The sequence below is a fragment of the Mustela nigripes genome, chromosome 2 (assembly GCF_022355385.1).
Source record: "Mustela nigripes isolate SB6536 chromosome 2, MUSNIG.SB6536, whole genome shotgun sequence".
NCBI lineage: Eukaryota > Metazoa > Chordata > Mammalia > Carnivora > Mustelidae > Mustela > Mustela nigripes.
The window spans coordinates 87,014,566-87,148,310 of record NC_081558.1 but is presented as its reverse complement, the minus strand read 5'-3'; the positions used below and the strand labels follow the sequence as shown (position 1 = coordinate 87,148,310).

The window sequence follows — 133,745 nt, the reverse complement described above, 5'->3', positions numbered from 1 at the left end:
TTTAAGCCCACGAAATAGAAAATTCCTGTTAACCCCTATAAAAGAGAAAACTGCTCTTCTGAACTAAGAAGACTTGAATCTGCATTCCATCACATTCGGGGAGCAGTGACTGAAGAAACTGACAACCAACATCTTCTCTTGGCCCACCTGTAATCTTTACACGCTGCCTTAGGTCAGAGATTGCAAACTGGCAGCTACTGTTTGGATCACCCTAGGGCATGTGTGGTCTGGCTGACACAGTGTTTTATAAATCTGAGCCTGCAGTTAAAACTCCAGCAATGCAATATGAAAATTCAGACTTCCCTGCATGGAGAGAATCCTAAGGAGACATGAGGAGTGGGTGGCCTTTTAAAAAGATCTTGCACACTCATGTCAACCTGAGTCCTACAGGCAGACTCTCTTCCACCAGCAGAATGCACACAGGTGAACCCCCACCTCTCTTCAGCACCCTAGTGGGAAGCTGGTTCCCTCTGCCTTTCTCCCACTCTCTCTTCTCTCCCCACAGACCACAAAGGATTATGGCACATGGCAAGATGGAAGACAATTTTAAAGGAGACTTCCAAACCCTTCAGCCCTACTTTTTGGCCCCAGATGACTGGTTGTCAGAAGTCAAGAAGCTACAGAAGCCAGTTCTTGGAAAGAGATCAGGGCCTCCGCATTAGCAAGGCATCTGTTTCATTCCACGATTCAGTGACATCAGTGTGCTGCCAAACTGTCTTGCACTGTGGCCACACCCCTCTAATGAGAACCTTTATTTGTGTCCTGAACTGAATTACACTGAAACCTAATTGCCCGGATGAATTACAGGCCAGAGTACTTACAGAATCCAGGAAAGAGATTTTCAATGTTTATCTGTGATCTTAGGGGACCTGCAGATACTTAAAATGGTGCTGGAATCCTGGAGATAGAAAAAAGTGTTCCATTAGAAAGAAGAAAGGGGGCACCTGGGTGGCTCAGTGGGTTAAAGCCTCTGCCTTCGGCTCAGGTCATGATCCCAGGGTCCTGGGATCGAGCCTCACATCGGGCTCTCTGCTTGGCGGGGAGCCTGCTTCCCTTCCTCTCTCTCTGCCTGCCTCTGCCTACTTGTGATCTCTGTCTGTCAAATAAATAAATAAAATCTTAAAAAAAAAAAAAAAGAAGAAGAAGAAGAAAGAAGGTTTCGTACCCCGTGAACTGGTGGGCATAACAGATTGCAGACATGATTCTGGAATGGATTTTAAAGGGGGAAAGGGCATTTGGGTGTCCCTAGAAGAAAAGTGATTGATCCCTGTGACCCCAGTTTGGGTTAGCCAAGAACAAATCATGTCAGCCACGCCCCATTTACTTATTCCACAAGTTTATTAATCTATGTAAGGAAGGAAACACACAGGACAGGAGATCTTCATTGTTCAAAGATAATGGATACAGGAAAAGGCCACTTGAAGAAATCCACTCTAAAGGAAACCCAGTTTCATATTAAATAATGAAAAAAATAGTTAGTGGGACTTAACCCTGCAAAATGAAACTTAACATTATAAAAATAAGAGGTTTTCTTCTTCCAGTTAAAAGAACTATTTAGTTTAATGGCTACTTACTGAACATCTGTTATGTGACACCCTCTGGCAATGAAGATTTAGCGGTGAACCAACTGGACAAAAATCCCTGCCCTCATTGGGGTTTACAGTGTAAGGGAAGACAAAGAAGATGTTTTAGCTACATAAATAAGCAAAATAGTTGCAGTTAGTGATAATGACAGCGCTGAGAGCAAAAAGTCAGATAACCAAATGAAGAAGGCTGGAGAGTGGGGCTTCCTTAGACGGGAGGTGGAGAAGGCCTCTGCGGACGGCACATTCTCGCTGAGATTTGATGAGGAGGAGTCAGGCAGCCCTGTTCTGGAGGAAAGAGTGTCCAGACAGTGCGGACCCTGAGGAGGGAGCCCATCGACCAGCCCACACGGTGGCAAAGGGTGAGCGAGGAGCGAGGAAGGGCTGTTGAAATGAGGTGCCAGCTGGGGGCACAGATCAGATGTTGTGGGGCCTGGGAGGCCACAGGAAGGAGTTTGGATCTTATTATAAATGTGATGAGAAGCCACTGGAGGAATTTTGGTTGCGGAAGACACAACCCAGTTTATACATTTAAAGGCTGACTGTGGCTGCCATGTGGAAACGGGATGTCCATGAAGGCAAAGGGCAGGCCAGGAACACCCGTGAGGAGGCTGTCATGGGGGCCCCCCCGCTGAGAGAGGCGGCCTCTGGGCTAGGTCAGGGGGTGGGGGGTGGCCTATAGTCCATTCAGGATGTAGTGGGAAGGAAAGCCCAGCGACACTTACTACTGTGTCAGATGTGAGAGTGGGCAGGTCAGAGGCATCAGAAATGACTCTCGAGATTTTGCCCTGAGAAGAGGCTGAAGGGCACCGCCATTTACTGAGTGAGGCGGGGAGGACTTGAAGAGCAGGTTTGAAGTCAAGAGGGGTGTTTCTCAACACCTAAGTCTGAGAGGCTATTAAACACTCAGTGGATGGTAGGATACACATCTCAAGGCCAGCCAACTGCGGGCAGATGGTATTCAAAGTGCAGGGAATGGATGGGTCCCTTAGGTAAGGGGGGGACACTGGAGGGAAGAGGCCCGGGATGAGGCTCTGAGCACACCAACATTTAGAGGTTGCGCCTTGTAGGGGGGCCTGGGTAAGTGTGCTGCCTGCAGCTCATTCTTAGAAGAGCAATAACCACCACCACAAAAACCATCAGTCAACTGTGGAGGATTTGGGGGGACATAGTTTTCTGATAAAATTGAAGTTCGTATAATGAGAAATTCTTCGATTAAGATTTTCACAACAGAGCCTGAGTGGCTCAGTCAGTTAAGTGTCCAACTCTTGATCTCAGATCAGGTCTTGATCTTAGGGTTGTGAGTTCAAACCCTGTATTGCGCTTCATGCTAGGCCCATGGAGCCTACTTAAAAAAAAGCGGGGCGGGGGGGAGGATTTTCACAACACAGCCACAAACAGTAAAATTTGACAAAAATATATGAGATGTTTGTTAATTTTCCCAAATGTCTTTTACCCACTTCAATGTTAGGACTGTTCTCACTTGAAGTGTCTTTTTTTGTCCTCATCGTCATCAGTTGTCTCTGGTCTAACACTGCCATTTCCTCATTTGTCAATGGCTTTGCAAATGACCAGGGCAGTTCCCCAAAACTGCTTTCCTATTCTTGAAATCTTGCCGATCTTGCAAGACTGACCATTTCACTTTGGCTTCAGTTTTTATGTTATTTGCATTGTGTCTGCTTTATGTTGTTGACATATGTTTGACAACTATAGAGATAATAGTGGACAAAGACTCTGACCCAGGGGAAAGGGGGAGGAACTTGGTATTAAAAAGAAGGGATGTGATGGACAGTCAGTTTTGGGTGATTAGTTTTGTGTCATGGCAATATTAGCTGCCTATTCAATGACTCAATTCTCCAGTTCATGAAGCGCTTCACTCAACAGCGTTTTCCTACCTACCACAGGCGAGGTATGGCTCTGTTGAGTGAGTGAGCAGCAGGGCTATGCCATTTTCAGGCCTGTCCCACGAAAGCCTCCCACGTGTGCTTGCTTGTGTTCTTTCCTCTTCTGCGGCAGAATGCAGACGACAGTAAAGTTGAAGAATGGCCGATCCAGGAGGTGGAGAGAACCTGGATCCCCGAGAGGCTGCATGGAGGACAGCACTCCCACCAGCCCGAGCACCCTGAATTTCTGTTGCCTAAGCTACAGATGATAGGCCATTGTAGTCAGCCATTTTAGCCTTGGGTCTATTTGTTACTACAGCATAGCCAATCCTAAATATCGCACTGCTCCACCTAACTTCAAGAATGGGATAATAAGGAGTCCTGTAGACATCTCGGCAACAGCCTTAGCTGGAATCAGGCAAGTTTCTGTGGACAAGCTGAGAAACACAGCAGGTTGCTAGCCCATGTCAGAGAAGTAGTGACGGACCAGACAAACAACCTAAGGGCTAATGAGTCGCTGTCCAAGCATACACATCCCTTTGGGCTTGATTCTTGACTCTGTCCTTTTCAACGTCTATAGTAATGACTCAGAGGAATATAGAGGAGGCACGATTCTCAAACTGGCAGGGAACACGATGCTGACAGGGGTCCCCTGGATTGCACAATCCTGATCTCTGCACTAAGTTTTCATTAGCTTGTGGTATCATGACAATCACAGAGAAAATAACTGACAAACACTTTGATCCAAAGGGCAGGGGCAGGAGCTTGGCTTTTAAAAGAAGGGACAGTGAGTCACACAGGACACAGTGAAATCCACTGGAGCTAAATACCAGGGTGTGAGCTGAGTTTGAGATGAACTAGAACAAGATGGAGAAGACAGGGCTTAAGACATCACATTTTTAAAAAAGACTTAGATGTTTTAGGCTGTATTACCAAAAGTATTGTGTCTGGAATGAAGACGTAATAATCCCATTTTTTTCTCTACCTCAGGAAGACTGCCCCGGAGTTTTTCAGTCAAGTGCTACACTAGACATAAAACATGTTCAGAGGAGAGCACCCAGGTCTATGAAAGGGACAGGAATATGACTTTAGTCTTAGGAAAATGATTTTGTAGGAGTGCGTGGCTTAGTATACTAAGTGGCTGACTCTTGCTTTCAGCTCAGGTCATGATCTCAGAGTCCTGGGATCCCGCCCCACACTGGGTTCTGTGCTCCATAGGGAGTCTGCTTGAGGACTCTCTCTCTCTCTGTCTCCCTCTGACCCTCACCACACTCACGTTCTCTCTCTCTCTCTCTTTCTCTCTCAAATAAATAAATAAATCTTTAAAAAAATCAAAGAGAATTTTCATTTTGTTAAGTCTGTCTAATTATTAATTTATCCGGTGTAAGAAGTAGTGAGTTCCCAGTCTCTGGAGGTGTTCAAGTAAGTTATCCATATAAAATTACTGATATTCAGTTACTTTTGACCTAACTTTTGCTGGAAATGGTGGAGGGGGAGTCAAGCAATTGATGTTATTTTAAGAGCAAGTGACAGAACTACAACTCAAACTGGCTTAAACAGAGGAAGAGAGGGGTAATAGCGGAGCAGGAGGTGTAACAGTTTATGTAACTTAAAAGTCCAAGGAAATTCTAGCTTCAAGTATGGTTGGGTCTGGAATCTATCTCTGCATCCCACCGCCTTGCCCTCCTCTGGGTTGGTTCTATTTCCAGACAGGTCTGCCCTTGTGGTGGATATTTGGGCACCGCAGCTCCCAGTGTGAGTTAAACGAGCTTAACAACCCAAACCAAGAGTCTCTCCTCACCAGTAACTCCCAGGACTGACTCTGACTGAGCTGACTGGGGTCACATGTCCATCCTTGGAATCAGTAAATGAGGCTGGGTGTGTCAGGGGTGGGAGTACAATTACGGATTGGCTTGGCCTTCATTACAAGCTGGAATCCAGATAAGGGTAGGAGGAGAAGCGGGGGGTGGGGGGGGGGGGGGGGGGGGGGGGGGGTGGTCAGTCATGTAGCCTAAAGTAAAGAAAGGGTTGTTTTCCAAAACAAACAAACAAACAAACATGCTAAAATACTATGGGCCAAACAATGATGAGAAGGACCAGCCCTGTGAAGATCTTAGCAGAGAGATCTGCTGGTGCTGATGGGGAAATGACCTAAGTAGGTTTGAAGAACAGAAAGAAGGCCAGGGTTCCAGTTATCTATTGCTGTAAAACAAAGGGGTGAAATTTAATAGCTTGAGGCAATAACCATTTTCTCTCTCCTAGTTCTATAAAATGACTGGACTCCGCTCACAGTTCTCTTCTGTGTGATTCCAGCCAACTGCCTGACAAGGCTGGATTCCATGAGAAGCAGCAGAAGCTGCCCATTTTCTCAAGGCTTCAGCTCAGAAGTCTAAGACATCAATTGTACCACATTCCGTTGCCCAAAGTCGTCACGGGACCAGCATATTCAAGAGTTCTGACATTAGTACACAGGTACAGAAGGAGCTGAAGGCAGCCATCTTGGGGGACCATATCTCCCAGCCAGTGTGACTGGGCCATAGTGAAAGGCAGAACTGTGTGTGATGGAGTTGGAAAGGTAGAAAGGGACTAGATTGGGGTCAGCAAACTAACCCACACACCAAATCCACCCCATTGCCTGATTTTGTAAATAAAGTTTTATTAGAACACAGCCACATTTATCTGTTTATCATATTGTAGTTGGCTGCTATCTTATTATAACAGCACAGCTGAGTGGTTGCCACACAGAGCATCTGGCTCACAAAACCTAAAAGATGTACTATTTAGGCCTTTACAGAAAAGTTTGCTGACCCCTGGGCTAAGTCATGAGTGCTGAAGAACTCTTGTCAAGGAATTTGAATTTACTCTGAGTGATGGGAAGCCACTGGATGGTTTTAAACCAGTGAGCCATATTCTCTGACTTCCATTTTTTATTTTTATTTTTTATTATTATTATTTTTAGATTTTTTATTTATTTGACAAAGAGAAATCACAAGTAGTCAGAGAGGCAAGCAGAGAGAGAGGGGGAAGCAGGCTCCCTGCTGAGCAGAGAGCCCGATGTGGGGCTCGATCCCAGGACCCTGACATCATGACCTGAACTGAAGGCCAAGGCTTAACCCACTCAGGTGCCCCTGAGTTCCATTTTTTAAAAACTCTGCTCTAGGAATGGATTAGGGGAAGACAGAATGAAAGCAGGGAGACCAAAAGCAGGCTATGGCAGTCATCTGGATGAGAGATGGGTAAGTAGAAAACTGAGAGAATTAGATGAATTTGGCATGTGTACTGAGGAGAGGAAACCCACAGGACTTGCTGAGCCACCAGATATGGAGATGAGATAGAGAAATCAAGCATGTCTTCTAAGTTTTTGGCTTGAGCAAATGTGTTCATGGTGGTCCCATTAAATGAAAAGAGAAAGACCCACAGAGGAGCAGACTGGGGACAAAAAGCATCAAGACTTCCATTTTTGCACATCTGTCAGGCATCCAAATGACAAAATTAAGTAAGCAGGTAAATACTTGAGTCTGGAGTTCAGAGTATAAATTTGAGAATCATCAGTAAGACAGAGTACTAAAAGCAAGAAGCCTGGAAGGACTATCACCGGGGAAAGGGTGTGGAAATAGCCCTAGGATGGGCAAAAACTAGAAGCATCAGAGGCAGGGAATTCAATAACAGGGATTAACAAGAGAGGCTAGTAAGATGGGAGGAGTTGGGAGGCTGTGGTTTCACACAAGCTAGAAAAAAAGAGTATTTCAAACTGGAAAGAGGGCTCCACTGTGCTGAATGCTTCCGGGTGGCGGAGGAACAGGTGAATAGAGAAGTCACCACAGAATTCAGGGATATGAGGTCTGAATCCTCAACCAGAGCAATTTCAGTGATTGGGGGTCTGAACATTGGCTGAATAGGTTTGAAGAAAACATGGGATGTGGGCAAGTGGAGACAGCAAATATAGAGAGACCCTTTTTGAGAAGTTTTGCTGCTAAATGAATGGGTCAAAGTCACTGCAGGCTCATGATCTTTAAAGTCCCTTTCAATCCTGAGAATCCCTGATTCCATGAAGCCCCTACTGTGTGCTGACTCATTCCTTGTTTGCCATGCTGATGAGAAATGGCTTCCCGGTGGCTCATAAGGAAGCTGGATGGAGCCCAATGGAAATCTATAGACCTTCAAGAAGAAACAAGATGAGAAAGCAAGCTTGCAGCTACCCCCAGCCAATTGTATGTTTTCAAATGGTTTCTCCATGTTGTAGGAAGACCTGCAAAGCCACCAAGCCAGCAGTTTCATTTCTGCTGGGTGTGCACACAAGCTCTTCCTTCCACACTTGCCCAAGGAAGCTCATTCATGCCAACTTCTGAAATTTGCTGCCAAATATAAATGTGTGACCCAAAGAATAAGCAGATTTCTGGAATGAGGACACAAATGCGACTTGTAGGATAAAAGGATACATGGTATCATTTTTGTTTCAAAAATGTGTTACTTTTTTCTGGAAAACATTTAGTTTCTCATGACAAATATCTAGGACAAAACATACTCATGCACATAGAACCTACTGTGATTTAAAAATATATATTTTTAAAAACTCTATTTAGTCACAGGCTGTAAGGAAGGCATGGAGGTTAATTTTGTATCTAATTCTCTACCCTGATGGTCTTAAAAGACATCCTCTGACCCCAAAGTCTGAGCTCTGAACCATTTGCTATTCAGCTGGCCCCTTTAGGTTGCCTGTTTTCCTGATCTATAAAAAGGTATATATAAATATATATATATATATATATATATATATATATATATATATATATATATATATTCATTCATTCTGTCTTTGCCCATAAACTAGTTTAGAATCCCAGATGTGCTCCTTACTAAGCTATACAGCCCTGAGTCTTTAACCTCTGGGAGCCATGATTACCTTATTGGCCAACAGGTAATAACAGATCTACTTTGCTGTCATGTATTAAATAAGCTAATATAAACAAAGGTCTGTGTAACTATTCTCAGTACAACAAATGGTAGCCATCATGAAGAGTAATCGCTAGGAGTATAACCAATCCCCATTTCAAAGGCCACCCTATATCATGAACCACCAAGAACAGTCCCAGATCCATTGCGTTATCCTACTCCACGGTCCAGATTCCCTCTCTGTTTAGAATGACCTTGATCCTTTGGGAATCCCAGAGTTAGCAGTTTGCAGCCTTTCAATGTTCCCAAAGCCTCATTCAGACTGCAGAGGAGGGGAAAGGTTCTATCCCCAAGCCCTACACGCCTCTGAATCAGCCTCCTTGAAGACTCTGGAGAAGGGTGACAACAGGGCTGGGGATGGTCATCTTTTTCATCTGACTTTAGCTGGTGAAACCCATCTACATAGAAACACACAGGCTCTGGGAGACAAGGCACTCCAGTGAAAGGGTCCCTTGCATTGGCCCTGACCTGACCTTATGGAAGCTGGCTGTCTTTGAGGATCCCTTCTTCTTGGACTTGAAGAAAGAGCTGTAGAGGTTATGTCAGATCTTAGGGATATTTCCATTTCAGTATATTTTGGTTTTGTTTCTTGACGGGGGTAGGGGGGAGGTGGCGGTGAAGAGGATAGCTTTCCGTTACCATTCGTGAATAGCAGCTGGTGCCTTCTGTGCCCATACCCACCAGCCCCTCTGGGATTCCGACTGAGGCAGGGCGAACATTCTCCACACGCAGGCCACGCCCACCTCAAGTGCTGGTGGAATCCCTCCACTTCTCCACCACAGGGTTCATGTCAAGCTTCCATCGTTCCCTTAGCCCTTACACCGGCAGCCCCGAGGAGAGGGGGCAGTTACCACTCCCAGGGCAGCCCCCAACCATTAGAGAGATGAAAACTCAGTGGAACACGGCCCTGGTCTCTGGTTCTTCACAGGCACAATTCTGGGGGTGGGGGGTGGAGGGTGTTCTCTACCAGTTCCTCAGAGGGTCCCCAGGAAGAGTGAGCCCAGTCACCCACAGCAATAACCAGTGGATTAACACATCCCTCACTGGCTTTTTCCTTCTCTTACCCTCCCTGATCCCTCACTCAGGCATCCCAGGCTCCCATCCCAAAAAGGCTACCTGGACCCAAGACCCAAGTCCCTCTGAGCTTTTGTTCTGCAGAGAACCTAAACTAAGACAGGCATCAGGGAGCCGTATGGAAGTTTGTTTTTCCTTAACATAAAGAAAGAGAAAGGGACTCCTTTGCTGAATAAAAAAAGGCAAGCTGTGGCTATTGGAAAAGGGAGTTGTCCTGGAAGCTGAGATTTGGGAGGTCAGTTCTGACTGCTGGTAACAAAGTTAACTAAACCTTGGAGGTGACAGCTAATACAGGCCAGGATCTGCTGGTAACAAAGATAACTAAACCTTGGAGTTGACCGCTAGTACAAGCCAGGATCTGTTGTTGGCTGGGGGAGGAGGAGTCTGGCTGAATTCTGGGTGTGGAAGTATTTCTTCTTCTCTGTCCAGGGGGCTGGAGGCAAAATGTATGAATAGGAAAAGGCCGGGGGTGGAAACAGAGACAAATAAATACCCAAAACTGAGCATGGAGGCCTAGAAAGCCCGAACTAAGGCTCCAGAGTCAGAGACCAAGGGACCAGGAGTGAAGGCCAAGGTAAAGGCTTCTATCCCATCCCAACATTTGTGTTAGATGCCAGCAGGGACCAATGCCCCTAATAATCCCAAGGCTCTAAGAACAGCACCTTCCCTGGCTATGGGTCTATCTGTATGGGAGGAAATAAAGAGGAGACAGGGATGAAAAGCCGTTGGGGCCCATAGGGACGCCCACGTCCCGAGGGCACTATTTTAACCCACAGGAAAGGAAGAGTGAAGGAAAAGATCGCCATGAGCAAAGGGGGATTTCCAAGAACGATCAACAAGAACAGAGAACTCAGTCACCTGCCTTCCTTCCTGGGGATTTTATGCGGTTGCTTTTTCATTTGGATTTGTGGGTCTACTGAGACAATGGAGTGTTTCTGAGGAAAGAAATATTTTTCCAGGTGCTACAGCCGAATGGTTTTTGTTCCACAAGGAGGCTGGGTGGTCAGATACAAGCGTGAAAATGGAACAGCGAATACTGTGGGACAAATCAGATTCTCTGTAATAGAGACATGGAACACAACGATGCATCTGTAGAATAAGAATCTTGACAGTACTTCACGTGGGTGTATTATCCCAAAGTGGACAACCTCCACCCTATCCCCAATCAAACCCAGCCAAACAAGCCCACCTGAGACTCTCCCAAGCCGTAGGTCTTCATCTGCGATGCTAGAATTTCTAGATGGCTGCTGGTGGCTAGAGGTCAATAATTCTCACAACCAGACAGACCTATTACTGTAGGTCTGTATCACGGCTGTTCTTTGGGAGGACAGGACCACAGTTTCCTGATAAAGGATATAACCTTTCATCTCAACTAAACTCTTGTTTCAATTCCTGGTCTTGGAATGGCTCTGCAGTGTTAATCTCAAAGATGGCTGTCTATGCGGAACAAAGGGATTTAACCGCCAAACACCTAAATATGGAACCCATCGAGTGCATTAAAACATTGCTCAGGCGGGGCGCCTGGGTGGCTCAGTGGGTTAAGCCTCTGCCTTTGGCTCAGATCATCATCTCAGAGTCCTGGGATAAAGCCCTGCATTGGGCTCTCTGCTCAGCAGGGAGCCTACTTTCCGCCCCCACGCTTTCTCTCTGCCTGCCTCTCTGCCTACTTGTGATCTCTCTTTGTCAAATAAATAAATAAAATCTTAAAAAAAAAAATGAGCATTGTTCAGGATCATGTGAAAAATTAATTTTAAAGAATATGAGCACAGAGTGCTTTCACAAAACAATTCAACACATATCTTATACCTTTACATTTTTAATTAGCAGTGGATGCTTGCATGAAACCATCCCCTCTTTACAACTAATCCGAAGTCTTTGGAATATTGTCAACAGCTGGATGGATGCTTCTGGGCCTGTGCTGTCCACCTGTGGCTCCCGAGCACTTGAAAATGTAGCCGCTCTGAACGGAGATGTGCTGTAAGTGTGAGACCCACATCAGCTTCTGAGGATTTAGCATGAAAAAAAAATGTACTTCAAAAAAACCCCAAAAAACTGGGACGCCTGGGTGGCTCAGTGGATTAAGAGGCTGCCAGGTGACGATCTCGGGGTCCTGGAATCGAGTCCTGCATCAGGCTCCTTGCTCTGCTTCTCCTTCTCCAAACAGCCACCCTCCCTGTTTGGTCCGTCTCTGACAAATAAATGAATAAAATCTTTTAAAAAAATGTAAAACATCTCATCAGTAAACTTTTTATATCAATTACATGCTGAAATGATAATATTTTGACATAGAATTAAAGAAAATATTTAAACGAATTTCACCTGTTTCTTTTTATATTCTACTGTGTCTACTAGAAAACTCAGAAGTATAGATGTGTGGTTCCCACTGGATTTCTGCTGGACGGTGCGGCTCTAGTGGGGGCGGGAGGGGCTGCTGCTGGAGGACAATCTGTTAGAAGGGAGGTCAGGAGGCTTGTCTTGAAGCTCCTTTGCAAAGCAAGTGCAGTTTTCCCCTACAGCCCCTACACTGTGTGTTTGGGGAGGTTTATTTGTGGGGACTTCTGGAGGTTATGTATGAGGGAAGGACCCTTTCTCTCCCATAGTAACCAGAAATGGTTTTTGCTGCCGTGTCCTTGCATTTGAGAAACCCCGTGGCAGTGGATCTAACAGTTCTATTGTATAATTTATGTGTTGTAATACTCATAGTTTGAGGAGTTTCGCTACATTTACACAATTATGCACCCATCACCATAATCCAATTTTCGGACAATTCCATCACCCTGAAATTTTTCTCATGCCCATTTAGATTCAATCACTGTTCCCAGCCACCACCATATATGTAGTTCTGCTTTTTTTTTTTTTAATTTTAGAAATTTCATATAAATGGGATTGTACAATAGGTGTTCTTTTGTGTCTGGCTTCCTTAGCATACTGTTTTTTGTTTTTTTTTTTAAAGATTTTATTTATTTATCAGAGAGAGAGAGAAGGGGAGAGAGCGAGCACAGGCAGACAGAATGGCAGGCAGAGGCAGAGGGAGAAGCAGGCTCCCTGCTGAGCAAGGAGCCCGATGTGGGACTCGATCCCAGGACGCTGGGATCATGACCTGAGCCGAAGGCAGCTGCTTAACCAACTGAGCCACCCAGGCGTCCCTAGCATACTGTTTTTGAGGTGTATCCATGTTCACAGTGCTTCTCTTACTAACCTTCCCCGCCCCCCCTTTTTTGGGCCTACTTTTAGAGGAAACTCAAATGCATGGTGGAAAATCTGGGGAAAATTCCTCAGTAACTTGGTCTAAGCCTGGAAAAGTTGCCAAAGCTAACTAAAAGCATGCTAAAAATTTCATGTCACTCTCTTCTGTTTTTAGAAGAAAACTGACTGTATTGGCAAAACAATATTCATTTCCCCATTTTACCTTCCTGTTCTTGTCTATAAACTTACATCATTTACATGTCATTGCACTCATGCTGTAGATAAAGACGTGGCATTCTACATTTTCTTTACCATCAAATACATTTTCTAAATAATGACGATAAATGTCCTCTCCGGAATCCACGCTTTCTCACCTGGAAACTGAGCAGATGTAATTGCTTTTCATCAAAGTCAACATCGTGACAGTCATTCATGTATTCAAAGAATTGCAAGTTTCCGTGGCTCTACTTATACTGAAATCTAACCAGATGAATCTAACATCCCTCAGTCCTGAGATTTTGCAGCACAAGTCCTGGTGTTTGTTTGATTAACAAACAGCTAAAGAGAAACACTCCAGAATTCAGTATTCTTTGTTAATAAGCAGGTACCAGAATATTGTATATCTTCTGACACCGCCCCCTCCCCAAATCACTGAAAAGTTTACCCATAATATATGAGAACTTGGAAGAGTGGGTGGTGAGAATTTCTGATAAACACACCCTTAAAGCCTGAATCACACAAACGTTGCTACAGGAACCACCCGAGAAAATCACAGACTGTGACAAGTGTGGGGGTGGGGGATAGAAGTTGAAAGTCCAGGCTCTTTCGGTCGCATTTTTAATCACATAAAGTCAAAGTGAAACTGTGTTGTGTCTTCTTTAGCTCACCGTGGCCAGGTACATTAAACTAGCCCATCCTGCTGCAGTAGACATTGTTAGCAGAAAATCCTTCCGCACACTGGCTTCCCCACTCAGGCACCTGTGTCTCCAAGTTTGCTGGCTTTTTCTGCCACAGGCAGTGTGCTGCCCAGAAGTGCAGAGTTGCACCCCCAGGGCAGCCCTCAAGAGATCAGGATAAGGGGTGCTGCCAGGGTGGTTCCGTCGGGTTAGGCAGCCAACTCTGGATCTCAGCTCAGATCTTGATCTCAGGTTCATGAGCTCAAACCCCCATTAGACTCCAGGCTTGGCATGGGAGCCTACTTAAAAAATAAAAAATAAATAAATTCATATTTAAGGGCAACCCTTTTGGGTCGTCTCTCCCTCTTTGGGAGCTTTGTACTACCACTCCATAAACTTTGCTGCCCATCAAAAAAAAAAAGAGAGAGAGAGAGATGAGGATAAGTCTACCATCCCCCTCAGCTGTGATGGGACATTTGGAGGTGTGTTCTACGCAGCCTCATACAGGGACCCCGGCAGGACTGAGGCCCAGCCTCCCTCCAACGTAACCTGTGCATTTCCCTCTTCCCCAGCTCACTTCCCCACTTTCTCCCTTTGCTTCCTGGATCACTTCCCAAATATACTACTTACCTCAAATCCTTTGCCTCAGAGTCTACTTTTGAGGAAGTCCAACTTAAACATCTACTAAAATTTTAGGTAAGGATGGACTTTAAAGTAATAAAATTATTACTAATTTTTAGCAGAATTTTCTGGGTCATCCTTAGGAGGATTCAAGGAAAAGGAACCAAAATAATGAGAGTTGTACCAAAGAGTGGGTCTCTTCTCAAGCAGTCTCCCCTGAGCTTATTGTGCCTCCTGAATACTAACACACTGTGGGGCTGGATACCATGCAACACTTCAGTCACATTAACTGCTTGCTTTCTCACAACACCTCTATGCAATGAGTGCTGTCATTGTCCTCCTTTTACAGAGGAGGACACTGGAAGATTCAAGTCTTTTGGTCCAAGTAAGACAGCTAGAAAAGATGGAGTCAGGATTCCAGCCCAGGCAGCCTGGTTGCAGATTCCTAGGGAATAGCCTCTGACACAGCCCTGAGTGCATGAGATGTGTTTGACAAATGCTTGCTTGAAAATATACCAAGACTTTAAAAGGGGGGAGGGGAGCACCTGGGTGGCTCAGTCTTTTGAGCTTCTGACCCTCGGTTTCGATTTGCGTCCTGATTTCGGGGTTGTGGGATCAGGCCCCACATCAGACTCTGCACTGGGCACAGAGTCTGCTTGTCCCTTTCCTTCTGCTCCTTCCCCTGCTCTCTCGCTCTCTCTCAAACAAATAAATAAAATCTTTAAAAAGAAAATGCTTGCTTGATCAGAGAATTACCACATGTAGTGAAAGGAAAGAAGATGGTTTATTAACATCTTCAAACAGTTTGAGGGCTTTGATCTATAAACCCCTTGGGTGTTTTGGTGAAGCCCATGGAGTCTTTCCCAGAATAATTATTTGTAAATACATAAAAGAAAGGACTAGAAAGAGGAAACCAATGACATTGAAATGCATTTACCAAAATGCTGCCCCAAATTGTGACATAGCAATCTAGGCATTCATCCTATGAGGTGATCACACCACCAGCGGTTGTGATCTCTGTCACTGGGTTCCATAAATGTGTTGAATCTCTGTCATTAGACTATGTCAAGAAAGGGCTGAGCTGCCCGAGTGGTTGGGCTCAGGATAGAGGTCCATGGTGGGCTCCAGAAACCTGAACGACAAGCCCTCTTCCCTCCAAACCTGTCCTCACCTTCATTAACATTCTAAAACACAGGTTTGCTGGTATTTTTCACCAATTCTGAACCTCTCAGTGCCCAACCTCCATTGTCCCCAGAAAAAAATCCGAATGCCCTGATGGCATTCAGCGCCTGTGTGATCTGAATCCAATAGCTTACCACACTCACCACCGACAGTGCCTCCCACGTTCCTTACTCGGAGCCACCGGGAATTCCCTGCTTCCCCGAAGCACCCCACACTTCCAGGGTCTCCCTGTTTCCTCTGTCAGGAATGAGTGACAGCCTGAAGACAGAGTCCTTCCCCCTCCCCTTCTTTGCAAAGTCTCCCATGATAGCCCTTCTCCCAGGTAAAATTAATCACTCCACCTCCGAGTGCCCATTACTCTTTGCATATGCCTCCACTCTAGCACAATGAACACACTTGATTGTGGTTATTGTGGATGTATCTTGGGGCCTCCTACACGAACACTATCTTAAACAGGGCCCCACAGAGTCTCTGGCCCAGGATGAGTTCAGTTAGTATTGGTTAAGACTGATTTGAGGTTGGGAGGTGGGTGGTTCATTTGACACATGTTTGAGACTCTCACGGAATGTCTCCAGATTTCCCACCAAGGATCACAGATCTTCGGGAGTCTGGGAACAAAGTTTGATGTGTCCCACCGAAATCATGAAATTTCCTTAAAGACTTGTGTCATCTTAAATATTCATGGAAGACTGGATCCCTCTTGCATCATATGTTGTTTGTTATCAAAATTTAAGTAAAAATTGCTCAAATTTTTTAGTAAGATCGATATTCCTAAAAAGTCTGTCCTCTCTCTCATGTGGCATCTTGTGCTTTCCGGCCTGCCAAGAAACCGCATGGGTACAGTACATTCAAGGCTGAGTGGCAGGCTCCTCTTGCTGACCCCAGAGGAGAGGGCTCCACTTGGCTGACTTTAAATGGAAACCCAGAGACGCCTCCAGCCCATCCCCTCGCCCCCAGGCAGCTGGATGCTAAGTACACTGCATCTGGCCCGCCTCCCCTCCCAGCAAACACTTCAGAGGAGTAATTATCCCACAACCTATCCAGTTTCTCATCTTTCTCCAGTGCCTTTCAGGGATGACTCCTTCTGTGAAGTGGAACAGCTGGCTGGGTTTTTCCAGGATGTCTCTTTCTTTGCTTTTGTTACTGTTTTGGGGATTCTCTTGTTGTTGTTGTGATTTTATCATCTCTGACATGTGACTTCCTTCTTATCTTTATAGGGCACACTTTTCTTTCACTGAGGAGAGCCTTGAGCACGTTCCCAAGTTCTTCCCTTCTCTCTGAGTTGGATCTACTTCTTTAAACTGAGGAGTGGAGAAAGCATGGAGTTTTGAGTCGGGAACAGCTGGTTTCAATTTTAGTTCGGCAGCTCACTGGCTGCTATCTAATATCTAGCCAGGCACAGGGTAAATACCCAACAAATGTTGATTTTCATTTCCTTCCTTTTACTAGAGGGAGGCAGTATCTAGTTCTGTGGTCTAAGAAACTGGTTGGGGTTTGTGCCTCATGAAGAGCCAGTAGCAATAAAATCTGAGAGCTTAAGAGTTTGCATCCCTCTTTGCTAGAAACAAAATGAGCTTAAAATGAACTATGCTTAAAACAAGTCATCGTGGTGGGGCGCCTGGCTGGCTGACTCAGGTAGAAGAGCATGCCACTCTTGGTCTTGGGGTTGTGAGTCTGAGCCCCACATGGGGGGTAGAGATTACTAAAAAAATAAATAAACTTAATAGTAATTCATGGTGGGTGTGGTGCAGATGAACACTCCCCACTGGCGCGTGGGCTCTCTGCCCCTGGACCTGAATCTCTAGCTCCTACCCAGCTCGGGGATTTGACAAATGTCTATTTGGTGAATGAGTGAGTAAATAGACAAAGGAATGAGTGAAGACATCCCTCCAGAATGATGGAGGGTTTGAGGTAACTAAATTATGTCACAGTAATCCAATAATTTATAATATGTGAAATTTGCTTCCTCAAACCTGTCTGATCCCTACACCTGGGACACTAATAACAAGTTTGTGGTGGAAGTCCCCCCAACGGGGTTGGGGGGCACGCAGAGGGTGGCAGCACCTTGAGACAGTCATGCATCCCGTTGTGCCAGAGCAGGTGGGCTAAGGAGATGGCTGGCTTGCAGGGGTTAATTGTCAGGGCGGTCAGGAATTCACAGGGAAGGCAGGAGGAAGAGGTGCCCTGCAATTACCATTGTTTGAGCATAAATACATGTTTGTTTGGTTTTTTTTCTGGCTCATAATTGCTGCTTCTGGGTTGCAGCTGCAGGTTGTGACTGTGGAGATGTCTTGGAGGAACGACTTCGGATGACTAAGGTCGGCTTTGCATCACCAGCGGGTTTCCTGCCCTCTGGCCTCAGCAGCAGCAGCAGCCTCCCTGCCTGTCTCCTGCTCACAGGATCACCCGGCAGGGTCTGTTCTCCACACACGGCTGCAGTGACCTCTCCAAATCACAGATCAGATCATGGGAACCTCCCTGCCTAACACTCCCCATTCCTATTTCCAGGCAAACAGAAGTCCCAAGGCCTGAGTGCTTAGTCCCAGCCCCTGTGCGCAGCCCTTGCTCACCCCTCTGATGCCCCCCCAACCCCGCCGAACTGTGTGCAGCCACACTAGGCTCCCATGGCTCCTCAGGTGTGCCAAGCCCATGCCACCACCGGGACCTTTCCACGAGTCCTTCCCTCCACTGGGAAAGTTCCTCCTGCTCTTCTCCACAGGCTGGTTCTTCTCCTGCCCAGCCCTCAGATCTTCCCTTTCCTGGTGCCCTATCCTGACTTTCTGAGCTAAGTGGCTCTCTCCCACCCTCCCAGCTTCTCTACAGACTTGTAACTTCGGACTACCTAAAATCATCTTATTATTTTATCTTTTAGGGCTATTTTGGTCCACTTCCCCCTCTCCTGATGAAATATAGGGTGTAGAGGTTTCTATCCATCTGTCCCCAACACGAAGTGGCCTTAATAGGTGCTCAATAATTATTCGTTCGGTGAATAAATACACTCTCTTCCACAGAGAGTAAACAAGCTCCCTGTGGCACAATCTCTGCCAACTTGTCAGCATCACTTGCTAGAAAGTGGAGATGGCCCCTTTGCTGCAAGCAGGAGAGGGAAGGGTCTGGAGGAGGGCGCTTCCAGGCTGCCACGGTGTCGTCCCAGGAACATAACCTCTGAGCAATGACCCTGCACAACGTGACTGTTCCCAGCAGCTCTTTAGGAATCCCAGAAACCTTAGCAACCCAGATGAGCAGGTGAATCTAGAAGGTGTCGATGACCCCAGAGCCCTACAATCCTGTTACAACGCCCAGAAAATGGATTTGTTTGGTCGCTGTCATCACAGCTGACGTGTGATGTGCATCATCACAGCTGAACACCCATTTGAATTCCCATACTAGTCAGCCCCCTTGGGTCAGAGTAATGTGTTGCTCAGGAATAGTTCAGTAGCAATGAAAATGGACTCTGGATATCAAAACAAAATAGGGATTTACTGGAAAAATAGGAGAGGCTCATGGTTCCATGGAGGGATTGGCCTGATTAAGTCAAAGAAGTAAGGAAATGCAAGGCAGAGCTCAGGTGAGCCACAGGGCACGGGAACACAGGCCTGAACCGTTCGGGGGCAGGAAGCCCTGCCCATTTCCCAGGCACAGGAGGTGGGCCCCGGCCTTCTCTCTTCTGCTCCTTCCAGGGTTGAGAAAGGGCAAACTTGTCTGAGGCAGGATATCCAGATGAAGGAAGCGGCACACTTTCCCCTGCCAGCTCCGCCTATCGAAAAATGAAGCGGTGACGGCAACACCTTCGTCATTTACCTCCAAACGATACAATTAAGCCTGGGCCTTGCCAGGACCACAGGGCAAAGTGGCCCTGGCAAGTCTGGGCTAGGCCTGAGCTGGCAGCAAAGCAGATGTCTCAAAGTCACATGCCTGCAGGGGCCGGTGGGTCAGGGGGATGTGTAAAGCTGGCCAGGTGAGCAGACAACACAGAGGGGTGACAGCTCTGCCAAGTGGAGATCAAGCCTCCTCCGCAAGGCATCCCCCCAACCTCCACCCAAATGTGTCTGTGCCATGATATAGTGATTTCTCTCTCTAATGTGTTGATGGAATGGGTTCATTGGTGGCTTTCCTAACTTTGAATCAAACTCTAGTGGTATGAGACAGCTGATGAGAGCCAACTGTTTAATTTTCAGAAGTTTTCAAGCAGGTTGAGGTCATGTTGGTAGCTTAAAAGTAGCACCCTTCTTCGCTAGAAGCAAAATTAACTTAAAATTAACTACGCTTACAATAAGTCATGGTGGGAGTATTTACACCATGGGAATTGACGAATGCTACAAATGAGACATTTTTTTTTTGTTTCCCAGAAAGCTGCTTGTTAAACCAGAACACTACAGCTTGTATTCCTGAAATAAACTGTGCTTGGTATTATTATATATATATTTTTAATCATTACTGGATTTTATTTTTAATCATAAATGAAATTGGTCTGTAGTTCTTTTTTATTTGGGGGGTGGGTATGTTCTTGGTCAGTTTTCCATGTTTCTCTATGGCCCAGGTTAAATCTGATTTCAATCATCTGAGGAGTATTTTAAAATGCAGATGCCCATTGGTGGGAATGCAAGCTGGTACAGCCACTCTGGAAAACAGCATGGAGGTTCCTCAAAAAGTTGAAAATAGAGCTACCCTATGACCCACCAATCACATTACTGGGTATTTACCCCAAAGAAACAAAGGTAGTGATCCGAAGGGGCACGTGCACCCTAATGTTTATAGTAGCAATGTCCACAATAGCCAAACTATGGAAAGAACCTAGATGTCCGTCAACAGATGAATGGATAAAGAAGATGTGGTATATATACACAATGAAATACTATGCAGCCATCAAAAGAAATGAAATCTTGCCATTTGCAATGATGTGGATGGAACTAGAAGGTATTATGATAAATGAAATAACTCAGAGAAAGACCTTTATCATATGATCTTACTGATAAGTGGAATTTAAGAAACAAAAGAGGATCTTAGGGGAAGAGAGGGAGAAAAAGCCAAGATGAAGCCAGAGAGAGAGACAAACCATAAAAGACTCTTAATCTCAGGAAACAAACTGAGGGTTGCTGGAGGGGAGGGGGGTGGGAGAGATGGGGTAGCTGGGGGATGGGTATGTGCTATGATGAGCGCTGTGAAGTGTGTAAGACTGATGATTCACAGACTTGTACCCCTAAAACAAATAATATATGTTAATTAATTGAATTTAAATAAAAAATTAAAAACCACTCCTAAAGAAGACTATTTCAGAAGGCAATTGATCAATCAATCAATAAAATACAGTTGTCCAAGCCATGGACCCAATTAATTAAATCAGACTCTCTGGGGACGGGACTCAAACACCAGTATTTTTTTAAACTCCTCAGGTAATTCCCATGTTCAGCCAAGGTTAAGGTAATTCCCAGGTTGAGCCAAGGCACTCTGGGGCGCCGGGGTGGCTCAGTGGGTTAAAGCCTCTACTGTTGGCTCGGGTCATGATCCCAGGGTCCTGGAATTGAGCCCTGCATCAGGCTCTCTGCTCAGCAGGGCGTCTGCTTCCTCCTCCCTGCCTGCCTCTCTGCCTACTTGTGATCTCTGTCTGTCAAATAAACACATACAATCTTAAAAAAAAGAAAAGAAAAGAAAAGAAACACTGCCTTAGCCTAGTGCTTCTTAAACAACACAGAGCCGCATGTAGTAGGTCTGAGTGCCTTTCCAATGAGCTGCCAGTGACGCTGAAGCTGCTGGGTCATGGACCACACTTTGAGTAGCCTAGATCTTGAGTCATGTGATTATCTGTAGTTCAAAGGTTAGATAAGATTTAGCTATGCAGCCATTTCATCCTGATACATTTTCAATATCAAATCTCAATACCTTTCTAATCTTTTCTGTAGTCCTTGATTTATTTACATCTACTACATTTTCTTGTGTTATATTTGGTATTTTGCATTTTACCAGAAATCTATTTTTTCTAGGTTTTCAAATTTACTGCCACAGACTGATGTTTAATAGTCTCTTATCATTTTAAGAGACTTATTATTTTAAGTCTCCTGTATCTATAATAATTCAAATTCAAAGGTTTTAAAAATATTAAGCCAAGAGGCCCCTGGGTGGCTCAGTAGGTTAAAGCCTCTGCCTTCATCTCCGGTCATGATCTCAGGGTCCTGGGATCAAGCGCCACATCGGGCTCTCTGCTCAGCAGGGAGCCTGCTCCCCCCCCCCCCCCTAGCCTGCCTCTCTGCCTACTTGTGATCTATGTCTATCAAATATATAAATAATAACATCTTTAAAAAAAATTAAGCCAATCAACCCAACACCTGGGATTAACTGATGGATTCTTGACTTCCAAATCAAGATCTTGCCAAAGACCCCAAATTACTCCATCATTTCTCTGGCTTTTAAGTTGTTGCTGACTCCAGAAGATTCCATTAAAATAGTTACTAGAGAGTAAATCTCAGAAACAATTCCAAAACCAGTTATAGTTCACCATCCTATAATTCAATCATATATTACAGATGGAGAAACTGAGGTCCATACAGGTGTATGACTTATCCACTTGTAGTGGAAAGATTAAAGTCAGTGCCCAGGATGTCCAGGAACCCAGTCAGGGATAGGAGGTATGTCACCACTATTTCCTGAGTAGGGCTCCTACAGTTCAACAATTCAAGAACATTCAGCAAACGTGAATAATGTATAAGGCACGGTGTTTGTCACCCAAGGCCTTTGATATTTGGACTATTTTGTCAAATTCACACCTTTTCCATGGCCCCAAGGAGAAAGTGATGTTATTAAGAAACCGATGACTGGAACTGCCGTGAACCATTGGTAGGAACATAAAATGGTACAGCCACTGTGGAAAAGAGTATGGTAATTCCTCAAAAACTTGAAAATATAATTGTCATATTATTCAGCAACTACACTTCTGGGGATATATCCCAAATACAAGAAAGCAGAGCCTCAAAGATCTATTTGCAACCCCCATGCGCATAGCAGTATTATTCACAAGAGCCAAAACAGGGAAGCAACCCACGAATCCAACAACATAATGAAGGGATAAGCAAAATGTGGTCTATCCACACAATGGACTATTACTCAGCCTTCACAAGGAAGGAAATTCTGACCTACGTACAACCTGAAGGCGAAGGGAGGATTTAGTCCCAGAGCCCACCAGCACAGGCTCATTCACCACCCTTGCCTCCAGAGTAATGCTACCGCCGCTGCCACCATTAAAGTCCGTCTCTCCCCTGAGCAGAAAGCCAAAGCCCACTTGCTCGTGCCATTGACATTGGTGTCCGAGCTGCTGGAGGACTCGGTTCCCCTAGCCGCCATGGTTGCCCCTGCTCCAGGACCCCGCTGGCGCACAGCCCGCAACCACCTACTACAGCCGCTGTGAATGCCACCATCGGGGGTGGGGGGAGGGTAGTGCACATGAGGCTTTTCTCCTTCCTCCTGCCCTCCCAACCAAGTGACACAAGTGCCCCGCATCAGCAGCACCTAACTGGCACAGAATCCAACTGGCACACAATCCAGGAAGTTTGGAAATGCCATTTCCAGGCCACCAGCCACCGAGATACCGAGACAAATGTGTAAAGGCAGGAATGAGGCTGAAGGGCCACAGACCATAATCCAGAGGTAGCTACCAAGAGGAAGGGGTGAGGCGAGAAGGTGGGATCTGAAAGTCAAGTCTTGGAATTCCAACATGTCCCAGCAAGTAACCATCAGCAGCCCTGACGCAAGGCAAATTGCCTCTGGTGTGGCCCTTCCCTGGTCTTTCCAGAAAAACTACCGAGCCCGGAGGAGATGCTCCTCTCCTGGCCTCAGGAGGTTCCTGATGACCCCCAGAGGGAGAGCTCTATGCTAGGAATATTCTGTTAAGCAGATGAGCCCCAGAACCTGGAGGTCCTGGCTGAGCAGCTGGAACAACAGATAGTTGATTTTCACACAGTTCTGGAGGTTGGAAGTCCAAGTTTAAGGGGCAGGCAGTTTGGTTTCTCCTGAGACTTCTCTCCCTGGCTTGCAGACAGCCAGATTCTTGCTATGTCCTCACACACCCTTCCTTATCTCTGCCCACACCTTCCTGGTGCTTCCTCCTCTTCTTAGAAAGACACCAGACCTGTTGGATTAAGGCCCACCCTTATGGCCTCATTGACCCTTCATTACCTCTCTAAAAGCTCTATCTTCAAATACAGTCACCCGGGGGATGAGGGCTTGAGGCAAAAACTGGGAGGGGGAGCGTGGTGGGCATAATTCAGTCCATAACAGGAACCAAGTGGGTATTTGCAACTCTGAGAAAAAAACAGACACCTGGCTTTTAAGCCGTGGTCAGGAATCTGCTGAGTTCATGCCCCCCTCCTATCCCTTTCCCCCACAGTTAAACCTTATTTGTCCTTCTGTTCATTTATCCTAAAATATTATGTGTTAGCTGTGCTGGGAGCTTTGTTAGTATTGGAGTCATGGATGCTGACATCGGGCAGATGAGCACAGTGCAGAGTGACTGAGGCAAGCTCACAGTGCTTAGGGCACAGGCGCCCAGAAGACCGCTCCCAGCCCAGGCTGGTGGTGAGAGGCAACATAGACAAAGAACCCAGGGAAGGCTTCCTGGAGGAGGAGACAGAACTGGAGCCCAGTCCCAAAATAGGAGATGAAATTATTCACTTGAGAAGGTGATTTGTTTAACCAGAAAGCCTCCAAAGGCTCTCAAATGTCCCCATCTGACTAGAGCCATCAAGGAGGGAGCTGAAAGTTTGTGTACAAGGTTTCTACTTAAAGTCTGGGCCTCTGGGTCAGGAGTATAAGAATCAGCTGGGAGCTTGTTAGACAGAAACAGACTCTTGCGCCCATCCCAGACTTACTGAATCAAAATCCACAATTTAACAAGATCCCTAGGGAGTCTGTGTGAGATTTAAAATTTGGGAAACAGGGGTGCCTGCCTGGGTGGCTCAGTCGGTTAAGTATCCACCTTCGGCTCAGATCATGATCCCAGGGTCCTGGGATCCAGCCCCATGTTGAGTTCCCTGTTCAGCGGGGAGCCTCCTTCTCCCTCTCCCTCTGCCCCCACTCCCCTCATGTTCTCACTCTCTCTCAAATAAAATCTTTAAAAAATAAAATAAAATTTGGGAAACACTGATGAAATACAAAACTGTAGGTCACAACTGGAAAAACAAGCCCCAGAGAGAGGAAACGGTCCTCCTAAGATGACACAGCATTTAGAAAACAAAAAATTCCCAAACATAAGCCCCTGCCCCTGACTTGCAAACAGCCTTCCTTCCATGGACGGACATACTTGCCAGTTCACCGGAGACTTCTACAACACGTGATGATGCTGACCTTTCTACTCCATGAGCCCTTGGGGGGCCTCATTAGTAGCTGTAACTCATTAGGTGAGAACCTGAGGGGCCCCAACTATTTACTTCTGTTGATGCTGTTCTGCCTGCGGTTGGGACGGTCTTGACCGCTCTCTGCTATGCTCCCACCACATCTGTATTTTCCTGGGAGTTCACTCTTCTCCCTGCTCTTGCTGACACAATTGCTGCTTCCCCAGAGAGGACACTAAGTTCGTCCTAGCACCTGGAACCCTAGGGACAACCTCAGGCAGCCCTGCACTCACATCTTCTGTATAAATGTGTGTGTGTGTGTGTTAATTTTTCTGGTTTATTTCTTTATATGATAGCCACTGCCCATGGTCTGGGTCAGGCACTATCGATCCTTGAACTTGATTTAAGGTGTTTTAAGACTCTAAGTGCTCCTATCACATCACAAAAGCAAACACAAATACTTCTTGAAGTAAGGTACTTTCAAATAGGCCTCAAATAATTCAACAAGGCAGCTTTGTTGACATCTTCGGGAACAGGAAACTGTAGCTAGTGAGAGAGTTGTCCCAGAACTAAATATAACTTTTAGAGGGGAAAAATGCAATAACCCAAATACATACACACATTCCTACTAACCTCAATGGATAAGTTTAGCAGCAAAAGTAATACAACTGAAGACAGAATTAGAGAATCCAAACTGTCTACTGGAGAAGTATCTGATTAAAGATGAATCCCAAAATATATAAAGAATGCATACAACTGAATACCAAAAAGCCAAATAATCTAATTAAAAAATGGGCTGGGGTGCCTGGGTGGCTCAGTGGGTTAAAGCCTCTGCCTTTGGCTCAGGTCATGATCCCAGGGTCCTGGGATCGAGCCCCGCATTGGGCTCTCTGTTCAGCAAGGAGCCTGCTTCCTCCTCTCCCTCTCTGCCTGCCGCTCCACCTACTTGTGATCTCTGCCTGTCAAATAAATAAATAAAATCTTAAAAAAAAAAAAAAAAAGGGCAAAAGGGACGCCTGGGTGGCTCTGTAGATGAAGCGTCTGCCTTCGGCTCAGGTCATGATCCCCGGGTCCTGGAATCGAGTGCCACCTTGGGCTTCCTGCTCAGGAGCAGTCTGCTTCTCCCTCTCCCCTCTATCCCATGCTCTCTCTCTTCTCTCTCTCTCTCTCTCAAATGAATAAATAAATAAAATCTTAAAAAAAAAAATAGGTGCACCTGGGTGGTTCTGATGGTTAAGCATCTGTCTTTGGCTCAGGTCATGGTCTCCAGGTCCTGGGATTGAGCCCCACATCAGGCTCCCTGCTCAGTGAGGAGTCTGCTTCTCCCTCTGCCTTTCTCTCTCTCAAAAAGAATAAATAAGAAAATAAAAATCTAAAAATAAATAAATGAATAAACAAAAATAAAAAAAAATTTTAAATGGGCAGAAGACAGAAACAGATATCTCCCCAAAGAAGACATCCAGATGGCCAATAGACACAGGAAAAGATGCTCAACATCACCCACCATCAGGGAAATGCAAAGCAAAACTATAATGAATGTACATTCATTCTATTTGTCAGAATGACTAAAATCAAAAACACAAGAAACAAGTGTTGGCAAGGATGCGGAAGGAAAGGGACCCTTGTGCACTGTCGGTGGGAAAGCAAACTGTTGTAGCCACTCTGGAAAACAGTATGGAGGTTCCTCAAAAAGTTAAAAATAGATCTATTCTATGACCCAGTAATCACACTACTGGGTATTTACCCAAAGGATATGAAAACTATAATTCAAAAATATGTATTTTATTTTATTTTTCATTTATTTATTTGAGAGAGAAAATGAGTGAGAGGGCATGAGGAGGGTAGGGTCAGAGTGAGAAGCAGACTCCCTGCTGAGCAGGGGGCCCGATATGGGACTTGATCCTTGGACTCTGGGATCATGACCTGAGCCGAAGGCAGTCATTTAACTGAGCCACCCAGGTGCCCTAATTTATTTATTTTTCATTTGTTTCTAGCAGGTCCTTATATGAAAGAAAAATCCAGTGTCCATTTTGGATTTTACACACATGGCAGATCATCTCTAGGCAAAAATATATAGTTCAATGAATAAGAAAGTGTTTTCTTTATTCTGGCATTGTTGATATTAGAGATTGTCTGAGACAGGAAACAAATTCCTTGGGAGCCTGAGGGCCAGGCCTGCTGCCAGTGTACTGCACAAAGGACGGGGACCTGAAAAGCAGCCGTGGCTCTGCTGGCCAAGCTGCATACTCTGGTGGGGGGCTGTGTCTGCTAGAGGTGCCTTCCACACAGTGCTGCACCAGGCTGTGGTCAAGCTGCATCTACCCAGAGCAGAACCACTTTCTATTTTTCATAAAGTACTCATTCATTCTCAAATTCTGGAAGCAGCACAAGTGCCCACTGATGGACCAATGGTTAAAGAACATGTGGTGTATATGTACAATGGAATGCTCCTCAGCCATAAAAAAGCAAGAGATCTTGCCATTGCAACATCATGGATGGAGCCAGAGAGTATTATGCTGAAATAAGCCAGTCAGAAAAAGACAAATACCAAATGATTTCACTTATGTGTAGAATTTAAGAAACAAAACAAATGAGCAAAGGGGAAAGAAGAGTCTTAATTAGAGAACATACTGATGGTTACAGGGGAGGGGGAGACAGCAGAAACAGGTAAAGGGGATTAAGAGCACACTTACGATGATGAACACTGAGTCATGTATGGAAGTGCTGAATCACCATATTGTCCACCTGAAACTCAAATAACACTGTATGTGATTACACTGGGATTCAAATTAAAAACAAAAAACAAAACGTGAATCCATTCTCGGTTGTCTCACAAAGGCAGCCAAAGCTTGGTAACTCAGTGTGTGTGCACACGCGCGTGTGTGTGTACACGCACGCGCACACATGCATGATAGGGCGTGGCTTGTAGGGGAACTAATGTCCAGGTTCACCTGACACTAAGGAGTTTCCTGTGAGGCAGGGCGGTCCTGGCAAGCTGGGGTGGATGGTCACCCTGCTTTTGGGAATTCCCTGAAGTTGGGCAAACTTGGACTGTCGTTACACGAAGGACCGAAATTTTTGGTGTTTCCCCTTTCTCTTCCCCTGTGGTTCTCGTGCCCCATGCTGGCCCTTATGTTTAAAGGGTATAGGTCATGTCACAGTGGGAGGAAGTCCTCCCGTCCGAAGTATGCATCTCATGGAGAGGTTGCAGAGTCAGCTCCTCAGACATCTTGGCTGACTTTTCTTCTCACCCAAGCCTCCCATAGATGCTGCCTGACTACTCCTCATTTCTAACTCTTTGCCTCGTTCTGTTCTCTTTTTTCTAACTCTATCTCACACACCTTCAGAACACTGTTTCTCTGCTTTTTGAGTCTCTGAATGTAATTCTCCTTCCCTATCACCCCTGGCCTACTTCTGAGCTTCTAGCTGTTGTTCTTTGAAGATTTTATTTGTTTATTTCTTTCTTTGTTTGTCTGTTTATTTGAGAGAGAGCACTCCCATATGAGTGGGGAGAGGGACAGAGAGACAGGGGGAGAGAGAGTCTCAAGCAGAATCCACAATGAGCAGGGAGCCTGATGTGGGGCTCGATCCCAGGACCCAGAGATCGTGACCCTGAGCTGAAATCAAGAGTCAGATGCTTAACTGACTGAGCCACCCAGGCACCGCTGTGCTTGTTTTTTTAAATGGCCTTTCTCCCTCCTGATAATAAAAGTATATAAATTTGTTGTTAAATGTTTAGAGTGTACAGAAAAGAATTAACATTTTATTGTCCTGATTTTTTACCAGTATTTTTTCTGTGTATATTTTCATGTAGTTCAGAACAGACTGTGTAATTTTATATTCGAATCTTTTTTAAACTTAACATGGAAACATAAACATTGTATTAAAATGCTAAAAACATTTTCCTATGACAGTCCCATAAGCAAGATGACTGACTAGGAAGACCCAGGCTCTTCTCCCCGCAAAAAGACACTGAGTTAACCCCATGAAGTTCTCTGTGAGAACTTCAGAGACCAGATGAAAACTATAACACCCAAGCCCTTGTAAAATCAAGAAAGGATTCTAGCAAGAGTGGGGATGCTAGAATACATATAAAACTCCTACAACTCAAAAACAAATGGCAAAGAACAAAAATGGCAAAGGACTGGAATAGACATTTTTCTAAAGATGATATATTAACGGTCAATAATTGTATTAAAAGATGCTCAACCTCACTACTCATCAGAGAAACGCAAATCAAAACCACAATGAGGTATCACCTTATACCCATTAGAATGCTACTATCAAAAATATACACAATAACAAGTGTTGGCTGAGGATGTGGAGAAATTGGAACCCTTATTCTAATCGGTAAGATCGTAAAATCGTACTACTACGGAAGACGGCATTGCTGTTCCCCAAAAAATCAAGACTAGAACTACTAAACTATCCAGCAATCCTACTTCTGAGTATATAGCCAAATGAGTTGAAAGCAGGGTCTTGACAATATTTGTATGGCTATGTTCACAGCAGCACTGTTCACAGCAAAGGGTAGAAGCTACCCAAATATTTCCTGACAGGTGAATGTATAAGCAAACTGCGGTACATACACAAAATGGAATTTTATTCAGCTTTAAAGAAGGAAGGAGATTCTGTCCCATGCTACACCACAGATAAACCTTGAGGATCTTACACTAAGTAAAATAAGCCTGTCACCAAAAACGACAAGAAGCATATGATTCTGCTTATCGGAGTCAAATTCATAGAAACAGAAAGTACAATGCGCTTACCAGAGCCTGGGGAGGGGAGAGGAAAAGGGAAATGTTATTTAGTGGGTATAGAATTTCAGATTTGCGAATGTTTTGAAGCTGTTTCACAACAACGTGAATATAACTAACACCACCAAATGTTTTTAGCATTATAGTTGATGGTAAAGGCGCCTGGGTGGCTCAGTCAGTTGGGTGTCTGACTCCTGACTTTGGCTCAGGTCATCCTCTTGGTGTTGTGGTGTTGTGGGTTGGAGCCCTGTGTCTGGCTCCATGGTGGGTGTGGAGCCCGCTTGGGATGCTCTCTCTCCCTCTGACCCTCCCACCCCAAATTTTTTTTAAAAAGGCTGATGGTAAATTTTATGTTATGTATATTTTTGCCAGTTTAAAAAAAAAAAAAACTTTTTCCTAGATAAAATGTTCACTGATTCTATTCTATTTTTTTTTTAAAGATTTTATTTATTTATTTGACAGACAGAGATCACAAGTAGGCAGAGAGGCAGGCAGAGAGAGAGGAGGAAGCAGGCTCCCTGCGGAGCAGAGAGCCTGATGTGGGGCTTGATCCCAGGTCCCTGGGATCATGATCAGAGCCGAAGGCAGAGGCCCCAACCCACTGAGCCACCCAGGCGCCCCTATATTCTATTTTGTCATACCATGTACCTTAGTTGGCTTATTCATTCTCTTACTAATCATTTAGATCAGCAATCAACAAACTCTCAAAGGAACAGTGAGTAAATAGTCTAGGCTTTGCTGGCCCTTGTCTATGTTGTTACAGCATGAAAAGAAATATAAACAATGTGCCCATGGGTGCGGCTGTGCCCCTGCAACTTTACTTTCCCAAATAGGAGGATTCGGTACACAGGCCCTAGTGCCTAGACCCTGGTTTAGACTGTTTCTAATATTTAGTATCACAAATACTAATAACCATCTTTTTTTTTTAAGATTTTATTTATTTATTTGACAGAGAGAAATCACAAGTAGGCAGAGAGGCAGGCAGAGAGAGAGAGAGGAGGAAGCAGGCTCCCTGCTGAGCAGAGAGCCCAATGCGGGACTCGATCCCAGGACCCTGAGATCATGACCTGAGCCGAAGGCAGCGGCTTAACCACTGAGCCACCCAGGCGCCCACTAATAACCATCTTTGAAAAGAAATTCTTACAGATATGTTAGCGTCTCTCCTAGGAAAGGATCCTACAAATTAAGTTAAGGGGGAAGAAGTCTGTCCATTGCTAAGGTCCTTGATCCCTCCCGCACAGGCTGGTGTAGCTCTCTGAGTAGTGATCCGACCCTGATTTAGCAACATCCTGGGCTCTGCCCAAGGGAATGCCTGCAACTACTTTCTCTTTAGTTCTAAGCACATGCCACCAAGTTCAGCATCCCCGAGCTGCCTCCATTCCTCCAGATCCTTCAGCCCCTTTGCACTTAGCCATCATCCCAATCTCTTTCCTCCTCAAATGGTCCCTCTGTCTAGGTGCCGCGTTTTCCTTCACAGCCCCACTGGTTAAAGATGGCAGATTAAAGTACATGCACTTATTTCGGCTCCTTCTGGAAACCCCACTAAAATAACAGCAAGAGGATTTTTAATAGGATAAAGTCATAATGACATGACAAAATGTGGGGGACTTGAAAGCAGAAGGATGAAGAGCAACCCACCTAGCAGACTTGAGAAGCTGAACCTTAAGCCAATGGTGATGAAAGATAAAAAGCAACTCGGTTTGCATTGAGAACTCACAAAGCTTTTATGGCTCCGGATTTGGCAGGACCAGCTGTTTCTAGAAGTGTCAGTATGAATAGGATTGAAAATTGAAGGACTGGTTGAAAGTCTTTAAGGAGCACTTACACTCCCCAAGCCCCTCCCCATGTCCACATGTCAGACAACTGTACGACCCCCACCCCAGAACAAGATTAGAGGCTAAACACAAAACGTCTCTGGATACGGGGACACGAGGCAAAATTGCGGATGGAGAACTATACTGTAAATAGCCTCCACTAAAACTTTCCCAGTAAACTGAGTGAAAGCTTTCATACCAAATGTTGAGATTTTTTTTCCCCCTCCACACTGGCTTGGCTCCCAGATCACGGGTAGCTAGGATGGTATCCACCTGGCAGGGGCTGGAAGATTATTTTCTGGAAAGACCTAAAGATAGCAAACTATAGGTTATAGAAAGCAACAGCCTAGTCAGATCACCACGTGGGGAAGCCCACATTGACAACTCCCCCTCATGCTCAGAGCTTCCTAGCAGCTCTTAAGCTCCCATTTTAAAACATAAATGGAAAACCAAGGATCACCACACGTCTGAGAAAAGCCCTTAAAAATAAAAGATAGAGACCAAAACAGGAAAGGAAAAAAAGAAAACAGTGTGATAGTTTGTTTTTTTTTTTTTTTAAAGATTTTAATTATTTATTTTAAAGAGAGAAAGAGAGCGGGGATTGGAGGGGCAAAGGGAGAGGGGGCCCGGCCGGGTGCTCGATCTCATGACCCTGGGATCAGGACCTGAGCTGAAACCAAGAGTCAGACACTTAACTAATTGTGCCACCCAGGTACCCTCTAAGGGTTAATTTAATGTGCCAATTTGACTGGACGTCAGAGTACCCTCAGACTACTGGTTAAACATGATTTCTGGGTGTCTGTGAGGACGTTTCTGGATGAGATTACTGTTTGAATCAGTAGACTGAGTCAGGCAGGTTGGCCTCCCCATTGTGGGTAGGTCTCATCCAGTTTGTTGAAGGCCTGAATAGAATAAAAGCCTGAGTAAGATGAATTCTTTCTCTCTGCCTGTCTTGACTCTGGACACTGGTCTTGTCCTGCTTTCAGACTCAGGCTAAAACTTCAACCCCTGACAGCCCTGCTTCTTAGGCCTTCGGGCTCTGACCGGAAGCACACCATTCACTCTTTGGAGTCTCCTACTTGCCGACTGCAGTTCTGAAACTTCTTAGCCTTCGTTAAGTGTGTGAACCAATTCCTTTTAGTAGCCCTCTCTCTCACACAGTGGAGACTTGAACACCACGGGTTTGAACTGCATGGGTCTGTTTATATGTGGATTTTTACATCACAGTACTGTAAATGTATTTTCTCTTTATGATTTTCCTGACATTTTCTCTTCTCTGGCTTACTTTACTGTAAGAATATAGTATAGAATACAGAGAACATACAAAATATGTGCTAATCGACTTCGTTATCAGTAAGGCTTCCGGTTACCAGCAGGCTTCAGTAGTTAAGATTTTGGGGAGTCAAAAGTTATTGCAGGTTTTTGACTGCACAAGCGGTTGGTTCCCCAAACTGAGGGGCTGGTTTTCAAGATATGTAGCATATGTATATATCTCTGTCTCTGTCTATCTCCATATTATTGGTTCTGATTTTTGGGAGAACCCAGACTAATACATGAAGACTATGCAGCGAGAGGAAAACTGAGGTCACACCTCTAAGGAGAAAAGTTGGAATTCAATTTTATTTTCCCTAATGAGAGAAATTAAATATTAAATAATATGATTTTGTCAGATAAGGTTGGGTTTTGAAGAGCTACAAATCATTGTAATATCTAAGTTTTTTGCCAACCCCCAAAGAACCAATTTTTGTGCTCTTGGATGACAAAAGTGCTCCTGTGGAGAACATATGTCTCACAGAGAGAAAGAAGACACTGCATCTATGAAGCAAGACTAAGTTGCTATTTTTATAATGAACATTGAAAGAATAAAGAAGTGTTATTGGAATTTAAAAATACGAAAGCAGAAATTAACAACTCAGTGGAGGATTCTGACTGAATCAAACCTCCCAGAAAGCAAGACGTGAAATAAAAGAGATGGTGGGAAAAGAGAGAACAGGTTGTAAAAGTATAGTATTGGTTCAGAAAGTTCATTTTAATGATAAGAGTTACAGAAAGAGGATGAGCCTCTGTGTGTGTGTGTGTGTGTGTGTTACTAGTGGTGAGGAATCATTATAAATAATTTGAGTAAATTTCCCCAAACTGGGGGATGTGCATCTCCAGATTTAGAGCAGAGCCCACGGAGAGCCCAGCCCAACAGATGAAAACTCCTGCCATCTGAGACCCCACACCATGACTCCAGAGCACTGGGAACAAAAAAACTATCCTAAGACACCCACTCTCTCTCTTGGGAGGTGTCTTCTAGCTTCTGAGGGGCAAGAATCTTAAAGGTTGAAATGGCATTTCTTTTTTTTTTTTTTTTTAAGATTTTATTTATTTATTTGATAGAGATCACAAGTAGGCAGAGAGGCAGGCAGAGAGAGAGAGGAGGAAGCAGGCTCTCTGCTGAGCAGAAAGCCCAATGAGGGGCTCAATCCCAGGACCCTGGGACCATAACCTGAGCCGAAAGCAGAGGCTTTAACCCACTGAGCCACCCAGGCGCCCCTGAAATGGCATTTCTAGCAGATTTGTCACAAAGATGTTAGTTAACTTGTGAGTTTTGGAAAGGAGTTCTGAGGATGCTAAATCACATTTTTCCCCCTTAATGTAAAAGCAGTATATGCTGATTGCAGAAAACATGAAAGTTTCAGAAATGTATAGAGAAGAAAAAGTATCAGCTGTAATTGAACAACACTGAACTGAATATTTTAACCATTTTAAATGGGTTCATTCCTATGTGTTTTTTAAAATATATCTAATTTTTTATAATATTTATTATTAAACATAATTGAAACCATTCTTCTCTACATTTTTATATTCCTGCTTACTTACATTATATGATGAGCATTTTAAGTTTTAATGACTGTACAACATTTTAGTTTATGGTGTAATTTATATAACCAATCTTCTGTTTTTAGATATTTAAGCTGTTGTCACCTTTACACTGCTCTAAATAGCATTGTCATGAAAACGTTTGTATAAATACCTCTGTATTTCCTTAAATTGGATTCCCAAACATGGGACTACTGGATCAAAGATTATGTATAGATTTATGAAATTTGCTACACAATGCTTGTGTTCTAGATTAGTATTGTTCAATATGGTAACCAATCACTAACTACATGTGGCTACATTTATATTCAAATATAATTGGTTCCTCTGTTGCACTAGCCACTACCCTTAGTCCTTAGTAATCACATGTAGCTGGTAGTTACCGTATTGGACAATGTAGGCAGAGATTATTTCCATCACTTCAGAAAATTCCAGTGGATAGTGCTGTTTTAGAGAAGCCATACTTTATCTCCATGATTGATCTCTCCATCCTTTTACCAGTATTAAGTATTACTGCTTTTAAGTTTTATTCATTTGATAGGTAAAGAAGGGGGTTGCTCAACCGGATAACTGTTTCTAACTAGAGCTGATCCATTTTGTTAGAAGTTGTATTTCCTCTAGGAATGATCTCACTTTGCTAGTCATGATATTTTTCTAGACGGGTTTGGGAAGTTACTGTAAAGGAGCTCTGCGTCACATTCTCATCTCCATGGCTATGTCCTATGCCAGGGCAAATGACGTCTCTACTGACAACTGTGGAAATAGTCTTTCCAAGTAAGGGTGACAGTTGCCACCCTCAGGTTTTCCATCGCCTCTCTTCCTCTTTTTCTTTCTTCTGATATTTGGAGTGTTTGTGCTTGCTTTCCTAGCTGTCACACTTTGGTTTAGTGAAGATGTGGTTGGGCTGCTTCCCTGCCTCTCAGCATGGATCCACACTGTCTTCTCACCCCATTCCTGTACTCCAGCCAGAGCAACCCCACCGCATCCGGTTTCCAGTAAGTACTTACCAAACGCTATCTAGTGAAATGCCACACATTTAAGTAGGGCAGAAAAGTGAAAAGAAGCTAATTTTATTTCTAATGGAATACTTGGGTTTCAGAGACAGAGCCTATTTAAATTTATATTAAATATTTGCTTCCCAACAGCAAACATGGTCCCGCTTCACTCTCTTGGTGCCCATGATTTATTTCACAATTTTCCCTTCCTTGCTTGACTACTGTGAAATAGGAAACCAAATGCTGTCAAAGATGACTATGAATAATGTGTGAGGCAAACAAGGATCCAGGCTACAGTCCTTTCTTTTTCTTTGCTTTAATCCCTAGCAACAGTAAAAATGAATCCACAGAACCATTCAGGGATGAAAGAGGGTTGGGGGCCCTGCAGACACACTCAGAGCCTACTGCCTAAAATGTTGCCCAAATTCAGCTGAAAGCAAACTACCTTCAGCAGGTAAAGTAGATTGAATGCTGGATAAAAGTATCCTTACTTATTTCCACAGTGAGGCCAAAATTGATCTTACAAGATAAAGTTTACCTCAAAAACACATTTGTAAGCATTTTCCATTCTTTTCAATGATAAAAACAGACACGACTAGAACCAGGATTAAAAATGGGAGCAGGGCGCCTGGGTGGCTCAGTGGGTTAAGACGCTGCCTTCGGCTCAGGTCATGATCTCAGGGTCCTGGGATCGAGTCCCGCATCGGGCTCTCTGCTCAGCAGGGAGCCTGCTTCCCTCTCTCTCTCTCTCTGCCTCCCTTTCCATCTACTTGTGATTTCTCTCTGTCAAATAAATAAATAAATAAAATCTTAAAAAAAAAAAAAAAGGGAGCAAAGGCCAAGTGGATTTACTGAGCATTTAGCGCCACCTTGTGGCAACACATCCCCATCTCAGGGCCTTTTGAGGACCCCAAGATTTAAAAAGACAGCAGTCTGGAGGAGGAATTAGGATTTAAATAATGGGAGAGGGGATTTTCTTGGGGAATACAAACTAAGAGAAATAACCAGCACTGGCTGGCACTTTTTAGTAAACAAAGCACTCCCAAGTGAATGATCTCATTCAGTCCTGGCAGCTGCTCTGTGCTATAGATCACAAGAGCTCAGCCTTAAGAGATGTGAAAGCTGAGGCTCCGAAGAGCTGGTGACTTGTGGGAGGCAAAGTCCTGCACTTGAACCCAGATTTCCAAATCACATGACATAAATTTATTAGCATTACTGTATGTAGTATATGCCAAAAACTCAAAAGAAGTACCTCATACTACATGGTACAGTAATATATATTGTGTAGTACATGTACCATATAATACTATGGTACTTACACTATTTTCTATAAATTTTTTTTTTTGGTAAGATTTTATTTGACAGAGAGAGACAGTGAGAGGGAACACAAGCAGGGTGAGTGGGAGCAGGAGAAGGTTTCCCGCTGAGCAGGGAGCCCGATGCGGGGGCTCGATCCCAGGACCCTGGGATCATGACCTGAACTGAAGGCAGACGCCCAACGATTGAGCCACCCAGGTGCCCCTATATTTTTAACTAGTACTCACTGCCTTTCTGGAGCTGCTTTCTGTCTGTGAAGACAAGGCAATATTGGTGAACTCTGTAGTCTATAATTCAACAAACGCTGTTCAAGTTTTGCTACTGAATTGTGGCTTTGCTTTCCTCGTCCCTGGGTACCAACCTAAGGAAATCCCTGCTGTTCTGTCTTAACCTGGAGAGCAATAACAGAGGTTTGCCTGGGGAGAATCAATGGGGGGGGGGGGGGACACAGAAGCAGTGAAACTGAAGCCTTGTTTTTATAGTACTTAGCCTTATTTTTGTTGTTTCTCCATCTAATTCATTGGCTCATAACTAAAACTCTGATAGATATGTCACGTCCTTCATTTAAGTAGATTTTACAATCAGTGTATTTTAAAGTGGGTCACCTTGCTCAGTGTCCAAGGTAGATAGTAGCTCATTAGGCCAACTTCAAATATTCCAAGTGAAAACTCTGCAGTCCCTCCTTTAAGGGGTAGGACTGTCCTTTCAGGAATTAGGCGGGGAGCCATGGTGGTTTCTTAAGTCATAGGAAAAGCTGCATTTGTGAAACTCTGGTCTTGAAGAGGCACATAAATGAACTGAAGTAGGAAGAAATGGGCAAATGAGAGACACTGGGAAGAGAACAAAACAGAACAATCCTTCAGGCTAAAAATACATCTGGATGTGTTATTTTAGTCTATTTGACCTCATTTTCCCACAGGGCTGCCTGACATGCTGCCTGGAGACACACTTACCGAATCACAGGACTGACGGCAAGGATCTCTAAGTGCTTATGCTTTCTCCTTCGTGGAATTTTAGTTAGAGAGCATGGCTTCGTTACATCATACCATAAAACTTCCTTTACTTTTCAGGCCTGGCAATTTTATTTGCATTTCTATAAAACACACACAAGACACTTGCTACTTTTTAATATTAAAAATTACACATCCTCATTTTTAGAAAAATATAAAAATATCCAAAATAAAGTGTGACTTTAAGCTTTCCTCTATGAGGGGAGGCATAAACGTCAACCTCGTGACAAGTCAGGACTTGGGATCCAGGCCCAGGCTCACAGGAGATGGGTTCTTAGGACACTTTCGGAATTTGCTCTGAAGGAAAACTCTTGGCACACACAGGCCTTCTTTTTTGTTCACTGTTTCACGGAACACATACTCATTCACCACTTCTTCATAACCTGTGTCCATAAAGAGCCGAGCCAGGAATTCTGTAAGGCAAGCAGATCAACAATGCTCAGTCTCGATACTACTACCTTTGCTCTGCAGTGGTAAAGAGGAGGGCAGGGGTGCTGGAAGGAATTTTTTTTTTTTTTAAAGATTCTATTTATTTATTTGACAGATAGAGATCACATGTAGGCAGAGAGGCAGGCAGCGGAGGGAGGGGGAAGCAGGCTCCCTGCTAAGCAGAGCCCGACATGGGACCCGATTCCAGGACCCCAGGACCATTACCTGAGCCAAAGGCAGAGGCTTTAACCCACTAAGCCACCCAGGTGCCCTGGATTTTTATTTTTTGTTTTTTTTTAATTTTTTCATTTTTTTAATGTAAAAAAAGCTCCCATGCTAAAATTTATAGGAGTGATATACTGCTACTTGTCTTCTTGCACCAAAATAGAAACCCCCAACTAGATAAGTTAATCAGAAAAGTTTAAGGACAACCTGCAGTATGGCCACCTTACCCTCTTATCATAAGACCCCAAATACAGAAGTCCAAGTAAAAAAACACAATTCCAAACTGGCTATATTTATACATAGTCTTCCATGTATTTAGTGTGTTTACATCAAACACCTCATCTATCTGAACATGAAGGATGAACATCTTTGACCAGAGTGGGGAAACCTGACACTTTTGTGACTTTATTTAACCTCAATAATTTAACCCCAATAATCCATCACTACATGTTAAATGAAACAAACAGAATGGCTATGTGACAAAAATACTCCTAGTAAGAGCATTACTACTCTGCAGAATGTGCTCCAAAGCACTCTGCAGACATCACTGCATCTTCTCAATTACTTGCAACTGGTTGACTCAGATTTCATGAATCAGAAACATTAAAACAAATTTTTAATTTTCACCTGACATTCTTATGACTGTGGAGTTGTTTTAATGGTAATCACTCATTTCTTATTTCATTCTAAACCCAGAAGAATATTTCATTTCAAGACATATAAATGTTTATAAAAACAGAGTTTAAGAAGATATGTATTTTATGGTCCAAATCACTAAGCAGGCTTAAAATACCAAGTATAAAGACTGAAATGGTGATCAGTGTTTGATGTTTTTATCAAAATGACTTCTGAAAGACCCCTTTATAGCAAATTTGTGTACTTAACACCTTTATAGACAAAGACAAAGATTTCTTGCCTTTGTGACCTGGGAAGATACTTTCCAGACATTGTACAATCCTACTTCTGTGTGTGTTTCCAAGTTTATTTTTTTTTTTAGGTTTTGTTTTGTTTTTTTTTTTTTAATTTGACACAGAGAGAGAGAGAGAGAAAGATAGAGAGGGAGCATAAGCGGGGGGACTGGAAGAGGGCAAAACAGGCTTCCCACTGAGCAGGGAGTCCGAAGTGGGCCTCGATCCCAGAACCCTGAGATCATGATCTGAGGCGAAGGCAAATTCTTAACGCCTGAGCCACCCAGGTGCCCTATTTTTTTTTTTTTTTTTTTTTTAAGTAATCTCTCCACCCAACATGGGGCTTGAACTCATAACCCTGAGATCAAGAGTAGCATGCTCTTCCAAATAAGCCAGCCAGGGGCCCCGTCCTACTTGTTTTGTGACTGAACTATGTGAAAATCCTGCTTTGCCCTCCGCCTTTTCCAGCACAGTTCCTGATAGGGCATACACGTGGCATGTCAGAGCTAGTCCATTAACCCAGGCTCGCTAACAGGACACCATCACCAGAGGAGGCTCGTGAGCACACCATGGTGAGAGCGGTGTCCCTGTCGTCCCAGGTACTGGGTGAGTGGTGCGTGCTGGAGATGGATCCAGCCAGGACCCTGTGCATGTGTGCTCTGCGTTGCTGCGCCCACCCCAACCAGGACCACAGTGATAATACATCCAAGTAAATAGAAATAAAAGCAAATTTCATTAACCTTACCATCAGTAAAAAAATATGATCTGGTCCCATCTTGTCTAGCGTAGAAGTTTTCTCCAAGTTTGCTGCCAGCTCTAAACCTAAGCATGGCATGATCATAAAGCCCATAGTCCCGAAACAAGACGCTTTTACCTGGTTTTAATACCTATGAAACAAAAGCAGGTGGCACTTAACATATTGATGGCTCAATAAAACTTAAGGTCTAGTGTCACAGAATTAAAACGTTAATGACATTAAATGAAAATAGACTTATCTTCTTTAAAGCATGTTCTCCCAACATTTTATTAACCACCTCCTAGTATATGACCTTGCAGGCAAACTGTCTCTTTAAAAAAATATGTCATTTCGTCTTTTTACTGCTTCTTGCTGGCTTTCCTCATTCTGAGTCTCAGCTGGGGTCCACTGTACTAAAATTATGCAGAGCGTGCCCACCATACTAATAAGAGCTGACAGCACTCTGCAGTCTCTCTGACAGGAGGGAGGAAGGACTATTAGCCTCATGTGAAACGAGGAAATTGACACCAGGTAAGTGATTTGTCTATGATTCATAGAGGCCACTAAGTGGGGGGGTCAAGATTCACATTTGGGTCAAAAGGCAGCACACTGTAGGATCAGAAACATCTTTTAGCCCTGGACCTGGACAGGGGTAGGGGGACGTATTATTTCCAATTGATCCAAACTACTGACAAGAAAGAGAGGCTATGGGGGGAGGGGTAGCTGAGTATTCTTCCCTTGCACTCTGCTTCTTGGTAGAACACCCTCAGGCCAGTGCAGTAGTGCAGGGAAGGGGATCAGCGGCAGGCCCAGCTGGGAGTCCCTCACTAAGGCCTTTCAGAGATAGGTGTCTCAAAAACTGGGAGGTGGCTTCAGCAGGATGTAGGTACAACCACCTCTATCTTACAAAGCAAACACCATATGCTTTTCAGAATGAAAAGCGGTACACATTGTGACATTTGCTTTTTATGTGAGAATTCCTTCAAGCGACATTAACATTACCAAGGAAGAGAGGACTTTACAGAATCTTATTCTGATTCATTACATCAGTAAGATGATTTTTAAGACATGACATATACTATTACAACAGATTTTTGATGCAGTTTGATGTACTTCCTCTTCTGAATAGAGTAGGAAAGACTGTCCCTAATACTTCCAAGTGTGCTGCAGATTTTCTCATTTAGTAAATTCTATCAATGCAAGCATGTGTTTTAAATATTGTCCATAAAGAGCCTCCTGGATAAATATATCCTACCTTAGCTTAGTCCGAGATGCTAAATTTTAAAAAATATGAATAGTTGCCAAGAAAATTCTGAAAAATTTAATTTATATGAAAAAGAGTTATTCTTAATTATAGAATGAAGAAAGGGCTACAGGGAGAGCAGAAAGAGCACTCACTCAGGAATTTGGAAATCTGGATTCATATCCCACTTCTTCCATAACTAGCTGAATGACCCTGAGCAAATAATTTCATCCCTGAATTTTCCTGTGTGTAAAATAGTTAAGTTTGATACTAATGCCTCCTTTAATCCTGGCGCTGTATAGCTAACCAGGAATTTCTTACTGTTATGTTCCCTCACTCTCCAAACACCCCCCAAAAGTAGGGTAGGGCAGGTCTGTTACATCTGCTTTACAGCAAGTAAGGCTCAGAGTCAAAGTGACTTGCCTGAGGTTTGAAGGCAAGTTGGTGGCATTGGCAAATACCCAGGTCTTCTGGTGACAGAATTTTGTCTATTTTTACTTCATTATTCTATTCCCAAAATGATGGAATTCAACTTTAAGGTTATCTTTCAGTTTAAACTTATGTAGTTTAAAAAATTCTCTGGTGTTAATACTCTACAGTAATCACATCTACCTTAAAACAGCTTATTACTGTGGTTGCTCATGCAAGGCTTCAGAGCTGCCCCAAGGGTGTCTGTCTTATTATTGTCAGAGGCTGAGAGATCGCTTCTCCTTCTGGTAATTTCCTGATGAAGCACACAATTTCAAATCAACGAGCCAGGCACTATGTATGAGGCAGGGAGCACGCAATCCACTAGTGCTGTGAACTCATTCCAGATCAGCAGATAAAAGATTTCTATTAGGGGTAAAAATAGAAAGGATTGCTGAAATGGAATTTGCTACTAAAGAAAGGTTAGAATGGGGGCCATGGGACAAGTGTGGATTGAGACAGATCATCTCAATTAAAAATATATATATTAACACTTCATTACTATTAAACTATAGATAGTATTACTATGTTTTCATTTAAATCAAGAATAGGCATACCCTCAACAACACTTGGCTTTGTCAGGCTTAATTCTGGCAAACCTAACAGAGTCTCACTGGGGGTTTATTCTACATTTCCTGGGTTACTGAGGTTATCTTTTCGTAGGTGTGTTCTCTTCAATAAAACAACTATTCATGTCTGCCACTCTTCTATTAATTTGCTTCCCTTTCTTACACAGGAATTCCTCACATATTCTGGATGCTAACCTTTCGTCAGTTCTACAGACTTCAAATTACTTTTCCCAAGTTGTTTTTAAATTCCTTTGTATAATATTGTCTTTTGAAGAACAGAAACTCCTACTTTTATTATAATCATGTTTATGCTTAGAATGCTTCGGGTCTTGAGAAAATTTTCCCCACTCAGAGGTCATAAAGATACTTTCCTATATTTTCTTCTGAAAGGCTTAAACTTTTATCTTTCCCATTTAAGTCTTTAATTCACCTGAGAATGACTTTTGTGGAGGATATGAGCAGGGTAATCTCATTCTCTCCTGCATAGACACACAGTGGTCCCAGTAGCCACTCACTCAACAGTCCTTTTCCCAGTGATCTTCATTGTCACCTCCATCATACAGCCATTTTCTATTTACTCATGGATTGATTTTTAAGCTATCACATTCAATTTGTCTGTCCCTCTGCCAACACTATTCTGTCTTAATCACTGCAACAGTAAGTCCTTATATCTGGTATATCTGGTAGGGTATCAATCTCTCCCATCTCATTCTTTGTCAGGAGTGTTCTGACCCTTTGTTCTTTCAAGTAAACTTAGAATCCTTGGCGGGGGTGGGGCGGGGCAGAACACCCTACCAAAAAACCCCAAAACAGCCAAACAAAAAAATTAATAAAATGTATAATACTAAATGGAAAAGTAAAATTGCACAATACATGTTACTCTTTTTTAGGTATATAGCTCAGTACGTTTTATAAGTACATTACATTCATCTTACACTTTTGTAGTCTTTCAATATTTTCTAGTCAGACAATTATATTATCTACAAATAATGAGTTTTGTCTCTCATCCTTGTTTTTTTCTCCATCTTTTTTTTCTTGTCTTTTTGAGCTGATTAGGACCTCCCTGTAATCCTGAAAGGAAGTACTGACAGTAGGCCCTCTCATCCCCATAAAGTTCTAGATACTCCTTATTCTGTCCCTGTCTCATACTTCTCCCAGTCCCTGAAACCCTTTATCAGTGAAATCACTGGTAGCCACCTCTTCAGAATTCAGATTCTTATGCTAACAGACTGTCCCCTGAGGATACTATTTTTCCTGCCATATACTGACTACATGGCCTACCCCTAGTGAGAATGAGGAGACTCTGTAAATCTAGGCATGAGCCTCAGAAGGGAGGTAAGCAAAATCAGGATGTCCAACCTCTAGGCTCCAAATCACTAACCTGGTAAATATTTTTTAAGACAAGGTGCATCTTATCAGGGTGAACAGCAGAGAGTACAAATATCAATAAGACAACATCCACAGACTCTGGGGGCACATGTTCCAGAAGGTCATCTTTGGTTAGATCACACTGGAATACCTTGCATCTTTCTGCGTTGTATAAAGGATTTTGCTAGAGAAGAGGGGGAAAATAAAAGAATTTTAACGCAACATCCATGTTGACATACATAGAAAAATACAGCATCAAAAGGAGACAATGGAAAAAAATTAAAAAGAGATCCTATTTCCACTGGTGCACTGCTGCACAAAAATCAAGTATCACTTTGTTACTGGGTAAAACTGAGTAACGTAGCATTTGTACACTAAAGCATGTAGTAGACAATATCGCTATGAGGGGCAAGATTTCATTTTAACAAATCACCTTTAACTGAGGAGGGGACACAAACTATTACATATTCAAAGCTGATCATTTTAGAAGTACATATTTCTAAAGGGATGGTAAGGGCAAACTGACCTATTGTTTCTTTAATCCTCCTTTGAATCACCTCCTACAAATCTAAATCCTTTCACAGGCCCTTCCAAACCTACTCACGAAGACGCTCCCACAGTTCTTTGAGCATATTTTCCCTTGAGGCAGCAAGCTAAGTATACCTAACTTTTCTTTTCTTTTCCTTTGCCACAACTGTGTTCTTGTACATGGTGGATGGTGGGTTTAAGAGCATTACAATAAAAGATAATACATAAGAGTATCATCAAGAAAGAGTATCATAAAAAAAAGAGTATCATAAATTGTAGGGTGTAACAAGAGCATTATTAAAAAATATTAGTCTTTTCTGCAGTATAAATAAGGACTTGAATAAACACAAAGGTAATGGATGGGTAGATTCAATATTGAAATGATGTTAATTCCACTTCTAAATCCAATATGATCTCAACAGAATCCCAGCAGATTTCTAGAAACTTGACAAGGCAAATTTAATTCATCTGGAAGCAAAAAAACTTTTAAACTGATTTGAGGAGGAGGTACACTCCTGACATCAAAAACTTATTACAAAATTTAGTACTAAAACAGTGAGGTTTGAGAATGGGGACAAATAAATCACTGAGACAGAACAGAGTTCCCAACACAGAGCCCCTCTATATAGAGGAATTTAGTATTGTGTATGACAAAAGACAGGTGACAAAGATGACAAGTATATAAAAAAACATAGATAATAAAGGTGGCAATTATCAGGAAAGGAAATGAATTTCTTATTCAATTTATTGTGTTTGAACAACTAGTTCCACACTTGTGTTAAAGGATGATTGGTTACCGTTCTGGTTTCAGTTCAAAGATATACAGCGGTATAAAAATGTAGCTCCCATCCTTATAGTAAGAAAAAAGATGGACAGACAGCAAAGTAATGACATTTTGGTGAACCCAACAAAGAACAGAGGCCAAAGAACCACTAGCCATCCCAAAATATGGAGACAGAGAAGTGCCTTCTGGGTGAGACAGAACCCAGGCATTTATTTGCTTCCCTGAGGCAGAAGCCTCCCCACTGGAAAGATAAAACTAGAAATTTGGTAAATAGCTGGAGAATGAGTGTGGCTGTTATAGTGTGAAGTCCCTGGGGGCTGAAGTAACAGAAGTGTTCCCCTCCTCTTATAGGTGCTTCCTCTGGGGACATCATGGGGCTCGCAAAGAGGATGGCCTTTCTCATCTCCTTTAAGGAAGAAGACTTAAAATGCAGGGGAAAGGTCATCTGAGGCCTACAGCCTTAAGGTACTGATAGAATGCCACTGGGGGAAGGAAAATACTCTGCTCAGACCCAGTTTTAATCTTTTTTTCTAAGTTGGTGTTTTTTGTTGGTTGTTTTTTTAAGTAATCTCTACACCCAATATTGGGCTCCAGCTCACAACCCCAGGATCAGGAGTTGTATGCTCTTCCAACTAAGCCAGCCAGGCGCCCCAAACCTAGTCTTAATCTGAAGGGAGAATGACCTCAACACCAGAAAGGAGGATATAGGTATATACCTCCTGATGGAGGGAAGGGAGAGAAAAGCTCTAGCTATGGAGCAGCAGACATACTTGTGAAGATCACATGCTGGGACACAGGCCCACTATGCAGTTCAGAAACTGAGAATCAGATAATAATCCCCTCTTCCACACCTTACCAACAAGTGTCCAGTGCTAATAACAACAGTGGACTGCACCTAGGAAAGCTGTGAGAGACTGGCTCTTTACGAGGAACAGTATAATGAGAAGACCCAAAGCCAAAAGGAGAGACAACCAAGTCACCAGAGGAGTCTGAAGTCTCTGGTGTCCATAACAACAATAAACCTCACAGGTAACTATAGCAACAGTACATTTCAAACACAGCTCAACTCCTGTCCAGATTATTACAAATCCTTATTACCTCAGTATCCCACTCCCCTATCTAACATATCTGGCTTTCAGCAAAAGACTACAAGGCATACCAAAAGGCAGGAAAAAACTGGAGAGATAAAGCAATCATTAGAATCAGACTCAACTATGACATCGATACAGGAACTAAAGTTTGAGGATTTAAAATAACTGTGATTAATATTAAAAGCTCTAATGAAAAAGATAAAATTCAAGATCAGATAGGTAATTTCAGCAGAGAAATAGAAACTACAAAAAGAATCTTAGAGATACTAAAATTAAGAAACATCATAACAAAAATGAAGAATGCTGCCTAAAGGTTCATCAAAGCTTACTGCTTAAGAAGGAAACCGTGCACTTGATGATAGGATGAAAGAAATTATACAAACTGAAAATACAAAGAGAAAAAAAAAAATTAAAATATAAAACATCAAAACACCATCTGAGAGCTGTGGGACAACAGCAAATAGTTTAACATATATGTAATGAATCTCAGAAGAAAAGAGAACAGAGCTGAAGAAATAGTGGCCAGAATTTTTTTCCTAATCTGGAAAATTAATCTATTAAAAAACATAACCAAAACTTTAAAAAATATATATATATACATATACACACACACACACACATAGTTACAAAACTCCTACACAAGACATAAAAGCTTAGAACCTTGAAAGGAAAAGATTAATAAATTTGCACATAATTTAAATTCTATCAAAAGACAATACCAAAGGGCGCCTGGGTGGCTCAGCCGGTTAAGCCTCTGCCTTCAGCTCAGGTCATGATCTCAGGGTCCTGGGATCGAGGACCGCATCAGGCTTTCTGCTCAGCAGGGAGCCTGCTTCTGCCTCTCTGCCTACTTGTGATTTCTCTGTGTCAAATAAATAAAATCTTAAAAAGAAGAAAAAAGACAATACCATAAATGCTAACTACAAATGTTTGCAAAAAATCTAACAATATTCAGAATACACCATAAAGATAAGAAAATGACAGAAAAAAAAGAGCCCAGGTTATGAAGAGACAATTCATTGTATAATGCAAACCCCATCTGCGGTTCTTTTGTATTTTGTTTACTATTTAATCTCAGCGTTTTGTTTACTACTTAATCCCCTTAAACTGGGACATATGAGGCTCTCGATAAATATATGTGGAATAAAAGAACTCACAATCACAAGAAAAATTAATGCCTAGTTACATATATAAGGAATAAACATTTTTGCCCATGAGATTGGGAGATATAAAAAAAACTGATATCAAATGGTGAGAGCAAGGTTACCTGAACTGCTCAGTAGGTTAAGCATCTGCCTATAGCTTAGGTTATGATCTCAGGGGGGACCAAGTCCTACTTCCTCCCCCACTCCCTGCTCAGTGGGGAACCTGCTTCTTCTCTGCCTCCATGCCCCCCATCACTCTGAGCCCCCCACGACTCCTGCGTGCATGCTCTCTTTTGCTGTCAAATAAAAAAAATCTTTAAAAAAGAAATGGTGAGGATGTAGCAAGAATGGTAGCTATACGTTAAAATTTATATATTAAATTTTAAAAAACGTATATGAAACATTAAAATTTAAATGTGTATGCTTTCTCTCCAAGGAATTCTTCCATAGAGAAAAGTATACACACGTGTTTTGGAGAGCAATGCATAATGCTGATTATATTAACTCTATTTGTAAGAGTAAAAAATTAGAAGTGATTTAAACAAATACCAACAGGTAACTGTTATAGTATATCCATCCTATGAAATACTACAACACATAAAATATGGTAGACCTACATGTACTAAGATATGATGTGGAGTGAAGAAAGCAAGTTACAGTACAATGTGATACTATTATTAATAAAACTTCTAGGGGAGCCTGGGTGGCTCAGTGGGTTCATTGTCCAACTCTCTGATTTTGGCTCAGGTCATGATCTTGGGGTTTTGGGGATCAGTACCATACTTGGCTCCATGCTCAATTGGAGTTAGTATGTTCCTCTCCTTCTGCATCTGCCTCTGCCCACAAACCCCCCTGCAAACTTACTTTCTCTTTAAAGTAAGTACATAAACAGAATCTTAAAAAACAACAACAGGGGTGCCTGGGTGGCTCTGTTGGTTAAGCAACTGCCTTCAGCTCAGGTTATGATCCTGGAGTCCCTGGTTTGAGTCCCACATCAGGTTCCCAGCTCCATAGGGAGTCTGCTTCTCCCTCTGACTTTCTCCTCACTCATGCTCTCTCTCACTGTCTCTCTCTCAAATAAATAAAATATTTTAATTAAAAAAAAAAACAACAAAACTTCTAATGGATGCTAAAACTATGAAAGGTTGATGGAAAATTAAGTATTTGAAAAAGTATCCCCCACATATTTGTTAATGGCAAAAGGTAAATATTTGTACCCCTTAGGAAGCTACCTTTTAGGTAGGAATTAGGTAGTTACTACCTTAACCCAATGATCAACACTAAAGCATCACTTATAGTGAGGTTATCAGACATTAACTACAAGATGTAGTATCAAGGATACAACATCACCTATATAGTATTTTTGCCAAAAATATTTTACCTGATTTAAATCTAACTTTTAGTTTACAGGAAAAACAGGTGATAAAGAAATAAGTTGAACAATGATATGAATAAACAAATTAGACCAATTTGGAATGTGGGACCGCATTACAGAAAATGGCTTGCTCTCCAAAAACTCAATGCCAGTGGGGAAAAGGTCAAGGGCAGGAACGTTTTAGACTAAGGAGATTTAAGATACATGAAGAAGTACAAGATGTAGTCCTTGACTAAATGCAGCTATAAGACATGTACGGCATGGAACATTGGGTGTGGTGCATAAACAATGAATCTTGGAACACTGGAAAAATAAAATAATTTAAAAAAAAAAGACACCTAGGACTATTTGAGTAAATCTGAATCTGTACTGGGTATTCATGACATTTGAAGGTTATAATTACTTTTGGTAGATATAATAAGTGTATTGTAGTTATACAGAAAAAGCCCTTATTTTTTTGAGTATGTATGCAGACATATTTAGGAGGGAAGTGTCCTGACATCTCTACTTTACTTTAAAATAGTTCAGCAGAGGCATCTGGGTAGCTCAGTCAGGTGTTCAACTTGATTTGAGCTCAGATCATGACCTAGTATCACTGAGATCAAGCCCCTTGTGGCGCTCTGCACTCACTCAGCACAGAGTCTGTTTAAAAAGTTCTCTCTCTGGGGCACCTGGGTGGCTCAGTGGGTTAAGCCTCTGCCTTCAGCTCAGGTTGTGATACCAGCATCCTGCGATCAAGCCCCATATTGGGGTCCCAGCTTGGCGGGAAACCTGCTTCTCTCTCTCCCACTCTCCCTGCTTGTATTCCTTCTCTCACTGTCTCTCTCAAATAAATAAATAAAATCTTTTAAAACATAAATAAATAAAAAGCTCTCTCTCTTCCTCTGTCCCTCCCTACACTTGCGTGGGCATGTTGTCCCTCTCTGCATCTCTAAATTACTAAATAAGTAAAATCTTTAAAATAGTTCAGCAAAGAAGTAAGTGTATAAAGCAAATGTGGCAAAATGTTGGCAATCAGTAAATCTGGGTGTCATTTTGGTAACTCTACCTTTCTGAAAAAAGCTATGTTTTTGCAGGTACTATATGTGTATGTGATCAGAAAAAACCATATTCATGGTGATCACAGCTGGTTAGCTTCAAAGAGAGGACAGGAATTAGGCATATGAGTAGAAAGGTGGGAGGTCAGAAAAATCTAAGAAATTAGCAACACAACAGAACACATGCATGGAGCACCAACCTTGACGTATTCAACCGCTCTTGGAGAAAAATCACAGGCATAGGCAAAGATATTCAGATCTTCTTCTAAAAGTGGGAATAAGCAGTTCCCAACACCACAGCCAGCTTCAAGTATAGTCAATTTTTGATCTTCAAACTAAGGAAAGAGGACCCAAAGTCATAACGTGCTACATTTGCATCACAGAGAAACAAACTGTACTCTAAGTATAACGCCTCAGAAGGTGAGAGACAAGGTGTCCGCCCCCACCATGCCCCCCATCAACAATAAACAAATGAACTGATAACCTAAGTTAATACTGACACCTCACTTGTCATCCAACATTGGGTAGTTTGGTATGGTGAAAACACAGCATAAAGGCTAAGAAAACGGGCTCTGGGACTAAACTGCTTGCTCTGAAATCTCCTCCCCCAACCTGTGTTCTATCACTTAAACAGCTTTGTGCTTTACTTTCACTGGCAAGTGGAAATAATCATGATGCCTACCTCAACAGTGTTTTTACAAGGCTTAAATTAGAGAACACATTTAAAGTTCTAAAAAAGGGCCATGGTAAAGTGTTGATCATCTTTATTCTGAAGCTATTTGTCACGGAAGTCACCCAGTATAAAATTAACATTTACAACTTTCAGACTGACTTTAAGAAGTAGAACATATCTACTAAAGCTCTCTTTCCTATGAATTATATAACCCAGAAACCACTAAAACTACTTGAAACCAAATAGTGTATTTCTAAGGAACAAAGCATTTTGACAAGCTTTGTAAATTTTCTACCTCACATTCCTCTCTGGAACACAATAAACACTCCTGTTTACATTAAAAAAAATTTTTTTTATTAACATATAATGTATTATTTGCCCCAGGGGTACAGGTCTGTGAATCCTCAGGCTTACACCCTTCACAGCACTCACCATAGCACATACCCTCCCCAATGTTCCTCTTCACATTTTAAACGAAAAACAACTCAAATAAGGTGCAAATTAGCTTACCTCTTTACATGATCTGAGCTCCTCAAACTCTCTTGTGGTCCAGTGTCTATCTTTGAAGAAGTTAGTACTATTTCTTTTGTAAAAAAGGTCCCAGTTCTTCTGAGCCTCTTTTTCCAGTTTTTGCTGCTTAAAATCAGACACCAAAGCCTGATCTCTTTTCAGTTTCTCTTCTTCTTCAGAGCTGAGAATCCTTGCCTGCAGCCCTTTCCTTTGTAAAGAAGCCATCTCCTAAATTTATGGTAAAATATTTAACACTGCTGAAGAGTCTCCATCCCAGAATAACCTGAGGAATTCAAGCTGATACTGCAAACACGGGCAGGGTTTTTCATATGTGGTTTCTCAGGTTGGGTTCAAGCCTCAGGCAGCATCGGTTGCTTTGCAAGAAAAAGGAGGTGGTTCCGGTTCTTGGTTCTAGAAGTTTTTGAGACCCTGGGTTAATGGTTCTAGAACAGTTCTTCCACCAAACAGTTCAATTCACCATTTCCTAGACGCTGACTCTACACTAAACCAGGCCCATTACACAAGAGGTCGGTCACAAAGACATAGACATACATAGTGCCTACCTTCAGAGAGCTCACCTTCAGTGACCAGCGCTCTCACGCACCCAACTGTAGTTCAAACCAGAACAAGTCAACTATTATATCAACTATTAGAAACTTAATCCTCTTTATTACCGAAATACCGTGACACCACGAACTAAACCGATATAGAAGAGACACGCCCAAGAATTGACTGAGAAACCTTGGGGAGAAAACGCATCTATTTCGGGGCCCGTGAAAGGGGCGACTTCCCACCACGAGCGCTCCCTGATCTGGGGATGGGTGGTCAAGTGGGGTCATCGTTTCCCAAGAGTCAGACACTCACTTTGGGGGTGGGGTGGGGAGAGGAGGGGCATTAGGAGCCAAGCCCGGCGATCTGCGTCTCTGATCGCACTCCCAAGAAGCTGTCTCACGAACCAGAGGGGGCGTCTCTTCCCAAGGGGCTGAGGCTCTTGCTTCTCCATTAATGCGCGAAGGAGAAAAGGCCAATGACGCGCAGGGCAGGATCCGTCGGGCTCAGGGCGCTCGGGAGAAACGAGGCGGCCCTGGCCGCCAGGGCCCGCGCAGAGCCGGCCACCCTGGCTCTCAGACCCGTGTTCAACTAGATCGCCGCGCTCGGGCTCACCGTTATCAGTTCTTACATTCACCTGGACGGGCAGGACCGGACACACTCAGCCCTCAGCCCGGCCCCGGCCTCGGAAGCCGAGTGGGGAAGCCGCGGCGTGGGGACAAACACACCTGGAGGCCAGCTCCCGGCGGGATCCTTTGCCATGGCACCGCCCCCGCCACTTCCGCCACGAAACCAGAGGTCCCTCCCCGACGCCGGAAGTCCCGCGGCCCTGCTTCCGCGCCGACCTCCCCCAGCCCGGCGCGGAGAAAAGGCTCTGCTTCCGGCCCCGGGTGGGCGCCGGCTGGGCTCGCGGTGCGCGGCGGATCGCAGTCCCGGGAGCGTCTTTCCCCTGTACGTTGGCGCGGGAAGCTCGGGCCGCGGCCGCGTCAGAAGAGTGCCGGTCCGGGCGCGAGACTCGTGCGGGGCCATGAACGGGACCGTGAACCCGCTGCTGGATCGCGAGGAGCACTGCTTGCGGCTCGGAGAGAGCTTCGAGAAGCGGCCGCGGGCCTCTTTCCACACCATTCGCTGTAAGCCCGCGCTCCCCTCGGTTCCCTTCGGCTGCTGCGCCCGCCTCTAGCCAACCCGACTTTTCCCTCTTCCCTCGGCCCTCCAAAGCCCAGGAAGCCCTGCCTACGTCAGCTCCCTTCTCTCCTACCTGAGATCGTCCGGGACCTTGATCGCTCCCCACCCCCGACCTTTTCCAACTCACTCCCAACCAAACCTTTCGCCACTCCCGACTATTCTGTCTTGTGGTCCCACATACTTCTTCCGAAGGCTATTCGCCCCTTCTTTTTCGTCCACCCACCCAGCCCTTCCTTATACAAAACTTAATCCTCTTTATTACCGAAATACTGTGACACCACGTCAGACTCCAGCTCTCCCTCTAAGCCATCCCCCTTTCTGATGACCCTACAGGGTCCTCCACTTTTAAAGGAGTCTTTCCCGTTTGCTTGTGAGCCTCATCGACTCCCTCCTATTCCACTCTCTTCTTCCGTGTCTTCCTTAGCCTTCTTCCTCCTTCGTCTTTGTTCTGGTCACTTAAGTTTGCGCTTACTCCCCTCCGCAACCAAAGAATTCGCATCCTCTGTGCGTCCCGTCAGGGCTTCCCCTTCCAGCTTTCCGTGCCTCGTTTGACTCTGCTTTTTGTCTTTTGAGGTCACCTCTACTACCCAGACTTTAACTCAACTCCGAGTCGAGTCCCATGTGGGTGGAGAATAAAATTAGAATTCTTGAGCCTGGAATAAGTTAAAGCTTGAGCTATGTTTGGAAGCAGAGGAGAGGAGGCATAAAGAACGTCCACATAGTTATTATGCTGGACCTTCCTTTTCTACATGATTACAGACTCTGTCGAGGGAGGGCATGTCTATGTCCAGGGTAGAGTTTGGCTGACTGAGCTTCCCTGTGTGATTCACAAGCTCCTGGCTTCCCGTCTTGGTAGTGCTAATGCTGGCGAAGACTTGTTTTTGTCTAAGGAGCTAATACATGTGACTCAGTACATTGGAAGAGGGCGTGTTAGATAATGAAGTTCCATCTTTCTGTGGTCACCTGCCATATCATTACTGACAGCAGATCGGCTCTTTCAGAGGGAGGATATTGGGATTATGGTAAGAGCATCATTTCCTGAGCAATGTCCTAGGTCGATGGTTTAGTAGCGTGAGGGGCAGTGTGGAATTTGGGACACTTCACATAAGCACCTGACCTGCAGTCTGAGGCTAGTGTATGTCAAAATGGAGTAAGATCGCTATTCATGTTGTACTTCAGCAGCAGCTGAGAGAGATGGGCAAGATTAACCTTTGGAGGTATAGTTCTCTGTACTTTCACAAGAGCATTTTTGTTAAAGCCAGGAACTTGAGTGTGGCAAATCCTAATTTTATTTCTATGCAAAATGAAATCAGCTTATGTCATTCATGTTTTATATAGGGCTTAACAGTAACAGTCTTCCTAATATGCTGTTACTTTTGATCCTGTATACAACCCTGATAAAACACCTTATGGATAATCAGGCATTCATTTTCATCTGTCTCTTGGGAGAAGGGAGTATCTTTGCTTAATGGGTTTATGAATTTTAGCTTTTTTATTCTTCAAAACAATCCAGTGGGGATGGGAGGAAAAGTATGTGGGAGGTATAGATAAAACAAGAGTGTCCTTGACTTGGTAATTATTGAGGCCGGGTGACAGTACACAGGGGCTCATTGTACTATTCTCTCGTTTTTGTATATGTGGGGTTTTCCACAATGAAATAGTTTTTTGGTTTTTTTTTTGTTGTTTTTAAATTCTAAATTTGTATTTTCCATTTATCTGGAGTAACAAAAATTTTAACTTTTTAAATAAGAATGCCCAGGAGGCTTAGTATAAGTAACTTGTTGGATAAATGCTCTTTTGCTTTTCCCTTTAGATGACTTTAAGCCAGCATCTATAGATACTTCTTGTGAAGGAGAGCTTCAGGTTGGCAAAGGAGATGAAGTCACAATTACATTACCACATATCCCTGTAAGTTTATGCACTGTGGAATCACAGTGAATCCTCATATTCTATGTATTGCCATTTGAATTGCCTACTATGTGAAAACCTTGAGATTTCTAAAGTTCCAATGTAAGGAGAAAAGGGATTTTGGGGGTGGGGTTGGATGGAATTCATGCTTCCTAGGTGCTTCAGTAAAAATGATTCTTTGCCATTTTCCCCAAGTTCCCTTTTCTCCCATTTGCTACAAAGTAGATGATGTTCCTTTCTGGATCCCTGACCCCTCTTTTAGAGCTGCATAGCTCCCCCCTCCCCCCAAAGAGCAAAGCCCTAGATGCTATGTTGATTTATAGCGACACCAGTTTAGGAGAATGGCACAGGCAAGCCAAGAGTTAAGGCAGGCAGGAACAGGATTGACATACTTCACATATCTGGCAAAAGGTGAAGTCCAGGCTGAAGGTTTCAAGCGAGAACCAGAGTAACAGAGCAGTCAGCTCATTTAGGGATGAGGAACCCAGTTAAAAGCTAAGTTGAAATACCTTGCAGAGAGATTTGTTTGCAGCTTTGCCCAAGGCAACACTGTAAGCAGAAAGCCTGAAGGATCAAACAAAATACTCTTAATGTACATGTGTCATTGCATGTCACAGTCTGGTGGACTGTGGAACATAATAAGGTCTTGGTAACCAGTGATAGAATGAAAAGGCTCTGGACGAGAAGCTTCACGTGGAGGAACGATTACTTGTCTGCCAGTTCCAACTGCTGTTTTGTTACTTGTTGCCTTTGGCAGGTTACATCATCTCCCCTTGGATCTTCGTTTGCCAAATGTAAAATGAAGAGGTTAGATAAATGGTCTCTAAGGTCCCTTCCATCTCTAAGTTTTTACCCTATGAATAGCGAGTCAAAGAGCCAAGCAGTCTTTTTATTCTAGATGAGATTAAATCCTATAGTTGTCAAATATTAATTTTTATTTATGTCAGATATTAATTGAGCACTTACTGTGTGCTGGCCCCTTACTAAGCACCTAGAATACAGTCTTAAGCAACTTAAGTACTTTTCTTGCCCTTGGGGAGCTTATGGTCTAGAATTAAATATAAAAAAACTGCAGAAAATCAGGGAAGGTTTCTCTAAGGAAGTGACTTTTGAGCAGATTTGAAGGTTGAGTAATTGAACGAGAAGGGGCAGGATGTAGGCAGAAGCCTCATTAAAGCCCTGTGAGAAGGAGCTTGAGAATCAGAGAGAGGCCAGCCGCCTTCTGCTCTGGATTCCACAGAACTGAGGGCTGAGTGGTCCAGGCTGAGGCAGAAGGGACAGGTGTCTGGTTTAAAGATTTTATTTTTTGGTCTGAGAGCAACAGGGTAGCAGTTGAGGGGCTTAGGGAGGTGAGTAGCATAATGTACTTACTCTGAGCCAGGCAGAATAATGAGCTGTCCTTAGAGAATGCTCTGTTGGTTACTTGGCCTGAGGGGAAGCCCTGGACTCTGAAATTATAAGGAAATACAGAGATCACTTACTGGTTTTACTTTCATAGTGAAAGTTCTACTCAGTGTAATACTGAGTAATGGCTAATCTATTTTTATCAGTTCACATCTTGCCATTATTTGTAACATACCTTCAGTCCTTAGAAAAATGTATAGTAACTTTGCAAATTATTATTACCTTTCTCGATTATTGAGAAGCAGTTGCACAGTTACAGATTCTTGGTATATTATTATTTCCCCTTTCTTTTTGCCTAGAAAGCCAGAGGAATTAAAATAGAAATCTGTTTATTCTGTTCTATTTGAGTAGCTCTGATAAAAGATTTGATGAGGTGGTCATTTGTAAATATTTAACTGGTGTGTCTGGATTAATCGTCTTACACTTTTGTGGCATTTAGGGATCTACACCACCAATGACTGTGTTCAAGGGGAACAAACGGCCTTATCAGAAAGACTGCGTGCTTATCATTAATCATGACACTGGTGAATATGTGCTGGAGAAACTCAGTAGCAGTATTCAGGTCAAGAAAACAAGGTATGTGAATAACCAGATAGACTGATACAGGGTTTCTGTATCTTTGCATTATCCATCAGTTTATTTTAAAAGGAGGTGAGCACTGGGTACTCAGTGTCCTGTTGGTAATCTCAACAGCTCTACCTCTGTCTTCTTGACAAGTAAGTAAAATACCACTACCTCACATGTAATAAAAAGAAATAATTCTTTTAAGACCTGAAACATGGAAGCCACTGGGGAAAAGGATGTACTTTACAATTAAATCCACTTTATTAATCTTATGATTGTTGATATAATACCACCTCATGGGATAAGATTTAAACTCCTAGACTTGTAATTATGAAAGAATCATAGAGTGATATCTATTCTTTCTGAGATGGAAAACATTGAAGGTACTCAGGTGGCTTAGTCAGTTAAACGGCTGCCTTTGGCTCAGGTCATGATCCCAGTGGGATCAAGCCCCATGTCGGGGCTCTCTGTTTCTCTGTCAAATAAATAAAAACCTTAAGAAAAAAAAATTTTTTTTCACAAGATGCATTTGAGGTATTTCTAATACCAAAATAAAGTTTTACCTATTTTTTTTTTTGAGTAGTGAGCTCTTTTAAAACTTAATTCAACAAGTATTACATATTTAATGTGAAGCCAACTTGATTTTTAAAGTCAAAATTTATTCTGTAGAAGCAACCCAGTGGTTCTATTTTTCACATTGTGATACAGCAATTATTGTAATAGTCATGAAATCTTAGAATGGACTCTAAGATTTAAAAATCTTAGAGTGAACTACAGCCTGATTGATGTTTTCCTGTTTATGCTTTTTCAAGCCATTTTTCTGTACTCATTACACAAGAAAGTAGCTACCGTTTATTGAGGGATTATCACCTGCTGAATGCTATGCCAAATGCTTTCATGTGTTATTCTCCACAACTTTACACATAACTTTTAGAAAGATGCTATTGTTACCCCCCTCCTTTTTTAAATATAGCACTTCTTTTTTATTTAATTTATTTATTTGACAGAGAGATCACAAGTAGGTGGTCGGGTGGCAGGGAGCAGGCTCCCTGCTGAGCAGAGAGCCTGATGTGGGGCTCGATCCCAGGACCCTGAGATCATGACTTGAGCTGAAGGCAGCCGCTTAACTGACTGAGCCACCCAGGCACCCCTGTTGTTACCCTTTTTTTTAAAAAAAAAAAAAAAGGCACACAGATGAAGGGACTGATTACTAGTGAGCTTGTGACTTCCATGGAGTCAGCACCAGAGCTGAGCCTTTCCCTAGGCATGCCGCTTCCAAGCTCCTGCTCCTCTCCCGCGAGGGATATATTTGTGTTAATTACTTCCCCCAACCAGTGCCACCATTACCCTCCAAAAGCGGATGGTGGTGCACGTCTCTCACGACTCAGTGTCATCTGTGGACTAGCAGCATTTTATCACTTGGGTGCTTTTTTACTTTTTAATTTAATTTTTTAAAGATTTTTATTTGAGAGAGCACAAGCAGGGGGAAGAGCGGAGGGAGAGAGAAGCAGACTCCCCGCTGAGCTCCCTCCATCCCAGTCCTGGGATGGTGACCTGAGCCACCCTGACACCCCTTGGATTTTTTAAAGTGTAGAATTTCAGGACTTGCTGAGTCAGAATCTGCATTTTAATGAGCTCCCCAGGTGATTTGTGTGCACAAAGTTCAAAAACCCAAAGTTTGCTGGGCTAGTCCATTTACAAAAGAAATTGTAAATGAATAAAATGTTCTCTGTTTGGGGTGGAATGCTTTGCCTGTCTGCCCGCAAGAGCTGGCATGTGACAAGATGAACAAGCAGTAATAGGTCATGCAGAAATGTGCAAACTAACCAGTATTTCAAGAGCGGTTTTACTTAGTAACTCATGTACTTGTGACTGTAACTTTATATTGTACACAGGTCAAATAAATAATCCTGTTGTCTTTGAGATCTCATAATCCCTTTGTGTCCTACATACTAAACGTGAGTCCCGTGAGGATTGCATGTCTGTTTTGTTCATCTCTGTATGTCTGGTGCAGAGTGCAGTACTGGAATCAGTAGGCGTTATTGAATAGGTAGCTCATGTGAGAACATTACAAACATCAGTGTCTTGAAGTAGTCTTTAAAGAGCACAGGGATGTGCAGAGACCTATGGGTACTGGGTCCCCTGAACAGATTTGAGTACTGTTTTTGCCCCTCCAATTTAACGGAGGCTATCTCATGGATATCTCATTTCAGAGCCGAGGGGAGCAGTAAAATCCAAGCTCGCATGGAACAGCAGCCCACTCGTCCCCCACAGCCACCACAGCCACCACCACCTCCACCACCTATGCCATTCAGAGCTCCGACAAAACCTCCAGTAGGACCCAAAACTTCGCCCTTGAAAGATAACCCCTCACCTGAACCCCAGCTGGATGACATCAAAAGAGGTAAGCAGCATTTTCTGGAAAACAGTAGCAACTTGGAGTGGGACTTTTGTGTTTTTGTGGCGATCACAAGGCTCTTGTATTGACATGACAGCATGGGCATTTTCTGCCATTGAAATTTCTGCAGAGTTCACCGTTCCAGAGGTGATGCAGGTGGGGGTTGTTGCCACTTGCCTCATTGGATTAAGGGGGGTCCAGAGATAGTGACTGGAGTTGTGGCTGTCTTACAGCTTTCTGCTTAGAGGTCCAGGATATAAACAAGCATGACTGCCCCCTGAAGGTCTATACAACATGCCTTTAAAGCTTTGGGAGAAGAGAATTCCAAGGTGTTGGGGTAAAAACCAGATCTGTCAATGTTAGTATAATATCTAGGTCAGAAAAACAATTGAAAATACCAGGACCAATGCTTTGTACTAACACAAAGTATGTGAACACAAAAGTGCCATGGGGACCTGGAAATGGACACAGCCTAGAAAGACCTAGAGATCTGGTCAGGCTCTCTCCAGTTAGACCCCAGGCCAGGATCACCGTGGCTTTCTCCCCATACAGTGAGTGGGTGGTTTTAATTGTCCAGACTCTTTAGGAGGTTATGAGACTAAGTGTCGTATTCCAGATTTGTAAAGTTCTATGAAACAGAAGTAAATCTGTAATAGTGGTAAAAAAGGGAAAGATAACGAGTTGTCCTTTAAGATAAAAAGCTTCCCTTTTCTACCTTGTAGAAGTGCTCTCGTAGTAAACAGAATCATTCTCTGTGCAGTGCACATTCGTTAAGCTGCTGTTTTTGTTTTCCTCATCCTGTTTATCAAAGTTTTCACTTTAGCTGAATAGGAATTGGACTGTGAGTGGTTGGTTATTGTCAGTTATGCCTAAAGGAACCATACTTGTTTAAAACCACATGGTATGTTTGGACAGGAAAATCTGGCATCTTAGTGTATCCTATGATGCATCCTTAATGTACTCAGCGACACTGGAAGGGAAACTTGTTTTTCCTTCCCTGCTGTTCATGGGTAGAAAATGTAGTACCAGACGGGCTCGGCTTTCGGGGAAGTATAGAAAGAGTGCAGAGGAAGAATGTCATTTCCCCATTTTCCATCAGTTACTGTGGTTACCCCTGCCCACCTCAGTTTCTTTGTGTGACAAGAAAGCTGAAAAGGACTTCAGAGGCCGCCCACTCTGGCCTTTCATCTTTTTCAGTGTCTCAGAAAATTCATTGACTACCACCTAGGTCTCACTGCTGGTTAGAAGTAGATCCAGAAACAAGCATCCACATGTTCCAGTGCCTAATCAAATATTTTTCAACCCCTTAGCATAGTACTTTTCTTACTTGGTGTTTAATCCCATAATTCACAATCCTTTTTTTTTTTTTTTTTAAAGTAGATAAGGCAAATAGACTTGATTCATTTCTTACACAGAACAGCCATTATCTGAAACGGTTTTCTGTTTGGTTATTTGGGGTGAAGTGTCTCTCTGAAGACAGTGTTATTTTGTTGGTTTTGGTTTTAGTCATTTTGTTTGTACGTTTTTAGGAAATTAAGCAGGAGTTTTAAGTTATTCCTCGTTGCTGTTGGTCTTGCCACTTCACTGTCTACAGAAGGTTCCATGTGTGGCCTTGAGAGGGGTTGCTGTGCTCACCCCAGTCATGTCATTTTATTCCAGAGCTGAGGGCCGAAGTTGACATTATTGAACAGATGAGCAGCAGCAGCGGGAGCAGTTCCTCCGACTCGGAGAGCTCGTCAGGAAGTGATGACGACAGCTCCAGCAGTGGGGGTGAGGACAATGGCCCGGCGTCTCCCCTGCAGCCTGCACACCAGCAGCCCTACAATATCAGGCCGGCTGTCGCCAATGGAACCAGCCGGCCACAAGGCAGCAGCCAGCTCATGAACACACTCAGTAAGTGTGCGCTCCCTTTTTCTGGCTTTGGGGCGGTGGGAGTGGCGCATGTCAGGCCAGAGGTGTGGCTTTTGTTTATCTCACATCAGAGTCTCTACGCCAGAAGAGATTTAAGGCATAAGAAAGGATCCTGACAAAGAAAATTTGGAGCAGAAAGGAGTAAGTTACCAAAGACTAAAAAAAAGAGAAGTACAAGACTAAGAAGTCTGTTTTCTCTTTTTTCCCCTACCAGCACAAATAAGGTCTTGTGAAGTCTGGAAAATGCTGAAACATGAACATCTTGGCTCTGTATTTTTGCATTTGACAGGCTTTTGGGGTGCTGCCTACCACCACACTGCCCCCGCCTCCCCATCTTTGTACAGTCCCGAGGACTCCAGACTGGTGGCCCACAGCCCACAGACTTGGGAACCTGAGCCATTAGGATGTATTTGGAAACCAACCAGCCGTTGCCAAAAAGGAGAGGAAGGGGCATTGCAGTGTCGGGTGGCTCTCAGTGCAGTTGGTACTAAAGTAAAGAAGAGCAAAACAAGAACAAACACAAATTTCTTTTATTGGACATGGGGCGCGTGCTGCTTCCTTTTGCCCCCCTCTCTCCAGAATCCTAATGAATGCTCTCACCTGGTATGACTGCCTTGGAGGAGGCTGGAAGGTCTGGAGGCAATAGTGGGGAAGCTAACTTAGTTAACCTTGCTACTGTGGACCAGGGAAAGGTAATTCTCAACGTCAGCACAAGAGATGTGGGCCAGAGAAATCTTTGTTTGGGGAAGGGCAAAATATGTATTGCAGGATGGCTAAGAGCATTCCTGGCCCCTACCCACTAGGTGGTCTTCTTCATCTCTTCTGCCCCAGTTGTATCAACCCAGAATATCTCAAGACATTTCCAGATGTCCTCTGGGGCACAAAACCACCCCCACCAGAGAAACACTACTCAAGGCCCTGCTTTTCTCCTTGAGTGAGTCCAGCACTGTTAGGTTACCAGTGAAGGATCCTGTCTACTCTCCCGTTCTGTGGGCCTACATTCTAGGTATCAGGGTGTGCTTCGGTGCTCTTCTCAGTTGGCTCGGGAGAATGATGAGTTTCACATCTGAAGTTTGGTGTTCACAGTGGAAAAGTACCAGACAGCTACTGTGGCTTTAAATCAGTTCTTAATTTTGCCCAGTTAATGCTAAGTTACCCTTTCCTTTTAGAAAGAAAGAGCAAAAAAAATGGCACCGTGGGTGTTACCTGCCTACCAGTGCCTTAAAATTCTTTTAGTTCTTTATGGCTCTTAGTTACCCTGTTCTTCATTCTTCAAATAGCAGTTCCTTAACTTGGCATATCTCATAGACAGTAAAATACTAGGGTTATTTAAACCAGGATTGTCAACTGGAACCAACTTATAAACCCTAAAATCACAGTAAATAATGCAAATTTGCTAACCCTGATATAAAAATACATAGAGTCATTATCATATTGTTTTTCTGAGTAGTAACCTAGGTTATATTTTTTCTTCTCAAAAATAAATAAATGGATCAATTTGAACCTGAATCAAATCAATTACATAAGCAATTTCAAAACTAGATTTTTCAGTTCCATTTACACTGACCTATTAAATACACCGCATCTTACTGTGTAAGCAGTTGTGCTCAGCTTAGCTGACAGGAGTGGCTGCCAGGCCCACACTGGTTTCTTAAGTTTAGAACATGAGTCGTCACATTCTTGAGTCTCAGACCTCTTAATTCTTAAAGTTATTGAGGACCCCAAAGGGCTTTTGTGTATGTGGCTTAGATCTATCAATATTTACCATATTAGAAATTATAACTGAGAAATATTTAAAATATTTCAGTAATTCATTTAAAGTAACAATAATAACCATCAAATGGTAACAAAAGTAACATTTTTATGAAGAACAAATTTTCTAATCAGAAAATATTTAGTAAGAAGAGTAATACTGCTTTACAATATTACAGCTCTAATGTCAGGCTTAGTAGAAACCCGGATTCTATACCCATTTCTGCATTCAGTCTATTGCCATAAGTTGTTCAGGTTGATGTAGGTGAAGAAAATCAGGCATCACACAGGCGTGGAGTAGAAAAGAAAGTACCCTCTGGAAAGGTCCCCAGGTCCTCAGAGCAAACTTTAAGAAGACCTGGCCTAGCTCTTGTCACAGTTCACTTTTGTGGTGTCAGCTGGGGTTCTGTTAACTCTTATTATCATCTGAGACTGAAATGTTGAGTACTTCTGTTCTTCACTCCTAAAACCTAAATTCAGCACACTAAACAAAGATCAGGGGCTTTACGAAAGCTCATTAGTTGAGTTGAGGTTTAAAGTAACATGAATATCCTGGGCAGAGGTGTCCCAGAGGGAATCCTGGATTAGCGTGTTCCTGGTATAAACAGTATTCAGCTTTCTTACCAGGAAGCCTAACTCCATGTTATTTTAGCTTTTATAAAGCAACTTAATATGGACAATTCTAGATGGTGAATCAGTTATCTGTAAGTGCCTGGCTTGCTTTTTATTAACACATTTTTAAAAGCTGTCTGGCCTGCTCCTGGCCTGCACTATCCCAGTAAGCAGCATCACTGTGGTTTGCAGCTCCCAAGAATGGCATTTCTTTAAAAGCGTCGATTGCATCAGTTTTGTCACTGAGCCAAATTGATTTTCCTCCCTAATTAAGTGGAATTGGCCTGGTTTTACTGTAGTGTGATAACCAAGGCAGTCAAACAAAGAACTGTGGGGAAGTCCTTTTGAAATTGTGTACTTTTGGTGTGATTCTGTTTTCTTTTTATAGGAAATGACTTGCAGTTGAGTGAGTCTGGCAGTGACAGTGATGACTAGACGCGGCTCTTTCGAAATCAGCTTCTCGTGCACAGATGTGCTACTGGACCTGGCTGCGCTCGCACAGAGCCCCGTGCTGAGAGGGACACACTGTGGATCAGTGACTGTGTAGGAGTTTGAGGCTCTGGAGGTCTCAGATATTCAAGTCTTTAACTTAGTGGTGGTGGGTGATTTTCTCGTATAATTTCCGAACAATCTCCTGTTGCAAAGTAGAACTGTGATAGAACTAACAGAATTATATTTCTATTTGATTAACACTGTTCATGGACAACAGATCAATGTGCCCTGGTCTAGGTTACTCAAAGGCCTTTATCTCTACCAGGCCAGTGATTCCATTTTAAACCTCAGCAGCCACCTGTTTGGCCAGGTGGTTTGCACCAGTGAAATGAAACCTGGTCTTTGAGGGGTAGGAGAGGGAGGGAAACCTCAAACTGCAGCATTGAAATATGTTAAAACCACTTTACACTGCTGAGACAAAGTGGTAAGGAAGTTTTGTTGGACCCAACCTGATAAGCTGTGTAGAAACAGACTTCAAGAGAGAGTCCTAGAGCATCTGCCGGGCAGGACCCTGGAGCTCTGCTAGTTCAACCACCTCATTTACAAATAAGGAAAGAGAAGCCCATGGTTGGCTACGGCTGGTCTCGTGCCCCCACTCCAGACTTTCCCTGCTGCTCCCTCCCTTGAATCTCACTTATTGGAACTGGAGATTATTATACTTGACACTGATAGCTGTACATTGGAGCTTTTATTGGATTCCAAAAGACAAAACTGTTGGGTACGTCTGACTCAAATTCTGATCCAGAAAGTCTCTAACTCCATGAGGCTAGGTGAGCAGGTTAAACCATCAGCCACCATGCTGACACTCAAGGTACAGTCAGATGGGGGCTCTTAGTTCCACGTAGACCCATACTAAGGGTTCTTTATTCAGTGCATTCTAGTAGGGGGAGGTAGGAGTGGAAGAGAGGTGTACTGAAGGAACCTTTCCAAACAAAAGAACCAGCAGCAGGTTTTCAAAAACCAGAATCTAGATGGGAAGCAGTTCTGCAATATGAAATGAGCACATTCTTTGAGAAGACATTTCTGTTCATGCTTTTCTACCACTGTTTGTGCCTGACTCCCTGACTGATCTGTATTTTTGATATAAGAAAGTCACAAGATTGCCTTTTTGCCATGTGTGGTTTCCACGTGAATCTTACAGGAAACTGGTCACTAGTAAATGTTCCGTATTGAGTGAATGTGTGATAAATTGTCCTGTGATTAGTATGGAATAGCCCATTTCTGTAATTGGAATGAATACAATTTGAAGGTCCTGAGAAATTTCTATTTACTTTGGTTCACTGGGTATCAAGAACATTAAAAATGATTTTCCTTCCTTGGGTTCCTCCACTCAAAGATGGCCTCTGCTTCCTCTGTTAGTGGATGGAAGCAGTCTGGACCTGGGAAGGAAGTAGATGATTCACAGTGGGGGCTCTGGGGAGAGTTGCACCTTATAGAGTCACCTGTTGGATGGACACAGTGCCTCCGGGTGAGCTGGAGATGTGGGCCTGGCACCGTCATCCAGCGGCACACTCACACCACCCCACCCAGTACAGATAATAGGGTAACACAGTAGTACTCTATGGTGGGTTCTTAATGCATCCTGATGTTTCTGTGGGTTTAAGGGCAGGTAGGAATTTATTTATAATGAATTGATAATTGTTTTATAATTCCTTGGTAATGACAGCTCAGGGAAGGTGAGAGTCATGACTGGGAGACTTATTACTGGATATGGGAATTGGTTCAGAGATCTTAACTTGCTCAACTTGGGGCAGGTTCCAGGAACTTGAACTAAAAATATCTATTTAAACCTCTCTCTTTTTTTTCTCCCAACGTCTTGATTTATACAGACAGAATTGTGGTTTTTGGTATGTTGGGTCAAGATGTTTGTTTCTATAGGAAATGCTTGCATATGGCACTGGATTTGGTGATTTGAGCTCTCTACGCTTCAGACCCTTTCCTCTGTCACCCATCCTGTCTCACACTGCATGGTTCTCCTCTAGCCTGTTTCCATTTTGTTCTCTGCACAAAGCCCTCTTGGTTCCCTCACTCGGCCCTCTATCTTCACCCACCAGAACAAGAACAAGAACAAGGAATCTTTTCTTTTCAGAAATCAAGAATTTGGCCTCAGAGACTACTTCTCATGAGTAACCTCATGCCAGCCTCACTGGACTTGGTCTTTGTGCCTCTGTGCCTTTTCAGTGTCTCCCTTCCCTCTCCCCCGCCAAGCCCCAGTGCTGACACTCTGGAGACGCCATCCTCGTGGACTCTTCCTCTGTTCGTTTCTGCCCACTGGAGTGCTGTGTGGACATTCTGACCTTCCTCTTGCCTGAGCTCTGGTTGCTGTGCACTCCTTAAAAGCAGGGACTGTCCTCATCTCTGTTCCCTGGGGTGTCCACAGGAATAGATATTCAGATGCTTATAGCCTGGTGGGGAGGAGGGAGAGAAAACTAACCAGTGGAGTACAGAAGGTAGACATAGAGAAAACATTCTAATTCCAATTTGGAGACAGCTGGAAACGATCCATGCTGATTTTCTTGGTTTTGAAGTCTCTAACGGAATTGTTCAAATTGCCTTTTCTTTGTCCTGTACACCTTCTACCATACTGTGGGTCTTTAGGCAAGGTATAAAGACTTAAATCCGAGGTACCCAAGGAGCCATGGCAAACCACAGTAAAGATGTGATTTGGAGAAATGTAATACAAACGAGATGTGTGATGATGCCACTCATTAACTAATTTATTTCTAGAGCAGAATCATTGTTTTCTGTGTGTGGTATTAATATTTGTGTGCTTCAGTGGTGGGAAAACTTGAAAATTCCAAAATCCTTGCTATCTTTATTGAGAGGCTGGTTAAATAGGGTATGTATGGGGGGTGTGTGTATATGTGTGTGTGAGAGAGATGTATTTATTACATTATTTTGAAAGATAATAGTCTGTTCTGTGGATGTATATTATTAGGTACAGCCAAGTTGGAAGTTTCCATTTGGCAAGGAAGGTAGGATTTCTGAAACTCAGGCCTTAACCAGTAGGTTGGAAGACAAGACCAATTGAAGCGTTATGAAATGTGTTTTTGTTGCTTCTGTCCTCTCTGTCTTGGGTTTGTTGTCTTACTCTTTAATGATTTTTAAAAATCTCGTGCCTAAAAGTTTATAATTATGCATAATTATGAAGTAGATGTGCATGTTTACATTTATGTAAAATATTTGCTGTGTAAAGTTTTTTTTTGTTGTTGTTGTTTATTCTCTTAAAGATCACTATATTTAAGTAAAAAAAAAGGCAGCAATACACTCCATGACTTGGTGGATTTTATTTTCTTATTAGAAATCAGTGAAGGGCGCCTGGGTGGCTCAGTGGGTTAAGCCGCTGCCTTCGGCTCAGGTCATGATCTCAGGGTCCTGGGATCGAGTCCCGCATCGGGCTCTCTGTTCAGCAGGGAGCCTGCTTCCTTCTCTCTCTCTCTGCCTGCTTCTCAGTGTACTTGTGATTTCTCTCTGTCAAATAAATAAATAAATAAATCTTTAAAAAAAATCAATGAAAAATGTAGAGTTCTATTAAGAATCCTTTATGCTTATGCCTACTTATCTAAATGGATTCCTTTTTAATTTGGTGCTTATGATCATTAGGATAAACATCTCAGTTTTAAAAGGTGTGAAGTTCAAAACCAAAGGTTGTCTTTAGCAAGCCAAATGGCATCTGAGGCCATTACTTGGTCTGGAAAGGCAGCTTAGCTTTGAATCTGAGAGCAGATGCATGGGTTAAACGGAATGCCTGGACATAGCCTAGTCATTTTAGCTCACCAAATTCTTTCCACCTGCCCTGCCGTGCCACTCATCCAGCCACACAGACGCTCACAGGCTGGAAATGATCCTGCCTCCTGCTTCCATGCCACATACAGCAGTGCCTACATCAGTCTTGTGGTCTTGGCTCCAGGTAGTCTATAATAAACTTCTAGGTGGACAGCGACCCTTTTAATTCTCTGGTGTCTTTCACTAAATGGGTGTTCCATATACTTGGACTGACGATAATTACACAGTAAGAGAACTAGGCTGGGGTGCCTGGGTGGCTCAGTGGGGTTAAGCGTCTGCCTTTGGCTCAGGTCATGATCCCAGGGCCCTGGGATCAAGCCCTGCACTGGGCTCCCTGCTTAGCCGGGAGTCTGCTTCTCCCTCTCCCCCTGCTTGTGCTCCCTCTCTCTCAAATAAAAAAATGCAATCTTGGAAAAAAAAAAAAAATGAATAGGAATCCTCTGCTACCTATTCTGCAACTGGCTCCCGTTTCCTCAGGTGAACTAGGAGTTAGACTTGACCCAGGACTGTCTGGGGAAGTGGCAGTTTGCATTCAATGACATTTAAGGGACTAGGATCCTGAGTAATTGTTGCCCCTACAGTGATATGTAACAAAGCATCCCAGTATTCAGTGGCATAAAATAAGCATTTATTTTGCTTAAAAGTCTGGACTGATGATTTAGACTGGGAGTGCCTGGGCAGTCTGGTCTTGACTAGGCTATGTACGCCTGCTACTTGACAGATTCGGCTGATCTGGGATGGCTTTGGCCAGTCCAACCAGGGCAGTTCAGGTGGGCTCCACATGCCTTAGCCTCTAGCAGTCTAGCGTAGGCATGTTGTCTTAGCAAAGGCAGAAGTGCCAGACTGAGAGAGGAAACACCACTGCCTCTGTCACAACTGCTCACGTGTCATTGGCCAAAGCAGTCGCAGGGTCAAGTTCAGAATCAAGGGCTGGACAAATACAGTACCTTCCACCAGCCGATGGGAGGAGTTGCCAAGTACGTTGGAAAGGTGTGGATACTGGGCAGTGTGAGAATTAGGCAGTTGTTGCAGTCAATCTACTATCTCCACATACCCATGTCCCCACCATGGTTGAGAACACTGGGCCATACAACCACTGCAGCCCCTCTTGGTCTGACTTTCCTCCTGGGCAGATAAATAGTTCATGTAGGAGTTAGTGCCAACTTCTATTCATGGTTCCTGCAGAGGGCACCAAATCCAAGCTAGCAGCTCCTCTGGACTTAGCACTTTGCCCTGTTCAGAGTAGTTTGCTTCCTTTCTAACCTTTCCAACCTAAAGCACTGTTTGTTACCTATTGCTAGGTAACAGACTACCCTAAAACTTAGTGACTGAAAACAACCATTTTATCTCCTGGAATCTGTTGATGAGGATTTAGGATAGAGCCTGGCTGGGCAATTCTCCCTGGGGCTTCAATTGAGGTTGCTCAGTGTTACCTGGACAGCAGATAGGCAGGACCGGAGAATCCAAACTGGCTTCACTCACATGTCTGGCACCATGGTGGGGATGGTTGGAAGCAGGTTCATTTGGGACTGTCAACCAGAGCCTGTCTGACATGGCAGTCTCAAGGTGGTTGGTCTTCTTACGTGAGGGCTGCTTACCTAGAATGAATGTCCCAAGAAGCTGCTTGGCTGTAGATGACCTAGCCTGGAAAGTGACTCAGCATCACATCCACAGTATTCTGTTGGTCCGGGCAATCAAAAGCCCACCTAGATTCAGAAGGAAGGGACAAAGACCCTACCTCCTAATGTATAGAAAAAAGCCACCTACCCAAAGTCCTTTCCCCCAGTGTATTTGGTCTACTGCCATTGTTCTCAGATGAGACATTTCCCCAGAGTAGTGGCTCTGAAAGTGTGGTTCCTGGGTCCAGCACCATGGGCATCCCCTGGGACCTTGTTAGAAATTAATCAGGTCCTACCCCAGACCTGCTGAATCGGAAACTCTGAAGTGGGTCCCTGTAGTCTATTTCAACAAGCCTTCGGATCATCCTTATAAACCTTAAAGTTTTAAATCTCTGCTCTAAAAATAGTCTCCTGTGATGAGCCTCAAGTGATGACCCATGACTAGGGATGACCACCTTCGATTTCCCATGCTAGGTGTTGGATTGAGAGCAGCCTGGAATGGCACACACAGTGGGGAATGGTACTCCTTAAAAGTTGGAACATTAAAACCCAAATTCTAGAAGAGGTGTCACCAATTCTCTTGAGATACCAGCATTTTGACAGCAGGATTTCGTTCTTATGTGGGCTCCTTTTTCTTTCTGTAAAGGTAGTAGGGCAAAGGGGACCAGAGGCCTGGGGAAATAGCCCATTTATCCTTTAGTGAGGTTGTTTCTTTGTGTAGAGCTGTCTGACTCCAAAAGTAAACTGTCTGGGGCTGCAAAGAACCCAGGCGAACCCCCAGAGAGGAATCCCCTGTGATAAAGGCAGTATGACAGTATGGGTTCTCTTCCTCTATTTCCGCCCCCCACTCCCACCCCCACCCCCACGCCAGGGGCAGGGGAGGGGAAGGAACTGGATGATGTGGGGTGGGGAGTCCTTAACCCATTACTTTTATGTGATCTGCGATCTCTGGGAATGGTTACAAATGAAGATGGAAACCACACTCCTGGAGCCTCTGGGCCCATGGATGGTAACTGTGGGTTGCTGAAATGTAAATCTCCTTGATGAATTGCCAAGATCCTTGATCTATGCGCTCATTATTACCACAGGAATGCAAGATCTGAGTTTCACTGAAATTGGTTCACTCCACCATAGGGGAGGAAAGGCAGGGACTGGAGATTTCTTAAGCAATTGACCCATGTATCCTTCAAGCGCATATTAGAGTGACGGATGACCAGTGTGCCTGTCCCATGATGCTTAGAAAATTTGTTCTACCATCTTCCCAAGCTCTGCTTCCTAAGTACTAATAACCAAAGTTCCTCTAAAGACCTTACTCTGCTCACAAATTTGTCACTCAGATAGCTTTGCTGGCAGATAAAGACTTCTGGGGCCAAAGCCCATCCCCACGCTTCCCTGGTTATGTTAGGAGCTTGTAGGGTGGCCTAGAGAAGCCCAGCCACAGGCTGGATTGATGGGGATCAGTTGAGCAGAGCCTGGGCCTCCATTACCAGTGAAAGGGTAAGAAACCAGTCCAGGCTGAGAGAGGAAAAGTCAGGCCTATTCTCTGTCACTCATCAGACTGCCAGAGCAGACACGGATAAAGCTGCAAAGTTAACAGGAAACCATCCTCCCAAGGTCACCACTGCAGCCTACAGTAATCACTCATGCCTTTTGAGTGACTGCTGCTTTCTTTTCAGTGACAACCCCAGCTTTGCATTTTACTCCTGCCACCCGAACCAAAATCACTGTCAGCCTTTGTGATTAAAATCTTGGGCTGCCGGAATTTTGCAGTCTGCAATCCTATCAGTAAGAAAGAAACTTTCCACTCTTGCCTGGAAAACCTGAGCTGCATGAGTCACTCTGACACAAGAAGCAGCTGCAGCTTCTGCCCTAGATTCAGAAATCCTGATAGGGATTTTCAGGCCCAACAGTCCATGCTTTTCCTTAACTTTGCAGTTCAAGGGATCAGGACCTGACTCTATTTCCCAGCCCGGGCTTGATCTTGACCCCTTTATACACTGCCTGCTTTGCTTTGAGCCTGTTCCCATGATGCTTCTTTCATATTCTACCTACACTTCCACCCCTCCCCAAGTCCTCCCATAATCTTGTCTTTCTTGGTTTGATGAGATGCCCCTCATCAAACCACTGTACCTCTGGTGTTTGGTCTCCCTGCTACAAGACAGTAAACCTAATCTTGTTGGTCCACAAAACTTGTTGATTCATCCCCAGTGCTATTCATCAAATGGGCTAACGTGCTGCAGAGTTTGAGAACCTCTGCTCTTTTTCACTGGTTTGTAGTAGAGGCTATGGTCCAAACTGCTGTCGAAAGTGAGCTCTTGTTACCAGCCTCAAAGCGGGAAGAAGAAAACCCCAGGTCCCAAAGAGGTGAGTGATTTGGCCTGAATTATCAAATAATGACAGACAAAACCCAGCCCTCCCTAAAGAGTTTCTGGGTGTCAGAAATTTTAACCATATTATCACTAAAATTCAATACAACCCTGAAATAACCCAGTATAAAGATGAGAAAAACAGAAAAGCAAATTATACAGGAAAATTAAACAGGGAGTTGGTGACAGTCAGGCTTCAAACCCAGATACGTGAACCAAATCCTCTCCTTTTGTCACAAAAGCAAACTACACCACCTCTTTCACATCCTATGGCTCCCTAGGAAAGTCAACTTCTTTTGAGTAGATCTCTTGGAATCAGCCAAGAGCTTTCTAGGTGTGAAGAGTCTTCCTAAATGTTTGCCCCAAAGGCTCAGCACATATTCCTGCCAAAAGGTAAAGCAAAACCAGAGACAGCCACTGGGGTAGACACTGTGTGTACCCAGCACCCATTTACCCCTTACCTGCTCCCCATGATATAGTCCAATAACCACCCTTTCCTTACACAGCAGATGTGCTTCTGGAGAATCCCCAGGGATGGGCAAGGAGTCATCTTATACCTTTTGCCTCCATGGTTTCAGAAGCCCAGCTATAATCCAATTAGCAGGTGGCATTCTCCTGACAATAACAAATGATTGGGCATGTGACTTCAAATAGACAATGATGTTCAAGGTAAGACTTGGGGTGAGCTTCTGGAAAAAAAAATTTGAGATGTTATCTCAAATAGAATAGAATAGATATTATCTCTTCCTCTGGATATTATAGGGTACAGACATAAGCCTGAAACTGCAATAGTCAGCTTATGACTACTCAAGGATCAAACTAACAGGAGATAGGACATCTCAAGAGAAAAATGGAGTGGGAACCTCGATTGAACCATGCCTGATCTCCACTCTGCCACTGGAATTCTTAAGTTATATAAGCCAATAAATTCCACCCTGTGGTTTATATTATATTTAAGTTGGATTTTCTACTGCCTACCAACAAAAGCATCTAAACCAACATACCCTTTTTTGGTGACTGAGCTGTAGCTCTGAAGACCCGGAGATAGTCTCAGCCACTCCACGTGACAGCCTCAGGAGCAGGTGAGGATATCCATCACACTCCTAGGCATCCCCTGTCACCACTGGAGGACAGAGTCCCACCCACAAGCTGTTAGGGCTGGAAGAAAATTCAATCCTTATGTATAGTTTCTTCCAGGTAAGGAGATGGAGTCTATGAGAAGTGACAAACCGAGTCAGGGCCCTAGTGGCAGGACTCCCAGTACAGTGCTCTTCCCTCCCCACTGTGGCACCTCAGCTCTACACAGAGCCAGCAAATGCTCTCAGGAAACATTCGGCTACCTGTTCTGTGGCCACCTGGCCTGCTTACAGGTTCCCCTATAAGGGCAGCATGTGGTGTCGTGAGTGCTGGGTGTTAGATAAGACCGACGAATCAATGACCTCTACCTCTGAAACCAATACACTATATATAAATGAACTGAATTAAAGTTAAAAAAAATGACAGTGCCACAGGGGGAGGATTACTATTATTACATATATACTTTGAACATGTGGCTTTAAATCCTTTCATTTTCAGAGCCGTTCAGAAACCCTTTGCAATCGTCAGAGACAGGCCCACCTCTGATGTCGTGGGATCTGGTTACAAGATGCCACATGTCTAAGTACTTATGTTAGAATCTAACAAACTATTACCAAATATGTCTCTCTGCTTACTTGACAGTCACACTTTCCATGAGACCTGGAAGGCTGGGTTTGATTCTGGAATACTTAGATTCCTCAAAGCTCCGTGGGGGCAGAAGGAGGGCAAGGACCAGCCCACACAGAGTGGGGCTTTATGTGTGTCTGTGTGGAAACCCCAGCCTGTGTATCCAAGCCCCATCTATAACCCCTAAACACAACTTGTCCCTGGCCACCCAGGTGTGTGCAGGTCACACTCAGACATGCGGAAAAGGGCTGCTTAGGCTCAGAACCACCTGGCTGGGAGCTGGGGTCTCCCGGGTACTTGGATCATGGTCTGGGAGAGGGGTGCACAAGCTCCAGTGGGCGGGTCACCTTGGCCTCATAGACTTCCTGCCCTCTGGGGAGGGTCATGGCCAGAGAAGGGCCAGATTGGTGCCCTTCAAGGCAAGGGACCCAGGACAGGGCCTCTCGTGTCCAGCTCCAACTAAGGGCAGTGTTGGAGCTCCATCCGGTTTTAAATGTAGTCCTAAAATAAGATTGGAGTGGTGCTGGGTTATCAAGACCAGGCTTTGTGGCCTTAGGTAAGTCCCTCTGTAACTCTCAACATCTGTTTCCTCCCTTGTCCCTAAGGGGTAGTATTGCTCCACATCCTGGAACCCTTTGCAAAGCCTGGGTGGCAGTGAATTCAGACCCCTCATTCCAAACAGAAGAGAGAGCCACACGGGGGAAATGAACTGCTTGTATTTCTTGATTTCCCATCCAGAGATCCCAGCATGAAGGTGTAGCTTTACATGGGGGCAACATCACTCCAAGGTGTGCAGTAGAGGCTAAGGGAACTGGGCTGACCAGTGTGCCCACCTCTAAGGACGTCACTCTGGGGCTGATCCCATCTACTGCAGACCACTAGTGACAGCCTGCTGGGCCAGAAGCCCCTGCCTACTGAGTCCCCAGGACTCAGGCGCACTAAATAGCTTCGTACAAAAGCCCCAAGGTGTCCCTCCATCTAGTAACAAATAAACAAATCCCATTTGAGGTCTGCCGTGGGGGAGACATCTTTCCAAAACAAAGCTAAACCCCACTCAGGGAAGTTGATGGTACAAGGCAGCTTACCAAAAGCCTGGTAAATGAGCCTGCAAAATCGTAGGGGGCTCAGGCACACAGACACGAGGGCAAGACTATGCACTACAGAGACACAGAGGGAAGGTCTCAGGATGCACACAGGAGTCAGCAGGCAGCCAGGAGCTGGAGCTCAGGACAGAAATGGTCTCTGCCTGGGACAGGCACTCAGTCGTAGGCCCTCCCATGGGGGAAACCCAGAGGCGTGCTTTCCTAAGGACTGGAAACACCAAAAGCCAGGTATAGACTTTGGCGGTCACCCTCTGGTAGTCAATCTCCTGAACAAGAAACGGACATAAGGGGCATTCACAAGACAGAGGTCAAGGGCGCAGAGAGCCACGAGGTCAATATGGCACTGGGGATAGTGAAACCACAAGCGCTACCCCTTTGGGAGACACTGAGAAGCAGAAGGCCGCTGCTCCACTATTGTTCATGTGCTGAGCACCCCAGCTGGGCCTCCACCCTCTCCCAGGGCCATAGCACCGTTTTGGTGGCTTTCTCAGGACGTTTTCACAGTTGGGTCTCTTCTTGGGGAAGCTGCATCCACACGAGGCTGTGCTGGGCTGTAGCCGGTTGAGGGGTTCCTCAGTGGGTCCAAGCTAGGAGCCATTCCGAGAGAACAGGCCCACCTCCCCACTTCGTGGCTCATGGGCCTGGAGACACCTGACAGCCAGCTGCCCTTGGTGAGAAGGCCCACGTTTCCAGAGGTCAGAGGAGCGCAGAAGCCTGTATACCAGATGCCCCAAGTGGGATAAGAACAAATTCGAAAGGCCCAGCAGGTCTAGGCAGGGCTAACAGTTCTAAGCCAAGTCCATGGTCTGGATCAGTAACATTCCAGAAGAGAAAGGGCACTGTAGGTTTGGCTATTGGGCAGGATGGTAGCAATGGGGAACAGTTCCCAGGTCGGCACGTAGAAGGTTTTCCGGGACTTCAGATTAAGACAGGATGCAGTAGTCCTAAGTTCTTCCAGTTGGACTGAGTTACAAGCATGTCTTATCATCAAGAGTTTGTCCTTGTTTTTGTCACACGAAGGTGGTGGAAACTGGACCGGGATGGCATGAAGTCAGTTTGCCCAGAGGGGAGGAGCTGCTGCCGGTGATGTAGGACACAGCCCTCCTCCTCCTCCTCCTCTTCCTCCGGGCCCTCAGGTGAAGTAGCGGCAGGATGTGGAGTCGATGTAACAGTACGGGGTGCACTGCAGGTCTCCATATGACCTGAGGGGGGCAGACAGGGGTCAGGGCGCACACGCGCCAGTGGACAGGAGAGCTCCTGCCCAGCCCTCATGAGCATGCCAGGTTCTGAAAGGTCACCCCTGGTGACTTTTGGTCAAAGATCATCAGACAGCAGCCACAGCTGCTACCTTTTCTAAGGGTTCCAGAAAAACTGTTCTCATTCTCGTTTGGGGTGAGAGGCTTGGGGCAGTCGAGTCCAAGCCTCGGAGGCTTTTGCCCAGGAGCCCAGCTGAGGGATCTGGGTGGAAAGAGTTGGTAACTTTGTTCTTAACACAGCATCTCTGAGAGAATCACTCCCTTCTCAAGACCTGGAAGGTTTCCAGTGCTGTCCCTTAGATCATACTGTAGTGATGCGAATGTTCCATTTCTGTGCAGTCCAATACGGCAGCAACTAGACATATGTGGCTATTGAACTCTTAAAATAAGATTGGTGTGACTGAATAATTAGATTTTTAATTTTATTTAATTTTAATAAATTTAAATTTAAATAGCAACATGTGGCTGGGGACTGCCATATTGGACAGTAGTTTATACTTCCGTTAGCCCAACTGCTAACCCTGAGACCGTGTGTTACACATTATACCATATTCACAGGTGTTCTCTGAGGCTTCTAGAAATTAGATGATTAATCACAGCAAGTCAGTGGGTAAGCCCTGGGCTCTCTACAATCCTGTATTCCATGTCCAAATGTCTATATTGAATTGTCTCCATGAAGCCATCAACCAACCAGCTCAAACCTGCCAATGCTCTGGCAGGTAAGGAGTCCTTCATACTTTAGAGATGTATGTTAAGAACCCTCCATACTTTGGAGATAGGGAAGTACATAAGATATAGGGGGGTCCTGGCCAAGCCTAAAGTGCTTGTTTTGGGGTGACTATCGGTCTATAGTTCTCCCAGCCTGGTTTGATATGTTAGTGTGTTTGGGGGGTGGACATTGAGGAGACCTCCTTGGAAGAGAGAGCAGAGAGAAGGTGACAGAACAACAGGCGCGGTGTCTGTTTCCCAGCTCTTGGCCTGGGTCCAAGGAACAGGGCTGAAAGGAATGCTAAAGAGACTGGACTCCTGAGGGACTTAGGAGGTGTGAAGGGCCAGTGATCCACTCTGGAGCCAAGAGAGAAGCAGGAACTGAGGGAGGAACAGTCTTCCCATTTCCCCTAGAATGCTATATAATTCTGGTGTTGTAAGGATTAAGGGGAGTGTGGTACCATTTTGCATTTCTTAAGAGCAGTGGCCAGTGACCCTCAGTTGACTTTGGGGACATCAACATGGAGGTGAAGACACTAGAATACTTGTTCTGAGGAATGTGAACACCCACTGGAGAGTCCCAGATATAACTAGAGAGGTCCTTGAAGGAGACACTAAGTTCCTGGGGTTTTCCTGGAGGAGCCATGAGTCAGCAAAATTAGATATTAATGCTGGTGTGATCTCATTTGCACCCACAGCCTCAGGGTTCAGGGGTTGTCCCAGAGAATTCAGGTTAAACAGATGCTTAGATTCTTGGGAATGGCCTGGTCTCTCCAGCCTCCACTAGGCTTCCTCCAGACCCACTCTCCAGAAGACTAATGTGGTCATGGTAGCCACTGGGGATGGGAGCTTTTTTCCTGGGGGCAACTGCTGAAATAGGGGATCCCCAGGGGCCCAGGACAGAGCTGGTCACTGTCTCAGCTCAGATGTGGTGGCACTCAAGCACTCTAGGAGGACACGTGGTGGTTATGTGTTTATGGCCTGTCTCCCCTAGGTGAGCAGGGACTATGTGTTAGCTGTCACCATACCTCAGTGTTTAGAAAGTACAAGGAACATAAGCACTAAAAAAATCTTTGTGAAGGAAAAAAGAGGAGGCAGGCAGAGAGGAAGACAGGGTGTCATAACAGCATGTGAGGTGATCCCTACCCAGGAAGATAGGTCTCGCACGTCAGGTAGCCAAAGTCAGAGCCGTCACAGTCCTCCACGCCCTTGTGCTGGTGACCATCTCCACAGTAGGCCCGGTGACAGCCTGAGGGACACAAGGAAGTAGCCCTGAGAGGGGCCAGGATGGGACAGGCTTACCTCAACCTGTAAGGACTGTGTGGCTTGAAGGGTCCATGCAGAGTACGTGCCCTCTTGAATGGACTTCCATAAAGCTTCAGATGCATCCATGGACTGCCCCTCACACCCCAAATCCCACACCAGAGAATAAGAAGATCCAGGCTCCAGCCCACTCTAGCGACTCATTAGTCAATGGACCAAGAACACGCCACTAGGGTTCTCTGAGCCTCCACATCCCTACCTTAAGGCTGCAGTAAGGACACCACCTCCTTCAAAAGGGTCTCTGTTCTCATGCAAGGGGAGCATCTTGGAGTCCAAGCCCCACTCCCATTTTACAGGGCTTTGAGACCCCCATCAGTTCCTTCTTGCTGCGTGATCTATCAGACAGTATCTGCGCCAGGGGCAGAAGGGACTCCAGGCAAAGCCGGCATGCCAGGGAGGACCATTTCGGCGACCGTCATGGGAAGTACAGCTCCACCAAGAGGGCGCCAGCCGTCTCTCCACCCCACATCCATCCCTGTGCACACCATCCTCACTACGCTGCGCCGTCAGCCTTCCCTGAGCAAGGAAAGAGACTTTGCATTTACACATCTCCAGCCCTGGGCTGGGGCCTGGCTCTGCACAGCAGGGGCTGGAAAATAATTCAGTGGAGGGATGTTGAACCCTTACTCTACCTGGATGATCCAGTGCACATTAGCGCACTGAATCTCTGAAAACCTGAGCAGTCATACCCATTTCTCGGTTGAGGAAAGCGACACCTGGAGCTGTGAACCTTCTATGCCCCCTGCTCACTGAGTAGCCTCCTCTGTTCTGTCTCCCTGTAAGTTTCTTGCTTTCTATCTCCCCTCCTGCTTTTGTTGCATGACTGGAAATAGAAGAAAAGCAAACCCTCCAAGGCTATGCCGCCCACCTGTCCTGGTAGCATCCCGTCAGCCTGAAGGCAGCTGCCCTGAAAAGGGGCTTTGCCACTACAGCTCCATCTGGTAACACAGCCTGATTCAAATTCTTGGCTTCTCCCTTCAGTCCTTCGCTCTGCATCACCTTTATCTTTTGATAAACAATGTGGACTGGAATGTGGGTTTTGTCCAGAAGTAGGATTCAGGAAAAGGGAGTGACTGGTGGCGTCTCTGGGGGCAAGGGCCTTGACACTAACCCCCGCTGACATGCTTGGGCAGTGGAAGTCCACATGTGGCCTGAATGGCGGTGGGGGGGGGGTTGTCACCACAGCAGCCCAGGTGTTCCCCCTCTGGCTCTAGAACTGTCCAGGGGCTCGCTCTCAGCCCCCACCCCACCCGGTGGCACTCTGCTCCTCGGAACCCCCAGCTGGGCCCACTCACTGATGCAGTCATCGTCAACATTGTTGTTTCCATCGTCACACTCCTCCCCGGGCTGTAGGACCCCATCCCCACAGGAGCCACGGTGGTCTACAGTGTAGTCCACAGGGTAGAAAGGGGTCACCTGGCGAAAGAAATACATGACAGTGACCAGGGATGGCATGGTGACAGCCGCAGGCAGGAGAGGTCATTGGTACTGGGGCCAGAGGCTCTGGGTCTGTGGGGGCCTCCTCCTGGGGTGGGAAGAGGCACTCCTTTCCTGCTGCCCAGAGCTCTGCAGCTGACAGGAAAGTGGGACAGATCAACACAGCAGCCTAGCAGTGTGGGGATCGATCCCATCTGGAACCCTGGCTCAGAGAGGAGGTTCCATGTGGGAAGCAGGGGCACAGAGAACTGCTCAGAAACAGAGCAGGGGAGGTTGCCCAATCCTTCCATGGGAACAGACAGCAGAAAGCCCTGTGCCAGGCCCAACTGTTGGCCCTTCTTTCCTCGAATGCTGTTTGCCCTTCTGGGGTGGGTTATGTCTGGATTGCCTGCCTCAGGGTACCTGGATGGGGAGCCAGCCAAGGCTGTCCTTGAAGTACAGAGATCTCTGGTCTTTGCGGAAGGCAATGGCGTTTTGGGTGTTCAGCCTTTCAAGCTCCTCCTGGTTGTTGACTACAAAAATCTGCCAGAGAACACATTGGTGAGGATTCCAGAAAACACTTCTATAGGGGGACAGGGGGAAAGCTGGAGGAGGAAACAGAATCTCTATCCTTGGGCTGGTTAACAGTGGGAGGGGTTCTACATACTACACTCCAGCATCCCTCCTAAAATAGGGAGGAAGGTCTTGATCCCCGCATCTTCTCAACCCAGTCCCAGCTCCCTGAGTTTGCAATAAGACTATCCACGATTTGGGGCATGTGGGTGGCTCAGTGGTAAAGCATCTGTCTTCAGCTCAGGTCATGATCTCTGGGTCCTGGGATCAAGCCTCATATCAGGCTCCCTGCTCAGTGGGGAACCTGCTTCTCTTTCTCTCCTTCTGCCCCCCACCCCTCACTGTCCATTCTCTCTCTCTCCAATAAATAATGCCTTTAAAAAAAAGACTATCCATGACTTAAATTTTTAAACTTAAACACTTAAAATGCTTGTAAGACTTAAATAAAAAGGTGGTATCATCTAATTAAGTAATTCCACATCTGGAAATGATTCTTAATGAAATTGTTATACTCGAAGGTGTTTGTTATGGTTTTATTTACATTACTGAAAAGTTTGGGAGAGCCCTATAAGTATCCGAAAATGGGACGCTGGTTAAATAAATCATAGCACAGTTGCACACTGGATGGATGTTTATGCGTCCACTCAAAAAATGAACTGATGTCCAGGGTTATCTCAAGATAACCCAAGGGAGGGTGGGCAGCAGTGAGTGGGTGTAAAGAGGAAGCAGGAGTTGCCAGGAGTTGATAAATGTTGAATTTGGGTGAAGGATACATAGAGGTTTATTACAATATTTGTTCCGCTTTGGTATTTACCTGAAATTTTATTTATTTTTTTTTATTTAAATATATTTTTTAAAGATTTTATTTATTTATTTGACAGAGAGAGATCACAAGTAGGCAGAGAGGCAGGCAGAGAGAGAGAGGAAGAGAAGCAGGCTCCCTGCTGAGCAGAGAGCCCGACGTGGGACTCGATCCCAGGACCCTGAGATCATGACCTGAGCCGAAGGCAGTGCTTAACACACTGAGCCACCCAGGCGCCCCTACCTGAAATTTTAAATAATTTTTTTTGTTCCTAAAAAAAGACAAAGAAAATACTCCAAAATGCACCTACAACCAAATGGACAATTTGGTTTCCTACTTTTGATTTTCCTTTATTTTCCAATATCCTATAATAAGTATCTGTCAAGTATAATGGGGAAATCAATCTTATTAAAAGGCTCTTAAAAAGCTCTGAGAGGATCAGGTGAGAGAGAGGTCCTGAAGGATAACCAGCCCAGATTTGTCCCAGGAGCCTTACCACAGGAACATGAGGCGAACTGGGCCCAAAGACGGATTCCCTGTAGGAAGGGTTATTCACATTTGTAGGGGTTCCACAAAGACAGCTTCCTGGAGGCCCGGGAAATCCTCGGTCCCCTTTGGGTCCCATCACAAGTTGTCCTAGGAAGTAACAGATTGCTGAGTCACTTGAGTGAAGGAAGAGAAAACCAAAAAGCCCAGGGATACTTGAACAAACTTCCCAACAGAAACAAGGTCAAAGTCCACAGTATTTTAGGGTAGGCCTGGGGGGAGAGGTTCAAAGAGACTCTTGTTCCAAGGCGTGGAGGAGGTGATATTCTCTGTGGGTCCCTTAACCATGCTGGGTGTTGCAGCACCTTTTCCAACGGTCCCTCCCTTCACTTTCTCTATACCTCAGAACCGGATAAGACATTCCACTTCCCTGACTACCCTGCATTCAAGGTCTGCAATGGGAGAAGGGTAGGCATCTGGGAAAGTCTATCCTGATACAGGAAAAACATTGCTAGTAAGAGACATAGTTTCCTCCTCCTTCCTGTCTAGAAGACAGACAAGATGTCTGGTGCTGCAGCAGCCATATTGCAACCATGAAGTAACAAGTATGAGAAGAGAAACCAACACACAGAAAAGACCAGAGGCTCATGGGACATAGGAGCCTAACAGTGACCCTTAGAGGCTGAACCGACTCCAGCCGTTGTCCACTTCTGGACTTCCTTGTTATGTGAGAAAAACAATCCCCTTTTTGTTTAGATTATTATTAAAAGGGACTTCTTGTGGATGAACACATTGCTAATTGATAGCTCTCATTATTATTTTTATTCATTTTGTTCTGTTCTTATATGTAAGATCTTTATAAAGGAATTTCTGAAGGTGGGTTTCTTTGATTTCTTATGGAAGAAAATGTCATGTTTGAAAAGGCTCTACCTACTCATTGTCCCCTGATACTGAGAAGAATGTCCTAAACATATATGATCAGAAAATGTACTCCCTGCAGTGTGGGTGGCCTGCTAGGGTAGAAGTTTTCACCCTGACTTTCAAAGACCCTAATGCCCAGGCCAGAGCCTAGACCGATTCCATCAAGAATGCTGAGAATAGAATCCAGGCATCTTTGCTTTTAAAAGCTCTCAAGCTGATACCAACATACACTGAGGTTGAGAACTGCTGGTCTAAGGAAACAGTCTTTGCACAAGCCATTCCCCCACTAGATTGTTCTCTCTTCACCCTCTATGCCCCCCTCTCCAGGTACCTCCCTACTTGCTCCTGACCTGGGTTCCAACATCACTTCCTCAGGGAAGGCTTCCGAATGCTCACACTCAGGCACGTTCACCTTGGATACAATTTCATAGCTCCCCACGCCTCTTCTTCACAGCATTTCTGTTTGTGACTTTTGTACCTTGTGAGATTATGTGATGAAGGGCAATCTCCCCCAGTAGAATGTAAGATCCACAAGTGCAAGGTTGGTGCCCATGTTCATTTACCACAACTGAACATGCAGGAGGGGCAGTATACATGTTTGATGACTGCCTCAATAATGAATGTAGACTAACTGGTCTTCAGAAAAGGCTAAAAATCACCGTCAGGTTGGCTGGAAAGGGCTAGAGCAAGAGCCATCCAACAGGAAGAGAGGAAAGAGAGGGAACCCCTGGAAATGGAGAAAGGCAGTATGCCTCCTCCTGGGAAAGTAAGGGGGAGTCTGGAGACCAGGCAGTCATTGCCTTTCAAGTTGTACAACTTCCAGGCCACCCAACAACAGGCGACACAGATGACAAATCCCGGAAGGGCAGAAAATAAAATGACCCCAGGGGAGAGGTCTGGTCAGGTTCCAAGGAAGCAGCTTCAGCTAGAGGAAGAGACCCCAATGGGAATACTCTCCCCACAACCCTGACCATTCCAGAACAGATAGGTCCAAGACAGAGCAATGCCAGCAAGGGGGGAAGGGAGTCGTGCCAACATTTTATCCCGGGTTATGGTAGTTTGTTTGAAAAAGAAATATGCATCCACTGCTGCAGGAGGAGCTCAGCACAGCCCGGAGAGACAGAGACCCCACCAGCCCAGGAATACTCTGGGTAGTCGTCACGTGGGGAAACCAAAGTGGGGATTTCTAGAACACAGAGGATGTGAGAGTAGCACTGGAGCAGGCTCTGGGACCCCAACCGCTCCTCTAGATCCGTGGCCTCAGAGCGATTCAGGAATTCATCCCATTATCCAGCTAGTAAGTGGGGATGCTGAAATGTGAATTTCAACTTAATGCTATGCCATTCAAGAGACAAACGTCCAAGAATATCCATGCCTGCAGGAAGCTGGCAATTCCCAGGTACCACAATGATTCACTTAGACCCTGTCTGGGTGCTGGAAGGTCAGCCAAATTTGTAATTTAGTTATTGCAAATTACATCCTAGACACATTTTGTGTCTAAATTCCCTCCCCTGCCTCCCAGCATCTCTTTCTCTATAACTTGGGTACTAAAGAGCTCCCGCCCTCTCCACCAGCCCCAGCACCGGCCTGCCCCCCAGCACTGGGCACCAGAACCAGAGCCAGCCTCCCAACAGGACAACAGGATGGGGCAGGGTGCCTGCTTCCTGCCACCACTGCAGTTTTCCTGCAGCTTCCTTTCAGCTGTTGGAGGGCATCTGTCACCTCTGCCTGCTGGTTTCCTGCCAGGAGGCACTGAAGGGCATGACGACTCAAGCTTCCCCAGCCTGGCCTCTCAGAGTGGGCTGAGTGGGCCTGGCTGATCCATCATCCCTTGTAGCCAGAGGCCCCGGCTCTCCAACATTTCCCTGAGAACCTCCCATCACCGTGGGCTGTGCAGTGGGAGTGGGCCTGAGATGGGAAATCTGGGAGAAAGAGGAGGCACCACAGAAACATCTCCACATCACCCCCAGGTCCCACTCTGCCTCTGCAGAGCCACATGGCTGGATGGAAAGGTTTCAGGCCCAGGAGCCACAGACTGACTCTAGGCCACCAGTCACCTCTGTGACCTTGAGAAAGTCCCTCTTCTCTGAGGTTCGAAGTTCTTTTCTAGAAAGGGAGGTTTGGATAAGACCAGGGTTGTTTGACCTGTGGTCCACAGAGCCCAAGCATATCCCAAGATGGATTTGGGGCAGGGGTTCTAGAACTCTGTGAAGCAATGTACGGAATCTTGGATATAGATAGATTTTTCTCCTGAGCGGGCTTGGGAATTTTATCAGCCTTCAAAGGTAGTCTCAGGAATCACTTTTGCAGCCTGAACCCGTTCTTGATAATAATCCAACTCGCCACGCTTAGGAAAGTTCTTTTAAATTCTGCCTTCCTCTTCTTTCCCTACCCCAAAAAGCAGGATTATTGCCCCATTTTCTTCAGTCCCTTCACTGAGAGGATCCCCAGAAAGGAAGTGACTCAAAAGAAGGCACGGGAAGGGGACAGGAGTAAGAAATGGGCTGCATCTGGCTTGACTGCCATGCAGTAATGTGGGGAGACAGACTGAGAACCCAAGTGGCTGTGTCTGTAGGCTGTCCCTCCCGCCTGCTCGGGACTGTGGTGATGCAAAGCTGCTTTGCCACAGAAGTGGCCTCAAGGACCTGCCATCCAGCAGGAAGATGAAACTCCTCAGTTTTGTGAGCTGCTCAATACCCCAAGGGCCAAGAGAGCACCTTCCAAAGACAAAACTCAGTCTTCACACCACATTCGCAGTCCCTGGGCCTGGCAGCTCATGATCACGGGGTTTGAGGGGAACATGACATGTGCCAGAACTGAGGAGGACGAGGATAGTAATGGACACTTGAACAACACGGGCTTGAACTGCACAGGTCTATTTACACACAGAGTTTTTATAGTACAGTCCCGTGGTTGCATTTTCTCTTCCTTATGATTTTCCTCCTAACATTTTTTCCCTTCAGCTTACTTTCGTGTAAGAGTACAGTATATGACATATAGAACTGACAAAGTATGCGTTAATTGACTCTTTGATATCCATAAGGTTCCCAGTCAACAGAAGACTATATTATTCGTTACGTTTTGGGGGAGTTACAAGTTATACATGGATTTTCAACTGACTGGGATCAGTGCCCCTAAACTCCACGTTATTCAAGGGTCAACTGTAGTTGGAAGGACCCTCATAAGCATCATCCAGTCAATTCACAGAAACAGATTACGTGGCATGGACACATGGGCCGGGGGCATCTCCACCTGTTTCCCCTAAGGGAATAGAAACAGGTGTGCTAAGACACTTTATTGTTATACCAATTGATGTTTGTTTTTCCACTACTTTTTCCTCTCCTGATTTCAGAGAGGTAGCAAGACTTTGTGTGTTCATGCCCTTGGTGAAAACAGATATGATGTGAAGATTGTGCCTTTCTGCCCTCTGTTCTCAGAGGAGAAAAGCTCCTAAATGGGGTAGCAGTATAGGAGGAGTGTGACAAGCGAGGGGGCTGGAGGGTGGAAGGGGGGAGATCACCCCAGACATGGAGTGACAGGGACCCCAGACATGGAGTGATGGGGACCCCCTGCGTCCTAGAGAAGAGGTAAGTTCTCAGAAGGAATGGCTGTGGGACCAGTCTTGGAAATGTTCTGACATCCAAGCATGGCATGAAGATGGCTGCCACCAGGCCCCCTTGGACCACATGCCCTTGGAGAGCAGGCATTTCAGAGGTGAACAGGGCAGATTAAAGGCTGGAGGGAAAATCTCTGAGGTTTTGTCTGCCATATTCCCCAGACTCTTTGCCCAACTCTTTTTTTGGCAGCTGAAGGAGTGTAGAGAACCCCAATAATGCCTGAGATTGCATTTTCCCGGCAACCCAGCAGGTTAGAATCTCAGAGCCAGCTTTAAATTGGTTTAAAGGACCTAACAAGTTACGACATTTCTTGACCATCCCATGACAGGGCTGTGAATATATTCCTATAAACACAGGAAGGAAAAGTGAAATGTAGAATTTTAAAATGACTTTGTTTTCTTAAGAAAAAAAAAAAGGTAATAAAAATTGCTTGGATTCCTTTTATACAACAGAGGACAAAGGACCCTATGGAGTGAACAGTTTTCTCAGGCCCAGTGATGCTGTGTTTATACAGACAATGTGCCATGAATGGTCGTATGTGGAGCTGATGAAGGCACAAACTAAATAAAGGGTTTAGCTCATCAAATTAAACAAGGCAAACAAGGTAGCAGTGCTTCTATGCCCTCCTCAATGGTAGACTTTGAATTCTTTTTATGATTTCTTTGTGTGTTTAGAATAAACTAACAAGTACTCTTTGATAAAACTACATAAGATAGAAGCTCTGCCACACCACCTTTACTTCTAGGTTTAAGAGAACTGCTTGGAGTTGTGAAAGGTTTTTCTAGAAAAAGAAATTAGTTGATGAAATACGTGCCAGTTATTTTTCACATGAAGTATAAATGACATCACCAGTGTAAACATGGTTCCCTCTGCTTTCTCCTCTATTAGTTCTCTACAACAGAATCAGGATGGTATTTACCTCTCTTGTGTTGAAGTAGAAAGAGTCAAACTGGAGAAATTTTGAATATATTAAAGTGCCTCTAGTAGTTTCTAATTCAAAACACTAGACAGACCTCTGCAGGCATCTCCTTGTGCCCTCTCTGGGGAGGCTGGCCAGGAGGGCGACACTGTAGATCACATGAAGCAGAGTAGCTCTTACCTGCGGATGGGGGGCCCGGGGGGCCTGGGGGACCTGGACGGCCAGGTTGACCAGAAGGCCCAGGCTTGCCTGGTGGGCCCATTACTCCACTATCTCCCTTCTGCCCCTGACAGAGAGAAAGGCAGAGCCTGTTATGATAACATGACATGGCAAACTTCCTTCCCCATTTATGCCTAAATCAGGGACCACCTTGCACTTTGGAGCAGGAGCCCAGGGCAGGATGCTCCTAAGGCCTTGACCATCAAGCTCCTAAAAAGCTCAGGGCAGGGGCACTTGACTGACTCAGTCAGTAGAGTATAGGACTCTTGATCTCAGGGTCATGAGTTCAAAGCCCTATGTACGTTGGCTGTGGAGCCTATTTAAAAAAAAAAAAAAAGAGCTCAGGGCAAGTGACATTTGAGATTGTGATGGTTACAAGTTTACAGACATTACTTCTTGCTATCTCCGGGAAACACATGGCACATGCCTACTGAAAGGAACCAATCCAACCCTCTCCCCTCACCAGACAGAGGAGGAAACAGAGGCTCAGGAAAGAGCAGAGATTCACACAAGACACCTAGCACTGAGGCAACAGACTTGTTGCCTAGGATTCAGGCCTCTGCTTCCTCATCAAGACCCTTTCTATTTTACCACAAGAGCCATTTCCATCAAATGAGTGGCTCCCACTTGTTCTCAGGATAAAGACCCAGATCCTTATTTCAGCCTACAAAGTGCTGCATGGCTGGCCTTTCCAGTCTTCTGGTGTTTTTGGTCTTCAAGAGCACAACTTGCCTTTTACTTTGCTCCTCCCTACCCAAACTCCCTTTCCACACCTCTGCCTGGTTAACTCCCTCCCCGCCATTAGCTCTCAGGTAGAGTGTCACTGCAGCACAGCCTTCTGGACCTTGCTAGGCTCTGCCAGACCAAGTGAGTTCTCTTTGTCACAGGTTCTCAGAACTTGGCCCCCTTCCTCCCTGGCCTTTACCCAAATCAGAAACACACCTGTGGTCCTTTCATCGATGTCTCTGTCTGAGACATAGGCTCCCTGTTGGCCAGAATTTGTCTTGTTCCCCAGACTAAATGGAGGAAGAGGAAGATGCCGACAACACAGAGGGGAAGTAGTTCTGCTGAGCTGGAAGTCAGGAGACCTGGGTTTTCATGTTGCCCATGAGACCCTGGGTCATGCAAGTCATTGTTTTGTGGCTCAGTTTTCTCATCTATAAAATGGGGCCATTACATTAAACACACATATTTGTTGTGAGAGTAATAAAGCTCCTAGAGGTGAAAAAGTAGTTTGTGCAGAAGCAAGGGCTGGGGGGCAGGGAGTGTCAAGCTATGATTGATAGCAACTGGCTTGGTTTCATCTTTTTCACGTGGTTGGAAAAGATCTGATTTCTAAAAGAGAGCCATACCTGGAGCTGTAGCATCCACACAGGATGTCTACCTTGTTGCCTGTTCTGAAAGGCTCAAGAGCAAAGCTTTCCTCCTTAGGGCTGCTCTGAGGAATGACCCCAGAAACCAAGGTCTGTAGGTTCTCCCCCAGACAATTTGCTAATTGTCTGCTCTTGCGCTGGGCCCAAATAGGACAGTGATTAAAGCACGACATCTTTGACCTGGATCCCCTTTCGACACTTGTGCCTGGGCAGGCCTGCCCATGTAATGAAACATAATCTTCCCCAAGTCTGGGAAGCAGGGGGGCAGGGCACTCCTTTCCAATCACAGCAGTGATGCATGACCTGCCGCTTTGTCAACGTGGCTCTGCGGTCTCTCCTGGCAATGTCCAAGGGGTTCTGAAATTCTTATTTATTTATGTATGTATGCATTTATTTATTTTTAGGAGTTCTAAAATTTTTAATACGGGACCTGTGACATCAGAGTTTATTTCCAATTCCATCCTGATGGAGGGAGCTCGTGGTAACTAAGATGGGTCCCAGAATAGCAAAGGAGGTCACATCATCTTAATATAGCCACAGTTAAGGCTTGTTTTTCTAAAAACTGCATCAGCTGACTAGAGTACAGGAAGTGCCTCAGCTCGAAGGAGCTGGAAGCACTCCTTGATTCTGACCCCAAACAATGATGGAATATTCTGTGTATCAGAATAAGCCATGTCCCTATCAGCGGGACTCACCGAGCAGTGCTTTCCAGGAAAGGCATTCTTTTTTATTCCTTTCCTATCACAAAGCTTGGTGATGCCTCTCAAGGAAATTGTTCTTATGAATATTATTATAAATCTTCAGTGAAGATTTATAATAAGAGTGGAGAGCCATTTTCCCAAGCCAGTTGAAGGCAAGTACTGAAGCATGAAGGTGAGGAGAGATATGTGGGGAAAAGCAGTTCTCAGCGCTCCAAGTTCAAATACTGCCTTTGAAGCTTGCTTGTCTGAGGGGGTCACTCTACTGCCCTGACCTCAGTTTCCTCATGGATAGACCAAGGGAAGTGGATTAGATGGTCTCTAAAATCCTTCTGGATCTGAAATTACAATCTCCTGAAGTCCCTGCTGGATCTCTGATTCCAGGAGTTGGATAGACTTATGATAACCTCCAGAAACTCTTAGTACCACTGGCCCAGCAACGTCCCATGTAAAAGACTCTGTGGTAGGAAACTAATTCATGATTTAAAAAAATAAAGGATCATGGCAGTCTACCAAGGTTAACAGTTAAAGTCTCTGCTGACTAGACAGCAGAGAGGGTTCGGAGCATGCTCAGCTTGTTTATAACATCCTGTAGGAAGGAGGAACCAATTTCTCTCAGCTCCTACCCATGGTCCTGGGGTAGTTTTAAGATTGTTCCAATTGAAATATTTCAGGAAATAACCTTCTTGGCTCAAGCCCTCACCAGGAAAAGACAAACACTGTCCAAGAAAAGCACCAAAAGGATAGACACCAGCAGGCTTCTTGAAACCCAAGCTGTGAAATCAGCAGTAGGGAAGAAAAAGATTTTTCCTTTTTTTCTCCTTTTCCTGAGCCAAGATTTTAGGGAACTGTGGCATCACTGTGAAGTTATGGACAAACCATCCATTTAAAACTTTGAAAAACTGTACTGGACTACTGCAACTCCAGAAGTTACAGTGGACTTTGTATTATCCAGGTTGGAGCCTGTGTAATTCCCAAGTTCACTTGGAAAAGACCAGAATTGGTTTCATACTGTTACCATTGTTTTGGACCCTGGCCACATATTAGAATCACGTGGAGGGGGCGCCTGGGTGGCTCAGTCGGTTAAGTGTCTGCCTTCAGCTCAGGTCATGATTCGAGGGTCCTGGGATCAAGCCCCATGTTAGGCTCCCTGCTCAGTGGGGAGTCTGCTTCTCCTTCTGCCTCTGCCCCTCCTCCAGTGCACACTCACTCTCTCTCTCAAATAAATAAAATCTTCAAAAAACCCCAAACAAACCCAAAAAGAATCATGTGGAGAGCTTTAAAAAATAGCCGGCCATGCTGAAGCCCCATGCCAGGTCAAATATATCAAATGCTCTGGGAAGCAGGGCCTAGGCACTGGGGATGATGAGAGGCAAACTTGGAACTACAACCGTTGCACCCAAGGCAGAAAACCTGTATCTAATCTGTCCCCAGCTTATTATTCTAGATGCTTCTAGATGAGAACCACCGATCTAGCCTAAGGAAAGAATGAAAACATAAGAATGGAGAAAGGTTTGCACCCCAAAGATGTTCATCTCTCAGCATTATATATAATTTGGTCAGGCCTCTCTTGTCCAAGCAATCTACTGCTTACTCATTTACAAAATGGGATGCAGGCATTTTAAAAAGATGTTTAAAAATGCTTCATGAGGGGTGCCTGGGTGGTTCAGTTGGTTGAGTGTCTGACTCTTGGTTTTGGCTTGGGTCTTGGTCTCATGATTATGGGATTGAGCCCTGTATCAGGCTCTGTGCTCAGCGGGGAGTCTGCTTGGGATTCTCTTCCTCTCTCGCCCCCTTTGCCTCTCTCCCTGCTCGTGCATGTGTGCTCTCTCTATCAAATAAAAAAAATAAATCATTAAAAAAACTCTTAATGGATATGTAGGGTAATGAGCAAATGTGTGTATGCTGTGACTTTAAGTTACAGTTTTAGGATACAACAGTTATGTATTGGATATAAAAGACACAAACAACTAGAACGTTCACAAAGAAATAACACTGGAAGGAAGTACACGCAAATGGTTATGTCTGAGTGTTAGGCCTTTAGATGACTTCCCTCCTATTTTCTGAATTTTTCAAGTTTTCTGTGTTGATCATATATGACATTTATAATGGGAAAAGAAGTAAAAAGTTTACAAATTGAACCCCAAAAGTAAAGGAACGCCTGTCCATTAGAGAAAAGATGAGAAGTTTCTCTGAGGCACTGAGTACAGCTCTAAAGCCAGCTAAGGCAAATGTACCTTCATCTTCCCTCTTCTTATCCCATGACATGGTTTGACACCGACGCCTGCTGACCAGGGGGAGTTCAGAATGAACAACTCCCCTAAGCCCTTAGTAGCACCCATAAAAAGAGTGGAGTCACTTACAAATTGGGGGTCTGATTCGGGAAAAGCCACTGTATTGCTGAGACCCAGAAAACCCTTCAATCAGCAAGGAGATATTTGGGCTGTTCTCCAAAACTCCATTTGTGTCTGGGACATTGAGGCAAAAAGCAAGTTTTCTGGATGAACAACCAGATCTGGCTTCTACTCCCAGTTGCTTTGGTTAAGACAGACCCATTCTTATGAACCAAGGATCCACTCTTGCTTCTGGCCTTGGACACAGTTTGAATGGGGTGTTCGCTTCCAACTGCTTCAACCCTCGGTTAGCCTAGAGAAACAGGAGTTGCTGGAATTGGTGTTCTTTCTGCCCACCAGTCTCGAGGACACTGGGCACTATGACTATGGAATATCTATGATGGGCTCCACCTGTCTGTCTCTCTATACCACCCACTACTGTCAGGAGGGTCTGACTTCAGGGGCGTGGTAAGCACTAGGAGCCTTACCGGCTTTCCTCGTTTTCCTGGTCTTCCCCTGGGTCCTCTGGGTCCTGTAATCCCAGGCTCACCCTTTGGACCCATTTCACCCTGGAAAGAAGAAAGAGAAGCAAGAGAGGAATTAGGCATGGGGGCAGGCGCATCTCTGCAGGTCCATCTAATCATTGGTCATGAGGGCAGTGCACTCGCTCATTCTCGACCTCTTCCAACTGGCCAAGGTGGGAGATTGGGAAAGTGATGAGGTCATGTGAAAGGTAGATAGGTTTTTCAAGGAAGTGGAAGGAAAGGAGGAGGTTACCCTGGGTGGGTTATTTATTATCTGCAAGAGACAAGCTCCTGGGGAGCACACATTTTGGTGTGCCAAGTCACCATCCTAAACGGCCAAAGTAGGACATTCCCGCATGTCAGCCACATGTGTGCCTGTGACATGGCACACTGCCAGGCAAAAATGCTTTTTCTTTTAGTGGAAATTGTGTGTTGTATTTTGTTTCGTTTATTGCACGAATTCCAATCAATGAGTTTTTGAATGACTGGACACAGTTTTGACAAATGTCATCTTTGGAAATTTTCTGCTCAGGTAATGACCTTTATTTAGGGTTATAAATTTCCCTACTCTTCTGTAGAAACCGGTTTGGTTCCAGCTCACTTTCATTTGAGTTAGATGAAAACTGTGGGGAAAAATGTTCCAGACATATATTCACATGCTCAGTGTAATGATTGTAAAAGGCAGGAAAAGCAATGTCAACAGTCCTCTTAATTGAAAAGCCCTACTCTGAGCTATCAGAACCAAAAGCACCAATTGTAGAATTTCATAGTTTCAGGCCAACTTTTGTCAAACCCATTTCTCCATCACAGTTTCTCTCCTTCCCTGTGTTCTTCTAGGATTCCAGGGCCACCCGCTGTTTCTTTGGGTCAGGGACACCACAGAGCATCATTCCTGCCTCCAGTTATCCCTCTAGAGCCCAGAATGTACCACCAGCAAGTTAAGTGTAGAAGAGCAACTATGAGAGTTTCTGTTAGTCAGCAGCTAGTGTCCATGAAAAGCTACCCCAAGCACTCAGAGAGAACAATAAGCATCCAGAAGGCTCTCCACATGGAAGTCAGAGGAAGTAGAAGACAGTGCACACTAATACAGAGTAAGGATGAAGCATAAACTCTGAAATTATGTCACTTGGCCAATGTAACAAATTGTTCCTACCCAAGCCACTAACATCTTGCCACACCAAGAACTGTTCTTAAACCTGTGGTTTCTTTCCAGCCTGTCATGTCCTCCATCATCTAGGCAGTGAGAGAGTGAGAGAATCCAAGATAACATGGATTCTTTTTTTTTTTTTAAAGATTTTATTTATTTATTTGACAGAGAGAGATCACAAGTAGGCAGAGAGGCAGGCAGAGAGAGAGAGAGGAGGAAACAGGCTCCCCGCTGAGCAGAGAGCCCGATGCGGGACTCGATCCCAGGACCCTGAGATCATGACCTGAGCCGAAGGCAGCGGCTTAACCCACTGAGCCACCCAGGTGCCCCATAACATGGATTCTATGTTGTACAATTTTCCTCAGCTGTTTAGAGGGGGCCATGGGGTATTTTGTCTGGCTTGGAGAAAACAGCCACATAAACGGTATAAGTGGTTTTGTTTTCATTTTTTGTTTTTTTTAAAGATTTTATTTATTTATTTGACAGACAGAGGTCACAAGTATGCAGAGAGGCAGGCAGAGAGAGAGGGAGAAGAGAGGAAGCAGGCTCCTCGCTGAGCAGAGAGCCCGAAGAGGGGCTTGATCCCGGGACCCTGAGATCATGACCTGAGCTGAAGACAGAGGTTTTAACCCCCTGAGCCACCCAGGCGCTCCTCATTTTTTGTTTCTTTATAAAGATTGGCAGAAGGAAGTGTGGCCCCTCTCTTCATCAACTGTAAGCAGCCAGTAAGTTCTTGATCTAATTTCTAAGACCTAATTATCGTTATCATATCATCTTTGTCTTAAAACAGCCTGCTATGAAAGGGAAAGAGAACTCTAGATGGCAAATCTAGTAAACGGTACAGAGGCCAAAGATGTTGTCATCCTTAATTCCACAGTAATTTATTATTCTTTGATGTTCACTCTTGCACTGAATGAAAACCTAACCTAAATATTTTTTAATCAAATTATTTTTTCCCTTTTAATGTTTCCTTTAACTCACTTATGCAATTATTTATTTTTAACCCAATATTCCAGCTAGGGAATAACAAGAACAGAGTTTTTGACAGCTTACAACAGTGATAAATAGTAATAAGAGATGACTGAAATTATTAAATATGCTCTCCTGGCTGGAGGTCAGATAAAAATTGTTTATTTGAGTTTGGAAAAGAAAACTTTAAGGTACACTTGGAGAAACCACTAGGATTCTAAGAAAGCATGCATTTGCATGTTTGAAGAATACTATGCTCTGGGGCTTAGGAAAAATGACACCCACCCAGGTCAATGGCTTTCAGCGTGAGGAACCACCATTACAACGTTAGATAGAGGAGTTTTCAGTGGCCAGTTAGGTATGCTCTCACGCTCTCTCTTTATCCTGACACCTCCTCGCACCAACCCCCCATTCTTCCCCAGGCCCTAACTCTACATAGAAGAAATCTGCCAGTCCATTGCCACTTTCATAATTTTTGTCATATCGGGATACCACTCTATTGTTAGTTGCTAGATATTTTTTCTTTAAGTCAACTGAATGAACTCCATTTTTAGCAAGCCTTGTTCCCCGCAAGATATCCATGAAATTCCACTAAATACTTAACTGTTTAAATAAAAAGATTAACCATCAAATGAAAAAAGCTAAAATAACTGTGCATTGCCCTCAAAGAAGGTCTGAGTTGACTGCCACCAGCAATGGTCATAGGCCAAAGATGCTCGTGCCTCCTGCTGGGACCCTTGACTGTAGCGGCTCAGATCTGATCCCTCTGCCATGATGCCTTCTGCTTCTGAACATTACCATGGCCCTCTGACAGTCAGGAAGGCATAGAAAACCCTCTCTACCCGGATGGTGGGTCTTCTCCCTCCCACTGTACTGGAGGGTGGTCTCAGACCATACTGGCACTCTCTCTCATTGATGTGCACGGCAACTTGCTCCGCTTCCAAACCAGAACCTTCCATGGCAAAACCCACTTTCTCTCTGGACAGAGAGGCAGAGCTCTTTGTGTAGTGTGTAGAAAGTCTGATTTATTTATTTATTTTTTACCACGGCCCATTTTTACTTGTAAGTACTTACTTTCTGCCCCAGCATTCCAGGAAATCCTGGGAAACCCTGTGAAGAGAGCAACACACAGAGTGACTCTCTCTGAGAGAGGGCTCGAGAGAGCTGTGGAAGAGTGTGGTTGGCCATTTTCAAGATAAGAGCCCAGTCAGTCAGTCACTCAGTCAGCTAGCCAGCCAGTAAGCTGGACAGCCCACAAGGGGCTACGACTTCTTTGTAGTTTATCATTCCGTGCAAAGGCCATTACCTTTTCTCCTTTGGGGCCCAAGTCACCTCTTTCACCTCTGGATCCCTAGGAGGAAACCACAGAGAGCCAGAGTTAATACGTGGGAGGGAAAATTGGAGCATTTCACAGTGAAAGCTCCCTAAGCCAACACCCTCATTTTACAGGCTAAGAAGTAGGCTCAGAGTTTAGGTGACTTGCCCAAGGAAGGAACGTTTTGTGATCTTCCTTTTATTTATACCACAAAGACCTTTTGCTTTAATAAAAGACAACTCACAGAAAATTCGTGTCCCAGATCCTCTCTCATCTTGTAGGAAATTGGTCCCCAGGTTCTGGCTGGGTTTTTAAATTTGGTTTGGTTTGGTTTGGTTTGGTTTTTGGCAGATGAGAAGTTGTGTGATGGAAGCTTAAAGACACATGTCAGCCATCATCCTCCAGAATCCCTCAAGCAAGCAATGTTCCCTCTCCACCAGGAACAACCTTCAACGGCTCTTCTGCCCTACTTCCACTGGAGCTCTTCCCTTGCCCACACGCCCTGCCTCAGGAGACCCCTCCCTGCTGTGGGAATATCTAGGAAAGTCACTATAGTCAGTAACTTAAGAGAAACCTGGGCCTGTCCTCTGCTCATCATTGGCCCTAGAGCCAATAGCCCAGGCCAGGTTCTGGGAAGCCATCAGAGACAAACACTAACCTTTTCCCCTCTGGATCCAGGGTAGCCCTAAAAGAAAGCAAAAGGTGCATTTAGGATCCACTCTATAGGACCTTTCGGTTTGATGCAAGAGTAGAAGGAATCCCTGAATGTGATGGTGAGGTGTGTCCCCACCTCGTGCTGCAAGTTTTTAGTGGGGGTTCTAACAGTAAACACAAAGATGTCCCTGAGGGTTATGTTTCTCCCAGGCCTAAAAAGAACATTGTTTTTCTTACTCACAAAAGCCTGAACAAGGCTTCCACCTGCTTTGTTGTTTCAGGAGCTTGACTATCCCTGCCCAGGAGAACAGTAGGAAAGACATCTCTATGCCTCGTGTCCCAGGGATGCTGTCCCCGAAAGGGCTGGTAAAGGCAAGCAATCTGGCGCTGGGCTTTCCAATATCTCTGATGTTTCCCACACCTGGGACGGCAGCCCTACCCAGTCCTCATCTTTGTGGAGAGCAGCTATTCCAGAATCTTAGAGAGAAGACCTGGGAATGTCCACCTGGACTAACACACTGACCTTGGAGCCCATTGGTCCTCTTGACCCTGGCAAGCCCATCATACCCAGGTCACCTTTTTCACCCTGTGAAGAAGAAGGGGAAAAGGACCTACAGTGACTTTTACTGGAGAATCATGGGCAGGATTAGGATGGAACAAGAGCCCTCAGGGCTGGCTGGTGAATCTGAGGACCCCACATCCTCCCCTGTTCACTCCCAAGGGTTCAAGGCTGAGCTTCATCCTGGTATTTGAGATTAAACATAAAATGAAATTGCCCCAGGGAGAGCAGATCTCCAAACTAAATGCTAAAATGCTATAAATGCTCCCTCTGTTCTGAGTGGCTTGTGAGAGGGTGGGGAGAGAGCTTGGGGGCACTGGGGCCTCATAGGACCAAGTGTCAGCACCCCCGAAAACTTCACTGGCTTTGTTCTTTGCAGACAGACGGCCTTTCAGGCATTTCCATGTACTTTCACTCTAGGTTTGCAGCCAAATAGAGAGAACATCAGCCTCTGAGCTTGCATTACTGAGGCAGGGACTAAGACTCATGAGTAGGCTCTGAACCGTCTGTGCTAAAAATTCCGTACCAGGGCTAAAAAGTAGAAATATAAGATACTTAAACTTAATTTAGAATTTTTTTAGAAGTCACATTAAAACAGGTGAAGTGAACTTCAATAACATTTTGTTTGATCTGGTTATCATTTCAAGCATATAATCACTATAAAATTAACAAGGTATTTTACATTCTGTTTTTCATAATAAATATTTGAAATCTGTTGTGTATTTTACATTTAAATCACATCTCAGTTCAGGCATTATTTTTTCATCCAAAATACTTGATCTTTATTAAGATTTCCTTGGGACTTTTCCTAAGAGGGCCGGGAACACAGTTTTCTACTCCCATAATAAATATAGCTGGTAAGTGAATCAGAGCCTATAGATATTCACCTGCCCATCCCTGATTTCTACAGGTCAAGTCTGCACCCAACAGTCTGTGACCAAAGTGAGAAGAATATAAACAAAGGCACGAATGTGGATGTGTCAGCTTCCCATAATCTGTCTGAAGAATGGGATTTCATTGGCATTAGGCAATCCCTGTCTAAATGTAGGACTCTAGTTTTTTTTCAGCAGGTCAGTGCCCATCCTTTAACCCCCAGTCTCCTGCCAACAGCTTTCCAGACACAAGCCCCTCTTGTGAACATCTCAGGGAAACCAAAGACCTGCATGCTAACTCTGAGGACAAAAGAGAACCAGGGCCCCTCTGAGAGAGTGGAGCAGCCCCTCATTTCCGCCCCCAACAGGCACAGAGCTATTGGATAGACCAAGATCTTGCAGTCCAAGTATTTGGGAACCTCTGAGCAGTGCTCATCTTCTATTCTCCTTCCTCCAAAGGAAATGAGTTTCACTATGTGCCAAAGGCCAAGAAGGCTGATATTTTCCTTCCCTCGTGTTCTGATACCACATGAGCCCCAAGACTGTACCAAACTTACCCTGGGTCCTTCAGGGCCGACTGGCCCAGGCATGCCAGGAACACCCGGGGAGCCGGGTCTACCCTTCAAAAGTGAACAACAAAAGTCAGGACGACTGGGTTTGTTTCCCTCCTTCCAGGAAATGAGATTTGTTTGGTGGGCTCAAAGGGAACTGTGGGGTCCCTAAACATGGCCTCTGGGTTCCTCATCCCCACCCTCCAAAGACTGATAGCCTCAGAAGTTGTGTCACATAGATGTAAGTTCAAGTTCTCGGTATCACATTATGTCAACACAGAAGATCTTATTCTATCCAAGAAATGGAAGGTGGCGGTGGTGGGTGGGTGGGGGGGGGAACGAAGGTGGTAGAGAAGGGATTCTAAACTTCTTGGCTTTTTGATCTTTATCACTCCACCCACCCAAACGCTCCTTGCATTGCAATAGGTTCTTTCCAAGGATCCAGTGTAGAATGGGATAGGATTTTGTTTGGGGTGCACTGGCAGATGCTGTTGGTACTCCCCCAAAAGCTTTTCCCCTTGCTCACTGTGTCCATTCCCCCAGGACTCTCTGCCTTGCTGCCACAAGTCATGCCTGCAACCTGCAACTGCGGAATTTGCCCATGGGCAATTTGGGATCCCCAGCAATTTATGAACCTGTTCTCCCTGCAGCCAAAAGCCCAACTCCCTTATCTCAAGGCAGGACTAGCTCTGTGGTGCAGTTCACACTCCAGAGCTGCCCTAGGAATGAGGCTGAAGGTGGACTTCTTGTGACACCGTGCCCAGGCTGGGCTTCTTCCCCTGCACCACTCAACTGCCCTTCCCCTCAGGATCCACCCGAGAGAGCGCCCATAAGTCATTCACTTGCACACGTGACCTCCACCTCTGCTTCTAGGGAAACCAGCCTCAGCCAGAAGCTATGGAAGAGCTAGCCTTACAAGAGAAAGAGGGAGCAGGGACTTGGGGTCCATCTCAACCTCTGCACTCACTGGCTAATTTCACAGCTAGCCTAGCCAGACACGTGGAAGGCTCAACCCCTAAACCAGAGATCACAAATGCTGGCATGTGTACTGATTTCTCCTCTTGACGTCCATGTTCATGGCAGATGTCGCTGATCTATCAGGGTCCTCATTAGTTCTAAGTATGGAGACCATTCCAGAATCCTTTGCAGCCCAGCACTTCAGATATCCCCTATGCCTACCCTGGAGCTATGAGTTGAGCCCTGGGGGAATGAAATTTTGCTTTGCAAAGGTCTGTTTGAGGCTTTTGTTGATAGTGAAACCATTGGAGTAAAACATTCAACCAGAAAAATAGTAATTTGTGATTAGAATTATAAGCATCTTTTCTGGCCAAAGTCTTGCTCCTCCTGCTATCTCCGAGACCCACAGGTTCAGTGCCAGCATCCACTGACCACAGGGAATGGCTGCTGGTTTACTCTTTCCTGACATGAATGAGAATCTTGATGACATGTGTTTGCTTCACTCAGAGTACCTGCGACCTTAAGTGACTCCCATTTATTTCAGCTGGGCCGAAAGGCGAAAGACATTTGTTTCTGTTTTGCACTTTGTTCCAGTGTAACTAAATAGACAGTGAGAGTCATTTTGTACCACTGCTTGGGGTGGAGGGTTTCTCTAATGGATGGCAGGATGAAATGGTCTGAGGTTGGGGGAAATTTGGCCAGACTTGGCAGCCCCTGGGAGAAGTCCAAATGTCTGGTAGTAGCAGGCTCAAGCTCCTAGCAAAAGAACAGGCCGAAAGAGCCCACTGCCATCCTCAGAACAGCAGTGTGATCATTGTCCGCCTGGGAACTGGGGCCCAAGGAAGTGCATTGCTGGTCCCCCCACCAACCCCTAGGTATGCATACAACACCCCCCCACCCCACAAAGCACAGTTGCCCATATAATGCTGACAGAACAGCATGGACCATACCTTCCTTCCTGGTAGGCCAAGCTCCCCCTGTGGATGGAGAAGACAGGTAAGCAGAGGCTGCTTTGGAAGAGAAGTTCTGGAAGCACAGAGCTTAGTAGGGCTGATGGCTGGGCATGACCATGTGGCTTGGTTGCTTGGCCGCTCACAGCACCCCTGCCATGTCAGTGTGCCAAGCTGAAACACACCAGTGGGATCTCACACCTGTAGCAGCAGCCCCATCATTATGGAGCCCCTCCTCATGCACTAAGGCAGAATTAGCACATGCTTTGAAATCTCAACCAGAAAATTCTCAGTGGCATCCCCAGGATACAGGCTGGAATTACCAAGGAGAGGTGGACTGAAGAAAATGGTGGCTCATACCTTTTCTCCCTTTGGTCCTATCTTGCCAGGAAGTCCCGGTGGACCCTATATCATCAAGACAAGAAATGAAAGAAAGAAATAAGGACAGTGGGTGAGGGAGGCAGGGCTGGGAGGGAGGCCCTTAGTGCACTGGAATCCTCCAGCAGTTTGGTTTCCTGGCAGACTCAAGGGCTCCAAGGACCCCATGAAGGACCCTCTTGTGTCCTCCAACCCAGTCTCCCTGTCATCTTCTAGCTTTCTCTGAGCTACGTTTCCAGTGGTGCCATGGTTACAACTAAAGAAATGCTGTTTGCTGAAAGCACGAGGCTTCACCACCTCTCTTATCTTTTTAGCTGCTTTGACCAACTTTCCCTGGGGCCCTGATAAAGGCTACATTCTGCTTTGCACACAGGAGCAGCCAACTTAGAGATTCCTGTGCTGGCTCTCTGGGCACCAGGTGCAGCGAAAGCCTTCCTTGAGATGTTAAGAACGTGGGCGATGGTGCATTTTTGTCCCACTGCCCAGCCACAGGAGTGCGGCTGATTCCAGCTCAGGGGTTCTAGCACCCACTACACTAAGCTTGGCACACTTCCAGCCAGAATGCAGCTCCTTTGTGCTCACACGGTCTATGAAATGCTCAGCTCGCTAACTGCTTTCCAAATTCCCTAGTAGAGCAGAGAGGACATCCATCAACTCCCAGCCAGTCACTACTTCATCCCCAAGATCTACAGGTGGACACGCCTAGCGCAAAGCCTGTTTGAAATCTGATTCCTATGAGACTTGTGCAAATACCAAACAGCCCCTTCAGCAGCTCCCACACCTATCACATGAGACTCCCTGAGGATCTTTTGAAAATCCCAAAGGCCAGGGCACACCCCAGATCAATTCCATCACAATTGCAAGGAGAGGGGCACAGACATCAGGGATTTTTGAGGTTCCCAGGGGATTCGAATGAATAGAGAAGTTTGGGAACCACCGTCTTGATTTATTCTCCTGTCTGGGGGAAAGGAGGGAAATAGGGAGAGCTATTTCCTTTCCTTTCTTACTCTTCCCCTTCTCTCCCTCCCCTCCCCCATCTCACCACTTCTTTCAACCTTTCCCTCCTCCCTCCTTCTCTCTCTCCCCACTCCTCCTGGTCTGGGCATCCTTGTGTGGAAAGATGGCTTCCTGGGAGGGTGATCTCACCACCCTCCCTCCCCAGCCCCCCAACCCAGGGACCCACTGAGGACTGCACCGGCCCCCCCATCTGGCCCTAGGTGCTGCACCCCTTTACTTCAGAGCTGGTGTGGGCTAGCCTGGGTGGCTAGTGCAGCGTATACGAATCCTCAAGGATCAAAGCCTGGTGGGGGGCACCAGTGTTTCCAGAAAGTGTGGCTCCGCGGGGCAGAGGTTCCCTGCTCCTCCAAAGCCCGGGAGCCCAGGGTGACAGAGGGCCCCAGGACCATGCCCTTGCCAGGCAGGATGAGTGAATACTCTTCCATTCCCTCATTTCTTATTATCAGGCCATTGTGCTCTAGCTCAGAGCTTCTCAAGCTGTGATGTGCAGAAAATTCAATAGGGGGTCTTGTTAAAATGCAGATTCTGATAGTAGGGGTGTGTGCATGAAGGGGGTGTGTGTGTGTGAAGCTCCCAGATGATGCCAATGCATCTGGTCCACAGATCTCACTTTACTTGGGAACAGCATTTTAGGCTGTGTTCTAAGGCAACAGAGGGGGCTACAAATCCAGCCCCCGCCGCCCCATCTGGGCAGCACATTCTCCGCAGGACACAAAGGGATTGCGCGGGTCCAGATGTGCAAGCGGGGCTGGTGAGCTCCTGGTGTGAAGTGAGCAAAGAATCTCCCTTTCGTTCCCATCCCCTGTGGTCCTCACTCACTGAGACAGGTGGAGTTTGCCAGATGAAGAAGATGGAGACCCACGGCAGAGATGCCTCTCAGGGGGCCCATCCTGCCTTTCTGCAAACTTCCCAGCCCCTCTGTGGCAGCCTCTGGCCAATACTGGGTCCAAAGTCCTGTTTATGTTGCATTTGACAAATGTTTATGGTAAGCTTACGACAACCTGTGCCCTGGTGTGAGTTGGGCACAACGTGTGAACAAGACAGGTGATGTCCTTGCTCTCAAGACCAGGGATGGGCCAACTGTCTCTGTTAATAGGCAGATAGCAAATTTCATAGACTCTGCCTCAGATACGGTATCTCTGTCACAACCACTTACCTCTGCCCTGGCGGCACAAAGGCACCCCGAGACGGTACAGCTTTGATTACAAAAACAGACGGCTACCAGACCTGTAGGCCACAGTTGGTCAGTCCTTGCCAGAGAGCTTGTATTTTACAAAGGGAAAACCAAAGAGGCCAAGGACAATAACAAAACCAATGAGAACACTATATCAAGATGAGAAAATGATGCAGAGAATTGCAACAAGCCATCGGGACGGACAGGGATGGGGAAGTCTACTCCAGACTGGGTGGTTGAGGAAGGCGTCTCTAAGGTAAAAATAAGGAAGAACATTCCACACAGCCAGGGCCACAAGCACAAAGACGCTAAGGCTGGAACGAGCTCGACATGCATCAGGACCCAGGAGATGCACGTCAGTTGGGCAATGTTGGTGGTCTGAGCTGATGCAGGAGATACAGGCAGGGTCGTCCGGGGGGCGGGAGGCTCTGGGACCCAGGGTGAGGAGTTTGGTGCTTAGTGTTCCATGATGGGAAGCCACAGGAAGGAAGGAAGGGGTGATGCAATAAGGGGTGACAGAATTCAGAAGGCACCTGGGCAACTGACTGCTGCTTGGACCCTCTTTCCGATCCCATGGCAGGCTGTAAGCCCCAGCCAGGGGGTGTTCCTTCTTGACGGACGCCTGCTCCCAGGTAGGTCAGAAGAGCCAGGGTCTGTGAGACAGGGTCTCTGGAGGGTACTCCTGTTTGCCTAGAAAATCCTTTCTAACATTGTGCCTGTTCCTCACACTTCCTTTAGCTTCAGTGGGGAGCGGTGGGCTGCCTGGCTGTCAAATCTGGGCGCCAAATGAAGCTCAGGGTAATGAGTTCCCCATCACCTCCACTTTCCCACACCAAACGCAGGCACTTCTCAGGCTACTGGCAAAGGTCAATGGTCACAGAAGGGATAACCAAGTGTTTGATGGTAATTACAGTAACCATCACATCCATGTAGGCGGCCGCTCACTTGGACCCTCACCACCACCAAAATCTAGTACTGCAGGGATAATTGTTATCCCCATTGCAGAGAGGAGGAGATCGAGGCTGTGAGGCCAGAATACACCCAGAGAGGAGAAGCCAGTGTGCTATCCACATGGCCCTGGAGCTGGAGGGGAGCTAGAGAAGGAAAAACAAGGGCGTCTGGGTGGCTCAGTCGGTTAGGCGTCTGCCTTCGCCGCAGGTCATGTTCCCAGGGTCCTGCTGAGCAGTGAGCTTTTTTCTCCCTCTGCCTGCCACTCCCCCTGCTTGTGTTCTCTCTCTCTCTCTGACAAATAAATAAATAAATAAAATCTTCTAAAAGAGAGAGAGAGAAGGCAAAACAGTGCCTTTAAAAGGGGCAGTGCCAAGAGACTCTTTCCAGCGGGCTTCCCTGCTCTGAACAGAAGACAGCAGGAAAGGATCTGGTGGAATGCACCAACCTGGGGGCCAGGCGGCCCAGGGGAGCCGAGCGATCCTTGTGCACATGAGGACGGCATAGTCTCCAGTTCCAGGATAAGATTCTTCATGTCTGGGGAGAGAAGCTTCCATGCAAAGCAACACATGGTGATAGGTCAGACTTGGGGGACAGAAGAAGGGTGACCACCCTGGACACAGACCTGCTCCCCAGTCCAGTCCTTAAGGCTGGTGGTTCCCTGATACCCCAAAGGGTGTCCCAAGAAGACCTTCTGGGCCCCAAGTTCCTGTTCTCTCTTGAGACATACCTGGCTTGAATGGATTATAGAGATAAAATAGCCACTTTGGATGGAGTTAGAAAGCTCATTTTCAGGGGCCCTTATCCAATGTCTAGGACAGCACTGTCTGACAGAAATATAAGGCAAGCCACCAGTGCAAGCCACATATATAAGTTTTTAAAGTTTCTGGTAGCCACATAAAGAAAGGTAAAAAGAAAGAAGTGAAATTAATTTCAATAATATATTTAACCCAGTATGCCCCAAATATTATCATTTCAACATACATTCGATATTTAAAAATTACTGAGTCATTTCACATTCTTTTTTCATACTAAGTCTTCAAAATTCAGTGTGTATTATATATGGACAGCACATTCCAACTGGAACGAACTGCATTAAAAGTGTTTAAGTCACATATGGCTAGTGGCTTCTGCACTGGGCAGTACAGATCTTAGAATTTCTGGAAAAATCTGAGAATCCCAAGTCCTTAGGATATCCTGGCCCGCTGTCTTCTAGCTCAGCTTCCCAAATCCTGCTCTTTCCCTCTTCCCAAATTCTGTTCCCTCTCACACCTCAGTATGGCTATCGAGGGACCATTTCTCATGTCCCCTCACAGAAACAGCCTACATTCAATATGAGCAGTGGAAAGGAATTTCATAAGCACTTGGGAAGAAAGGAGAAATTCTGTATCTGAGCAGCTGAAAGAAGCCTCAAAAGTTCTAAATTTACCTCATTGGTCTCAGGAAGACAGGACACTGTGCCAAATCCAATTTCCCACTGAGAAGAATCTCCCTCCATAACTTATTTAAGACAGTGGGAGAAGGGACACACACCAGAAACTGCAAAATGCCCATCCCAGGGGTCAGCCTGCTGCGTGAGAGTGAAGGGTTGGATCCCTCAAGAATTCTCTGGAGGTCGCTCACCTCTAGTGGGGGGACAGGAGGGGCTGTGCAGAGGGCACTAGGGAGCCTGCATTTCTGTTTCCTTGTGAGTCCTACGGTACTCACCAGACTTCGGCCCCCTCTGAAGAAAGGTGGTGGGAAGAGTGGTGGAGGAGGGGGCGTCAGGAGGCAGCATGCTCTGTGGCCACCACGCTTCTTCTGATCCAGGCCGGGAAGAGCTGTGCAGAGAAAACTGCTGCTCATTAGTGTGGGGGCACTGCTGGGGCCTCTGTCATGCCCACGGGACCCTGGAGAGATCCAGGTGGCACACCAGATTTTTGAATCCGATTTCTAACCCGCTAGCTGTGAGCACACCTTCTGTTTGCTACTTGATGGAACCCTCCCCAGCCTTCGCTGAATGGGGGTGGTTAATAAACAAGCAGATGGTATGGACCCTGTGACCATTAGAAGCCTGTTTCTCCCTCTTCAGGGACGGACTTGTCATTTTGTAGATGTGACAAGGAAGGCAAAGTTCAGACTTAGATCCACTTCTAACAGCTAAGGAGAAGGAAGTGATTGGTAATTATCTCGACAGTGGGCTCAGAGGGAATTGGTCAGGGAGCCGGCTGCCAGGGCTCGAGGTGCTGTTGATTATAAGAGACCCGGAGCCCTGACTTAAAACATCTATTTGACTCTAGACACACACAGTTGGTGTCACATGGGGACTAAAGAGTTTACAGTCTAGTGACTCAATACATGGGTGTGAGGAGAGGAAAGGAGGGCCCTGGGCCCTCAGAGCTTTATGGAACGTGGGGTCCTGCCCTTGTTCAATGCTAGTGTATGCTCAGTGTTGAAGTATACCTTACAGAAAGGATGCAGGCTATGAGTCTACAGCCCCACAGACACCTGCAAAGGAACACAGCTGAAACACATCCCCAGATCAAAACATACAATCACTCCCCAGCATCCACAAGCCCCATCAGCTCCTGCCTGATCTCTGCGCTCCTCCCTCTTCAGCATCCTGACTTCTAACCCCAGGGAGCCACTGTGTCTACTCTGGAACTTTTTATAAAGGGAATCAGACAATATGAACTCCTGTGTTTGGTTTCTTTTACTCAACATAATGTTTGCGGGGGTCATTCGTTTGCTGCTTGTGGCTGTTGATGCGGACTAGAGTTCCACCGTGTGACTACACCACCATCTACTTATCCAGTCCACAGCTGCCGAACATCAGGCTGGTAGCTACTACATACCCCACCAGAATGGCTAAACTGAAAATGACAGAAAATAACAAATGTTGGCAAGACCGTGGAACAAACAGAACTCATACATTGGCCAAGGGGAGTGTAAGTTGGTTCAACCTCCTTAGAAAACTGCTTGGTATTGTCTTCTGGATACAGGTATCCCCAACAGCCCAGCAATGTCACTCCTAGGTATTTACCAACAGATAAGTGGGTATATGTTCACTGAAACACATGTACTAGAATATTCACAGCAGTAATGCCCATAATTGCCACCGGCTGTCACCTTACAGTTCTCAGTCTAGGTGTCATGATGGTACCCTCACCTCCCCCCCCTTCATCGAACCTCTGGTCTCACAGAAACAGGCAGGTCACTTTACCACATTTCTCTCGGCCTGAACCCAGTTTCAGTCTTGTCTCTTTGGGGCCCATGCTTGCCTCCTGTTTTCACCCTGGGCTCCAGGATCTGGCTATGGACATCAGGCAGCTAGTGGGTGCTCCTGAGGAATGGCTGCTCCATGCGCATCCCCCACACTCACTCCCCAGGGGAGGAGCATTCCACGAGCCTGTGCCAGTGGCCCTCGGCCCTCCCTACCCCAGTGCCTCCTTTGTAAGAAATATTTGGTGAAGACCCTTTCATTGTCCTGAAATGAAATTCATAAAAAAATATAACAAACACACACAATTTAAACAATCAATACAGTCTTGCAACAGCCAGAGGTGGGGGTAGCGTGGCCGGGCCAGGGAAGCAGTGAGGACAAAAAGGAAGGGACGGATGCAAACATTACTGAGGAGGAAGACACAGAAGGTGGGGCAGTGTGTCACAGAAGCACAAGAGGAGGGAGAGTCAAGGATGGTTTCGAGGTTGCAGGGACCTGGGACCACAGTGATCAGAGTGGGAGATGGAAACGTCAGAGGAGGCACTGGTTTGTGGGGAAAGCTGTCAGATTTGGTGTTAGACATTTGTTCATTGAAGCACATGCTTTGCCAGGCCTGGACCAGGCTGTGGTGAGTGGGGAGGTGGGGGGGTGGGGTTGCAGAAAGACACCTGACTGGTGCTCCTGACCCGCAAACAGCAAGGCCTGTGGAGCTGGAATGGCTGCCAAGGCCCTTCTGCTCATATCCCACTCATCCCCGGCACCCAGACCTAGCCTAATCCTGGAGACTCTTACTCATTCATCAAGAACTGTCAGGTGCTGCCTCCACCAGGAAGCTTTCCTTGACTTCCCAGGCCAAGGTTGAGAGTTCTGCCATGTTTTTCTCTGGGTTTACCCCCATGTTCACTCTTACCTGTGGAATGAAACAGTTCCTTGTCTCTCCCTCACTACAGTGCTTTCTGAGAGGATGGGAGCCAGTTTTTAATCCCCAGGTTCTAGCACAGTACCTGACATATACTAGGTATTCCACAAATGCTTGCTGAATTCATAATAATAACTTTTCAAAAACCCAAATACTTATTACATGCTTGCTTAGGCACCAATGAAGTAAGTGCTTCACATACTTACTTCAGTGCAAATTCACAGCAACCCTGAGAGTTAATGCTATTGTCAACATCCCCACTTTACAGATCAGTTGACTGAGGCTAGGAGGTGAAGCAACTTGCCCAAGGTCATACAACCGGCAGCCTGTTTCTAGGGTTCTTCCTCTTGATCTCCACACTCTTCCACATGTGGGTGGAAATACAAGTCAGGAGCTTAGAAGAAGGCAAGGGGCTCCCATAACAACTACTTGAAATATATAGTATCGAGGGCTTCCAACCCAACACCATCAGGAGGACATGTGTAGTTGCACAAAACTGGCCCTACTGACTCATTTGAGGGAGGACGCACCCCAGGGGACTGTGCGGCATCTCCTAAGAAGGTGTTAGAAAGGATTTGTCCTGGGAGTTGGGCATTCACTAGGTGATGCTGGGAGTGACTCTCGAGGAAGCCAAGTCTGCCTTCGCTCTGGACTGGATGCAGTTGGGAAGCGAGAGTTAGTATGTGACTACCTTGATTCTTATCCAGAAAAAGAGAAGAGCACAGGGAGACCGAAGCTGTGGGTAGTAAAGCAGCAGTATTCACTCATATTAGCAAGGACAAAAGGATGGCTGGCCATTTTTCTGGTTGGATGGTGGTCTGATACGGTGACACAGTGGCCTTGTTTTTAACTTGGGTCATCACCGCCCCAGACTGACCTTTGTCTGATGCTGTTCTATGAAACTACTTTCATTCAACAAAATACCATGGCCTAGTGGTGAGCGGCAGATCGGTTCTAACTGTCATGGGCTGCTTTCTCTCTCCTAGGGGGAAAAATACAACAGCTACATTGTTATAAAACTCGACGTCAATGTCAATCACACCCCTCTTCAAATTCCTTTAAGTGCCTTTCCTGGCATGTTGAGTAAGCTGGGATAGGCAGCTTCCATTGCGCATCCCTGGACGGGTGGTGAAGGTGGCCAGAACCCTCTCAATGGCCCCCAGTGGCACTTTCTCCTTCGCTGCTCTTTGGCCTCAGCAGACAGCTAAGGTCTGAGGCTGTGGTTCTCTGCAAAGGCTCTGCCCGCCAGGAGCACCTGAAAGGCTGGCATTCACATGGCTAATGTGCACCATTCATCTTTCCAGACCATATATGGCCTCCCTTTACCCCACATTCTCTGTGGTCTTCCATGGATGAGAGGTCCCGAATCATTTAAAGCCATTCTCTTCTTTCTTCCTGGAAACTGGAGAACTCTTTGGTGAATGCAAGTTATCCGTTGCTTTTCCCGCCGAGGCATCTGCACTGGTCACCTCTCCCCATCCCTCCTCGCCCTTTCCCCCTTGACCTTGACTTCACTTTCAGCAGGTGAAGAGCATCTATTTCTGCCCACCCCCCCACCAACTCCCTGGAGATGTTTGTTTTTAGCACAGTCTAGTTTATTTACGGCTCATTCCAGCTCAGAGTATTTCCATCAGGTGGATGTGTTCGGGAACAGCTCCTGTCAACTAAGCCAGGACTTCACATGTCTATTTTGGTGCCATCCGAGTGGCCTGCAGGTCTCACTCAGGACTAGGCTGCCTCCATGGAATCATGTCTAAGCCCAGGGTCCAGCTTGGAAAAGCCCCAGCGGGCTCTGTGGTAATGGAAACAACCACATATGCATGAACACGGGGCCAGCAGGAGCCTGGGTGTGCCGCATGGCTCAGGCCCAGGCAGCTGCCTTGGAAATGCCAACTCCCGAGGAATTTCAGGACCACTTGCCCTCACTTAAAGATGCTTAAAGAAATAAGGCTGGGTTTAATGCAGACCTGTGGTGAATGTTGGATTTTTGTTTTCATTTCTGTTTTGTGGACCATTGTAGATGCCACCGTTGCCCTTTGCCTCAATACCCACTTGACTCTGGGGCACTTGGAAAGTGTAGTTCACTTGGACTTAAAACTCCTGGAAATACAGGAACTTGGATCAAAGAGTATGAGTCTGGGGACAAGTGACCCTCTGACCAGTTACGACTCATTTCTGAGACACAGGTTCCTTACCTACACCCCAAGGAGTTTGGCCCAAACCATCTCCACATTCTGTTTTCGTGCACACGACACCAGGATCACCACTCTGTCTGCCTGCACCTCCCACTCACGAGACCAGCACCCCCATAGAGTATAAGAGACAGCCTTTCTGTTTCTGCCTCCCATTTTTGCATTGCCCACACCCTGCCCAATCAAGCAAATGTGTGTCGAGAAGCCACCCAAATCACCTAAGCCTCTTGCCTTTGTAGGGTAGGAAAATTCTAGGTGCAGCCGTCTGCTAACTATTCTGCACTTTGTCCCCAACTTCTTCCTTCTACCTCCTCCCACTCTGGGGCCTTTCCCTCCTTGTTAGAACTTGCACCAGAAGGATGAGAAGAGAGAAGAGGTGAATAGCACGTGCTCCAAGTGGCACCGAGTGTCCTGACCATGAGCCGGATGTCTCCACTGCAGTGAAGTTCTCAAGATAACTGGCTTTAGTTTGCCCGAAGTTTTTCCTGACTCACTGATTCCAGAGAAGGCTACACCCTACCAAGCGTTTCCTCCAACCCCCACTCCCATATCCCACACACCTTGAAATGCAAATTCTGATGCTAAAAGTTGAAGGTACTTGAATGTCTCTGAAAGACCACAGTAAGCATTTGCCCTCTTGCAAGTGGGCCCTGTGTGGGCATGGGGAGCAGATGAAGGCACCGCCTGCAGAGGAGATGATCTGGCAGTTTGGTGGTGACTGTCTCTGGAGCAGTAACCACATGACCCAAGCCATCAGCCTGGAGAATAATGGACAATGTTTCAGCCACCCAATACCGTGGCTGGCCCAGACCACAGTATGTGATGTTACTTCAAAGCCAAAGAAGCAGCAGCTGCAGCCTCAAGGTTAAGGTCACAAGAGGGGCACACACACATGTACACACATGAGTGTGTATATCAAGGTCCCCACCAACTCCACCATCAAACCCCTTTATGAGCAATTCTAGCAGTGGTCGAGAAGTTTAAGACTTTAAGAAGGCTAAAAGCACCCAGAACAAACCTGCTTCTCAAGCCTTTTTTCTAAAACCACGCACACATCACATATGCAGGCATACAACACACACACACACACACACACACAACTCACCCAAGCAGTAAGCTGAGGAAAGGAGCAGTCCTGAGACGGTGAGCAGGTGAGTGAGGCTGAGTGATAGACCGGTCATTGTGGGCAAGGCCCAAGGAGGGACTGGCCAGGGAACACACGCTGGCGACAGGCTGAAATTTGTCACGCCTCCGAGCACTCCCAGCTGGGCATTTGGGGTGGGAATCAGCCAATCCCTGCTTTGGTGTTGCTTCTGGCCCAGATGCCAGGGGTCCAGAGGCCAGTCCACGGCTCCGGCTCCCGAGAGCAGGAACAGGTAGGCAGGGCTCTGGCTTCACAAGAGAGTGCACTGGTGGTGTGGGGGAGGGGGGCCCCTAGGGGGAGGAAGAGTGCCCCTATCCCAGGGAAGGAGGTGAGGTTGGGAGCCCAGAATCCTGATCACCCCTGCCAGCCAAGAGGAAATGGGAGTGTCCCCCGTCTAAAAGGCTGCTTTTCATTTAGCCAGAAACTGCTCCTGTCAATACTGTTCTGGCAAGCCTCAAAGTCCACCCCCACTGCGACTGCTCTGGGGGAATCTGCCCTCCTCTACTTCAGGGAAGACCTCTGATATCAGGGTCTTGGCTCGCATCATGTCTGTGCCAAGGTGCTGCCAGCAAGCTAAACTTAACTTTTAAAATTATACAAATTTCAAATACATATATTTGAAATTTGTATTTCATATACATGATATATATTTTATTATATACATAAATATATTATTATATTAATGACATAATTATTTTAAATGTATAATTAATATATATAAATATATAAATAATATGATTCTAGTTAATATATAATCAATATGTATTTATATGTGTGTATCTATATATATATAATTTCAAAAGGGTGGAGCACACCTTTTTAGATGAAGCCGGTGTGTAAAATAATGAAGTGGCATGTACCAGATACATGTGGAATCTGTCTGGTAACTTTATAGACATACCCAGTGTACAAGCATGTGTGCGCATGCATACACGCGCGCGCGCGCGCGCACACACACACACACACACACACACACATACACAATTCTAGTAAAAATCTGAGCTTCTGCAGGAGTCAAAAGACTTTTTCTGGAAAGGGCCAGGTAACAAATATTTTAGGCTCTGTGGGCTGCATGGTCTCTGATACAACATAACTCTACTATTATATATGAAAGCAACCAAACACAATAAAGGAATGTGGTTGTGTCTACTAAATTTGTACTTACAAAAACAGGAAGCCGGCTGGATTTGGCCTGCAGGCTGTAGGTGGCAAGCCCCTGAGCTATAGCCTTCTGAAGAAAGGCTATTCCTTGTGTGCATTCAATCCTTTACTGTTTCATTCATTCAGAAGCACACATTGAATGCCAAATATATGCAAGACTCAACCACTAGATGGTTCCTGTCATTCCGTGTCATGGAAAGAATATAGGCCCCTGGGTAACTCCAGCCTGGGTAACTCCAGGCTGCCACTTACTAGGTCCATAACCTTGAGGAAGTTTTTCACTCTCTCTCAGCCTCAATTTTCTTTTTCTTTTCTTTTTAAATTTTATTTATTTATTTGAGAGAGAGAATGAGGGAGAGAGAGCACAGGTTGGGAGCAAGGGGAAGGGACAGAGGCAGACGGAGAATAAGGCTCCCCATTGAGCAGGGACCCTGACATGGGACTCAATCCCAGGACCCCAGGATCATGACCTGAGCAGAAGGCAGATGCCTAAATGACTGAGACACCTAGGTGCCCATCAGTCTTCTTATCTGTAAAATGGGTAAAGCAAAACCCACCTTGGTAGTTTATTGTGAGGATGAGAGCTAAGGATTTCAGAGTTCCTGGAATAGAATAGGGGCTCTTTAATTAACATTTTCAGAGATAACTACTTCTCTTTGAAAAAGAGAAGTGGCTAACAGAGGGCTGGGGATGTCTGGAAGGAAGTGATGGGTACCAGTTGGAGGAGGGATATAAGTAAAAATCAGAGAAAGCTTCCTGGAAGAAGTGAGCTGAACTCTGAAAGCAGAGAAGATTTGTTGGTACCAAGATGAAAAGAGTAAGGGAGGAGAGGGTTTAGGTTCTGTCCTAGAGCATTTCCCTCTGTTCTCAGAAACACAAAGTCTAAGACATCAGAGAAAGCATGGAGGGCATGGAGTGCTCAGTCCTAAATCCCAGACTGTTGTTGAAAAAGCAGTGGCACCACATATACCCAAATGTCCCTGTGCTGGGTCATATTCCCACAGGGCTTCATTTTTCAAATCCCATTCAAAAACCCTTGGAGATGGAAGTTTTGCCACTTTTTAGAATCAAAGGCATTTCCTTTTTACCATTCAATGTCAAACTGTTCCTAAAATGGTTTACACATGTAAACCACTCAGCTGCACTTTGATTATTGTAAAAATGAAGGAGACTGGCCTAGATGGTCCTTGAGGTCCTGTCCAGTACGCTGCTGTTCGAATCTCTATTTTGAACCTGACGACTCAGGCCCATGAATGTCTCTTTCTGTCTCTTCCATGTTGCTCTCCTCCTACAACTCTCTTTGCTGTCTCATTCTTTCTCTCTATGTCTCTGACTCCATCTCATTCTTTGTCTTTATGTCTCTGACTCTGTCTCATTCTTTGTCTCTGTCTCTCCAAGCACTAAGAGCTGAATCTCCTAGAATCAAATGCCTAGATGTATGCTTGACTACTATAAACTGGTCTGCAGCCAAGCATGCCAGCCTAGGATTTGGAATCCTGGCCTCCAACCCTAGTGAGTCTAGTAACTTGCTGTGTGACCTTAGACAATTCATTTCCCCTCTGGGCCTTGGTTCCCCCAAATATAAAATGAGAGCAATTGGCCCAGATGAGCTCTAAGCCCTTGCCAAGCAGTCTCTGAAAGGCTATGATTTCTGAGACTTAAATGGTCCTTCACAGGGCCCTGGACAGGAATGGAAGATCATTCTTTCCCCTTCTCCCCCAGTGAGCCATCCCGTGCCCTCTAGGCAGCCGGCCTGCCGAGTTCCCTCTGGTTCCTTGGCCCAGGCACCAGCTTACCCCAGCAGAATGGCCTGCAAAATCCAATTCATAAAAAAGGTTTCCGGGGCCTTCCTGCAGCTGTCAGCAGGTGTCATATTCACAGTATTTTGTCTTAATTGCAGCTCTGGTATTTATCAACCAGGCCAGAAGTCCACTTCTGGAATGCCGCCTCCCTGGGCGCTGATCCAGAAGTTCTTGTCCCCCTGCTGCCACATGCCTGTTCCCCGCTGTCTTGGACCAGAGCAGAGTCCTCTGTGTGTCTCCCCCACTGCCCTGTGTCTCTCACCCCTGCTGCACAGAGAGATCCTGAAGCCTGGATAATTCAGCATCCTCCCCAAGGACCCAGAGTCCCCTGTGTGAGGCAAAAACTCCTGAATGTTTAAAGGCACAGCCTAGGATCCCACCAGCCCCAGGGTAGCTCAAGTCTGCTGTCCCATCCCCAAACCTGGATGGGCAGAGAAGTACACTGGACGATATGGGTTCTACCTTTCCATGGACAAAGACTCTCTCCTTATCCAAACTTTGTTCTTTTTTTTTTTTTTTTAAAGATTTTATTTATTTATTTAACAGAGAGAGAGAGAGAGAGAGAGAGAGGAGAGAGAGAGATCACAAGAAGGCAGAAAGGCAGGGGGGGGGGGGGGGAAGCAGGCTCCCCACCGAGCAGAGAGCCCGATGCGGGGCTCAATTCCAGGACCCTGAGATCATGACCCGAGCTGAAGGCAGAGGCTTGACCCACTGAGCCACCCAGGCACCCCTGTTCAGGTTCGTAACAAGGCCTTGAACTTGGGTTTCTGTGTCTGTCCTTAAAGAGTTCAGTTTTAGCAAGAATCCAGCAAAGTCCACTGAGAATGAATCCCCACCCTTGATACATGATCAAGTTCCTCAATCCCCCTTACCCTTGATATCTTAGCACCCTGGCCTCCCTTCAGCAAGAATTATCTTAACTGGGTTTAGCAAGAATCCCCCTAGCCCTGATGTTTCCTCTTAGGAATTTTCTATCCACCCACGCCCTCCCCCCCAAATAGCTCCTTGGCTATAAACCCCCACTTGTTCCTACTGCATTCAGAATTGAGTCCAATGTCTTTCCCATCAAAGGGAAGAGAAGGGAGACTGGCTTTCCATCTGGGGCAACAGTCTTGAACAGAGTCTTCCGTACCATCTCAACAAGTAAACACCTCCAAGAGAGCCCTGGAACACATTCTGCTCCATTTGTCAGACACTTCCTATGTGCCAAGTCCTTGCTATGGATATAGCAATGGATGTATTGCTACGGATAGAGAAATGAATATAGATAATGGATATAAAAATGAGTAAGCCCAAGGTCTAGCCTCTGGAGGCCAAAGAGTTTTCAACCTATCTGCTAATGGGAACTGATCAGTAGAGATTTCCTGTAACACTGTGTTAAGAAGGACTCTGAGGAAAGAGGGTTATGACTTAATAGTGTTGGCCTCCCTGAGATCAGAGGAAGGCATGGCACCTGTGCTACATACTTGTAGACCCTGGTTTAGCAAAATCCTCATCATGAAACAAGGACAACCTTGCACTTCCATGCACCACTGCTTTTAATCTTTGAAGCAGCACTATCCTCATTGGACTGTCACTTGACCCAGGCCACACAGAGCATACAGAACTGGAGTCAGAGTTCACACAGCCCTGTGAGAAGGTGCCCTCTTGTTGGCCAACTTCCCCTGTCCTTGAGGGATGGCTCTCCATGCAGATGCTTCCTGCCCCACCTGCTTCTCTCACTGCTGCCTTGGTAGAGCAGGGAAGTTTCCCTCCAACCTGGCCCTACCCTGGCTAGCAGGCTCACTCGGCTTCTAACTCCCCACCACTGACTTTACATCTAGGACCTCCTCAGAGTTGGGGCTGTGCAGAGAAGGCTCGCACTCCCCCAGATGCGGGCTCCTTCTTCCAGAGGCCAGAGCTGTCCCTGAGAGGTGGCTGTACTTCCCAGCCCCCTGGAGTGTAAAGAGCTGGGGGCACAAGACTGTGACCGTGCTTACAAATGGTTCTGCCTGAGTGCAGAGGACTCAAACCTTAGAGGACGGTGGAGGCACACATGGAAGGCACTGGCATCCCTGAATGCCAACATGGAGGTGAGCTGCCCCCAACCAGGCACACTGGACTGGCAGGTGAGCATAAAATAAATTTTGATTAGATGAAGTCACCACAATGCTGGTGCTTGTTCATTATAGCAGATAACATTACACCAACAATGGGAACTGTTCTGTGAGCATTCACTATCCTTCTTTGATTCCCATATTAACCATACAAAATAGTATTATCATCCTCATTTAAGGATGCACCTATGGTCATACACAGCCAGTAGGTAGGAGGCCAGGCCTGAATCCAGATGTCTGACACTGGAGACTTCTGGAGATTCTGTTACCAGCACAAAGTGGTGACCTCTCTCCCCAGCTTCCAGCCAGACAGAATGATCCGGGAAGCTCAGAAAAAAATGGCAGGTGTTGTCTCAGCCTGCTGGGCTTGGAGAAGTTTACCAACACCCTGTTCCATGCCTTTCTAATCAAACCTTCCCATTTGGGCCCTAGTTTCCTGGTTTATAGACTCACATGAATAGACAATCCTAGTTGCCCCCCCATTATGGCCGCAGAAGCATCAATGGTGTGTGCTAGTGGGCTTCAGTCAAACATCAGCCTTTTCTGTTGAATAGTTTACTCTTCAAAGTGAGCAATGAATCTGCAACTCATTTTGAAATCCATCCAGAAGAAGGAGAAGAAGGAGGAAGAGGAGAAGAAACAGAAGAGGAGGAGAAGGAGGAAGGAAAGAAGAAGGAAAGACAAAGGGATATATGAGAGTAAATACAGCAAAATGATAATCATGGCAGCATCTATTTGGTGGGTGTATTTGTTTGCTAAGGCTGCCATAACAAAGTACCAGGGTGACTTAGCCAACAGAAAGTTTTTTTCATAGTTCTGGAAGCTAGAAGTCCAAGATTAAGGTGTTGGGAAGTTTGGTTCCTTTGGAAGCCTCTCTCCTTGGCTGGCAGATGGCCACCTCCTTCTAACTATGTCCTCACATGGCCTTTCTTCTGTCTGAGCATCCCCGGTGTCTCTAGGTATCCAAATCTCCTCTTAAGGACACCAGTCAGATCAGATTAGGGCCCACCCTTATGGCCTCATTTAACCTTAGTCACCCCATTTAAAGGCCCAAACTCCAAATACAGTCACATTCTGAGGTCCTGGGGGTTAGGGCTTCAACATATGAATCTGGGGGGGTACATAATTCAGCCCAAAATGTGGGCATTTTGGCATTTCCTGGATAATTTTTCCCACTCATTTCAATGTTTGAAATTTTTCATAATAAAAAAGAATAAAATAAAAAATTTTAAGTAGGAAATGAAGAACCAGAAGATACCTCCACAAGGGTTAGGACTGGGGGTGGGTCAGAGCTAGAGCACCAGCATTGACTGGAGAAGCCTGCACCCACTCATTAGGAGACTTTGAGCAGGAAACTGAATCCCCATGAAGGACATGTTCTCTTCTGCCCCCTCTCCTGCCAGTAAGGACACCTCAAGGAGGAAGGTCTGCCCTAGTTAGATGGATGCAAGAAAATCTTCTCATATTTGGCATTATTTTATAGTAAGTCATATATCAAAGGTGACTCCTTGGATTGTGCAAAGATTCAAGAGAAAACCCAGCCCCCTTTCCTTCCACAAGGGAATTTTTCGACCTTATCTGAAAGAAGGCATCTGCTTTTTTGAGTTCAAGTTCTAATTTGACAAAATGGCATGTGGTAAACAGAATGGAAGGAGGAGACAATGTTATTAGGAGCCAAGGGAACATCAAGAAACCTCCCCAAGACTGGCTGCGCCTCTGCTCTGAATTTGATTATAGTGTCCAGCATGAAGCAGCAAGCACTATTAAATCTTCTGCTACAGCTTGACAAGGAAGGCCAAGTTTGTAGAGTTATTCAGGAGATCTGGCCATAGGTCAGAGACAAAACTCCCCAGCTCCATTGGCCTAACGAGTGGGTTATTTCCAACATCCACTGACAACAGGGTCCAAGTGGAAAGACCCTGTGTTTCTAGCCACTATGTTCCCACACCTTCATTCTTCCATGGTGACATCCTAGCTCTGTTGACACTTGTGATTCAAAGACACCTGACTTACTTAGCCCTTTCCTAGACAACACCCCCAATCCCTGCCCCCACCGCCTTCGGTATTTGTTGTCTGAGCTTCCCCAGCAAGTGAGGAGGAGGGAAGAGGGTCGCTCAGAGCCCCCGGCTCCCCTCAGTACAAGAATTTCTACTTATTGGTCTCGCTGAATCACTCAAACCCCTGGATTCCAGAAAGTGGGGGAATCTCAGGCGACCACTTTGGACTCAACTGAGCAATAGGGATTCTCAAACAAGCTGGGAAGATGAGCCTTAGGCTTTCCGCAGCACTGTAACTGTGTGACTACCATTCTGACATCTCAATTTCTATTGCCACTTTAGGTCTAAAAGACATTTCAAGACAGAAAAATCCCATCCTATGTGCTCCAGATAAGTGGTTCTGTTTTGTGTGCATAAGTGGAATTTTGTTTAATTGTTTAGAATAGGTAATACATTCGTGTGATTCAAAAATTCCGAAATGAAAGTAAAGTGAACATACATGAAAACTTTCCTGCTTCTGTACCAGTTTCAATTATTTTTTTTAAGATTATTTATTTATTTATTTATTTGTCAGAGAGAGAGAGAGAGAGACAGATAGTACAGGCAGGGGAAGCCACAGGCAGAGGGAGAAGCAGGTTCCCTGCTGCACACGGAGTCTGATGTAGGACTCGATCCCTGATGTAGGACTCGACCCTGGGATCATGACCAGAGCCGAAGGCAGACACTTAACCAACGGAGCCACCCGGGCATCCCTGATTTCTATTGTTTATTATTGTTTAGTTTCCTGTGTATTCTTTCAGGAATATTTTATGCATAGACAGACAGATAGGTAGGTATAATATATTCCCCTTCTTCCTCAAGGGGTTACTTAATTATACAATTATACATATGCTACTCCTTCCTGGTTTCTTCACAGTATTTCTAAGAGATTATTCTCTATAACTACATAAAATGTATCTACATTCCTTTCTATGGCTGCATAATATTCCTTCATTTGGGAGACATTTTACCTGAAGCAGAAAGGGAGAACATTCTGTAAACAACCTTTACATAGCCTGAAAAATCAATGATCAACATATTCAGTAACGTGTACAGAACACCAACTATATGCTAAGCACTAACCCACAATTACCTTAAGTATTATTAATATTTTCTCCTTTTGACAAAAAAGTAAACTGAGGCTCACAGAAGTGTCCAGGTAAGTGACAGAGTCACAATTTGAATCCAGCTCAGTCATCTCCTTGCTCTGCTCTCACACAAATTCCAACTGTTTGTGTAGTCTGAGACACCACTCCTTACTCATTTTATTTGTGTTATTTTAACATCATAGACAGACTCTGGGCTCCTAGAGTTAGTCTTATGAATCTTCTTCTTCACTATAACAGTCCGGTACATAGTAGGAGGTGCAGTAAATATTGGCCCTTCTGTTTATGGGAAGTATATAAAAAATTGCATATCTCAAGTAATTGTCATAATTAATTTAGAGATGGAGGCAGATTTAAACATACTACTATTATTAATACAGAGAATCTGAATAAATTCAAGTAGATTTTATTGCCCCATTTGGAAAAATAAAACTGAACAAAAGCAAAGTGGTGGTGGGTGGGTATTTGGTCAGAAAATTGAACATCTTGGGACACCTGGGTGAGTCAGTCAGTTAAGCATCTACCTTAGGCTTAGGTCATAATCCCAGTGTCCTGGGATGGAGTCCCTTTTTGGGCTCTCTGCTCAGCAGGGAGTCTGCTTCTCCCTCTCCCTCTGCCCCAGCTCGTGCGCATGCTTTCTCTCTCTCTCTCTCTCTGTGTCAAATAAGTAAATAAAATCTTTTTTAAAAAAGGAAGGAAGGAAGGAAGGAAGGAAGGAAGGGAGAAAATAGAGCATCTTGTCAAATCAGCCACCATTTGCTGGCCTTCTATTTGAAAAATTCATCCTTACTAACTTTCTTCTCACTTGGCATCCCCCGTCCATTCTGAAAGGGGCAAGACTGTCACTCCACATAAGGCAGATGCCACAAAGATGGAGGGCCCCTTCTGACAGGGATGAATTGGATACAGGAAGTGGCTTGTCTTACCAGCTAGGTTCCGCACAGGATTGCACAATTTCCAGAGGGTGGACACTCTCAGGATTGCGGTGACCTGCAGGGGTTCCCAGGAAGCTCACCTCCATCTCTCCGCCTGTTGCGGACTCTGCCCATCAGTAGGCCTCTCCCCTAATAAGTCAGTATGCTGAGATACTGTCCTCAAGTGTGAGCCTGTGTCCCCCATGTCTAGAAGGTCTAGTGTCACCCCTTGAGGCATGGACAGTGCCTGAGTACATACTTCACCAGCTTAGAGCCCGGCCCTCCCATGCTTTCTCCTTTGATTCTCCAACAGCCCCTCAACTTACCTTCCAGTGCGTCCCTGTTTACAGGTGAGAAAAACTGGGTCTGACATTCAAGGTCTCCTGGAGCAGGGCTTCTGAGCCCAGACTTCCAATTCCAAAGCCATGCTATGCACTGAGATGTCCCCTCCTCATCCTCTGGCTTTAGATGGGAACTGAGAATTCTGAAACAGACTCTTCAGCTCCATAAGCAATTCTCTCTAGCCTCAATAAAAGCAGATGGGATTATAATAGAAATAAGGCCTCCCAGGAGGAGGCAAGCAGCCTGGATTCCAACCCTCTTACCACCATTTGGAATAATGGTGGCAACCAGTAACTGAGCTTAGCCATGTTCCAGGTGCAAAGCTCTATACTTATTAGCTCATTTAGTCCTCACTGCCAGCTAATAAGGCAGGTACTCTCATTATCCCCATTTTACAGAGGTGGAAACAGAGGAGTTGAGATATCAAACCAACACCATTCAGCTAATGGGTCACGAAGATGTCACTCAAGGCCACAGCTGTCTGAGAGCGAACCACATACCCTTAATGTCCACACCATGGATTGTCAGGGGCCACGGCTCCCCAGAGTAACCGTGCCAAAATCCCTTCACTGTGTAGGTAATTCCATAAATTAGCACAAAGTCAGAGAACGTCTCCAGCATTGAAATCTGGTCTACCTCTTCTTTTTATAGAGGAGGAAGTGGAGTCTCACAGACAGCAGACAGCTTGTCCAACCCTACACATGTGTCCTAGGAATTAGTGGCAGGTCCAGAGAAATAACCTGCTTTTTGAATTCTACCTCCGGGCCTCAGCCCTGCGCTGCAAGTTCTCTCTAAGAACACCAGTAAACAGGCAAGTTACCGAAGCCACCGACTAAATGTGCCTGTACCACCTTCTGGTTAGACCCAAACAAGAGAATCTTAGAAGCAGTCACCGAATGGTGCGCTCCTTCAGGGCTTCCCAGCCGAGAAAGTGTAGGCCAGAGCAGCTGAATCTGGTAGTTTTTCTGAAGAAAATTTAAAAACCCCACTTATCCTCACATACTCTGGGGAATATCCCAGGACCCAAACTGTCCAGACAGTCACCTCAGCCTTCCGCTCCTCACTTTCTGTGGGCAGACATGGAGCGTGAAAGAGAGGGCCGCCCAAAAGGACACCGCTCTCTCTGGGTCCTCGTGCTCCCTGGACACAGAGGATACTCCTCTTTTCCTCTGTTCACTTTCCTTACCATGACCTTGCTGATGTACCCGGAGGGGGAAAGGGCCATTATTCTTGCTCGGAGCCCCCCAAATCCCGAACACTAATCTCAATGGGTCAGAATTTGGTTTCTGAATGACTACAGGGAATTGGGAAGCCTTTTGGGAGCTAGTCCGTGAGGTCCACCCCAGGATGGGTGACCTCAGAAACTAAACCAGTTCTGTTTGGGTACAAAAAGGCAGCCCAGTTTTAACTGTCAACAGTGATCCACCCCACAGAAACTTCCTACTGGGGACAAGTTGAAACATTTGAACAAACCCCCAGTCACAGTAAAGTAAGAAAGCCCCAGGCGGATGGGCAGGTCTCTATTGGTCGGATGGCCATCCTCACCGCATCCCCCACCCTCCTGGGTCCCTGAGAAACCTCATGCTAGGCCTGAGACCTCTGGAAGGTCCCTCCTGGAGCATGTGTCCCCAGAGTGAACTAGTAGTTGTAACAGGAAAGCTCCTGGGGTTTTCTCCAGACTTCTCAGAAAGATACCAAAAAAGGCCAGGTGATCAGCAGAGTGGGATGGTTGGGGGAAGGAGCAGGGAGGCCTGGGAGGGAAGGAGACTGTCCAACTCACGTTCATGTGTCCTGCTTTGCTTTCCTCTCCTTTTTCAGCCCCCAGCTGGTTTAGAGTGCAAAGCCCTCAGCAGCCCTGAGGCCTCTCCTTCAGCTGTTGCCAGCTCCCAACACACGCCTCGTGCTTGTGCTTATGTTGGTTGCTGTGGAAACAGAAGTGTGGGCTTGAATGGAGCTAAATGCGCCGGGGCTGGGAGATGGACTAGGGCCAGGTGTATTTTCAAAGCCATCTGGGGAAGCCGGTCACCACGAGAAGAGCCTTCTTCTCTGGTCAGCGTGTTCCTGCTTTAGGGACTGGTTCACAAATGCAAAACAGAAAATACCCTTGCCCCTCTTTTTGCCTTAACTCACTGGAGAGTTTAAGCAATAAGTTATTGTGTGAGTTGTGTTTAAACTTTTGCCTTTAACGCAAATGTATCTTAGGGGAAATCATGACCTGTAGGCATGTGCACAGATACTGTGAGGTTCTGGAAATAATGACACCTTACATATGAGGCACTATTTTAAGCACCTTACATTTGTCATTAACCCACTTCATCTCCACAGCTCCTCTCTGAGTTAAACCCTGCTTTCACCCCATTTTATCTATGAGGAAACTGAGGCACACAAAGGGCCATTTGCTTGCTCAACACCACAAAGCTAAAGAAAACACAAGGTTTGAACCCTGGCAGCATGACACCACAGGCCCTACTGCTAACCACCAGAATATTCTAACTCTACAGTGGTTTGGGGATCAGTAAGTTCTGATTTGGAATTTTGACCTTGACACGGTGTGACCTCAGCCAAGTGACCACACCTCCCTGACTGTTAGCTGCTGCTTTAGTAAAATGGGGGTACTACTGGTTTGTGAAATTGCTGTGAAGATTAGAAGTCATATATGTAAAGAGCCTACCAAAGGGAAGGTGCTCAGTGCAAGAGAGCCGTATTAGTACAGCTCTCTTCAGGGAGCAATGGTGGACACAGTTGCTTCCCTGCCAGATCCCCTAGCATCCATCAGGCCTTATGGGCTTCTGGCTTGTATCACATATACCTGTGACTATGCCAGAAGGCTTTACCAGCCATGCAAGTTGCTTGGGGCAAGCATGTCCCTAGGAGTTGGTGGGTAAATATCCCAGTTCTCTGTCTCCCTGTCTCAGGAGAACTGAACCCCAGAGACCCAGAGCACCAATCTGCTCCTGATCTCCCTTCATGCTGACTACCTTCCCTTCCCTGTCTCACCTCCCCATGCCCTACTGGGATCACTGCCTAGATACCCAAATCCTTGTCTCAGGGTCTGCTTTCGGGAGGGATCCAAATAAAGACATTGTAGATGCCTGCGTCTTTGATTCTGATGTCACTTAATGAATACTCATAGGACACTTTATCTGGCGATAGGTAACTATGGGAGACTGAATAAGCCCCCAGAGAGGTCCAGACTGATCCCTAGAACTTATACATGTTACTTTCTATGGCAAAAGGAACTCTGCAGATGTGATTAAATTAAGAAGTTTACGATGGGGTGATCAACTCGGTGGGTCTTAAATGTGATCACAAGTGGTCCTTTAAGAGAGAGGCACAAGGGGGTGTCTGGGTGGCTCAGTTGGGTAAGCATCCTACTCTTAATTTATGGCTCAGGTCATGATCTCAGGGTCGTGATCTCAGGGTTGTGAGATCAAGCCCTGCATCCGGCTCTGCGCTTGGCATGGAGCCTGCTTAAGATTCTGTCTTTCTCCCCTCCCTCTGGCCTTCCCTCTGCTCACACACACACACACTCTCTCTCTGTCTCTTACTCTCTAAATGAATAAATAAAATCTTTAAAAAACAGAGAGAGAGAGGCAGAAGAAGATTTGACATAGAAGAAGGCAATATGACCACTGAAGTTAAGATACCATTTTACTGGTTTGGGAAGATGGAGAAAGGGGCCAGGAACCAAAGATTACAACGACCGTAGCTTAAAACTAGAAAAGATAAGACATTTTACCAGAGAGCCTACGGAGGAAGCACAGCCTTGCCAGCACCTTGAGTTCTGCCAGGTGAAATTATTTCAAATTCTGACCTCCAGAATAAATGTAAGAGAATAAATGTTTAAGGCACTATCTTTGGGGTGATTCATTCCATTGGCCACAGAAAACTAATATAGTAGATCCAAGACAAACTTGGGCAGTGATTCTCAAAGTGTTGTCCCTAGGCCTATAGCATCAGCAGTGCCTGGGATCTTATTAGAAATGCAAACTCTTGGGCCTGACCCAGAGCTACTGACTCCGAAATTCCAGAGGTGGGTCCAGCGGCCTGGGTTTTACTGAGCCCTCCAGGTGATGCCTACTGGCTACAGTTCAGTGGTTAACGATGGCTAGCCATTGGACCACCTGGAGAGCTTTAAACAGTATCAATGCCTGAGCACGTGTCCCAGAGAGTGATTTAATTGGCTTGTTCAGCCTGGTCACTGGGTTTCTATCAAACATCCCAAGTGATTCTTAGGTCTAGCCAGGGCTGAGGACCAGCGCTATAGTTTGAGAACCCCTGATCTGGAACATCGACTTTCAAATTGAACTCCGCAGAGCTTGGGAATTCTGGAAAAATAACCTGAGACTTCTAAAGAAGGAGGAGGCGGAGTCCAAGCCAGAAGGGGTTCTGGTCCCAAAGGCCAAAAAGTCACATGCCCTGAGGGGGTTAGACAGGTAAATGTAATAAGGAAAGCCGACCAGGCGTAAGACAAGGGGGTGCAGCGGGGATCTGAGGATCTGGGGCTGAGCAGCCAGCCAGCGCTGCATTCCAAACAATCCCTGTCATATCAGAATATGGTTGGTGGTTCAGGACTGCCAGGTCATTGGATTTCTCAAGGGGTTGTTGTTGTTGTTGTTGTTTTTTATTAAGAGACATCTGAAACTTTTTTTTTTTTATGTTAAATCACTCCATTTTAAATGTTAGCAAACAAGGCAATGAAAAAATTCCTCTTTTTCAAAGCACGACAACATCTAAGACATGAAGTGTGAACATGGCTGAACACGGAACTTGGCTTTGGCCCTTGGGCTGTCTCTGAGCTCCAACTGTGCCATGGGTGTCTTACATCCCCCTCTGGGACCCAGCGGGCCAGCCTGGCCAAGTTCTTTTCAGGGTGATCACAGAGCTCCATGGGGGACAATAGGCTTGTTTGCTCACTGCTGCATCCCAGGTCCTGTTACACAGTGAGCACTTAGTGTTTGTTGAATGAATACTTCTAGCCATTCTGTGAGACAGACTTTGACACCCACTGACAGATGAGGAAATTGAAGCTCACTGCAGTGAAGTGACCTCCCGGCAATCACTAGCTCATGACCAGCTCTATCAGCATTCAAACCCAGGGCCCCGCCCAGTAAGGACTACTGTGAAGAGCCAATACAAATGCAGCTGTGAAATTGGTTTGCAAAACGGGAGGTTGGGGGCTAATTTAAACCAATGAAAGAGTAACACGAGTTGGTACTTAAAATGTGCACTACATTTCAAGAAGATGGGACGCCAGCTTATCTGGTGACTCACTGAAGCTGGAGGGGCTTTCTAGTCATTCCGGAGCTACGTTGTTTTTGTGTATTGTGAATCTGGGGAAAGCAGGCATGAGTGTGGCAGGTGGTGATGTAGAGGCCCGGCCCAGAATACCAGAAAGGATGGCCTCCCATCTCACATGCAGCTCTCTATGTGAGCTGCAGCTGAACCCATGGCTTTATTCAGACGCTTGGGAGGAGGCGAAAGCAGGACACTGGCATCCACGGAGAGTCCTCTAATTTAAGAGCCCTCTCTGATTGAATTATGCAGAGGAAATAGGAAAAGCTAAATCAGAGGAGATGGCTGGAAGTGCATTATGGAACATTAAACAGTGGCTGATCAGCATCAGACACAAATAAATGGCCATAATCTACTGTCCAGAACATGAATGGTTCCCAAGTGGTGACCTGGCTGGCTTCCAGGCAGGGGAGTGCAGAACTGGACATCAGGTCTTTTCAGCTACAAAACCCCTGCTCTGGGTCATATCCCAGCAGCCAACAGAAGATTCTGGTGTCCAGACAGTATTCACATCTCTCCACATGATCTCACTCTATCAGACTACATTTGGGTCTTCTCAGCATCTGGTCTGTTTGGGTCTGTAGACTCAAACATCATCCTGGGAGCTCCTGCCTAGCTGGGAAACCCTGTATTAGAAAAGGAAAGCCACGTGTCTCTGTGGTGGGCCTAGAGTAGGTTGGCTCAGAGTGTCCGCAGAGAATGTCCGTGTAGTGGTATTCCCCTGGTTCCAGGAGGTCTCCCTGAAAATACCTTGGTTGAAGCTTTTATTAGAACATCCTTTAGTTTAAGTCCCCCATTAAAATGCAAATACCTTCAAAAGAGGGATAAAGTTGTACCCTGGCTGGTCCTACACACTTTAGTATAGGGTAATCTTCAACCATTTGCTAAGAGCTTTGGGTGTTGAAATGCTGAGGAGAAGGTTGTAGGGAATGGAGAATAAAGAATCTAGAGGAGAGTTTCTGAAGGATAGGAAGATCGTCTGTAGGACATGAAAAGCTAGTATCACTATTTGTCCATGGATATTGGTTTACCTTAGTAAAAGCCCTGGGCTTAAAGTCCAAGGGTGGGCTTCCAGTCTCCAGCTCTCCCCATCTTATGTTAGCTCTGTGATCTTGAGTAAGTCACTTAACCTCTCTGAGCCTTCACGTCCTCAGCTGAAAAGTGGAAGTCATGCCACACCCATCCCAGAAGTGCTGTGAGAATTACATAAATCGAAGTGTGTGGAAGGTCTGCCCTTCTATAAATATTGTCCTTGGGTCTGTGCCACCACATTCTAGAAATTGTACAACTACTGAGCTACAACTGTGAATGGATCTTGGAGCTGAGTCAATCCACAGACCCATAGTGAGCCCAGCCAGGGCCTGCCAAACCCAGGCTAGATCAGCTGACCTTAGTTGGCCCACAAACACATGAACTTCAATGATAAATGATTGTTGATTAAGCCACTGAGTGTTAGGATGGTTCATTACTCAGCAATAGTTAAAACAGTGTACCAAACTACAGCTCCAGACATTTTAAACATTAGGCCCATATTCAATTGGAATCATTCTAAAATATATCTGACCCTTATCTGCCTTCTTAAGCAAAATTAAGTGCACACAACTCAGTCTTCACTGGGTCATTCATACTCACAGAGTGAAAAACAATTACTGTGCTGTAAATCAGTGCTGTTACCTACAGAACATGGGCTCTAGAAATAATTCCAAAATAATTCCAGTCTACTATTCTTTCTGATCTCAGAACTAGTCCCTGCTCATTGGTCATTTCTCTTATAATCAGCTTTGTCAGCTGTCTTTTTTTGTTGTTGTCCTGGTGTCCATTATAAGCAGGAACTCACCCTCCCTAGTCTAATGCCCCAAACCCAATTTGCCAACCTTCTAGAAACCTGCTGTGCAAGTCTGCTAGAATGCTGTCTAAAGCAACAGTTAGTAGATTTGGAGTAGGGGCCTGAGCTAGTTTCCTGTGTATCAAATGCATGTGCTTTAGTCCTAGGAATTCTATGATCACTTTTGGCCTCTTTGAGGCTTTTTGCTCCCTTCTGTGGTTCTCCTGTGGGACCCGGCAGTGGAGGTTGCCAGGTAATGAACCTCTGATCTAGACAGCTGGTGCTGTGTCTGGAGTTGTGAGAATCCAGTCCTTCCTGAAGAGAGTGAAGGACGGGCTCAGCTATGAAGGAAAGTACTGCCCTTCAAGCGTGTAAGAGCTCTTCCGCCATCATGGCCTTCCTGAGCCTGTTAGCACAGGCTGCCTGTGTTTTAGCAGCGGATGCCCACTGATTCCCCAGAGCAGAGGCAGGATCCGACTTGTCTCTGTGTCCTCTGTAGCCCTTAGAACAGTTCCTGGCACACAGTAGACACGCACAAGGGTACGGCGGGCCGCCCTGGTTTCTTTGAGCACTGGGCTTGCCTTCTTCAGCAGAGTAAGGATTTACAAGCTTCTGAATACAGAACATTTCACGTCACATTATTGGAAAATATTTTTGAAGGATTCAAGTTGTCCTGTGTCACAGAACAGCTGCCATTTGGGGTCCTAAGTTTATTTCTGAACCATGCTATAAAGAAGCCGTGGCACCCAAGTGTGGGAACAAAGCCAAGAAACTCTACAGGTGAAAGCAGGCATTTTTTTGCTCCGTTGAGCTGCTACCTTAGTGATTCCCCCTAAGTCTATCCCCATTGTTTTACCAAATGTCTAAAGACCACATCCTCAAGCAGAAGGTCTGGATTTAGAAGTTCCTCAGGAGGTGCCGGTGGCTGTGCGGGCCAGCAATTCCACATTCCCACCGCTCCCCCTCACTCTGCACCCCAGAAGCTGACCCCACAGACTGCATCCAGAGGCTCCCCTGCCCTCCAGCTCTGGGCTGGGTTTGGCCAATGAAAGGCAATGCCGAGAGGTAGATGGACTGACGGAGAGAGTTTGGGGTATTTCTTCTCTCCTTTCTCCCTTCTTTGTGTCCCTCTGTGGTCATAGCTCTACCTCAGGTGGCCCCTCCTCTAAGGTTCCACATCTTCTTGGTATCAGTTTCCCCATTTCTCCCTCTTACCTTTTCAAGCACAAGGGTGGTAAAGACTCACTAAGGTTGCTAATTTCTCGACTTTCCTTGTCAGTGCCCTTAACCCCACTCACACTCTGCAAGGGGTCCCTTCATTTAAGTCTTTTCATCTGAAGTACCTCTTTTTCCTGCTGTTATCCTGACTGCTACAATCTATAAAGTCCTACTTAAGAAATGTCTAAGCTGCACCGGGGGTCTCTCTAGGGCAAGGAGTTCAGAAAAAAATTAGAGGTTCTTTTCTCTCTAGCTTTCAGAACTTAGTAGCCATTTGGCTCTATCTAAATTACGTGATACAAAATGAAGGCAAGCCTCAGTCTACAGATGAGAAAAGTTACTATTCCTTCATTCACTCATTCATTCATCAAACATTTCCAGAGCACCTACCGTGTGCCAGGCACCATTCAGACCCAGGGAAAACGGGGATGATGTACAGGACAGTCCCTGCCCGCACAGCGCTACAGTCCAACACTGTCTCCCAGAAGCCAGGGCCCACCAGAGGCAGAGCTAGAACCAGAACATGGAGTACTGAGCCTTTAGCACATTCTCAAAGGACTCTGTAGCCCAAATGAGGTTAAAAGTCCACTGAATTAGACCAAATTAACTACCAGCTTCCCCATCAAGTAGAAGAAAAATGACCCACAAGCTTCCAGAGGAAGTGTGGTTCTCTCAAGTGAAATTTGTGAGGGCATACTGTCACACACCCATGGTGACACAACCATTCACCTTTTCTGCCTACTCCTCACTCCCCAGATCCCGCCACCACCACCCCGCCGCAGCCCTCTCCTTTAGCTCCTCACACCCTCATAATCAGCCCCGTGCTCTTCTCTGAGTCACTCACTCAGGGCCCACAGATGCTGGTGGCCCTGGGAGCATAACCTGTTACTGAACTGTACTGAGGAACAGAGAGAAACTGGGGACTGGATTCAGAGATAACCTCTCTGAAAACCTGCGTTTTCAGCAAAGGCCATGAGAGTGAAATTTCTGCCTCCATGAAAGTATGTATGAGACTCAAGTTAGAGGGCATGACTGAAACTGCTTTTGCTGGGGGCCGGGGGAAGCCAGGGGTGGCGGAGGTGAATGGAGGGGGCTATGCAGGGACAGGCAGCAAGCTTGCCTCCCTCAAGCTCTCCAGAAATATTTGAGTTTCCTCAGAAAGGTTTAAATAGGCCCTGCCAGGAACACAATACTTCCCCTGCTCTGGGTCAGACGGGACAAGGGCAACCTGGTGCCCGACACCCTCTGAGAAGTTTGGCAGGCTGGCATAAAAAGCCCCCTGCCCCAAATCACCCCACCCTGCTATACCAGACAGATACAGACTACTCCAGGCCAAGCTGTCACTCTGGAACCCTCCTCCACCTCTCCCTAGAAAGCTCCCATCTCCCAGGACCTCCAGCTGCCTTATTTGGATAGAAGGCTCTGGGTGGGAAGAAAGCACAACAGGAAAGCAGGAAGGGCTGGAGAGTCAGTGATTCTTGCTAGATCCCTCCCAAGGACCCCTGGCCCACAGAAAAATCACTGGACTCCCGCTTCCTCTGGTGGGCTGGTCCTGGAGGTACACACTGCCCGAGCTCGGAAGAGGGGTTTTTGCTCCACAACGCGCCCCTTCTGTCAAGCCCCCTTTGGAAGGGGTCAGGGATGTATTCATAGAAACGTCTGAGACTCCTTTCTTTCACTTGTACTCCTCTGTGCCTCTTTTAAGCTCACTCCAATTCCCAGTCAAAATGAAATCACGCAGCAAATGGGGAGAAATGGGAGAGGCAGAAGTCATTTTTAAAAGGGTCTCTGGCTTTGAGCAGCTGGGTGGGGGCTGTTGGGAACAAGGATAGAGGGAGCTGTGGAGACCGCTGGGGTGACAGGAAGTTGCAGGGGCGGCTGTGTCCCTCCAGCCTCCCTCCTCCGAGAGCAGAATGGGGAAGATATCAGGACACATTGCCAAACGCCCTTCCTTCCTCCCCCTGCCCCTGACAGACGGAAGAGAGGAAAGTCGTGGTCATCATTTACCTGCTGAAATGGGGAGGACGCTGTTGATGAAAGCGGGCTGAGACATGATACAGCGGAAGGAAAGCTGAAGATAAATTCCCAAAGTCACTGGATTCAGGACAACCATGCTGGCTGGGGTCTGGCAAGTGTCAAGTTCTCCAGGCAAGGCTGCCGCGAAGCCTCGCTTATCTCTGCCTTTGTCTTGCTGCTTTTTGCGCCTCTCTCTCTCTCTCTCTCTCTCTCCCCCGCCTCCCCCTCTCCCTCTCTCCTGTCTCTCTCTCCTTTCTCCATGCCTTTACCAAGAAAGAATGCCAACCATTTCCCATTAAACCTTCTCCGTACTCCACGGGGTTATATTTATCTCAAGCACTGGATCAAATGCCCACATTAAAATTAATATGTCAGAATTTTCTCTTTTGGACACTGAGGTAAGTGGCTACTGAGGAGCTGATGAAAAGGCAACCAAGCCTCAAATGTTTGCTAGAAGCAGACCTCAAAGGGCAGACGGATTTTCTCCTTATGCACCAGCAGCTACCTGCTTGGAACTGAGATGTCCTACAGCATCACAGAATCAGCTCTCCTGATTCAGACTGAATTTCCACAGAGACCAATCCCTCTGCTGTCGGCCTGTGACTTTTTTACCCACTGGGCGACAAACATAAAGTGGACCTTGGATTATTTTTTCTTTAAACATCCAGTAAAAATGGGGGAGGCATATTTTCCAAAATACTCCTTTTCTCTAGGAAAAAATGTTTATTCTCTCTCCAGAAGCAGCAAACTTTTATCTCATCCAAAGAAAAATAAGTGAAAAGACAGAAAGTGAATGATTATCAAACTATATTTGGAGAAATGGCATCAATGACTTGATCTGTGGCTAGACAAAATTCGAATAAAAACTACTGCATCCTTAAATGAATACCTCTTATGAGCTTATAAACCCTGTTATAGAAACCCTTAGATTTTTATTTATTTTTTATTTTTTAAAAGGTTTTATTTATTTATTTGTCAGAGAGAGAGCAAGCACACGCACAAGCAGGCAGAGGTGGAGAAAGAAGCAGGCTCCCTGCCAAGCAAGGAGCCCGATGTGGGACTCAATCCCAGGACCCTGGAATCATGACCTGAGCCGAAGGCAGTGGCCTAACCAACTGAGCCACTCAGGCGTCCCAACCCCTAGGTTTTTAAAATGATGAAAATAATAATCTACAGAGTTGTCCATTTTAGTTTAATTTACATAATGTCCTCCTAGTGCCTCGTGGGAGTTCACTGAGAAATGGTTTGGTAGTTACTGGACTCTGGGCTGGGCCTCCCAGGGGAAAAGTACTGATCCTCATCCCAGGGGGAAGGCAGAATGAAAGGCAACTCTCCCCAGATCTTTCTTGCACCAGTCGCATCTGACTCCCAGCACCACCGTAATAGCAGACAAAACATTTGGCATCTCTGAGCCTCAGTTTTCTTATCATGAAAGGGAGGCCATGTTCCCTTTAAGGGTTTGTTGGGAGGGTTAAATGAGGTAACATGGGATGAATCATACATGAGTTAAAATCTGTGTACAGAGATGGTGAAAATGAAATCCAGGGAGCTGTGGATTGGGCGCAGGGATGGCCACTGAAACTCTCCCATCATTGTATGTGCCTACATTCTTCCCAGCAAGAGGTGGCATCCACTCACCTTCCCACTGAATTGGGCTGGCCTTGGGGTTGGCTTTGACACGTACAGTGTTGCAGAAGGGAGACTGTACCATTTCTAGGCTGAGGCCGTACTAAGCCTGGCAGCTTCTACCTTTGTCTTTTCTTAGAAACTGCCACACAAGAAGTCATGATGGTCAGATGGGCCACAAGGACGGGGAAGCATCCAACGCCTGGTGCCTGGCCACCTCAGATGAGGCACTGACCACATAAGCAAGGACAGCTGGAATCAGCCAGTCCCGTGCAGGTCTCCAGATGATGAAGGCAGTCACGGGAGTCATCCCTGGTGAGACCAGCTGAAGAACTGCCGAGGTGAACCCACCCCAGATTACAGATTCATGACTATATAAAATGGCTGTTGTTTTAAGCCAATCAGTTTTAGGACGATTTGTTATGTAGCAAGAGCTAACTGACAAAGGGTTTATAAGAAAGTTTTTCGAAAGCATGAAAAATAAACTTGGATCACATTACAAATTAACAGAACAGCTTTAGCTGTTGCCAAACTATTTGACGGAAGGATCTGTGATTGCTTGCTGAACCCACCAGGAAACTCTCAGGCTTATTCTCCTTAACTCCTGAAACCTGTAGTCCCAACAATGGGCTTTTGGTGGCCTGGAGAAGGTGGGATCTACCCAGGAGGAAGGTAACTCTTGAGTGACTTGGTGCCAAAAATCTGAACTTTCACCATCCAGCTCAGATTCCTCTCGTGAAACCAAATTCATTTTTTCCTTCTCTTAATACGTGGATCTCACCATTGACTGTGTAGTCGGCACAAGGTAGATCAATATATCCGGCCTGTGACACCCTCTGCTACGATTTTTGAACTATTCTAAACTACCTTGCATTGCTATTTAACTTGTATTAATGTCCCTGAATATGGAACACTGTCCCATAGCTCTGTGTACCCCAGGACAGTCCTTGTCACCTCAACAATGTCAGTTAATTCAATAAAAACACAGCACCATAGGATAAAAGGAAAAGTAGAAAAACTGGCATGATCTTATGCTCCAGGCACACTGAACCAATTGCATTTCCCAGCCCCCTCTTTGTGCCTTTGCAATACAGCTGGCTGATCTGGGTCTGGTACAAGACAAGGTTTTGGCGAGGATGGAGAGAAAGTGAAAGGGAGTGTGGACAGACAGCCATGAAGAGTTAGGGCCTGCCAGGAGAGGCTTCATGTATACATTTAGGCCACTGGGGTGTGAGTCCCCTCTGCCCTTCTGGGAGGTTGCAGAACACAGGTACTGATAAGCCCCAATACTTATGAAACAGCTTTGTAAATTTCCATTTCCCATGGATTATCTATTTTATGAGCCTTTTTCTTACAGGGTTACCCTGACTAAGAAGTTATCATCTTTCTTCAAACTCTCCTGAAGGGCTCTCAATCTTTCCGAATCTAATAACACAGGCTATTAGATTATCCAGAAGGAAATTATTTGAGATCTGTGAAAGGCTTACAACAATAAAACCAATCAAAACTTGAGCTTTCTCTCACAGGCCATGGAGGTAAGAGTGTACGTATACTGGTGCACAATCCGATGATAGCATCAACACACAACTTACACGTGTCATTTGACCCAGAAAGTCCACAGAAATACTCGTTCAACTGCCCAGTGGTTGAGGTGCAAGAATGTTCATTATAGCTTCAGATCTGAAACAGCCTGACTTTCTGTGAACATAAGCTTATTGAATAAATCATGGGACCTCTCTTCAGTGTAACATTATACAGTCATTACAAAGGATAAAGTAGTCTTTGCAACAAACAATGCTGGAAAAATTGAGTCCTTTATATGCAAAACAAAAAATAATCTTAACTCTTACTTTGCCTCATAAGTGAAAATTAGCTCAAAATAGATCATAGACCTAAATGTCAGAGTGAAAACTAGTTAAACTTCTAAAAGAAAACATGATAAAATCTTAGTGACCGTGGGTTAGGCAAAGATTTCTCCTTTTAAATTAAAATTTTTTCTTAAATAAAAATGGTATATATTTAAAGTATATATCATGATGTTCTGATACACATGTATTTCATGAAATGACTACTACAGTCAAGCTAATTAACATATCTGTCAACTCCTATGGTTACCTTTTTCCTAGTGAAACGCTTAAAAACTAGTCTATTAGAAAATTTCAACTGTACAAAACATTATTATTAACAATAACCACTGTGCTGTCCATTATTATTCATCCTATATAACTGAAACTTTGTATCCTTTGACCAATCCACTACCCTTTGACCAATCCTCCACTTTCCCCACCTTCCCT

General features: G+C 45.4%; 3 protein-coding genes and 1 long non-coding RNA gene across 5 annotated transcripts; 2 read left to right on the top strand and 2 right to left on the bottom strand.

The window, feature by feature from the left end:
• Positions 1–37,558: 37,558 nt before the first annotated feature.
• Positions 37,559–51,500, bottom strand: METTL6 (methyltransferase 6, tRNA N3-cytidine). Its single transcript, XM_059390903.1, has 6 exons — positions 51,410–51,500; positions 50,546–50,956; positions 49,563–49,697; positions 43,416–43,586; positions 39,764–39,905; positions 37,559–37,869 (listed from the first exon to the last, which is right to left on the bottom strand). The coding sequence occupies exons 2-6, from the start codon at positions 50,768–50,770 to the stop codon at positions 37,688–37,690; spliced, it is 855 nt and encodes a 284-aa protein (XP_059246886.1). The 5' UTR covers positions 50,771–50,956; positions 51,410–51,500; the 3' UTR covers positions 37,559–37,687.
• A 352-nt stretch (positions 51,501–51,852) lies between these two features.
• On the top strand, positions 51,853–66,587 carry EAF1 (ELL associated factor 1). The gene is made up of 6 exons (XM_059390902.1): positions 51,853–52,224; positions 54,093–54,187; positions 56,031–56,167; positions 58,369–58,559; positions 60,213–60,446; positions 63,217–66,587. Exons 1-6 carry the CDS (start codon positions 51,855–51,857, stop codon positions 63,261–63,263), a joined length of 1,074 nt encoding a protein of 357 aa, XP_059246885.1. The 5' UTR covers positions 51,853–51,854; the 3' UTR covers positions 63,264–66,587.
• Positions 66,588–73,500: 6,913 nt separating this feature from the next.
• COLQ (collagen like tail subunit of asymmetric acetylcholinesterase) lies at positions 73,501–129,989 on the bottom strand. 2 transcript variants are annotated; one of them, XM_059387973.1, is made up of 17 exons: positions 129,817–129,989; positions 104,265–104,377; positions 103,006–103,107; positions 99,401–99,445; positions 99,041–99,067; positions 97,140–97,202; positions 95,675–95,737; positions 95,156–95,182; positions 94,489–94,533; positions 94,257–94,292; positions 91,031–91,111; positions 86,100–86,205; positions 80,473–80,612; positions 79,025–79,144; positions 78,481–78,601; positions 77,009–77,111; positions 73,501–75,100 (listed from the first exon to the last, which is right to left on the bottom strand). In XM_059387973.1, exons 1-17 carry the CDS (start codon positions 129,920–129,922, stop codon positions 75,031–75,033), a joined length of 1,368 nt encoding a protein of 455 aa, XP_059243956.1. In that variant the 5' UTR covers positions 129,923–129,989; the 3' UTR covers positions 73,501–75,030. The 2 variants fall into 2 exon arrangements, with proteins under 2 accessions (XP_059243956.1, XP_059243955.1); XM_059387972.1 differs by lacking the exon at positions 129,817–129,989 and adding an exon at positions 109,976–110,051.
• LOC132009972 (uncharacterized) lies at positions 110,184–115,713 on the top strand. Its single transcript, XR_009402113.1, has 3 exons — positions 110,184–110,246; positions 114,801–115,085; positions 115,628–115,713. It is a non-coding gene; the product is annotated as an uncharacterized LOC132009972 (long non-coding RNA).
• Positions 129,990–133,745: the final 3,756 nt, after the last annotated feature.

What these genes read in the sequence shown, in the direction of transcription:
- METTL6 (XM_059390903.1), bottom strand. Translation starts at nt 50,770, where the DNA reads ATGGCTTCTTTACAAAGGAAAGGGCTGCAGGCAAGGATTCTCAGCTCT. An exon ending in GAGCGGTTGAATACGTCAAG is followed by an intron (nt 43,587 to 49,562) that starts GTTGGTGCTCCA and finishes CCTCTTCTCTAG; the next exon opens with CAAAATCCTTTATACAACGC. An exon ending in TCTTAAAAAATATTTACCAG is followed by an intron (nt 39,906 to 43,415) that starts GTTAGTGATTTG and finishes TTTGTTTCATAG; the next exon opens with GTATTAAAACCAGGTAAAAG.
- EAF1 (XM_059390902.1), top strand. Translation starts at nt 51,855, where the DNA reads ATGGCACCGCCCCCGCCACTTCCGCCACGAAACCAGAGGTCCCTCCCC. An exon ending in CTCTTTCCACACCATTCGCT is followed by an intron (nt 52,225 to 54,092) that starts GTAAGCCCGCGC and finishes TTTTCCCTTTAG; the next exon opens with ATGACTTTAAGCCAGCATCT. An exon ending in ATTCAGGTCAAGAAAACAAG is followed by an intron (nt 56,168 to 58,368) that starts GTATGTGAATAA and finishes ATCTCATTTCAG; the next exon opens with AGCCGAGGGGAGCAGTAAAA.
- COLQ (XM_059387973.1), bottom strand. Translation starts at nt 129,922, where the DNA reads ATGGTTGTCCTGAATCCAGTGACTTTGGGAATTTATCTTCAGCTTTCC. An exon ending in TAGGACCAAAGGGAGAAAAG is followed by an intron (nt 99,068 to 99,400) that starts GTATGAGCCACC and finishes CTCCATCCACAG; the next exon opens with GGGGAGCTTGGCCTACCAGG. An exon ending in CCCGGGCCCCCCATCCGCAG is followed by an intron (nt 80,613 to 86,099) that starts GTAAGAGCTACT and finishes GTTACTTCCTAG; the next exon opens with GACAACTTGTGATGGGACCC.